The sequence below is a fragment of the Oncorhynchus clarkii genome, chromosome 28, assembly GCF_045791955.1.
Source record: "Oncorhynchus clarkii lewisi isolate Uvic-CL-2024 chromosome 28, UVic_Ocla_1.0, whole genome shotgun sequence".
Taxonomy (NCBI): domain Eukaryota; kingdom Metazoa; phylum Chordata; class Actinopteri; order Salmoniformes; family Salmonidae; genus Oncorhynchus; species Oncorhynchus clarkii.
This window is the reverse complement of record NC_092174.1, coordinates 33,896,177-34,040,355: the sequence shown is the minus strand read 5'-3', so window position 1 is coordinate 34,040,355 and position 144,179 is coordinate 33,896,177. Positions and strand designations below refer to the sequence as shown.

At 42.9% G+C, this 144,179-nt stretch overlaps 2 protein-coding genes across 3 annotated transcripts; one reads left to right on the top strand and one right to left on the bottom strand.

The window, feature by feature from the left end:
* Positions 1 to 27,546: 27,546 nt before the first annotated feature.
* Positions 27,547 to 28,651, bottom strand: LOC139387431 (C-C motif chemokine 20-like). Its single transcript, XM_071133587.1, has 4 exons — positions 28,543 to 28,651; positions 28,208 to 28,325; positions 28,020 to 28,097; positions 27,547 to 27,761 (listed from the first exon to the last, which is right to left on the bottom strand). The coding sequence occupies exons 1-4, from the start codon at positions 28,616 to 28,618 to the stop codon at positions 27,725 to 27,727; spliced, it is 309 nt and encodes a 102-aa protein (XP_070989688.1). The 5' UTR covers positions 28,619 to 28,651; the 3' UTR covers positions 27,547 to 27,724.
* A 15,587-nt stretch (positions 28,652 to 44,238) lies between these two features.
* LOC139386674 (ephrin type-A receptor 4-like) lies at positions 44,239 to 95,298 on the top strand. Of its 2 annotated transcripts, none has more exons than XM_071132464.1 (19): positions 44,239 to 44,313; positions 46,731 to 46,798; positions 49,828 to 50,136; positions 50,294 to 50,648; positions 76,870 to 77,025; positions 80,358 to 80,489; positions 80,565 to 80,804; positions 85,312 to 85,436; positions 86,225 to 86,384; positions 86,527 to 86,638; positions 91,906 to 91,964; positions 92,085 to 92,198; positions 92,327 to 92,512; positions 92,651 to 92,712; positions 92,799 to 93,008; positions 93,196 to 93,369; positions 93,488 to 93,678; positions 93,796 to 93,954; positions 94,752 to 95,298. In XM_071132464.1, exons 1-19 carry the CDS (start codon positions 44,268 to 44,270, stop codon positions 94,879 to 94,881), a joined length of 2,988 nt encoding a protein of 995 aa, XP_070988565.1. In that variant the 5' UTR covers positions 44,239 to 44,267; the 3' UTR covers positions 94,882 to 95,298. The 2 variants fall into 2 exon arrangements, with proteins under 2 accessions (XP_070988565.1, XP_070988564.1); XM_071132463.1 differs by having other exon boundaries at positions 93,193 to 93,369.
* Positions 95,299 to 144,179: the final 48,881 nt, after the last annotated feature.

Here is a 144,179-nt window from a genome sequence, read left to right as displayed (position 1 = left end):
TCCAAAGTTGTGGCAAAATGGATTAAGGACAACAAAGTCAAGGTATTGGAGTGGCCATCACAAAGCCCTGACCACAATCCCATAGAAAAGTTGTGGGCAGATGTGAAAAAGCACGTGAGAGCAAGGAGGCCTACAAACCTGACTCAGTTACTCCAGCTCTGTCAGGAGGAATGGGCCAAAATTCACCCAACTTATCGTGGGAAGCTTGTGGAAGGCGACACGAAACGTTTAACCCAAGTTATTAAACAATTTAAAAACAATGTTACCAAATACTAATTGAGTGTATGTAAACTTCTGACCCACTGGGAATGTGATGAAAGAAATAAAAGCTGAAATAAAGAATTCTCTCTGCTATTATTCTGACATTTCACATTCTTCAAATAAAGTGGTGATCCTAACTGACCTAAAAGAGGGAATCTTTACTAGGATTAAATGTCAGGAATTGTGAAATACTGAGATTAAATATATTTGGCTAAAGTGTATGTAAACTTCCGGCTTCAGCTGTATTTTCACCTGTCCTGAAAAGTCCCAGATTCTGCAACACCACTAAGCAAGGGGCACCACTATGATGACCAAGGAGCTCTCCAAACAGGTCATGGACAAAGTTGTGGAGAAGTACAGATAAGGGTTGGGTTATAAAAAAATATCCGAAACTTTGAACATACCTACAGAGCACCATTAAATCCATTATTAAAAAATGGAAAGAATATAGCAGGACCGCTACCTCCGCCTTTGTGCAAGGAGGAGCAGAAGGAGCACTGCCAGAGCCCTGCAAAATGACCTCCAGCAGGCCACAAATGTGCATGTGTCTGTTCAAACGGTCAGACACAGACTCCATGAGGGTGGTATGAGGGCCCGACGTCCACAGGTGGGGGTTGTGCTTACAGCCCAACACCATGCAGGACGTTTGGCATTTGCCAGAGAACACCAAGATTGGCAAATTCGCCATTGGCTCCCTGTGCTCTTCACAGATGAAAGCAGGTTCACACTGAGCACGTGTTACTGTAATTTAATTATGCCAATGTGTTTTCATTCATTGAAAACCCTTAATCTATTTTATGAGAATTTGTAAGATTCTTGTTTGCATAAAATAGACGGAGACCAGCCATTTCAATAATAGGTAACAGAATTTATTCTCGGAGCGCGCTACCACGTTACCACGAGCAACAGTTTATATACAATAACATGACGTCATTTCATTGCTTAACAGAATCCCCTCCTCTCGACCGGAACAAAGTGAGGTTAATAGTTAATTCTAACTTACTAACACACACAGGTCACACAACATAACTGAATTAACTTTTGACCCATCAACATTATCGATCACCACTTATCTGACAGTTCTAATTAACAGAGAACCTAGGAATGCACTCACAGCCTTATCTAAAACACCCCAGAGCTCAGTTCCGTCGGTTCAACCATAGGCTAACTACCTTATCTTCTTACTTAATCCACAACACATTCGTTTCTGCCTAGTTGGAATGGTGTTCATTAACCTTAATTACTCCTTGTCCGTGTCACACAATCCCTTCTTATGAACTCATATTGTTAATCAGATATAATAAAACAGAGTATATGTTAACTTAGTTACAGTTCCATTTAAAATTATTTGTTCAGTCATTTAATCATAATTTTCCCAACAGCACGTGACAGACGTGACAGAGTCGGGAGACGCCGTGGAGAACGTTCTGCTGCCTGCAACATCCTCCAGCATGACCGGTTTGGCGGTGGGTCAGTCATGGTGTGGGGTGGCATTTCTTTGGGGGGCCGCACAGCTCTCCATGTGCTCGCCAGAGAGGAACCGAGATGAGATCCTCAGACCCCTTGTGAGACCATATGCTGGTGCGGTTGGCCCTGGGTTCCTCCTAATGCAAGACAATGCTAGACCTCATGTGGCTGGAGTGTGTCAGCAGTTCCTGCAAGAGGAAGGCATTGATGCTATGGACTGGCCCGCCCGTTCCCCAGACCTGAATCCAATTGAGCACATCTGGGACATCATGTCTCGCTCCATCCACCAACGCCACGTTGCACCACAGACTGTCCAGGAGTTGGCGAATGCTTTAGTCCAGGTCTGGGAGGAGATCCCTCAGGAGACTATCCGCCACCTCATCAGGAGCATGCCCAGGCGTTGTAGGGAGGTCATACAGGCACGTGGAGGCCACACACACTACTGAGCCTCATTTTGACTTGTTTTAAGGACATTACATCAAAGTTGGATCATCCTGTAGTGTGGTTTTCCACTTTAATTTTGAGTGTGACTCCAAATCCAGACCTCCATGGGTTGATAAATTTGATTTCCATTGATAATTTTTGTGTGATTTTGTTGTCAGCACAACAACGTTTTGTTGTCAACAATGTAAAGAAAAAAGTATTTAATAAGAATATTTCATTCATTCAGATCTAGGATGTGTTATTTTAGTGTTCCATTTATATATTTAGGCAGTGTAGTTTATTCTTTACTCATTCATTTTATACAACCATTAGATGGGAGCCTCATAACATGGTTATGGTAATGTGGCTGTATTGTCTCATGAGTTTCACAAAATTGTACCAAACGGACCAGTTCGTAGCTGGATTCTTCACCAATCTTTTATACATTCTCCAGAACATAAATATTGTTTGGACCTCCAGTTCTGTGAGGTGGAAGGAATTCCTTTGTTCTCTCTATGAAAACTCACTCTCTCTCTCTCTATACTCTGGCCATGAGGAGAGGATCTCTTCTAGGAATTTACGACCTCTCTGACCACAGCAGCCTGGGTGTATGCGACAGAGAGAGGGAGATTGTTCAGAGGTAGGGGAATGGTGCTCGCTGTGTCCAAAGAGGGCAACGTCATGACAATGTGGAAGAAGGTACTCCGGTTCAGATGAGACTAAAATTGAGATTTTTGGCTATCAAGGAAAACGCTATGTCTGGCTCAAACCCAAGACCTCCCACCACCCCGAGAACACCATCCCCACAGTGAAGCATGGTGGTGACAGCATCATGCTGTGGGGATGTCTTTCATCGGCAAGGACTGGGAAACTGGTCAGAATTGAAGGAATGATGGATGGTGCTAAATACAGGGAAATTCTTGCAGGAAACCTGTTTCAGTCTTCCAGAGATTTGAGACTGGGACGGAGATTCACCTTCCAGCAGGACAATGACCCTAAGCATACTACTAAAGCAACACATGAATGGTTTATTACAGTGCCTTTGCGAAAGTATTCGGCCCCCTTGAACTTTGCGACCTTTTGCCACATTTCAGGCTTCAAACATAAAGATATAAAACTATATTTTTTTGTGAAGAATCAACAACAAGTGGGACGAAATCATGAAGTGGAACGACATTTATTGGATATTTCAAACTTTTTTAACAAATCAAAAACTGAAAAATTGGGCGTGCAAAATTATTCAGCCCCTTTACTTTCAGTGCAGCAAACTCTCTCCAGAAGTTCAGTGAGGATCTCTGAATGATCCAATGTTGACCTAAATGAATAATGATGATAAATACAATCCACCTGTGTGTAATCAAGTCTCTGTATAAATGCACCTGCACTGTGATAGTCTCAGAGGTCCGTTAAAAGCGCAGAGAGCATCATGAAGAACAAGGAACACACCAGGCAGGTCCGAGATACTGTTGTGAAGAAGTTTAAAGCCGGATTTGGATACAAAAAGATTTCCTAAGCTTTAAACATCCCAAGGAGCACTGTGCAAGCGATAATATTGAAATGGAAGGAGTATCAGACCACTGCAAATCTACCAAGACCTGGCCGTCCCTCTAAACTTTCAGCTCATACAAGGAGAAGACTGATCAGAGATGCAGCCAAGAGGCCCATGATCACTCTGGATGAACTGCAGAGATCTACAGCTGAGGTGGGAGACTCTGTCCATAGGACAACAATCAGTCGTATATTGCACAAATCTGGCCTTTATGGAAGAGTGGCAAGAAGAAAGCCATTTCTTAAAGATATCCATAAAAAGTGTTGTTTAAAGTTTGCCACAAGCCACCTGGGAGACACACCAAACATGTGGAAGAAGGTGCTCTGGTCAGACGAAACCAAAATTGAACTTTTTGGCAACAATGCAAAACGTTATGTTTGGCGTAAAAGCAACACAGCTCATCACCCTGAACACACCATCCCCATTGTCAAACATGGTGGTGGCAGCATCATGGTTTGGGCCTGCTTTTCTTCAGCAGGGACAGGGAAGATGGTTAAAATTGATGGGAAGATGGATGGAGCCAAATACAGGACCATTCTGGAAGAAAACCTGATGGAGTCTGCAAAAGACCTGATACTGGGACGGAGATTTGTCTTCCAACAAGACAATGATCCAAAACATAAAGCAAAATCTACAATGGAATGGTTCAAAACTACACATATCCAGGTGTTAGAATGGCCAAGTCAAAGTCCAGACCTGAATCCAATTGAGAATCTGTGGAAAGAACTGAAAACTGCTGTTCACAAATGCTCTCCATCCAACCTCACTGAGCTCGAGATGTTTTGCAAGGAGGAATGGGAAAAAATTTCAGTCTCTCGATGTGCAAAACTGATAGAGACATACCCCAAGTGACTTACAGCTGTAATCGCAGCAAAAGGTGGCGCTACAAAGTATTAACTTAAGGGGGCTGAATAATTTTGCACGCCCAATTTTTCAGTTTTTGATTTGTTAAAAAAGTTTGAAATATCCAATAAATGTCGTTCCACTTCATGATTGTGTCCCACTTGTTGTTGATTCTTCACAAAAAAATACAGTTTTATATCTTTATGTTTGAAGCCTGAAATGTGGCAAAAGGTCGCAAAGTTCAAGGGGGCCGAATACTTTCGCAAGGCACTGTATGGGGAAACATTTAAATGTCTTGGAATGGCCTAGTCAAAGCCCAGACCTCAATCCAATTGAGAATCTGTGGTATGACTTAAAGATTGCTGTACACCAGCGGAACCCATCCAACTTGTAGAGCTGGAGCAGTTTTGCCTTGAAGAATGGGCAAAAATCCCTCTGGTTTGATGTGCCAGGCTTATAGAGACATATGCGACTTGCAGCTGTATTTGCTGCAAAAGGTGGCTCTACAAAGTATTGACTTTGGGGGGGTGAATAGTTATGCACGCTCAAGTTCTTTTTTTTTGTCTTATTTCTTGTTTGTTTCACAAGAAACATATGTTGCATCTTGAAAGTGGTAGGCATGTTGTGTAAATCAAATGATACAAACCCGCCCAAAATCCATTTAATTCCAGGTTGTAGGGCAACAAAATAGGAAAAATGCCAAGGGAGGTGAATACTTTCGCAAGCAACTGTATAATCAGTTTTTTTTTTAAACTGTTGCACAAATGCTAAATCAAAACCCCAAGTCATATTAATAATACTAATTTCTTCATGCTATAAAGCATAGCAGCTCGCTGCTGATTTTAATTGGCTCCTGAAACATGGTCCAGACAACGGCCTAGTTACTGGTGGGGGTGTACAGGAACCCATATAGCGGTAGAAATGTGTGATGTCCACCCCTCACAGCAGGTCATTGATGGCAATAGTATTGTTCATTCGGATGGTACTGTCTGATAGAGAAAGACAATTGACCAAAAAGACAATAAGAAATTAGTGATAAACGATTGATGTTGTCTAAAGCAAGAATATGACTTAAAATATGTCTCTAGGGTATGTGGGACGCTAGCGTCCCATCTGGCCAACATCCAGTGAGGTTGCAGAGCGCCAAATTCAATTACAGAAATGCTCATTATAAAAATGAACTTCTTGCCCAGAACATACCTAGCCCAGAACATAGCCCAGTTGACAAATTATTACAAACAGTAACCAGCCAAGCAGACGCATTACAAAAAGAGAAAATTAATCCCTTAGCTTTGATGATATTCATATGGTGGCAATCAGAAGACATTTCTTTACTCAATAAATGTTCCTTTTGTTCGATGAAGTCTCCTTATATCCAAAAACCTCCGCTTTGTTAGCGCGTTTTCTTCAGTAATCCACAGGCTCAAACTCAGCCAAAACAATCAGACAAAAAATCCAAATTGTATCCGTAAAGTTCATAGAAACATGTCAAACAATGTTTATATTCAATCCTCAAGTTGTTTTTTAGCCTAAATGATCTATAATATTTCAACCGGACAATAACAACGTCAATATAAAAAGTAAACAAGCAATGCACATGCGCCTGAACAAACTCTGCGTCACGTTAGGGTCCACTCGTTCAGACTGGTCGTACTCCCTCATTTATAAGAATACAAGCCTGAAATGATTTCTAAAGACTGTTGACATCTAGTGGAAGGCATAGGAACTGCAAATGGAGTCCTAAGTCAATGGATACTGTAATGGCATTGAATAGAAAACTACTTCCTGAATGGACTTTTCTCTGATTTTCACCAAGCAAAAATGCATTGAATCATTAGGCTAACAATATTTCCATCCAACCATTTTTATGCGAGTAAAGTACATGTTGGATTAAAAAACTCACGACAGGTCTGATGGAAAAAGCAATTGTCGGTAAACGTTCCTAAATGTTGACAAAACAAAAATGACCTATGTTCGAAACAAATGAAGTGACAAATGGCAGTGGAAACTCTTTTTTTGCATAACTGTTGATAGAATAACCATCATGTTGCGTTAAAATTACCGTCACATGATGACATGTTGTGTCAGCACATTACATTTGAAGTTATGCAGGAGAAGACCTAGGGATCATGTACACTGTAGGTAGTTGTGTAAGATGCCACCACCCTGTTGTGTTTTTCAGAGTACCTGACGCACACATACGTAACAGCCCACATGCACAGACACCTGCTTTGCATATTCCACTGAAGAGTATGCAGGTAGTGTAGAATAATACCCAATTGTTAAGAACAAAGGTCAATTGCTGACACACACACAAAAAAAATGTTTTTGGAAGGGCTGGCCCCTTAGTTTCAGTGAAGGGACATCTTAACGCAACATTACACAATGCCATTCTAGACAATTCTGTGATTGCAACTTTGTGGCAACAGTTTGGGGAAGGCATTTCCTATTTCAGCATGACATTGTACCTGTGCAAATAGCGAGGTCCATTACAGAAATGGTTTGTCGAGATTGGTGTGGCAGAACTAGACTGGCCTGCACAGTCCTAGAACAGTCCCACTTCCCAGAAGTGAAGGCTGTTAAAGAAGCGAAGTGGGGACCAACTCCATATTAATGCCGATGATTTTGGAATGAGATGTTCGACAAGCAGGTGTCCACATACTTTTGGTCATGTAGTGTATCTCATAAGGCCTTATTTTGATGCCTTACTTTGAGGCCTAGTTTTACCCTAACACAATGGCCTGAAACGTATTGTTTACAGGCCACATCAAATCACATTATGCTGGCTTGCAAAGTGTTGTGTAAATTCCTATTGGAATCCAGCCAGAGTTAGGATATTTCAGTTGGAATTTTCATTCACCTGCAACCTGCATGCAGAATGACCGTCAGGGTTATTAACATTGATAATGTAGATCATTTAAACCTTTGCTGCAGTGAGCTAAATCAGGGCCACACCGAGTGATCTTGGTAGTCTTTTAAACAAATCTATATTGAAACAAAAGTATACACCTCACACAAATGGTTATGGGCTTTAAAGAAATAAGACACATGTAACATGTCAGATATAGAGTTGAAATGTTTTCCATGTTGAGTTTGCATCCCAAAATTACACTTTATATCAGTGTTTCCCAAGCCTGGTCATCGAGCACCCTCAACATGACACATTCTCATTGTAGCCCTGAAGAAACACACCTGATTCAACTAGTCAACTAATCATCAAGCCCTCAATAAGTTGAATCAGGCGTGTTTGTCCAGGGCTACATTGAGAATGTGTACTGGAGGACCAGGGTTGGGAAACACTGCTTTATACGGTATACTTCACAGAAGACTGAAATATAACAAAACTGTTTAATTAACATTGTTTAAAAAAAAAAATCTTTATTTATTATTAAATTATGAAAAATATGAATAATGTTCCACCCATGAGGCTAAAGAGGGGGGTTTTGGATATTGACTGCAGGAAAGGTCTACGCTGGAACAACCATTTCAGTAACGGGTGCAACAAATCTAACTAACTGATTGGATAAGCTTAGAAAATGTTACTTATCTTTGTGTAGCATAAGATTAATCAATCAATGTACAATTAAAAACGCATAATAAAAACAATCCTAATAATTACACATGCAGTGGAGCATGCTGGGAAATATAATTATGGGCTTGGTTTTGATGGGACTGTTTTACTCTCCACAGAGTAAAACTGACAATCACACTGGTTATTGACACCAACACTGAGGTTATTTTACACCAATGAGTGTTATTTTAACACTTACAGATTTCATTTCAAATCTGAATCAACACTAGAAATGTTACACTGAAAAATCAACACTAGGTAACATTGGCAAATGTGCTGTGGATATCACATTTGATGTATGTTTTAGCATGCACTGTACGTACAAGATGTTCAAATAAACCTAAACTTATATTAAACCTAGCATGACGTTCCCAAGAGATAGCTCGAGCTCTAACAAGTTAACAAGTTGGCAATAACCAAACTCACTTCTGTCGTTAATCTCTTTTTTCTTTCTAATTCATGAAACGTAAGACTTTTGCAATAGCTTAAATTACATCTTCATTCAGCGAAACGTATCTAAATGACCAAACTGCTCCTAAAATCACTAGCCATTACTTCTGCTTTTCATTTTTCGAGGAATCACAATGACTAATGCAGAACTAAGTATAGAGCTGCCCAAATTCCAGAGAATTAGTGCGTTTTCAAACATGAATTCAAGACATTGGTAATTAGTTTTTCACCATTTCACCTGAATGATTCTGTTATTCAATGACCACAACAAAAACAAAAATGCTGTCTGAAGACAGGCCGTGCCTTGAAAGCCATGACTATCTAGGGGGTGTGACTCAGTACCTACACCCTCAACCTGTTTCCTGTCATGCCAAGTGCATGTGTAACACAAACAGAGACACAAAAGACACAATGCCGTATCTAAGGAAATCACTGCGACGGGTGCATCTCAGTAGTGTGAGGCAAGAAGTTTCAGAATTTACTATGACTTGCAAAGTTTCGCCTTTTTATCTACAAGGACATCTTTTCGCTCAATTCCTATCTTTACCAAATCTTCCTGGATGTAGCCTACAAGTGCAATCAAATCGAAGTTTAGTGGGCACATACACAGCTTAGCAGATGCAGCAAAATGCTAACGTTACTGGCTCCTAACAATGCAGTAAAATGTAAATCGAGTACACAAAGAAATTCTATAATAATCATTATAATCTGAAGTACAGAAGAATGCAGTCTGCACACTGTAAAAATACATCCTCCATATTCACTGTTCAGGTTAGCCTTTTTGCCCTATAAGATGTTAGTGTCAGCTTCCCCTAGGCCAACCATACCCATATTTGGGTAGGAACTTCCCTGAAGGTTTGGAGGGGGGAAAGGAAGGAGGGCTGAGCAAATGTGTGTAGTCACCAGCACATGATCTCATGACCTCACAGCATGCACAGACATATCTGCTGACATCATTACCAGTAGACCACATCACCCCACCATGACACACATACACACACTCACACACATGTACAAACAGACCCCAAGTACTAACCGCTCCATATTGGACATCACAATCTGGTCATGGTAGGAAAAACAGAAGTATGGCACTTTCTAACCACAAATGTGAGTTTTACCACTGAACTTGACCTGAAACCCTAGCCCTGGGTTCAGTTTCATTCAATGGACTGGGCCCGTCCACATTTAGGTGCCTCTATGACTTATGGAAGAACCATCCCCCTAACCTAAATCGAACATTACTACTAAATATTCCAACACTAGAGAAATTCATAGGCCTAAATTCAACTAGCTGGTGTTCTAGTCTTTAATTTCTATGTTGGTGTGTGTATGGTTCCCAATTGGAGGCAGCTGATGATCGTTGCCTCTAATTGGGGATCATACTTAGTGGTCCTTTTCCCACCTGCGTTGTGGGATATTGTCTGTTTTGTGCCTATGTGTGCTACGTACTGCATGTTCGTTAATTCTTTGTTGTTTTGAAGTTTCACTGTACTCTACTCTACTCACCCTGCGCCTTGGTCCACTCATTCTTACGACGAACGTGACAAAATATCCCACCACTACAGGACCAAGCAGCGTGCCCAGGAGCTAAAGGAGAGTTGGACATGGGAGGAAATACTGAGTGGATGCGAGACCCTTCCTTGGCGGGAGTCGCCAAGGAGTATAGGAGGACAGCGACGACGCCGGGGTCCACGGCCACAAACAGTCAAAGTACAACCCCAAGATTTTGGGGGGGAGGCACAAGGGGCGGTCGGCCGAGTCGAGAGCCAGAGACCATCTGGGAGTCGATGGAGCAGTTGGAGGAGGGAGATCGGAGAGAGATGTTGGTTAGGTGTATTCTGCACCGCACGCGCCCTGAAGAGCGTGTCACCAGTCCGGTGCCACCTGTACCAGTTCCACGCACCAGGCCTCCGGTGCGCCTCCCCAGCCTGGTACGTCCTGTGCCGGCTCCCCGCACTCGCCCTGAAGAGCGTGTCATCAGTCCGGTGAAACCTGTGCCGGCTCCACGCACCAGGCCTCCAGTGCGCCTTCCCAGCCCGGTATGTCCTGTGCCGGATCCCCGTACTCGCCCTGAAGAGCGTGTCATCAGTCCGGTGAAACCTGTGCCAGCTCCACGCACCAGGCCTCCAGTGCGCTTCCCCAGCCCGGTACGTCCTGTGCCAACTCCCTGCACTCGCCCTGAAGAGTGTGTCACCAGCCCTGAGTCCTCTGCGCCGGTGCCCAGTCCAGGCACGGCGTCCAGCCCAGGCACGGCGTTCAGCCCAGCTTCATGGCCGGATCCGCGGTCTGAGCGGGTGCTACGTTCCGCACCAGAGCCGCCACTGACGCTAGTTGCCCACCCTAACCCTCCCCATCCAGGTTCAGGTTTTGCGGTCGGAGTTCGCACCTTTGGTGGGGGGGTTACTGTCACGCCCTGACCATAGAAAGCCCTCGTGGTTCTCTATGATGTTTATGTCAGGGCATGACTAGGGGGTGTTCTGGTCTTTAATTTCTATGTTGGTGTGAGTATGGTTGCCAATTGGAGGCAGCTGATGATTGTTGCCTCTAATTGGGGATCATACTTAGTGGTCCTTTTCCCACCTGCGTTGTGGGATATTGTTTTGTTTTGTGCCTATGTGCGCTACGTACTGCATGTTCGTTAATTATTTGCTGTTTTGAAGTTTCACTGTGATAAATATGTGGAACTCTACTCATGCTGCGCCTTGGTCCACTCATTCTTACGACAAACGTGACACTGGTGGCATGACCATTCTATGATAGACAGCTTCATTCAATAAGCACACCATTGAAACGACACATCCTGAAGTTTGCGGACGATTCAGTAAGTCAGTCTCCTTCATGCTGATGAAATTAGCCATGGTCCTGCTATTGATGATTTTGTACATTGGTGCAACAGTGCTTTCTTACAAATTAATTTGACAAAAAACAAAGATAGTTGTATTGACTTCAGGCGTCAACCCCTTACCACTCAGAACACTATCATTAAGGGCCAGGTGGTAAACACTGTAGCCAATTACAAGTATCTTGGCACCATTATTGATAAATTGAGCTTGAACGTAACAGCGACATGTTGCTTAAGGGCCAGCAAAGCCCTTTGTCTCAGGAAACTAGCGTTCCAGGTTGAAAGGACCTTGATTATTTTATAAATTAGTCTGTCCTAACATTTTCTTTGATCTGTTGGGATGGTAACCTTGGTACCAAAGCTAGAAATACACTTGCTAGAGTAGTGAAAGTGGGCAGTAAGATCATGGGAGTCCAGCAGAGTAGTCCGTCTGACCTGTACAACAGACAAATGGTGAGGAAGACAGAATACTGTGCACTGTGCACACCCCCTACAACATGACTGTGCACACCCCCTACAACATGAGTTCCAGGTCTTACCCTCTGGCTCCCAGTTTAGATTCCACTGTTAAAAAGGTGCAATATGAAGAAGTCCCCATTTCCTGGTTGCAAAAATTCGAATAGTTCACCTAATTTCAGTTTGTGACAAAACAAGCAAGAGAAACATTGTTCCATCTAAACCACTGAAATATATTTTTATTAACTAGAAATATTAACTTGCTTTCAATGGAACTAGCAGATCTATAACGCACCATTCTATGTGAATTTAGGCGGGTCGCCCAAAAAATTACATAATGCAGCCTTAAAAGACTAACAGGTACAAGCACCCCTAATCAGGTATCAAGGTAAGACCCAAGTGCAGACTGAAGTAACCATGTTTATTGTAACAGGAGCAGGCAAACGACAGGCAGGGGTCGCTAATCCAGAGTAGGAGCAAAGGTACAGGTCGGCAGGCAGGCTCAGTGACAGGGACAGGCAGAATTCAGTTATCCAGAGTAGGGGCAAAGGTACAGGACGACAGGCTCAGAGTCAGGACAGTCAGGGGTCAAACCAGGAAGGCGAGAAAAGAGAGACTGGAAAAAGCTGTGGTTCCCCCACACAGACAACTCTGGGTCTCAAGTCTGCGTACGTGTTCGGCTGGAGACAGCCTAGCCCTGCATCGGCAGTCTCCAAAGGCTCTTGGAGGGACTCGGGTAAGACGGATCCTCTCGGGGATGTAGACGCCGGGGACTTCATCGGCTGCAAGGTGGGATCCCTGAGTGTACTATTGGGACCGCAATAGGACCTCTTCTCCCTCCTATGTTCCTGTAAATGACCATCGATCTGGATGGTTAAAGCGATGAGTGAGCCGAGATCCGGCGACAGTTCTCGGGCTGCCAGCTCATCCTTTACCGCCTCCAATAATCCGTGCTGGAACGTGTCGAATAGCGCTTCCGGTAACACTGTTTATTGTAACAGGGGCAGGCAAACGACAGGGCAGGGCAGGCAGGGGTCGATAATCCAGAGTAGGAGCAAAGGTACAGGACGGCAGGCAGGCTCAGGGACAGGGACAGGCAGAATTCAGTAATCCAGAGTAGGGGCAAAGGTACAGGACGGCAGGCTCAGAGTCAGGACAGGCAGGGGTCAAACCAGGCAGGGGTCAAACCACCCAATTAGAGCAAACTAATGAACAACAACGCTTAGGCCTGTATTTCCAGTTTATACATACTATGTACATTTGATGAACACAGTCTATTTTCTTAATGTATTATTATATTATTGATCAATTGACTATGACTTTTCAGATCGCCTAGTGGTGCTGTCTATAGGGTTAGCTCCAGGTAAATATTGCAATTCTTCAGCCATTCCTGGACCTGTCACTAAAAACAAGCTACAGTACATATGGACAGTACCAAAACAAATTATCTAATGATTCTGCCTCTTCGCAGCAAAATCTACAGAGCTGGGACGGTTGTATCCCCCATATAAATAATATTATGTTGGTTGCAAGAATTCTATATAATCATTTAAATTGAAAAAGTTTGGAATCCTGCATCGTTTTGCGTATCAGTTCCTAAACCATGTGCCATGGAATCGGTACGTCAAAAATCTCTTCCCAACTATTTTGCAGTCTATATGGCTCGGATGTCAATTTTTTGGTTCTGAAATTAAACTAGTATACTTTTTATTTATCCCAATTTTCTTTAACCAATTAAGGTCTTTAATGCAGAGCCGACAGACAAGATCCTTACTTTTTCCCCCTTCCACTGTCCTTTTCCATTTTTGCGGTAATGCAGTTAGTTGGTTGTAATTTTGGGTAGAGCAGACATTTCCATATGTTTTAGTTAGCTGCATGTATGACATAACTCCACCAGTCATAGTTATGATATCATTTATGAAGATTATACATTTAATAGATTTTTATTTTAATAATGCTTTTTTTAATCAATTTGTATATTTTAGTTTAACCAAAATATTTGTTGTATTATTTGTTCTGTCTTTTCTGGTGGATTAAATTGAAATTGCAACCAACTTGCTGTGGCTTGTTTTAAAAATAGCGAAATTTGGGAGATTATTTCCTTTTCAAATATCTGAAAGTGAGAGGTTGTAATCTGAATAAAGGGAAAAAGGCCTTTCTTGAACATAGGATGAGACATTCTTACTAATTTGCTAGAGAACCCGTTTGGATTCATTCTATGTTTGGATTTTGTATGACTGAAGCCTTTAGTTATCAGGTTTGAAGGTAAGACTCTGGCGGCTCCGGACAGACGGGAGACTCTGGCGGCTCCGGACAGACGGGAGACTCTGGCGGCTCCGGACAGACGGGAGACTCTGGTTGGCTCCGGGACAGACGGGAGACTCTGGTTGGCTCCGGGACAGACGGGAGACTCTGGTTGGCTCCGGGACAGACGGGAGACTCTGGTTGGCTCCGGGACAGACGGGAGACTCTGGTTGGCTCCGGGACAGACGGGAGACTCTGGTTGGCTCCGGGACAGACGGGAGACTCTGGTTGGCTCCGGGACAGACGGGAGACTCTGGTTGGCTCCGGGACAGACGGGAGACTCTGGTTGGCTCCGGGACAGACGGGAGACTCTGGTTGGCTCCGGGACAGACGGGAGACTCTGGTTGGCTCCGGGACAGACGGGAGACTCTGGTTGGCTCCGGGACAGACGGGAGACTCTGGTTGGCTCCGGGACAGACGGGAGACTCTGGTTGGCTCCGGGACAGACGGGAGACTCTGGTTGGCTCCGGGACAGACGGGAGACTCTGGTTGGCTCCGGGACAGACGGGAGACTCTGGTTGGCTCCGGACAGACGGGAGACTCTGGTTGGCTCCGGACAGACGGGAGACTCTGGTTGGCTCCGGACAGACGGGAGACTCTGGTTGGCTCCGGGACAGACGGGAGACTCTGGTTGGCTCCGGGACAGACGGGAGACTCTGGTTGGCTCCGGGACAGACGGGAGACTCTGGTTGGCTCCGGACAGACGGGAGACTCTGGTTGGCTCCGGACAGACGGGAGACTCTGGTTGGCTCCGGACAGACGGGAGACTCTGGTTGGCTCCGGACAGACGGGAGACTCTGGTTGGCTCCGGACAGACGGGGTGCACTGTAGGCCTGGTGCGTGGTACCGGCACTGGTGGTACTGGGCCGAGGACACGCACCTCAGGGCGAGTGCGGGGAGCAGCCACCGGAGGGCTGATGCGTGGAGGTGGTACTGGATAGACCGGACCGTGCAGGCGCACTGGAGCTCTTGAGCACCGAGCCTGCCCAACCTTACCTGGTTGAATGCTCCCGGTCGCCCTGCCAGTGCCCGCACTGGGCTGTGCAGGCGAACCGGGGACAACATGCGCAAGGCTGGTGCCATGTACGCCGGCCCAAGGAGACACACTGGAGACTAGATGCGTAGAGCCGGCTTCATGGCACCTGACTCGATGCCCACTCTAGCCCGGCCGATCCAAGGAGCTGGTATTACCGCACCGGGCTATGCACCCGCACTGGGGACACCGTGCGCTCCACAGCATAACACTGTGCCTGCCCGGTCTCTCTCGCCCTCCGGTAAGCACAGGAAGTTGGCGCAGGTCTCCTACCTGGCTTTGCCATACTCCCTGTGTCCCCCCCAATACATTTTTGGGGCTGACTCTCGGGCTTCCTTGCCAGCCGTGTTCCCTCGTATCGCCAGCTCCTCTCTCTGGCAGCCTCTGCTCTCCTAGCTGCCTCCACCTGTTCCAATGGGAGGCGATCCTTTCCCGCCAGGATCTCCTCCCAAGTGTAGCAACCCTTGCCGTCCAACACATCATCCCATGTCCATTCCTCCTTGCGCTGCTCCTGATGTCGCTGCCTGTCACCACGCTGTTTGGTCCTGTTGTGGTGGCTGGTTCTGTAACGGATTTCTTCCTGGGAAGGAGAGGCGGACCAAAACGCAGCGTGGTTATAGTTCATAGTTCTTTAATAAGAGACACTTAACATGAACTAACTACAAAACAATAAATGTGGCAAAACCGAAACAGTCCTAACTGGTGCAGAAAACACAAAGACAGGAAACAACCACCCACAAAACCCAACACAAAACAGGCTACCTAAATATGGTTCCCAATCAGAGACAATGACTAACACCTGCCTCTGATTGAGAACCATATCAGGCCAAACATAGAAATAGACAAACTAGACACACAACATAGAATGCCCACCCAGCTCACGTCCTGACCAACACTAAAACAAGGAAAGCACACAAGAACTATGGTCAGAACATGACAGATGCTCCAAAAAATATGTCTCTGCTAAAACAAATCAATAGCTAACTAGCTAGCAAAAATGTTCTTCATTGGACCTGCATTTAAAATGTATTAAATAAATGTTTTTTGTGCTTATTGATTTAGCTTTCTGTAACTTTGTAGCAATTACAGTGCATGTGTAGCTGCATATTTCAAGGTGTACTGATATCTTTTCCAACTGTCCCGTTTTCTGGTTTAATGTCCATTCTAGAATGCCCTTCTAGCTTATCAGAAACCAGTATTCAACAATGCTGTGGTATAAAAATGTTAATTACAAACAAGAAACACTTTTCTATAATAACACAGAAATCTGCATAGGGTTCAAAAAAAGGACTTCACCAAAACAGTACAAAATTAATACATCAATAGCTACAAATAAAATACATACAAAAAACATAATACTGAATCTAAATCATGGCCTCTAAAATGGCCATAAGGTGTGCTTCTCTGGCAGTCCCCTCCTTCTCCTGCCTCCTCATCTGGAACCTTCTGCAAGGGAGAGGAGCCTACAGCTGCAGTGTATTTTTGCTTAAGCCTACGGTTCTCCAACAGTTCATATAAGGAAATCAGTCAGTTGAACTAAAACCATTAGACCCTAATCTATGGATTTCACATGAATGGGCAGGAGTGCAGCCTTGGGTGGGCCTGGGAGGGCATAGGCCCACCCACTGGGGATCTAGGCCCAGCCATTAAGGATGAGTTTTTCCCCACAAAAGGGCTTTACTACAGACAGAAATACTCCTCAGTTTCATCAGCTGTCAGGGTGGCTGGTCTCAGACGATCCCGCAGGTGAAGAAGCCGGAAGTGGAGGTTCTGGGCTGGTGTGGTTACATGTGGCTGCGGTTGTGAGGCCGGTTGGACGTACTGCCAAAGTTTCTAAAATGAGGTTGGAGGCGGCTTATGGTGAATTCTTTGGCAACAGCTCTGGTGGACATTCCTGCAGTCAGCATGCCAATTGCACGTTCCCTCAAAACTTGAGAGATCTGTGGCTTTGTGTTGTGTGACAAAACTGCACATTTTAGAGTGGCCTTTTATAGTCCCCATAACAAGGTGCACTTGTGTAATGGTCATGCTGCTTAATCAGCTTCTTGATATGCCACACCTGTCAGGTGGATGGATTATTTTGGCAAAGGAGGAATGCTCACTAACAGGGATGTAAACAAAATGTTTTAGAGAAATACACTTTGTGTACTTATTGAACATTTCTCTGATCTTTTATTTCACAAAACCGACTGATAATGCCAACTACTTTAAGGATTTTTTCATTGGAAATATTAGCAAACTTATGCATGACATGCCAGCAACAAACACTGACACTTCACATCCAAGTATATCTGACCACATTATGAAAGGCAAGCATTGTAATTTTGAATTCTGTAAAGTGAGTGTGGAAGAGGTGAAAAAAGTATTGTTGTCTATCAACAATGACAAGCCACCGGGGTCTGACAACTTGGATGAAAAATTGAGGATAATAACGGACGATGTTGCCACCCTTTCAATTTAAGCCTACTTGAAAGTGTTTGACCCCAGGCCTGGAGGGAAGCAAATGTCATTCCGCTACTTAATTAAGAATAGTAAAGCCCCCTTTACCGGCTCAAATAGCCAACCGAACAATAATTTACCAACCCTTAGTAAACTTTTGAAAAAATGGTGTTTGACCAGATACAATGCTATTTTACAGTAAATAAATTGACAACAGACTTTCAACATGCTTATAGGGAAGGACATTCAACAAGCACAGCATTTACACAAATGACTGATGATTGGTAGAGAAATCGATGATAAAAAATATTGTGGTGGCTGTTTTGTTAGACTTCAGACGGGCTTTTGACATTATCGATCATAGACTGCTGCTTGAAAAACGTATGTGTTATGGCTTTACACCCCCTGCTATATTGTGGATAAATAGTTACCTGTCTAACAGTACACAGAGGCTGTTCTTTGTTGTTAGCCTCTCCAACATAATCCAGGTAGAATCCCCAGAGCAGCTGTCTAGGCCCCTTCCTTTTTTCAATCTTTACTAAGGACATGCCACTAAGTTAGTCCTAAATATGTATAAAACTAAACGCAGTGTTATTGGGACAAATCATTCACCAAACCCTAAACCTTAACTAAATCTTGTAACAAATAATGTGGAAATTGAGCAAGTTGAGGAGACTAAACAGCTTGGAGTTACCCTGGATTGTAAACTGTCATGGTCAAAACGTATTGATACAACAGTGTCTAAGATGGGGAGAAGTCTGTCCATAATAAAGTACTACTCTGCCTCCTTAACAACACTATCAACAAGGCAGGTCCTACAGGCCCTAGTTGTGTCGCACCTGGGCTACTGTCCAGTGGTGTGGTCAATTGCCACAAAAATGGACTTAGGAAAATTACAATTGACTAAGAACAGGGCAGCATGGCTGGCCCTTGGATGAACACAGAGAGCTAACATTAATAATATGCGTGTCAATCTCTCCTGGCTCAAGAGGAGAGGAGATTGACTTGATCACTACTTATATTTATGAGAGGTATTGACATGTTGAATGCACCAAGCTGTCTGTTTGGACTACTAGCGCACAGCTCGGACACCCATGCATACCCTACAAGACTTGCCACAAGAGGTCTCTTCACAGTCCCCAAGTCCAGAACAGACAATGGGAGGCTCACAGTACTACATGTAGCTATGACTACATGGAACTCTATTCCACATTAAGTAACTGATGTAAGCAGTAAAATAACAAAATACACCTTATGGAACAGAGGGGACTGTGAAGCAACACAAACATAGGCGCAGACCCATGCATACATACACATGATAACATACGCACTATACACACACACAAATGGATTTTGTATTGTAGATATGTGCTAGTGGTGGAGTAGGGTCCTGAGGGCACACAGTGTGTTGTGAAACCTGAGAATGTATTATAATGTTTTTGTATAACTGCCTTAATTTTGCTGGACCCCAGTAAGAGTAGTTGCTGCCTTGGAAGCAGCTAATGGGGATCCATAATAAATACAAATACATATGCTTTGTTTATTATTTCAAGTAGATTCAAATGCAAATCTTGACTTGACTGTTCCCCCAGAGTTGCTCCAATGGAAGGGGTGCCCCTCTCCTGTCTTGGGCACCACTGACTACTGATCCTCCTCCAGCCCAGAGAGGACTTCAAGAACATCCTGCTGTTGTCCAAACCGCTGTCAGAAAATCACTTTTTTTGTTATTCATTTTAAACTTGACCAATGCCTCCTTGTCTTCTGTACTCTATTATCACAGTTTTCATATAATGTGGTTTTCTAGCAGGAGAGCATATACAAGTGTAGTAGTCTGAGTGTAGTTCTCTCTGATGAAATGTGTGATATAACTGCCCCACAATCCTAAGTAATAAGGTTGATATAGTAGTTGTCACATTCTGACCTTAGTTCCTTTTTTATGTCTTTATTTTAGTTGGTCAGGGTGTGAGTTGGGGTGGGCATTCTATGTTGTTTTTTTATGTTTTGTTCTGTTGTTATATTTCTATGTGTTTGTCCTAGTATGGTTCTCAATCAGAGGCAGGTGTCAGTCTTTGTTTCTGATTGGGAGCCATATTTAGGTAGCCTGTTTTCTATTGTGTTTTGTGGGTGGTTGTATCCTGTGTTAGTGTTTTCACCATACGGGACTGTTTCGGTTGTTTGTACTTTTGTTATTTTGTTCAGTGTTCTGTTGATTTATTAAATATATCATTATGGACACTTACCACACGGCACATTGGTCTGATCCTTCTTCCACCACGACGACCGTTACAGTAGTCTATCAAAGTAATCAGAATTATTTGACAAAATGTAAGTTTGACTATATTTAACTGCTTCACTTAAGTAAAATGTTTTAAACTACCACAGAAATACTTTTAGAAAGAGTTAAAGCAAGTCCCGCAGTTATTCTACTTGGAAAATTACCATCATGTTAATTTTTATATTGATGTCTGCCAATCCATGACTGATGCACTAGTGTTGTATGCACTACCTTTGCATTCAGTATCATTGTGGTTCATGTGTGTATTTTTATATGATTTTACATCTCGTGCTCCTTACTGCTAAACCAATTGCCCTCTGGGACAAATAAAGATCAAACTTGAACTTGAAACTTGGTCTGAATTATGCAATCCTTACAGGAAACGTCTGACTAAGCAGAAGTACCCCCCTCCCTGACACCCCAGCCAGCCTCTTCCCCACTCCAAAAGAGTTAACAAAAAATACAACACGGATCCGGACGGACTAGATCCGGTTCCTCATTTTAGTGTTTAAAAGCTGAGGCTCTGGTCAGGAGAAATTAGCGATCTCCTCCCCTCTAGCCGGTTCTAGCCTTCTGAATCAGTCAAGAACACTACAGAACATCTCATTAGCAACCATGCAGCTCTGCTACGGACCAATGGCATGCCTCACTCTCTTCCTCTTGTTAACGGCCACTGGCACCGGTAAGTACAGTCTAGTCCTGTAGTGAAAGTTTGGGGTATAGCCCTTGCAGGACTTCAACATATAACATTGCATCTGTTCATCCAACAAATAATATATTATGCCAGGAGATCTGAAACCCTTGGCAAAATGATGGGTGTAGCCCTAATAAGTATGTGTGTTATTAACTCTGTAAATACAGTATTTTCTGGAACAAAATGAGATATTACAAATATGCTGTATAGGGGAAGTTAAGAGTGGGATGGTGGTTGTGGGTTAAAAAAGTTGTTCTGAACCCCATATGCTTCCTAAAATCTTCAGGAGCAGATAAGGTGCACAACTGTTGCACAGAGGTCTCCAGGCAGAAGATCACGGTTCCTATCATCGGAGCCAGAATGCAGAAAAAGAATCCTCCCTGTGTCAAGGCTGTCATGTAAGAACCTCCCATCCCTACTAACACAGAACATGGAACGTCACAAATGAAATGTATAGGCCTACTTTGACCATCTCCAGCCAAATGAATGATTAAGGACGAGATTATGACAGTTGTCTAAATGTTGTCATCTTGGGTTCAACACAGCTTTGAGACTGAAGATGGAGAGATCTGCAGCCACTGGAAAGAGGCTTGGGTTCGACACACATTCATTCAGCTGGAGTAAGTCATCAATAGAATAACGAATGAGTGATCAATTAGTCAGTTAAATTCATTCATATACATAGTGTAATACTTACTGTAGGCTAGCTCAGTTATACTCTCCAGTTACATGGCTGGCTAGAGTAAGTGACCTGCAAGAGGACCAGTACAAGGGCCAGAGGAGAAGACAGAATGTACAAGACAGACATGGTTGAAGTTGAAATGCTAACGATGTTGCTATTTCTTCTAGAATGGCCAGAAGGTCACTGAATACACAGAACACCACCACCACCTCCACGTAGAGGACACTTCTTCTTGTTTATCAATCATTACCAACATCGTCACTGGCTGAACTTGAGGGATAGCATTGTTTAAACCTGTCATTTAAATTACCAACCTTTAAATGATGTTATTTATGATAATTAAGGTATAATTTAATCCATTTAAATATTGAGATAAATTGGTGTATACATTGTTTATTTATTTCCAGTTGAAGGATTTATTGGGTGTTTAATGTGTGTGTAGGGGGCTATGTATGATGTGCTTTTAACATTCAATTCATTCCTGTGATGTATATGTGTATCAAACTGGTTTAAAAACAAAACAAAAGCCTATTTAAACTCAAATGGAGAATTGAAGACGCAAGATTTTATGCCACCTTTTTTTTTATAACAAAATAAACAATATTTTACAATAATAGTGCACTTGAATCCCTTGTTATCCTTTCTTATAATCTCTCAGTCATTGCGGTTTGCTGTTCTCTCAGTCATTGCGGTTTCCTGTATGTTGTCAATTCACAATCTTTCGTAGATGAATAGGTTTTATTCCATTCATTATTTTCTGCTGTTCCACAATTTGGCTGCACCTATTCTCATGGACTGTTGCCGCCATCTGGCGGATTCAATGTAGCATTGCAGCTTCGGCCTTCACTTTGATTGACATGTTTGACATACAGATTTCTAGATTTCCATCCAATTGGCGACAGATTTTCATGCGAATATTAAAAAATATAATAATCATCACGTGGTTATTTACACACTGATTTGAAGATGTTGTGAGACAGATTATCTAACTGAATTATTGGGGAATTCAATATGGTGGACGCCCAAAAATATGCTTTGACCGAGACATAGCTACTGGAAGTAGTTTGGGAGTGGGGATGCTGCGATTTTTCACGGGGGTGTATCCTTTTTTTGTTGATGAAATTGCCTTTGCTTCACAAAGTAAGCAGAAGTATAGTGCTGCGGGCCCGAGGGTCCTCACTTTTTTCAATTTGAGAATACAGGGAAAATGTGTTCTGATCAATTCTAAATAAATTATATTTAATCACCACAAGAATTTCAGGAAAAACGATAGAATTACAAAGTAAATAAATATGTAAGCTACAGCAGCCAGAGTTAGGTAAATGGTGGTTTCTTCCCCGTCTTCTCTCTGGCGAATGATAAGAACTGGAGGCTACAGCAGCCAGAGTTAGGTAAATGGTGGTTTCTTCCCCGTCTTCTCTCTGGCGAATGATAAGAACTGGAGGCTACAGCAGCCAGAGTTAGGTAAATGGTGGTTTCTTCCCCGTCTTCTCTCTGGCGAATGATAAGAACTGGAGGCTACACGTGCACTGCAGAAGCCCGTTGGATGCTTGACAACTTCAGGACTTTGAAACATATTTACAAAATTGCACCATGTCTGCCTTGATGTTCATAAATCTCCGCCGAGCTGCTGTTGCGCAGTGGAACCCAGACCGATACGTAACCACTTGGTTACAGCGACACTGTTCTGCCGAGGACATGCAAACCAGTGTGGCCACTGCAAAGCCCAAGAGCCTGACGCTTTCTGGAAGTTGCTGTAGCCCTGCTTGGGATATTTAGCTAAATTGTCTATTGGTTGAGAAGCAGGGAGTGTTCTAGATTGGTAAACTATGTCAGGGTGGAATTTGTAAATGTGAATTGGGCGAAGTTGAAGGTAATGATGCATTGAGTTTATAGTTTATTGAGATACATGAATACACCACACAAAAAACTTGATTTTATGGCTGTTTTTAAAAAAAAGTCATGCAATTAAACTAATGATTTATATTCACTACTTGGTCAATTGATTTGATTATTAAATACATTCTATGAGTTGATAGTTCACCCTTATTTTCCTTTATTCTGTAATAAGGTATATTGTCACCATGTGTTCAAGCTAATCAAATCATAGCTGTCCTCTAAGAGTCACGATTGGCGCTCCAATCGTTAAAAATAACACTCATCAACATGTTGCCTAATAGTCCTACTCATCACTTAGTATTATTATTATTACAAATAGAAGATTATCACTTCTCACAATGCTGCTCGTTTAGTAAAGTTAGATCAAAGGTGAATAAATGTCTTGCAAGATCACATACCGATAAATTAGTGTTTTACATAACAGAACCGAATATAATAGCATAGGATAGCAGGTCTATGAAGGTACTTATACACCAAAAACATCACCTAATTTCTAATAATATTTTATGATGGTTAGCTGAAGCTGTACAGTCAAAAAAAAGTATAATGCGCCAAAACTCTAGGCAGGATATATGCTTTGACTGAAACATAATACAAAAAAAGGCAAATAGTTTGTTAAAATCATCTGCTCTATTTCGCCCACGAAACCGGAATTCAAGAAGATCGAAATGCATCGGCTATTCCCATCAAACTGATTGAGCTCAATCAAATGCAAGTAAGATATGTGGTATGTATGTAGCCGATGGTGTCTGTATGCTGCATCTGTTCCCCTCTGGCTTCATCCATCTGAGCAGAAGCTAAAATGAAACCTTCCTGTGCTCATTACGAACAGGGTAAATAAAGGACCATGGACAGCTCCTCCGTTCACCAGCGACTTGGTGCTGCTATTTTGATGTGCCGCTGACCACGTCTTAGCCTTCTTCTCCATTTACATTGCGTCATAGCCTACACCAGGATTAGTCAACTCTTACCCTATGAGGTCTGGAGCCTGCTGGTTTTCTGTTCTACCTGATAATTAATTGCACCCACCTAAATCAGTCCCGATTAGAGAGGAACAATCAAAACAAGCACTGGCGCTGACTTGTAGGTCCAGAGTTGAGTTTGAGGTGTCACTACAGACCCTGGTTCGATTCCAGGCTGTATGACAACCGGCCGTGATTGGGAGTCCCATAAGGCAGCACACAATTGGCCCAGTGTCGTTAGGGTGTGGCCGGGGAAGGCTGTCATTGTAAACAATAATTTGTTCTTAACTCACTTGATAAGATTCAAACTCGCAACGTTTGAGTTGCTAGACATTTGCGTTATAAAAAGTAGAAATTAGTTGAAAAGTTACTAATTAGGTAAAATGCTAAAGTTGTCCGAGATGAGATTTGAATGTGCAACCTTTGGGTTGCTAGACGTTCATGTTTTACACCCACCCATCCACCCTGACCAACTTAAGTAACCATCTGTCTTTATACTACAATCTGTCGACATGTCACAGTGACATATTATTGTCCGACATCAAACTTGTCGTTGTTTTTATGAATAATAAGCCCATCCATTTAAACATGAATTTAGTATATGTCATTCTAGCAAACCAGGCAACTAAAGGCAACTTTCTTAACTTTCTTGGGGGGGGACTGTGGGAGGGGTCTCGAATGGTTGAGGGACAGCTATTGGGGAACTGTTGGGATCTATTGGGATTTTTGGAGGGTTCGGGTTCAAGTTTTTTGGCCTGGTGGTAGATCGGTCAACGTGCCCATGAGCAGGGCATTGACCCTGAATGCTTATGTGTGTCGCTCTGAATGGGAATCTGTTGGATGACTGGTATGATGTAGTTGTTGAGCGGCTTCACTGCAAGTATATTATACATTTTGAATATTCAATAAAGGAAAAAAAAATAAAAACTTTCTAAACAATGTTTTGGTTCATTTCTAACGTTAAGTTAGCAGGCTAACCAGTTCAAATAATAACAATATTATAACAGACAATGTCTTAACTTTAGCTAAACAATGTTTTGGTTCATTTCTAACGTTAAGTTAGCAGGCTAACCAGTTCAAATAATAACAATATTATAACAGACAATGTCTTAACTTTAGCTAAACAATGTTTTGGTTCATTTCTAACGTTAAGTTAGCAGGCTAACCAGTTCAAATAATAACAATATTATAACAGACAATGTCTTAACTTTAGCTAAACAATGTTTTGGTTCAATAACGTTAAGTTAGCAGGCTAACCAGTTCAAATAATAACAATATTATAACAGACAATGTCTTAACTTTAGCTAAACAATGTTTTGGTTCATTTCTAACGTTAAGTTAGCAGGCTAACCAGTTCAAATAATAACAATATTATAACAGACAATGTCTTAACTTTAGCTAAATCATGATGGCAGTCAGCAAACAAACGTTTAAAGTGCATGCCGCCGCCTACGATTGTGAACCCTGCCAAGATAGACTACATGGAAGGCCTATTGTGTGTTGTGTTGCCTGTGTTTTATAAATATAACCTGTGTGTGCCTGTGCCTGGTCGCAGAGTACAGCTAAAACTGGAACACCAGTGTGATAGATCTGAAGATTAAGTTTCATCACTGGACACCTGAGATATCTGTTTGAGATTTCTGACACCAACAAAGAGCGCCTCCTGGACTTTGATGACTTGTGAGTGAATTCAGATGTGACTTTTCCTGATGTCAGTGATTTTTAGCTGAAGAGATTGTAGGTGCCAGCACATGCACACACATTTCATCCACAACAAGGAGGTAATCTTATCATAGGTCTCTCTGGGCTGGTTTCAAAACATCTCACATGAATAAAAGTGGGTGCTACTGTAACAGTATTGCTTCCGTCCCTCTCCTCGCCCCAACCTGGGCTTGAACCATGGACCCTCTGCACACATCAACAACAGCCACCAACGAAGTATCGTTCGTTACCCATCGCGCCACAAAAGTCACGGCCCTTGCAGAGCAAGGGGAACACCTACTTCAAGGCTTCAGAGCGAGTGACGTCACCAATTGAAACGCTATTAGCGCGCATTTACTAGCTAGCCATTTCACATCGGTTACACTACTAACACAGACTTACTTCCATTCCTCTCCTCTACCACCTAACAGTTCCTCATCTCTGAACATGGTCATCAGTACGTCAAGTATGAAGGCCAGAAAGGCAACAATTAACAATGCAGGCAAAGACAACTACAATTCCCTCCATTTTGAGGATCATCTTCTTCTTCTTTGGTATTATGGCGGTTCGCAAACAAATATTATAGGTGCGTGCCGTCAGCTACTGTGTTGGCTGTGTATCAGCCTACTATTCTGTAGTATGAATTCATTACACTTTGTGAAAAATTTGCCCTACCAACTAACCTTAACCCCATAAAAACCTCATCACTATTCCACTACTTTGGCCCTACCTGATCCTCCACCAGGCCAGCAGCCTGGGAGGACGGGACACATTCAACACACCTTGGAACTCTTCTGCAGTAAAATCTCCTACACCCAAGTACTTCTCTGCAGCTGCCACCACAACATCTATCCTTTGTGATTTATGTTCCCTTCCTGTTGTACAGTTGACAACCATGGACATAAAGGACAAAGCGCCCACCTTACTGAAGCACATTATTCCTATCACTCTCTATTGACCTCGGCCTTGAAGAGTACCTCCAGGTAGTGCACACACATGTTTAACCTGTTTTAGAGAAGCAGTTATGTGAAGCTTCTGCATCTACTTAAAGCCAACACCTTGTTTGCTTTTAGTGCAGAACATAGGATGTGTCCCTGTATATTTTGTGTCTTGGTCAAAATTGTGATGATATTGGTCTGTGTTGTGACTGTGTTTTCTCCCCTCCTCCAGCTGATGACCTATGATCTTAAGCAGGGTGCAACGGTTCCCAAGTCTCTCTAGAGCGAGGACAACAAGGACAAGGCCACCGGTGGCATCATTTGTGAGGTGGCACTCATGGGCACCGTCCAGGAGACGTCTTCTAAACACAAACACACACACCTCATGATATGATAGATTTGTTTACTTTAATTAACTGGAATTGAGAAAATGATGTTGAATAAATTGGCTTTATATGATTCAAAATGATGAAATATACAGTCATCTTCCCAACAGGTCATTTGAAGTCATGATGGTTTCTGTGGTTTTGCACTGTTGAACTGTTTCAATTCACAATCACATTCACAACTAATGTCCATGCAGTTGTCAGCTCTAGTTTTACGGTAATGTGACTAAAATAAATAATCAAGGCAATAGATTATATTTATTTCTGCAGGCCTTAAAAGAAACAAATATAAAAAAAAATGTAAATCAGAAAAATATAACTAATTGAAGCAATCAATTTCATTAGATTATATTGTGGGTTCAGAAGAAAGCTTGAGCATGAATAAAGTACAATCATCAACAACGGCAAACCTCAGATATGCAATGCATTAAATCTGCATCATTTGGCTACATTACTCAATGGGGTTGTTACTGTTGATGTTGCGATTGGAAAAAGTTGTGTCGCTGTGGGTAAATCTTCCTTTCAGAGTTGGTTGGGGGGTTTTGGCCATCACAGTGTTGCTGTGGATATCTTCTTCAGTTTGGAGCTGCACATAACACAGAATATGAAACTCATTTTGAGTTTGAAGCAGATTTACATGATTTTACTTTTCAGAACAAGTGTGCTGGAAGGCAGTAGTTTGTACACGAAGACATTAAGTAAAACCCGTATGGCAAGTTTGATTGACATTCAGCCTTGAAACTCTCCTGTAAGTACGATTTGGTGTATTTGTAGCTCTGAGACATTTTGGTGTGTGTAGTTGAGTGAGAATGCTTTGTGTCTTAAGAGGAGAGCATGTGTGTACCTGAGATGAACCAGAGCCGTCCTCACCCACTCGTCCTTAATGCTGGCGCATACCTTCTTGTTCTTCGTGGTATAGAAGCTACAACAGAAAACACACTTAACCCTCAACCTCATAGAGATTACAAATATGAGCATACATTTTGAGAGTATTATAACTTTGTGTGTGTATATACATCATGCAGGGCTTACATGATAGCGTCATTGTTGCACACCTCCTTATAACTCTGTTGTTTGTAGCCTATTATCTGCGTGTAGGGTACAGGCTTCTCCTGGAACTCCACACAACAGTAAAGTTTCCGAGGACCATCTGAACACATATAAGCACACAAATCAGTCAGCCACAGGCAACATCAATTCAGATCACAAGATTATGAATGTCATGTGATAATATGACCCCAAAACAAAGTTGGCAGGTCTCACTGCTAGATCTTACCGGACCTTGGTAAAAAAATAAAAATAATACAGTTTACATGGATAAACTGTTAAGCAGGTAAAGTGGTAAATTGGTTACCAGGTAAACTCACATGCTGCTGAGGTTGAACTAAACATGGTCACAATGCAGCAGAGAAGCAGGATTGTCTCTAGGTATCTGGAAGCCATGGTGATGGTACGTAGGACGAGAGAAGATACACTGAACAAACCTACTGACTGGTCCTATATACCCCTACAAACGTGTGTGTGTGCACGTGAATGTGTGTTTGTGGATTATATGTGTCAATCACATCCTACACTCCTAACCTTTGGTTTTCTAAATTGGGGACAGGAAGCCCACCTCTGCATCATAGCAGACAGAAATGCTAACACTGCAGTTTAGTGACATACAGAACTGTGCTTTCCTAATGGTGCTTGAATGGTGCTTGTTTTGATTGATACAGTGCCTTGCGAAAGTATTCGGCCCCCTTGAACTTTGCGACCTTTTGCCACATTTCAGGCTTCAAACATAAAGATATAAAACTGTATTTTTTTGTGAAGAATCAACAACAAGTGGGACACAATCATGAAGTGGAACGACATTTATTGGATATTTCAAACTTTTTTAACAAATCAAAAACTGAAAAATTGGGCGTGCAAAATTATTCAGCCCCCTTAAGTTAATACTTTGTAGCGCCACCTTTTGCTGCGATTACAGCTGTAATTCGCTTGGGGTATGTCTCTATCAGTTTTGCACATCGAGAGACTGACATTTTTTCCCATTCCTCCTTGCAAAACAGCTCAAGCTCAGTGAGGTTGGATGGAGAGCATTTGTGAACAGCAGTTTTCAGTTCTTTCCACAGATTCTCGATTGGATTCAGGTCTGGACTTTGACTTGGCCATTCTAACACCTGGATATGTTTATTTTTGAACCATTCCATTGTAGATTTTGCTTTATGTTCATTGTCTTGTTGGAAGACAAATCTCCGTCCCAGTCTCAGGTCTTTTGCAGACTCCATCAGGTTTTCTTCCAGAATGGTCCTGTATTTGGCTCCATCCATCTTCCCATCAATTTTAACCATCTTCCCTGTCCCTGCTGAAGAAAAGCAGGCCCAAACCATGATGCTGCCACCACCATGTTTGACAGTGGGGATGGTGTGTTCAGCTGGGTTGCTTTTACGCCAAACATAACGTTTTGCATTGTTGCCAAAAAGTTCAGTTTTGGTTTCATCTGACCAGAGCACCTTCTTCCACATGTTTGGTGTGTCTCCCAGGTGGCTTGTGGCAAACTTTAAACAACACTTTTTATGGATATCTTTAAGAAATGGCTTTCTACTTGCCACTCTTCCATATTGTTGTCCTATGGACAGAGTCTCACACCTCAGCTGTAGATCTCTGCAGTTCATCCAGAGTGATCATGGGCCTCTTGGCTGCATCTCTGATCAGTCTTCTCCTTGTATGAGCTGAAGGTTTAGAGGGACGGCCAGGTCTTGGTAGATTTGCAGTGGTCTGATACTCCTTCCATTTCAATATTATCGCTTGCACAGTGCTCCTTGGGATGTTTAAAGCTTGGGAAATATTTTTGTATCCAAATCCGGCTTTAAACTTCTTCACAACAGTATCTCGGACCTGCCTGGTGTGTTCCTTGTTCTTCATGATGCTCTCTGCGCTTTTAACGGACCTCTGAGACTATCACAGTGCAGGTGCATTTATACGGAGACTTGATTACACATAGGTGGATTGTATTTATCATCAATAGTCATTTAGGTCAACATTGGATCATTCAGAGATCCTCACTGAACTTCTGGAGAGAGTTTGCTGCACTGAAAGTAAAGGGGCTGAATAATTTTGCACGCCCAATTTTTCAGTTTTTGATTTGTTCAAAAAGTTTGAAATATCCAATAAATGTCGTTCCACTTCATGATTGTGTCCCACTTGTTGTTGATTCTTCACAAAAAAATACAATTTTATATCTTTATGTTTGAAGCCTGAAATGTGGCAAAAGGTCGCAAAGTTCAAGGGGGCCGAATACTTTCGCAAGGCACTGTATACATTCATAGTGTCCTTACAACTAGGGACCTCATCAAGGCACTTCTTGGCCTAACATCATACGTTTTGGGCTGACAGACAGAGGGTTGATGCTCAAGACCCACAGAAGCTACCGTTCCAATTCGCTCCTGTATTGTCCCTTCTGACATTTTCTGAATCTACAAGAAGTAGGAGAAACAACCACATAAAAATAAAAGCGGTATATTTTGAGAATTATGTGAATGGAAGATCTCTAGCATGGACATAGTCTGCTGATCCTTGATCAAAAAGCTTTCAGCTGGCCAACAGTCAAACTCTAATGTTCAATATCACAAGTCAAACATGTAGATACCTTTTTGAAAGCTAAACAATATGAGAGTGTTTGTGGTAAATTTATGAACCAAGAGCAAGTTGTCAACAACAACAAAAACTAATCTGTTCCATGACCCATTTAGTGGTGTTTCTGCAAAATGCTGAGAAGAGCAAACATCTCATCTGACCTAGATAAAAGATATGTTGTTATTGTGTTCTCATGCAGCACTCAATATTCAACTTGTCTCAATAACAAATGCCATGAGAAACAAAGCTATGGGGTAAATACCACTATGTGGGTTCGAGTGAGCCCAGAATCTGGTGCAGTGCTGTAGAGAAAACAAATGTGGCTTAATTGCATAAGATCACTAGAATGTGCATGTTAAGTGCATGCAATGTTTCAAGCATTATTTCAGAGTTGAATGTGGCTTAACATCAGTTGATAAAAACTCAAGTCAACAGTTGTTCAATACAGTGGAGGCTCCTCAGAGGAGGAAAGGGAGGACCATCCTACTCAGTGAATTTCATTTAAAAAATATATGAAACATTTAAAAAAGTTATTATTTTTAGATAAAACTATACTAAATATATTCACGTCACCAAATAATTGATTAAAACACACTGTTTTGCAATGAAGGTCTACAGTAGCCTCAACTGCACTCTGTAGGGTAGCACAATGGTGTAGTCGGAGGACAGCTATTTTCCATCCTCCTCTGGGTACATTGACTTCAATAAAAAACCTAGGAAGCTCAAGGTTCTCACCCACTTCCATAGATTTAAACAGTAATTATGACATCTTCCGGAGGACGTCCTCCAATCTATCAGAGCTCTTGCAGCATGAACTGATATGTTGTCCATCCAATCAAAGGATCAGAGAATTAATCTAGTACTGAAAGCATAAGCTACAGCTAGCTAGCACTGCAGTGCATAAAATGTGGTGAGTAGTTGACTCAAAGAGAAAGACAATAGTTCAACAGTTTTGAAAAATTCACTTCCTCAAAAATGAAGGACAACCAAGAGAGAGAGAGCTAGCTGTATTTTGTTTTAAAAAATCACTTTCACTTACTTAGCTAGCGAATGCAGCTAGCTAGTTTAGCCTACTCAAACACCTGGCTCAAACAGAGAGGGATGCTATGTTAGCTAGCTGGCTATGGCTATCTAATACTGGAACTATTCCAAGTCAAGGTAAGCTTTTGGTTGTATGAAAAAAAGTAACACTAACGAGGCTATATACAGGGGGTAGGGTGGGGGTAAATGTAAAAAGTCTGGGTGGCCATTTGATTATTTGTGGCTTGGGGGAAGAAGCTGTTAAGGAGCCTTTTGGACCTAGACTTGGCGCTCTGGTACCGCTTGCCGTGCTGTAGCAGAGAGAACAGTCTATGACTTGGGTGACTGGAGTCTTTGACAATTTTTTGGGCCTTCCTCTGGCACCGTCTAGTATATAGGTCCTAGATGGCAGGAAGCTTGGCCTCAGTGATGTACTGGGCCGTAAGCACTGCCCTCTGTAGCACCTTACGGTCAGCTGCCGAGCAGTTGCCATTCAAGGCGGTGATGCTTTCGATGGTGCAGCTGTAGAACCTTTTGAGGATCTGGGGACTCATGCCAAACCTTTTCAGTCTCCTGAGGGGGAAAAGGTGTTGTCGTGCCCTCTTGTCTTGGTGTGTTTGGACCATGATAGTTTGTTGGTGATGTACTTGAAACTCTCAACCCGCTCTACTACAACCCCGTCGATGTGAATGGGGGCGGGTTCGGCCCTCCTTTTCCTGTAGTCCACGATCAGCTCCTTTGTCTTGTCTCTCACGTTGAGGGAGAGGTTGTTGACCTGGCACCACACTGCCAGGTCTCTGACCTCCTCCCTATTGGCTGTCTCATTGTTGTCGATGATCAGGCCTACCACTGTTGTTCGTCAGCAAACTTAATGATATTGTTGAAGTCGTGCTTTGCCACGCGGTATTGGATGAACAGGGAGTACAGGAGGGGACTAAGCACGTACCCCTGAGGGACCCCCGTGTTGAGGATGAGCATGGCAGATGTGTTATTGCCTACCCTTACCACCTGGGGGCGGCCCGTAAGGAAGTCCAGGATCCAGTTGCAGAGGGAGTTGTTTAGTCCCAGGGTCCTTAGCTTAGTGATTAGCTTTGTGGCCCTATGGTGTTGAACGTAATAGTCAATGAACAGAATTCTCACATAGGTGTTCCTTTTGTCCAGGTGGACAAAATTGCGTAATCTGTGGATCTGTTGGGGCAGTATGCGAATTGGAGTGGGTCTAGGGTTTACGAGATGATGGTGTTGATGTGAGCCATGACCTGTATTTCAAAGCACTTCATGGCTACTGACGTGAGAGGCAGGCAAGAGTGTGCAAGGCAGTATTGATTCCTAAATATTGTCTCTCGACCTGTGCACCTACGTTGTAAACTTTAATTCATAGGCTAGGTTGTAGCAACCTCATGATGGGTGTAGGGAACATATTGATGTTACATTGAGCTGGGTGAATGGAATAGGAATGACAGGCATCGAATATGCTGTAATAGAAATAAGGCCATGCCCATAAAATTTGTTTTGTTCTCCCTCATCTTAAACGGCATGATCGCCGCTGGTTCAATAGCACTCGGCGCTGTGACTTGTTTGGCGATTTTTCAAATGTTTTTTAGTCATTAAGCCACTTTAAACTCTCCAATATGTGAAAGCGCCATTGAAAAGCCAACCCCATAAAGAGTTTGGAGTTGAATTGAATGTAGGTCAGCTACATGAGGTGTTTTTCAAACAAAGCATTTAGTATGACTCCAATTGGACAACATAATGGGGGAGTGGTGTGGGTGTGAGCTTGCGTTGGTGTGGTGGTATCCTTCTGGGGGAGTGGTGTGTGTGTGAGTTTGGGATATTGGTGGGTGTGAGTTTGTGCTAGTGTTGTGGTTACCTTCTACAAATGGCTCTTCTGACATTGAACACTTCAATAGAAAAGTTGGAGTTAAATGATCTCTCTGAAATGATACATTGCCACCCATACACTGTCACCACAGAGTTGTGACGCAGTTTCAAATTCCACATTTTATTATGGTATACATCGTCCAACTAAATGCTTATTTGCAGGTTTCCTCTCGATAATGCAAAAACAACAATAAGAAATAATAAAAAATAATAAGAACAAAAAGGTCTTCACACACACACACACACACACACACACACACACACACACACACACCACTCCAGAGGAGGCTGATGAGCTATAGGAGGATAGGCTCATATTAAGATGCCGTCAGATCGGCAGAAAATTACCCCAATTCCAGCTTCTACTTCGACTTTGACTCATCTGCCCTTGGCTCTCTGTAATTCTGAACAAATTGTCGGGCTACCTAAGAGGAAACTAGTGTTACAGAGGCAAGAGAGGGGAGGCCTGGCGACATTAAGGCGAAGTGAAAACCGACCACCTCTTCCCTCCATTCTACTGGCTAATGTACAATCACATGATAATAAGATGGATGACCTTGATTGTGGATTTGCAACGATTTTCTTTGCTTTTCAGAAACATTTTCAGAAACATGGCTCAGTAAGGGGGGGAGGGGGTTGCCTCTTCATCACATCCAACTGGTGTGCTAATTCCAGCATGAAAAGAAGGTCCGGAAAGTCGTCAAAGATTCCAACCCTCCAAGCTATAGACTATTTTCTCTACTGACGCTCGGCAAGAGGTGCATCAAGTCTGACACCAACAGGCTCTTGAACAGCTCCCAAAGCAATATGACTGACAAATAGCTAACAAAATAGCTACACAGACTAACTTTGAATCTTTATTGACCTTTATTTTCAATCTTGGCACTGTCTCTATGTACACTCACAGGGCCCTACACACTCTCGCACACACACACTAATTTTCTCACTCACACGTAATATGCACATACATTTATACTGACTCTAAACACCCGCACACCCACTCACACACAAGCTGCTGCTACTCTGTTTATTTTGCCCGCTAGTCCCCATACCCCTATACATATAGTGCCTTTGGAAAGTATTTAGACCCCTTGACTTTTTCCACATTTTGTTACGTTAAAACCTTATTCTAAAATTGATCAAATAGTTTTTTCCCCTCATCAATCTACACACAATACCCCATAATAACTAAGCAAAAACAGGTTTTTTGACATTTTTGCACATTTATAAAAATATATATATTTTTAAAATCACATTTACATAAGTATTCAAACCCTTTACTCACTACTTTGTTGAAGCACCTTTGGCAGCAATTACAGCCTTGAGTCTTCTTAGGTATGATGCTACAAGCTTGGCACAGCTGTATTTGGGGAGTTTCTCCCATTCTTCTCTGCAGATCCTCTCAAGCTCTGTCAGGTTGGATGGGGAGTGTCGTTGCACAGCTATTGTCAGGTCTCTCCAGAGATGTTAGATCGGGTTCAAGTCTGGGCTCTGGCTGAGACACTCTCAGACTTTCAGAGACTTGTCCCAAAGCCACTCCTGTGTTGTCTTGGTTGTGTGCTTAAGGTCGTTGTCTTGTTGGAAGGTGAACCTTCGCCGCAGTCTGAGGTCCTGAGCACTCTGGAGCAGGTTTACATCAAGGATCTCTCTGTACTTTGCTCCGTTCATCTTTCCCTCGAACCTGACTAGTCTCCCAGTCCCTGCTGCTGAAAAACATCCCCACAGCATGATGCTGCCACCTCCATCCTTCACCGTAGGGATGGTGCCAGGTTTTCTCCAGATATGACGCCTGGCATTCAGGCTAAAGAGTTCAATCTTGGTTTCATCAGACCAGATCATCTTGTTTCTCATGGTCTGAGAGTCCTTTAGGTGCCTTTTGGAAAGGTCCAAGTGGGCTGTCATGTGCCTTTTACTGAGGAATGGCTTGTGTCTGGCCAATCTACCATAAAGGCCTGATTGGTGGAGTGCTGCAGAGATGGTTGTCCTTCTGCAAGTTTCTTCAATTTCCACAGAGAAACTCTGGAGCTTTGTCAGAGTGACCATCGGGTTCTTGGTCACCTCCTTGACCAAGGCCCTTTTCCCCTGCTTGTTCAGTTTGGCCGGGCGGCCAGCTCCGGAAAAGCCTTAGTGGTTCCAAACTCCTTCCACTTAAGAATGGAGGCTACCTTTGTTCTTGAGGACCTGTAATGCTGCAGACATTTTTTGGTACCCTTCCCCAGATCTGTGCCTCAACACAATCTTGTCTCGGAGCTCTACGGCTTGGTTTTTGCTCTGTCAACTGTTGGACCTTATATAGACAGGTGTATGCCTTTCCAAATCATGTCCAATCCGTTGAATTTACCACAGGTGGACTCTAGGATGATCAATGGAAACAGGATGCACTTGAGTTCAACTTCGAGTCTCATAGCAAAGGGTCTGAATACTAAAGGTATATCTGGTTTTATTTTGAATACATTTGCTAAAAATTGTAAAAACCTGTTTTCACTTTGTCATTTTGGGGTATTGTGTGTAGATTTATGGAATAAGGCTGTAATGTAACAAAATGTGGAAAAAGTCAAGGGGTCTGAATACTTTCCGAATGCACTGTATCTACCTCCACAACGGCAGTATCTTTCACACATGTAAATATGGTATTGGAACTGACTTTTTAAAAATGATTCCTGAATATAGGATGCTTACTTACTTTATTGTGTATTTCATATTTCTTGTGTGTTTTTTTCTAGTAATACATTGTTATTGATTATTGCGTTGTTGGGTTTTGAGTTTGCAAGAAATGCATTTCACTGTACTTGCATGTGACAATTAACTGAAACATTGTAATGACTGGAATGGAATTAATGGAACATTATCAAGCACATCAAACATATAGAAGCCAAATGTTTGACTCGGTTCCATTAATTGCATTCCAGGCATTACAATGAGCCCATCTGTCCTCCTATAGCTCCTCCCTCCAGCCTCCTCTGCCACACACACACACAAGTACGCACACACACAAACACTCCACAGCTTTTTGCATACTTATGATATTATACATGTTGTATTGTAGATATGTAGTGGTGTAATAGTGTTATGTGATGTACTGTTTTATCGTTTGTTTTATGTGTAATGTAAGTGTCTTAATGTGTATGTACCCCAGGATCCCTAATAAATACAAAGACAACTAAGGTTTCATGCCAATGTTGTAGTTCTTATCATAACCAATAGAGGGTGATATGGCACAGTAATTCAACCCCTTTTAATTCAATTAAAATACATCATTTGTAATCTGCATGGATAGATTTAGTATAATCTCATTCAGTATAGTTAGATTTGTCCGTAGACACACAGATGCAAACCCTTGGTCTCTGTCTGACCATCTCATGTCTGTCTGTCTCCTATCTGCACTGACTGGCTCTGGTGTTCACTGTCCAGCAGTCTTTGATCTTGTGCATCCACCTCCCCCTGGAGCTCTTTGGTATAATCTGGTCAGCTATCTCTGACCCTGATGACCCCCTGAGGTCCCAACAGAAGTAGGCTCCCAGATGATCTGTAGACCATCAGTGACTGTGATGAGCCCAGTCCTGGAGATCTGTAAATCTGTCCCATGCTTTAATCCCCCTCAGTTCAGACAAAGATGAGAGAATGAAGGGAAAACATGGAGGGAAGGTACACATGTAGCACAAGCCAATAGACCAAAGCCTTGAACCCAGAGCTCCCAGATTTGGGTTAAAATCATTGAATAGAAAAATACCACCTATAGAAAGCAAAATGGATCATACGGAGGTTCAGAAGGACTCTCTGTGAGTTGGTCTCTCTCTGTCATGCAAAGCACAGGGCCCTGTTGTCCTCTCATCCTTGAAGGACGGATAGATAAAGAAGGCAAAGAAAGAGTGATGATTGGTTATCTGACACTTCACCCCTCCTGTATGTGTGTGATTGTCATTAGTTTGGTGTGGCAGAACAAACATGGCTGAGCAGGCTGTCAACAGCCAGAGACAGGATGTCACAGGTGACGAGTGACGGAACTCAAAACCAACTTTCTGTTGGAAGAGTCTACTGTTCTCTTCCTTCTCTTCAGTCTCTTCTTCTCTCCTCTCTGCTCTCAAAGTGTTGCTATGTAGTACCCAAGTTAATGCTTTGCTATCGGAGGGCTGGTGTAGTGCTACTTTGTAGTGTGGGTGTGTGTCTGTCTGTGTGTCTGTGTGTGTGTCCTGCCTCCTCAGCACAACAAGGACCTGATAAAGGGAAAGGTGATGATAAGCAGTGTAATCATCTGAGTTTATGAGTCTAGTAATCCCCCTTAATACACAGTTCTTATCACACACACATGCATGTAAACACACTTCACTTTGTTTCCTTCCCTGGGCTCACAAGACAGATCTAGAGAGAACCTTTAACCAGCTCTCTCTCTTTCTTTCTCTCGCTCACTCTCTCTCTCCCTCTCTCTCTCTCTCTCTCTCTCTCTCTCATTCCTCTGTCTCCACCTCTTCTGGCACTTTGATTTATCGTAGCTCTCGTGCTCTGTAATCATGTTTGTTTTCAGTAACAGTGGCAAGTGAGTCTGTGTTTATTTAGTGGTGCTCCCATACAGTGTCATGTATGTGTGGTAATGTGTGTGTGTGTGTGGTGATGTGTGTGTGTTTGAGTTGAGAGGACCGCGAATGATGTCCAACACAAAAGAGCTGACTGTTTGCATAAGCAAACGTGCGTGTGCGTGCCTGTCCACATATGTTTCACCTTGGGCCTCTCTCCCACTCGCTCTCCCAAAATGGTGGAAGGGGCTGAAGGAGGAAGGGACAGAGTGCGTCTCTTTGAGTTGTCCACTCACTCACTGTCCCCTATGGTCCCCTCTGTCCTGCGTGGGCTGTCGGCCAACAGAAGCTGTAAAGGCAATGCCTTAGACTTTCAGTGGAAGGGTATGTTTCTTAGAGTCCTCTCCAATTGAATAAGTCATTAAGCGTGAATTAACAGCAAAGATTTAGATATTAGATTATAATGATTCTCATTTCCAAAAGTCACACCCACAAACAAAACACACACACACACACACTCACACACACACATACAGAGAGTGAAGCATCCTCTTGACTGACATAATTAATGGCTGGTGAATAGTGGTCAGCCCTAAGCCCTATTCCTGGATAAATATCATCCATCAACAGACTGACACAAACTACCAAGACAGATGGGAATCACAGTACACTCCCTCCTGGAGGAAGTAAGGACACACACACAAACACACACTCATGCACACACATGCACGCAACGGCACACATGTGCGTTCACCCACACCCAATAGAGGAACTATCAGTGATTAGTTATATACAGAAATATGAGTCGGGGTGGAGACCCCAGGATGTGTGAGAGAGGGAGATTTTGAGGGGTCTTTTTTCAGGGAAGTCTCAGCTCTGTGGAGCTGAGGCCATACAGAAGCACCCCAATAGGTCACAACGATAAAGGAGGGGAGATGAGCGAAGAGAAAAGTTTTCATGTGGTTTGGTCACACACGCACACACACACAAGTGGGGTGAGAGGCAGGATGGAGCCTGCGGGGTCACCAGGTGACCTCACGGTGTGCCATCACAGACCGTGCTGACAGACAGACCATGGAATCTACCACCACCCTCCACGCTCTCCTTTTCTCTCACTGCCCATCTTTCTCTCTCAGTCCCTCACTGCCTCTCTCTGTCTTTCTCTCACTCACTCTACCTGTCTCTCTATTTTCCTTGGGACAGTGATCTGTTCATTCTGTTTAAGTGTACCAGGTGGAGAGACGGAGGCAGTGTTCCCCTGTTCTTGAGGAGCAGGAAGACAACAAGACACCAGCACAACTGATGCTTGGTGGAGAGAACCCATGCTGCATCCATCTCTCCACCTTACAGATGTAGGATCTTGTTATGTATTTGAGTTTTAAAAAGGCTTCTGAAGTTTTTTATCTTCCACTTTGAAATGTCACTTTTGCCTTAATGAAAAATATATCAACCCCTACAAAAATCTCTTTGAACTATAATCCACATAATAATGAACATTTCACGTTGCTGAAGGATTATTTTCCTACTGTAGCAAACTGGCTCCAATGAAGATCATATACTGTACATCCATCTGTACATTACTACACACACTGACTCACAGATACCCACACATAGACCAACACGAAAAAAGTTATAATTCTATCACACACAGAAAAAAGAAAGACAGTGAGAGAGAAAGAGAGGAAAGGAAGGAGAGGGAGGGGGAATAAAACAGGGTATAGGTTCCTGCATTTGTTCTTTTAGAGTTAGTGAGCAAACAAATAGAAGTGACACACACTCCTCCTACCTTTTCCCCCCGCCTTCTCCTCCTGCCTCCTCATCAAGCCTCATCCTCCCGCCTTCTCCTCCTGCCTCCTCATCCTGCCTCATCCTCCCACCTTCTCCTCCTGCCTCCTTTACCTGCCTCATCCTCCCACCTTCTCCTCCTGCCTCCTTATCCTGCCTCATCCTCCCGCCTTCTCCTCCTGCCTCTTCATCAAGCCTCATCCTCCCGCCTCCTCATCCTGCCTCATCCTCCCGCCTTCTCCTCCTGCCTCATCCTCCCGCCTTTTCCTCCTGGGTTTATAAATGACACCAGCTGCTCTTTCCTTCCTCTGTTGGCATGGTAAACATTTTCACACACACACACATCCCTAACAGACAAATATCAGCAGATACATTATGACATAAGATTGCAAGGTGATGTGCTTTTACCTCTTTAGTGCATAGGAAGGGAAAGAGAGGAGGAGAGGAATCCATGCTAGACTTGATGAACCTGGAGTCTTATTCAGCCAACTCTCACCCAGCCCTTCATCAGAGCAGCCGGTAGCTCAGTGGAATCATGTCTACTTGTGTGTGTGTGTGTGTGTGTGTGTGTGTGTGTGTGTGTGTGTGTGTGTGTGTGTGTGTGTGTGTGTGTGTGTGTGTGTGTGTGTGTGTGTGTGTGTGTGTGTGTGTGTGTGTGTGTCCTCAGAGTGGTGTGACAGATGCTAGCAAGCGCAAGGTCTCGACGCTACGCCTCCGGCATATTAATGATGCTCTGTTTTTAACTGTGGGGTCTGGACACACACACATGAACATACAAATACTAACACAAATATATTCTACCCTCTTTCTAAGTTTGAGTCCTAATATAACATGATAAAGTGTGTTGTCAGTTAACCCATAGTCTTGTTCATGGAGTGTATGTGATAGAGGAAGCCCCATACAAAAGCTCAACTAGCAACTCTTCTGTCCTCTTTTTCTTCTTCTACTTTGTTCTTAAACACCCACACATCTACATCCCTGGAGAGTTTTCTTAAGCAGGAGGAAGCGAGATGGTGAGAGAGAGAGGGGCGGGGGGTGAGAAAGAGGGGTGTGAGAGAGAGAGAGAGAGAAAGAGGGGAGGGAGAGAGATGGTGAGATAGAGATGGAGGGGGTGAGAGAGGGGGGTGGTGAGAGTAGAGATGGGGGGAATAGTGAAAGAGAAAGAGGAGGGGGAGATGGTGAGAGACAGAGAATATGCTCGTTGCATACGCACACAACAACACATGTCCAATATCTCTCCATACACTAGCATCCCTATAACGTCCTCAGCGATGTGTCTACACAGCAGCTAGACCTAGATTATATATTTGTCACAACACTAAAGGGCCCTTCTGTGAACTTCTCTATACTACTGCTTCTACCACTAGCTCTATTAAGAGTACTCCATTTTGTGAGTGTCTGTGGGATGCATGATGAGTTTGTTTGTGGTTTGAGGAGGGGGTTTGGATAGAGAGATGACTTCACTTTGGCTTCAGGGCCTCTTATGGGGGTTAGTGGGTTGGGTCTTGGTGGGTTTAGGCTTTCTAGTAATTAAAGGAAGAGTATTCCTTGGGGTGCATGGTGCTCACAAGCACACACTCACTCACACACTCACACACTCACTGATTGCCTGTGTATAGTTTCACAATGGAGAGGTGTGGGCAGTATAGGACCATATGGGGCCCTATAGGAACAAAACGTGTGTGGGGGCCGAAGGCTCGGGCCACAGTGGGAGTTCACTGTTCAGACCTGGGAATCCCTCAGGAGAATGGAAACACCATCACGACGGTCATCAATCAAAACTACACTGACATAAACGAGCCTAAACAACGGCCTGCAACTTTACCATGTCACCATGTCACCTCTGCCCTGTGGCGAGGGTCCGCCCACTGGCGCCGGTGTTCGATAGGCCCCTGCCCTCCATAGCTCAATGTGATTGGACACTGGCTCCAGAGCGAAGCCGCTGCCCACTCTCGGCTAATTGGGTCTTTGTGATTGCGCAGTCTGTCGTGGGATTGGAGGAAGATAAAGCTGTGAAAACAGCATTATGGTCAGCGGCGGTGAGTGACGGGGCGATGCGAGGCGATCTCAAAGAGCCAGATGATCTTCCTTGGTCCATTATAGTGCATTATGGGAGATGGGATGGTTTCGCCTCAACAACCGAAATGACACAAAGACCCTCAGAGTGGGACCCTGGAGACAAACCCACACACAGCACCCTGTACCAAGGGCCCCGCCCGGACCTGAGAACAGCCCCATACACTGACATGGAGAGCTTACGGAAAAACACGAATACAATTCACATACAGGTCTCACACACGTTAAAGTGCTCCTTCTCAGCCTCTAAAATCGAGGTCAACACGGACACATCAAACACAAACAAAAGTCACACACTCTCTATCCAGCTGGACAACAAGTTTCAATATGATAAAAGACCTCTTATCCACATCTCAGACTCTCCAGGTAGAGCTCTAAACAAAACACACACAAAACTTGTGTGACTCTATTGAAAGCAATATTAGACATAGATAGTATGGAATTAAAGATAGTAGAATTCAAAGTAGAGCTGGGAGATATGGACAGAAACCTTTATCGTGATGAATTGCCTAAATTGTGTAAATAGAACAATAAATGTAGAAAATGTATGTGCACAACTGTTTTTTCGTATTATACTTTAATCTACAACCACTAATTTGATGGTTGTAGCCATCAATTGTCCCATTAACAATCAGACATATTAGCAAACTTATTGTAATGAACAATATCAGCAAGATGCCTGCGATAAGTGATCGGTATGGTCGGTTTATCGTCCCAGCTCTACTTCAAAGGAAGGTGAGATAAATGCCCTACAGTTAAAACAGGCTATAGTAAAGGACCAGTATCTATTCTCTTCAGTTATAACAGGCTATAGTAAAGGACCAGTATCTATTATCTTCAGTTATAACAGGCTATAGTAAAGGACCAGTATCTATTCTCTTCAGTTATAACAGGCTATAGTAAAGGACCAGTATCTATTCTCTTCAGTTATAACAGGCTATAGTAAAGGACCAGTATCTATTCTCTTCAGTTATAACAGGCTATAGTAAAGGACCAGTATCTATTCTCTTCAGTTAAAACAGGCCAGTATCTATTCTCTTCAGTTATAACAGGCCTCTACTGAGTGTCTTTGTGCAGCAGCTCCATTGAGAGAGAGAATGTGTGGGAGGACAGGTCACACACCCCTCTCTTTGTACCTCCTCTGTGCTTTTAGAGCCTGCACAGGATGGAGTCTGCCTTTTTTTAAACAGGGTGTATAATGGCTGTGGTGTGTGCTTGACTCAGTGGCCTCCCTGTATGGTCGATGTGAGGCCTTGATCTTTATGGCACAGTAGTGCACTTGTCCCATAACAGCAAAGTTGCTGGGTCAAGAGCCCACTCTGACATGTTATGGTAATAGTATCACAGTTCTTGTTATTTAGATATCACAGCCTTAGGCTATTGAGATCCACAACCATCACGCCAGATCTCACTGCAGATTGATGTGCGTCAGGTAGAGACATGAGCAAACGACAGGGGGCACTATCTCCCTCTAGTTTCTCCTCCATCCTTTTCAGTGAGGCATCTTATTCAGCAAGAAACAAGAGGTATAAGTCTTACTATTTGATGTGTTCAATAACGAATATCAATAGCCAACAGTACACAAATCCATCTATATTAAACTATTTTGTAGTTGGTTATGAATGGTTGGCGACTTTTGTTTTAAGCTCTAAGCACTTTTCTATGCAACATTTGTCCAATTCAGTCCCAAACAAATAACATTATTCGTCACATAATTAATAATTTTGCTGATAAGCTCGACTGTTATCGAAATGATCACGGCATATTGGTTCATCATGAATAATTGACGCAGGTGAAGTCATGACCGCTTTCTCAGGTAGGCAGTCGTCATGATGTTGTCATACTATTGTGACTTGTTAGAAACATCAGTAAAACAGTAAACATATTAAAACATTACAACATAGTCTACACAAACATAACATACAATTCACAAGTTACAAAAACATACATAAAAGGGCCTGCTGTGCCAGCAAGAGAGCACAGAAGATAAGAGACCTACAACATGCGTCAGAGGCGCGTGAGACCGCCCTGTGCCACCAGCGTTCGCCTCGCGCGGAGTAGGCTGTAATTCCCACACACGCATTCATTCTCCCACTGGGACGAAGCAACTATAGTCCGTGCGCGGAGCTAAACTGAGACTCTTCCTTACAGCGCAAATGGCTGCGAGTTTCTGCAGAACGACCTGTGCGTTGATATGGATGTTTGCAGTTGTTTCAACCGCTCGAGTATACCCACCGAACGAAGGTAAGGAGTGGAGTGTTTTTTGAGTATTTTGGGGGATTTAGGGAGGGTAACGTTACGGTTATCCGCAGTATTTGGTTAGACTACTCGCCGTGTCTTCATTGAGGGTCCGTTTCGGTCCCTTTTCGACTACTGGAAATTGATAGATCTTATTATTTGTTATTAATAACATTTGAACCGGTTTACACATTTGGAGTAGTTTGCACATCGATTGGTTCAGCAAGTCCCAACCTGCGTTCTGTTGGATCCGCTCGGATAGATATTCAATGAGGAATGTCCCTTATCTGTCCAACCTGCTGCTGACTGGAAAGCACAGTTTTTCCTCTTTTCATTTGACTTTTATCCAACAATTGTATAACAAACCTAAAATGATCATAATCTCAAAAAGGATTTAGCCTTACCACTATTTTTCTTTATCAGGTTCAGTCTTTTACAGTTTTGTTTTTGCTCAATTTCAATTTCATGCAGGCCGTAGCTTTTTCAGACTGTAGTAATTTGAACAGAGGCACAAATGGAACGTCAGACAGACAGTACGGTTTTCATCACCGTTTTGTGACCGGGGCCTACCCTACTGCCTATGTTTTACGTTTTTTTCTATCCTAACCCAGGGTCGTGAGTTACCAGCTACAAGATACAGTGCCTTGCGAAAGTATTCGGCTCCCTTGAACTTTGCGACCTTTTGCCACATTTCAGGCTTCAAACATAAAGATATAAAACTGTATTTTTTGTGAAGAATCAACAACAAGTGGGACACAATCATGAAGTGGAACGACATTTATTGGATATTTCAAACTTTTTTAACAAATCAAAAACTGAAAAATTGGGCGTGCAAAATTATTCAGCCCCTTTACTTTCAGTGCAGCAAACTCTCTCCAGAAGTTCAGTGAGGATCTCTGAATGATCCTGCACTGTGATAGTCTCAGAGGTCCGTTAAAAGCGCAGAGAGCATCATGAAGAACAAGGAACACACCAGGCAGGTCCGAGATACTGTTGTGAAGAAGTTTAAAGCCGGATTTGGATACAAAAAGATTTCCCAAGCTTTAAACATCCCAAGGAGCACTGTGCAGGCGATAATATTGAAATGGAAGGAGTATCAGACCACTACAAATCTACCAAGACCTGGCCGTCCCTCTAAACTTTCAGCTCATACAAGGAGAAGACTGATCAGAGATGCAGCCAAGAGGCCCATGATCACTCTGGATGAACTGCAGGGATCTACAGCTGAGGTGGGAGACTCTGTCCATAGGACAACAATCAGTCGTATATTGCACAAATCTGGCCTTTATGGAAGAGTGGCAAGAAGAAAGCCATTTCTTAAAGATATCCATAAAAAGTGTTGTTTAAAGTTTGCCACAAGCCACCTGGGAGACACACCAAACATGTGGAAGAAGGTGCTCTGGTCAGATGAAACCAAAATTGAACTTTTTGGCAACAATGCAAAATGTTATGTTTGGCGTAAAAGCAACACAGCTCATCACCCAGAACACACCATCCCCACTGTCAAACATGGTGGTGGCAGCATCATGGTTTGGGCCTGCTTTTCTTCAGCAGGGACAGGGAAGATGGTTAATATTGATGGGAAGATGGATGCAGCCAAATACAGGACCATTCTGGAAGAAAACCTGATGGAGTCTGCAAAAGACCTGAGACTGGGACGGAGATTTGTCTTCCAACAAGACAATGATCCAAAACATAAAGCAAAATCTACAATGGAATGGTTCAAAAATAAACATATCCAGGTGTTAGAATGGCCAAGTCAAAGTCCAGACCTGAATCCAATCGAGAATCTGTGGAAAGAACTGAAAACTGCTGTTCACAAATGCTCTCCATCCAACCTCACTGAGCTCGAGCTGTTTTACAAAGAGGAATGGGAAAAAATTTCAGTCTCTCGATGTGCAAAACTGATAGAGACATACCCCAAGCGACTTACAGCTGTAATCGCAGCAAAAGGTGGCGCTACAAAGTATTAACTTAAGGGGGCTGAATAATTTTGCACGCCCAATTTTTCAGTTTTTGATTTGTTAAAAAAGTTTGAAATATCCAATAAATGTCGTTCCACTTCATGATTGTGTCCCACTTGTTGTTGATTCTTCACAAAAAAAATACAGTTTTATATCTTTATGTTTGAAGCCTGAAATGTGGCAAAAGGTTGCAAAGTTCAAGGGGGCCGAATACTTTCGCAAGGCACTGTATGTTCAACGTGTATCCCAAAATCTACATTCGTTCCAGTAAATTTATGATAGTCTTTTTATGCATTTTGAGTTATGCTCTTATGATTATCTTATTGCAATTTCTGCTTCTGTATGAAAATGTATAGGCTCTTATTGAGCCCAAGAGTAGCAGAAAATTGACTAATTTCCATGTATTGAGATTTGGGAATAGGAAATCACTTTCCTTATCTCTGTAACTGTGTTTTTCAGTGACATTACTGGACACAAGGACAGTTCCTGGGGAGCTGAAATGGGCAGCCAATCCCACAGAAGGAGGGGTGAGTGAGGACTTACCTACATCAAATCAAACTTTATTTTCCACATGCACCGAATACAACAAGTGTAGACTTTACCGTGAAATGCTTACTTACAGGCACTTAACCAACAGTGCAGTTCAAGAAGAAGAAAGTATTTACCAAGTAGGCTAAAATAAAAAGTAATAATATAGAGTAACACAATAAGAATAACAATAACGAGGCTAACGGTAGTTGAGGTAATCTGTAAATGTAGGTGGGGGCAAAGTGACTATGCAAAGGTAACAAACAAACAGCGAGTAGCAGCAGTGTACGGGGGGGGGGGTCAATGTAAATTGTCCGGTGGCGATTTTTATGAATTATAAGCTGTCTAATGGCTTGGGGGTAGAAACTGTTGAGAAGCATTTTGGTCCGAGACTTGGCGCTCCGGTACCACTTGCCGTGCGAAAGCAGAGAAAACAGTCTATAACTTGGGTGACTGGAGTCTGACAATTTTAAGGGCATTCCTCGTTCACACTACCCTCTGTAACGCCTTACGGTCAGATGCAGAGCAGTTGCCATACCAGGCGGTGATGCAACCGGTCAGGATACTCTCGATGGTGCAGCTGTAGAACCTTTTGAGGATCTGGGGATCCATGCCAAATCTTTTCAGTCTCCTGAGGGGGAAAAGGTTTTGTCGTGCCCTCTTCACGACTGTCTTGGTGTGTTTGGACCATGATAGTTCGTTGGTGATGTGGACACCAAGGATATTGAAACTCTCGACCCGCTCCACAACAGTCCCGTCGATGTTAATGGGGGCCTGTTCTGCCCACCTTTTCCTGTAGTCCGCGATCAGCTCCTTTGTCTTGAGGAGAGGTTGTTGTCCTAGCACTACACTGCCAGTTCTCTGATCTCCTCCCTATAGGCCGTCTCATCGGTGATCAGGCCTACCACTGTTGTGTCATCAGCAAACTTAATGATGGTGTTTGAGTCGTGTTTGGCCATGCAGTCGTAGGTGAACAGGGAATATAGGAGGGGACTAAGTACACACCCATGTGGGGCCCCAGTGTTAAGGATCAGCATGGCAGACATGTTGTTGCCTACTGTTACCACCTGGGGGCGGCCCATCAGGAAGTCCAGGATCCAGTTGCAGAGGGAGGTTTTTAGTCCCAGAGTCCTTAGCTTAGTGATGAGCTTTGTGGGCACTATGGTGTTGAACGCTGAGCTGAAGTCAATTAACCACATTCTCACATAGGTGTTCCTTTTGTCCAGGTGAGAAAGGGCAATGAGGATTGCGATTGATATTGCATCATCTGTGGATCCGTTGTGGCTGTATGCAAATTGGAGTGGGTCTAGGGTGTCAGGGAGGATGCTGTTGATGTGAGCCATAACCAGCCTTTCAAAGCACTTTTTGGCTACCGACGTGAGGGCCACGGGATGGTAATCATTTAGGCAGATTACCTTCGCTTCCTTGGGCACAGGGTCTATGGTGGTCTGCTTGAAACATGTAGGTATTACAGACTAGGTCAGGGAGAGGTTGAAAATGTCTGTCAGTGAAGACACTTGACAGTTGGTCCTCGCATGCTTTGAGTACACATCCTGGTAATCCGTATGGCCCAGCGGCTTTGTGAATGTTGACCTGTTTAAAGGTTTTGTTCACATCGGCTACCGAGAGCAATATTACACAGTCATCCAGAACAGCTGGTGCTCTCGTGCATGCTTCAATGTTACTTGCCTCGCAGCGAGCATCAAAGGCATTTAGCTCGTCTGGTAGGCTCGCGTCACTGGACAGCTCGTGTCTGGGTTTCCCTTTGTAGTCCGTAATAGTTTTCAAGCCCTGCCACATCCGTGTCAGAGCCGGTGTAGTAAGATTCAATCTTAATCCTGTATTGACGCTTTGCTTGTTTGATGGTTCGTCTGGGGATATAGCGGGATTTCTGGTAAGCATCCGGAATAGTCTCCCGCTCCTTGAAAGCAGCAGCTCTAGCCTGTAGCTCGATGTGGCTGTTGCCTGTAATCTAACAATGACTACTTTAGTCACAATGTGAAGATGGACTGCATTCTACTGCATCCTCCAACTCTCTCTCTTACTCTCTCTAACACTCTCTTTCTCTATTTTTCTCTCACTCTCCCTTTACAACCTCTTTGTTGGTTTAAGTTATTGGTGAACTGAATTTCTCTCCAGACTCCTTTCCAGTCTCCCTTGGTTCATTTTATTTTACTGAACTGCTTGATTGACAAGGTCCTGGTCCCCATGCACTGAGCCCTTTGATTGCCAGAACCCCCCCCCCTACCCCTCCACAGACACACACTCACACTCCCGTCTTCACATCACAGTCGGGGCCAGTTTACAGCTTTATGACCAGATCCCATTGAACACCACTGTCTGGCTTGCTACATCTAAAGCTCTCACCAGTAGGGTGAAGACACATTATTATTACATGGTAATAAGATGCCAATTACACATAGTTAGAAGAGTTCACCATACAGCTCCATACAACGTCCTTGATAAACTATCCAAGATAAAAGCGTGGAAGGTTTTGTAGTCACTGAAGCGAATTAATGATTCTAAATTATGTTGGGGCCTCCCGAGTGGCGCAGTGGTCTAAGGCACTGCATCACAATTGCTAGCTTTGCCACTGGAGATCCTGGTTTGAGTCCAGGCTCCGTCGCAGCCAGCCGCAACCAGGAGACCCATGGGACGGTGCACAATTGGCCCAGCGTCGTCTGGGTTAAGGGAGGATTTGGTCGGCAGGGATGTCCTTGTCCCATCGCTCTCTAGTGACTACTTTGGTGGGCCGGGCGCAATGCACGCTGACACGGTCACCAGTTGTAAGGTGTTTCCTCCGTCACATTGGTGTGGCTGGCGTCCGGGTTAAGCAAGCAGTGTGTCAAGAAGCAGTGCGGCTTGGCTGGGTTGTGTTTCAGAGGATGCATGGCTCTCGACCTTCGACTCTCCCGAGTCCGTACAGGAGTTGCAGCGATGAGACAAAACTGTAACTACCAATTGGGTACGATGAAATTGGGGAGAAAAAGGGGTCTAATAATCGGAATGTTTGTATGTGTGTTGCCAGTGGGAGGAGGTGAGCATCATGGATGAGAAGAACATCCCCATCAGAACGTACCAGGTGTGTAACGTGATGGAACCCAGCCAGAGCAACTGGCTTAGAACTGACTGGATCCCTCGGTCTGGTGCGCAGCGCATCTATGTCGAGATCAAGTTCACCCTCCGGGACTGTAACAGCCTGCCTGGAGTCACTGGCACCTGCAAGGAGACCTTCAACCTCTACTACTATGAGTCTAACAATGACAGAGAGCACTACATCAGAGAGAGCAACTTCCTCAAGATCGACACAGTGGCAGCCGACGAGAGCTTCACTCAGGTTAGGACTCTTGCTTCATTATTACTCTCTCTGTCAAAGTTTCAGATCTGACGGTATGTTGATTTGATGTTGTTTTTTCAGTGTAAAAATTACTATGAGGTAACATTGTGTTGCAATGGCTATTGATAATTATTAATGATATTATTATTATGATCAGGTGGACATCGGGGATCGCATCATGAAGCTAAACACGGAGGTGCGTAATGTAAAGGTCACAACCCGGAAGGGTTTCTACCTGGCGTTCCAGGATGTTGGCGCCTGCATCGCTCTGATCTCAGTTCGCGTTTTCTACAAGACCTGCCCCCTCAGCATCCGTAACCTGGCAACCTTCCCAGATACTAACACTGGAGCTGACACTTCCTCGTTAGTGGAGGTCAAGGGGTCGTGTGTGAACCAATCAGAGGAAAGGGAGGAGCCTAAGATGTATTGTGGCGCAGATGGAGAATGGCTGGTTCCCATTGGTGGGTGTGTCTGTATCCCGGGATACGAGGAGAAAGGTGGAGCCTGTCAGGGTAAGGCATTTGATTTACATATATTTCAATTTAATTACCACATTTTATTTGAAATTATATCGAACCCTGGGTGTATGCACTTAGTCGACTGAGCTAAAGTTAAGTCATCGGCTCTGAGCTCTGGAAGAGACATGGAAATAGGAGAGACTGTCGGGAACAGATGTTCTGAAGACAGTTTTATAGCACGCCCTTTCTCTCTCTATTAAACACACGGAAACACACACACACACACAGCAGTTGAGGCTCAATGCTTCAGTAGGGAGTGATATACAGCTGTGTGACTATTCTGACAACTTTATTTATGATGACCATAGCCGCAGCCTGCGGACCCAGCGGAGGATGTGTGTGTGATAGTAGAGAAAGGGGTACCTATATCAAATTGTTCTGTATGTGACAGACACCAGCTTCTCTCTCCCACTCCCTTCCTCTCTGTGCCTCTCTCTCTTTCTCCATAGTAGAGTTAATGACATCTGAAAGCTGTTTTCTTTAACAAGATTGAACTAAACCCTTGACTTTGGTCAGCTTTGATCTGAAGTTAAGGACCGGATATTTTTAACAGTATATCCTTTCCCCCCGCTCTATTAAATCAAGACAGCCCACTCAGGACTGGAGTACTTTAGTGGTGCCAAAGTACTCTCAGACTTAATGACCTACTGGACTGAATATTACATCTTAGCATTTCCATCATGTCACTTAAGGCAGTGGTTCCCAACCAGAGCTACTAGGACCCATGGGGGTACTTGGCCTATACACAGGGGGTCGTTTAAACAAAATATATAAAGTATGTATATATATATATATTTTACCTTTATTTAACTGGGCAGGTCAGTTATGAACAAATTCTTATTTTCAACGACGGCCTAGGAACAGTGGGTTAACTGCCTTGTTCAGGGGCAGAACAACATATTTTTACCTTGTCAGCTCAGGGATTCTACCTTGCAACCTTTCGGTTACTAGCCCAACGTTCTAACCACTAGGCTACCTGCCGCCCCACTTGAGAAAACTCATGAGACTATAGGCCTACAGGTAAAATGCACATGAGGGGGTACTCCAGGGGTACTCCAGGCAGAGCTAAATTTAGTTGGTGGTACAGTAACCAAAAAAGGTTAGGAACCACTGAATTAGTGGACTAGTGACCAACAGGGACACAGAGAAACAGGGAAAGAATGAGGCAGTGAATGAGAATAATACTTTATAGCTCTTTAGAGAGCTATGAAGAAAGAGTCCCCCCCTCCCCCATGGGAGAAATCAAAAGGTGGCCCTCTCTCACAGCCTCGCCTGCCATTGGATGGATACAAGGTGGATAGTGGGAAGGGGGAGGCATTAATCTTCAATGTGGGCTCGCTAAAGGCTTGTGGAGGGTTGGAAGGAGGTGGAGGGGTGGAGATAGAGGGAGGAGAGGAGGAAGGGATTCGTTTGTGAATGAGGGAGTTCTATGAGGAGGCCATTGGTGGATTAAGTCATTAATGACAGCCCAGCCTCCCAATTGTTGCTGTGTCGCAGTGTTAGAGGATGTGCACGAGGGGTGAACATGGAAGAGGTTCAGGGTTACCCCCCCTCCCCTAATCTTTATCCCCCACCTGTGTACCTCACCTGCAACCCCTCTAACGCTCCGACACAGCAACAATTGGGAGGCTGGGCTGTCAGTGACGCCTTATGCCACCGATGGCCTCCTGATATAACTGCTTCCCCATACTAATCCCCCCCCCCCCCCACCACCACCATTCCCCATTAAGAGCAGGGTCATGTCTGTTCTACATTACCGCAAAAATGGAAGTAGGGAACTAGTCTGTCGGAATTAAAGACTATAATTGGTTAAAGAACATTTAAATCAAAAAGGATATCAGTTTCATTTAAGGACCCAAAAATAGTTGGGATGAGATTTTCAACGTACTGATTCCATGGTTTATGTATGAACTGATACTCAAAACTATGCCGGATTCAAAACGTAGAACTTTTCAATGTAAATTATTATATAAAATTCTTGCAACCAATAGAATGTTATATATATGGGGGATACAGTCTATTCATCTCTGCAGATTAGATAACTAATGTAAAACATACTGTGTCCGTAAAACGTATATACTGTATATACTACCGTTCAAAAGTTTGGGGTCACTTAGAAATCTCCTTGTTTTTTAAATGAAAGCACTTTTTTGTCCACTAAAATAACATCAAATTGATCAGAAATACACTGTGGATATTGTTAATGTTGTAAATTACTATTGTAGCTGGAAATGGCTGATTTTTAACGGAATATCTACATAGGCGTAAAGAGGCCCATTATCAGCAACTATCACTCCTGTGTTCCAATGGCACGTTGTGTTAGCTAATCCAAGTTGATCATTTTAAAAGGCTAATTGAACATTAGAAAACCATTTTGCAATTATTTAGCACAGCTGAAAATTGTTATTCTGATTAAAGAAGCAGTAAAACTGGCCGCCTTTAGACTGGTTGAGTGTCTGGAGCATCAGCATTTGTGGGTTCGATTACAGGCTCATAATGACCAGAAACAAATAACTTGTGAAACTAGTCAGTCTATTTTTGTTCTGAGAAATTAAGGCTATTCCATGCGAGAAACTGCCAAGAAACTGAAGATCTCGTACAACGCTGTGTACTACACCCTTCACAGAACAGCGCAAACAGGCTCTAACCAGAATAGAAAGAGGAGTGGGAGGCCCCGGTGCACAACTGAGCAAGAGGGAAAGTACATTAGAGTGTCTAGTTTGAGAAACAGATACCTCACAAGTCCTCAACTGGCAGCTTCATTGAATAGTACCCCCAAAACCAGTCTCAACGTCAACAGTGAAGAGGCGTCTCCGGGATGCTGGCCTTCTAGGCAGAGTTCCACTGTCCAGTGTCTGTGTTCTTTTGCCCATCCTAATCTTTTATTTTTATTGGCCAGTCCGAGATATGGCTTGTTCTTTGCAACTCTGCCTAGAAGGCCAGCGTCCCGGAGTCGCCTCTTCACTGTTGACATATATTTGTATTTATTTTTTATTTGTATTTAACCTTTATTTAACTAGGCAAGTCAGTTAAGAACAAATTCTTATTTACAATTACAGTCTACCAAAAGCCAAGAGGCCTCCTGCGGGGACGGGAGCCTGGGATTTTAAAAAACAAACAATATAAATATAGGACAAAACACACATCACAACAAGAGACACAACACTTCATAAAGAGATACCTAAGACAACATAACAAGGCAGCAACACATGACAAAACAGCATGGTAGCAACACAACATGCCAACAACATGTCCACAGCACAAAGGTCAAGAAGGTTTTATAAATGAGCATCAACCAGTGGGCCTTGTGACGGGTATACAGAGTTGACCAGTTTATAGAGGGGTATAGAATGCAGTGATGTGTCCAATAAGGAGCATTGGTGGCAAATCTGATGGCCGAATGGTTAAGAACATCTAGCCGCTCAAGATCACCCTTACCTGCCGATCTATAAATGATGTCTCCGTAATCTAACATGGGTATGATGGTCATCTGAATCAGTTAGCTTGGCAGCTGGGATAAAAGAGGAGTGATTACGATAGAGGAAACCAAGTCTAGATTTAATTCTAGCCTGCAGTTTTGATATGTGCTGAGAGAAGGACAGTGTACCTCTAGCCATACTTGTAAATACTTGTATGAGGTGACAACCCTCAGAGGTAGTAATCACACTGGTGGGGAGAGGGGCATTCTTCTTAATTCTTACTACCACATGACCTTTGTTTTGGAGGTGTTCAGAACAAGGTTAAGGGTAGAGAAAGCTTGTTGTACACTGTGTGTGTGTGTGTGTGTGTGTGTGTGTGTGTGTGTGTGTGTGTGTGTGTGTGTGTGTGTGTGTGTGTGTGTGTGTGTGTGTGTGTGTGTGTGTGTGTGTGTGTGTGTGTGTGTGTGTGTGTGTAATTTGCCACAAAAATATATGGGGAATTGGAGTAATGCAGACAACTACATTGACGCTACAGTCTATCTGCTATATTAAAGCTGATCTACCCCCTAATGAAATACAGTTGTTTTTAAAATACATTTAAAAAAGAGCAGGGTCATGCTCGAGGTTGATGAAGACGTCAAAAGAGAGGAAACGAGGGAGAGACTGAGGAGGAGCATAGAGACAACAGAGGCAGTTTAAATGGGAATGGGACAGCCACACTCAGGAATAAAAGAGGATCTCTGTATTTTGTTAGTTTTATTTGAGTTTTGTCGCCTACTTTTTAGAGGGACTTTGTTCCGCTGTGGCTGCTCATCTGCTGCTGATAATCTGTGTTGTTATGTGGGTTACATCTGTGTGTGTATGTGGGTGGTATTTGTGCGTGTTCAGTATGTGGATGGTATCTGTGTGTGTGTATGTATGTGGGTGGTAAGAATCCAAGATGGCTCAGCAGTAAGACGTGTTTGTTTTCATCCCATGTAAATATAGTCCTTTTCAGAGTTTTTTGTATACATTTCAATCTCTTTTTTTCAATTTTCGAAATAAATATACATTCCTGCAACCTGCCTCACCCAATGTGGTACGGATCAGCTATTTTTTTAGACCTTATAACTGGAACCTCCATCAGAGGCTAGCCAGCTAATTAGTTACGAGCTATTTAGTCATTGTTAGCCTCTGCTAGCTGTCTTACCTTTAGCTCGGACTCCTGCCGCTTTAGCCTGGATAGCCCGGATAATACCTGCCAGTCTGCACAGCGCGATACCAGCCCTGAGCATATGGGACTGCTTTTTCCACTACATCACCGGATTCCTGCCGCAAGCTCTGGACCATTACACCAGATCTTTGCAGCTAGCTAATTACTACCGAGGAGCTATTGTGGCTAACGCCCTTGTCCAGAATCATGCACCAATTAGCCCCGAGCTAGGCTCATCTCCCGGCTAGCGAACGAAGTACACCAACTACAACACTTCTCTTGCCAATTAGCCTGGACCCTTTGTCGGCACGGAGCCCCGCCAATCCATCACGACTGGTCTGCTGACGTAACTAGGCCGATGTGCTCTCAACTGGCCTCTGCGTCGTGGATGTTTGGTGATGATCCATCTGCTAGCCCTGGCCTGCTAGCTCCCTGAATGCCGTGTCTCCCGCTCGCTCAACGTAGTAATCGACTACCGAACTGTTCCCTGTTTCATCTAGTGCTGCTCATTGGACCCTATGATCACTCGGCTACACAGCCGATGCCTGCGGGTCTGTCTATTAACACAAACTGGAACCCCCAACAGAAGCTAGCCAGCTAACTAGCTACTAGCTAGTAGTCAGTTAGCCACTGCTAGCGGTTATCAGCTAACCTTAGCCCGGTCAACTCCTGCCAGTCTGCACAGCGCGATTCAACCCAGAGCATACCGGACTGCTTTTTCTCCACCAAATCTCCATATCTCCGGTGCGTCCTACCGCAAGCTCTGAACCTTTCACCTGGATCAGCACAGCTAGCTAGCTGCTATCCAAGTGCCTACTCCTGGCTAACGTCTCTGTCCCGAAGCAAGCACCAGTTAGCCGGGAACTAGCCTCGTGCTAGGCCTATCTCTCGGCTAGCTGAAGAGGTCCATCAGCCACTTCTTGAGCTACAATACCTATTTTGCTAAGTGACCTGGACCCCTTTTACTGCCGACACAGAGCCCCGCTGATCCATCACGACTGGTTAACCGACGTAATCCGCCCGAGGAGGTTTCAAAAGGCTCCTCCGTCGCTACGTCCCCTGAAGGCCCATCCGCTAGCCTGCTATCCGCGGCCCGCTAGCTGTCTTGAGCATATCGGACTGTTAGCTGAATAGGTCCATCAGCCAACTTCTTGGACTACAATACCTATTTTGCTAAGTGGCCTGGACTCATTTTACTGCCTACATGGAGCCCTGCCAATCCATCACGACTGGTCTGCCAACGTAATCGTCCGAGGGGGCTACAACAGACTCTTCCGTCGCAACGTCCCTCTAAGGCCCTTCTGCTAGCCTGCTATCCCCGGCCCACTAGCTGTCTGAATCTCTGTGTCTTTTCGCCTAGCTACTCACTGGTCCCTATGATCACTCGCTACGCATGTCTCTCCCTAATGTCAGTATGCCTTGTCCATTGCTGATTTGGTTAGTGATTATTGTCTTATTTCACTGTAGAGCCTCCAGCCCTGCTCAATATGCCCTTCTGTTCCACCTCCCACATATGTGGTGATCTCACCTGGTTTAAATGGTATCTCTAGAGACAAAATCTCTCATCGTCACTCAATGCCTAGGTTTACCTCCACTGTATTCACATCCAACCATACCCTTGTCTGTACATTATGCCTTGAATCTATTCTTCCACTCCCAGAAACCTGCTCCTTTCACTCTCTGTTCTGAACGCACTAAACAACCAGTTCTTATAGCCTTTAGCTGTACCCTTATCCTAATCCTCCTCTGTTCCTCTGGTGATGTAGAGGTTAATCCAGGCCCTGCAGCGCTTAGCTCCACTCCCATTCCCCAGGCACTCTCATTTGTTGAATCTAACCGTAAAAACCTTAGTTTCATGCATGTTAACATCAGAAGCCTCCTCTCTACGTTTTTTTTATTCACTGCTGTAACACACTACCAGCCCAGATGTCCTAGCCGTGTCTGAATCCTGGCTTAGAAAGGCCACCAAAAAATCCTGAGATTTCCATCCCTAACTATAACATTTCCCGACAAGATAGAACTGCCAAAGGGGGCGGAGTTAGCCTGCAGAGTTCTGTCATACTATCCAGGTCTGTGCCCAAGCACTTTGAGCTTTGACTTCTAAAAATCCACCTGTCCAGAAACAAGTCTCTCACCGCTCCCGCTTATTATAGACCACCTTCAGCCACCTGCTGTGCCCTGGACACCATATGTGAATTGATTGCCCCCCATCTATCTTCAGAGCTCGTACTGTTAGGTGACCTAAACTGGGACATGCTTAACACCCCGGCCATCCTACAATCTAAGCTAGATGCCCTCAATCTCACACAAAAGATCAATGAACCTACCAGGTACAACCCCAAATCCGTAAACACGGACACCCTCATAGATATCATCCTGACCAACCTGCCCTCTAAATACACCTCTGCTGTCTTCAAACAGGATCTCAGCGATCACTGCCTCATTGCCTGTGTCCGTAATGGGTCTGCGGTCAAACGATCACCGGTCATCACTGTCAAACGCTCCCTAAAACACTTCAGCGAGCAGGCCTTTCTAATTGACCTCTACACAGACGACACCATTCTGTATACTTCTGGACCTTCTTTGGACACTGTGCTAACTAACCTCCAGACGAGCTTCAATGCCATACAACTCTCCTTCCGTGGCCTCAAACTACTCTTAAATGCATGTAAAACCAAATGCATGCTCTTCAACCGATCGCTGCCCGCACCGGCCCGCCTGCCCAGCATCACTACTCTGGACGGTTCTGACTTAGAATATGTGGACAACTACAAATACCTAGGTGTCTGGTTAGGCTGAAATCTCTCCCGCCAGACTCACATTAAACATCTCCAATCCAAAATTAAATCTAGAATTGGCTTCCTATGTATTTCACAACAAAGCATCCTTCACTCATGCTGCCAAAAATACCCTCGTAAAACTGACTATCGTATCGATCCTTGACTTCGGCGACTCATTTACAAAATAGCCTCCAACACTCTACTCAGCAAATTGGATGCAGTCTATCACAGTGCCATCTGTTTTGTCACCAAAGCCCCATATACTACCCACCACTGCGACCTGTTTGCTCTCGTTGGCTGGCCCTCGCTTCATATTCATTGCCAAACGCACTGGCTCCAGGTCATCTATAAGTCTAGGTAAAGCCCCGCCTTATCTCAGCTCACTGGTCACCATAGCAACACCCACCCGTAGCACGTGCTCCAGCAGGTATATTTCACTGGTCACCCCTAAACCCAATTCCACCTTTGGTCGCCTTTTCTTCCAGTTCTCTGCTGCCAATAACTGGAATGAATTGCAAAAATCACTGAAGCTGGAGACCCATATCTCCCTCACTAACTTTAAGCATCAGGTGTCAGAGCAGCTCACAGATCATTGCACCTGTACATAGCCCATCTGTAAATAGCCCATCCAACTACCTCATCCCCATATTGTCTTTTTTTCTCCTTTGCATCCCATTATCTCAACTTGCATATTCATTTTCTGCACATCTATCACTCTAGTGTTAATTGCTAAATTGTAATTGCTTTGCCACTACAGCCTATTTATTGCCTTAATCTTACCTCATTTGCACACACTGTATATAGATTTTTTTCTATTGTGTTATTGACTGTACGTTTGTTTATTCCATGTGGAACTCTGTGTTTGTGTCGCACTGCTTTGCTTTATCTTGGCCAGGTCGCAGTTGTAAATGAGAACTTGTTCTCAACTGGCCGACCTGGTTAAATAAAGGTGAAATAAAAATATAAAAAAAATCTGTGAATATGTGTGGGTGGTATACATTTGTAGTCAGAAGTTTACATACACCTTAGCCAAATACATTTAAACTCAGTTATTCACAATTCCTGACATTTAATCGCAATAAAGTTTCCCTGTTTTAGGTCAGTTAGGATCACCACTTTATTTTAAGACTGTGAAATGTTTCAGGTAGCCTTCCACAAGCTTCCCACAATTAATTGGGTGAATTTTGGCTCATTCCTCCTGACAGAGCTGGTGTAACTGAGTCAGGTATGTAGTCCTCCTTACTCGCACATGCTTTTTCAGTTCTGCCCAAGAATGTTCTTTGGGATTGAGGTCAGGGCTTTGTGATGGCCACTCAATACCTTGACTTTGTTGTCCTTAAGCCATTTTGCCACAACTTTGTAAGTATGCTTGGGGGTCATTGTACATTTGGAAGACCCATTTGCGACCAAGCTTTAACTTCCTGACTGTCTTGAGATGTTGCTTCAATATATCCACATAATTCTCCGTCCTCATGATGCCATCTATTTTGTGAAGTGCACCAGTCTCTCATGCAGCAAAACACCCCCACAACATGATGCTGCCACCCCTGTGCTTCACGGTTGGGATGGTGTTCTTCAGCTTGCAAGCCTCCCCCTTTTTCCTCTAAACGTATTAATGGTCATTATGGCCAAACAGTTCTATTTTTGTTTCATCAGACCAGAGGACATTTCTCCAAAAAGTACAATCTTTGTCCCTATGTGCAGTTGCAAACCGTTGTCTGGCTTTTTATGGTGGTTTTGGAACAGTGGATTCTTCCTTGCTGAGCAGCCTTTCAGGTTATGTCGATATAGGACTCATTTTACTGTGGATATAGATACTTTTGTACCTGTTTCCTCCAGCATCTTCACAAGGTCCTTTGCTGCTGTTCTGGGATTGATTAGCACTTTTCGCACCAAGTATTTTCATCTCTAGGAGACAGAACGCATCTCCTTCCTGAGCGGTAGATGGCTGCGTGGTCCCATGGTGTTTATACTTGCGCAATATTTTTCGTACAGATGAATGTGGTACCTTCAGGCATTTGGAAATTGCTCCCAAGGATGAACCAGACTTGTGGAGGTCTACAAAAACAATTCTGATGTCTTGGCTTTTCCCATGATGTCAAGCAAAGAGGCACTGAGTTTGAAAGTAGGCCTTGAAATACATCCACAGGTACACCTCCAATTGACTCAAATTATGTCAATTAGCCTATCAGAAGCTTCTAAAGCCATGACGTAATTTTCTGGACTTTTCCAAGCTGTTTAAAGGCACAGTCAACTGAGTGTATGTAAACTTCTGCTCCACTGGAATTGTGACACAGTGAATTATAAGTTAAATAATCTGTCTGTAAACAACTGTTGGAAAAATTACTTGTATCATGCACAAAACTATAGTTTAACAAGAAATTTGTGGAGTGGTTGAAAAACGAGTTTTAAAGACTCCAACCTAAGTGTATGTAAACTTCCGACTTCAACTGTATGTGAGTATGTGGGTGGTGTCTGTGTGGGTTGTGCATGTGTGAGTGGTAATTTTGTGTGTATTTGTGGGTGGTATCTGTGAGTGTGTGGGTGGTGTTTGTGTGTGTGTACAGTGCCTTCAGAAAGTATTTCCAACCCTTGACTTTTTCCACTTTTTCTTGTGTTAAAAAGTGGGATTAAATTAGATGTGATTGTATTTTTGTTGTTGTCAACTATCTACCCAAAATTCACAAATCTTCCAGCTATGTCAAGTTGGTTGTTGATCATTGCTAGATTACCATTTTCAGGTCTTGCCATAGATGTTCAAGTAGATTTAAGTCAAAATTGTAACTCGGACACTCAGGAACATTCTCTGTCTTTTTGGTAAGCAACTCCAGTGTAGATTTGCTTTGTGTATTAGGTTATTGTCATGCTGAAAGGCAAATTCATATCCCAGTGTCTGTTGGAAAGCAGACTGAACCTGGTTTTCCTCTAGGATTTTGCCTGTGCTTAGCTCTATTCAGTTACTTTTTATATAAAAAAAACCTCCTTAGTAATTGCTGATAACAAACATACCCATAACATGACGCAGCCACCATCATGTGAAAATATGAAGAGTGGTACTCAGTGACGTGTTGGATTTTCCACAAACATAACACTTTGTAATCAGGACATGAAGTTAATTTCATTGCAGTTTTACTTTAGTGCCTTATTGCAAACAGTATGCATGTTTTGGAATATTTTTATTCTGTACAGGCTTCCTTCTTTTCACTCTGTCGTTTAGGTTATTATTGTGGAGCAACTACAATGTTGTTTCGTCTTCAGTTTTATCCTATCATAGCCATTAAACTCTATAACAGTTTTAAAGTCACCATTGGCCTCATGGTGAAGTGGTTTCCTTCCTTTCCAGCAACTTAGTTAGGAAGGAAGCCTATACCTTTGTGACTGGGTGTATTTATACACCATCCAAAGTGTGTTCAGTGTGTTTTTTAGTAGTCATTCAAAAATCATGTTAAGCACTATTATTGCACACAGAGTGAGTCCATGCAACTTATTATCTAACTTGTTAAGCACATTTTTACTCCTGTGGAGTCACTGGCCTATACACCAAAATAATGAAAAGGTCAAGGGGTGTGAATACTTTCTGAATGCACTGTATGAGAGAGAGAGATGTGAATTTGTAAGATGTGTCCAAGTGTCAGAGAGATGTCAGAGAGATATTATGGCTGTAATTCACTCCTATGTACCTTCAGAGCACCCAACAGAGCATTCGGCATTTGGTTGTGTGTATGCTTGTCTAAGTGTGTGTATGCGTGCATTTGTGCATGTGTGGAAGAGAAATGGAGAGTGAGTTGGAGTGGGACAGAGAGAGAGATTGTGGGTGCAGATAGCCGTACTGAGTGTGTAATTGCAGTAGACATCTCATCACGTCTGTCATAATTATAAGCAGATGTGGGACTTGTCCAGGTACTCAGCTCTGTTTGTGTGTGTGTGTGTGCATGCTTCTCTCTATGTGGGAGAATCCTGAATACATGATCATCACCTGTCTAGTGAGAGAGGAGAAAGAGAGAGATATGGGGATGAGATAGATGTATAGAGTTAGGGGGTGGGAGAACAAGAGGAGAGTGAAAAAGCAACATTCACAGTAAAGGTGCCCTTAAATTTCTGTCATCTTTGTAATTTACATATTCTTTTTTTTTTACACAAATGCAAATCCAGAAAATGCTAATCCAACGCTTTACATAGTTGTGTGTCTACTTCTGTGTTGGTTTCCATAACCCTGTACTCTCTCTCTTCCAAAGGAATAGAGATATTTCAAATGTTATATTATGTCGATATACAGTGTTACAAACTGCAGAAATAGTTCAAATACGATAGGGAAAATAAATAAACATAAATATGGGTTTTATTTACAATGGTGTTTGTTCTTCACTAGTTCCCTTTTTTAGTAGCAACAGGTCACAAATCTCACTTTTGTGATGGTGGTATTTCACCCAATACATATGGGAGTTTATCTAAATTGTATTTGTTTTGGAATTCTTTGTGGGTCTGTGTAATCTTTGGGAAATAGGTGTCTCTAATGTGGTCATATATTTGGCAGGAAGTGCAGCTCAGTTTTCATCAAATTTTTGTGGGCAGTGTGCACAACAGCGTGTCTTCTCTTAAGAGCCAGGTCTGCCTATGGTGGCCTTTCTCAATAGCAAGACTATGCTCACTGAGACTGTACATAGTCAAAGCTTTCCTTAATTTTTGGTCAGTCACAGTGGTCAGGTATTCTGCCACTGTGTACTCTCTATGGCCAAATAACATTATAGTTTTCTCTGTTTTTTCGTTATTTCTTTCCAATGTGTCAAGTAATTATCTTTTTGTTTTCATGATTTGGTTGGGTCTAATTGTGTTGCTCTGTGGGGTCTGTTTGTGAACAGAGGGGACTCACATATGTGATCGACCGGCTCGATTCGGTCTTATGAAGCAACATTTGTTTTTTACATTGGATAAAAGTAGAGACTCCGAGCTAGAAAATGTTATCATACACTTGTCGTGTCTTTACTATCATTAAACTGAAGACTTATAAGTTTTATCAAAGATTCTCTGTAATTAGTATTACGCGATTAGACTGATTAATCATGTAAATGTAATTAACTAGGAAGTCGGGGCACCAAGGAAAAATATTCAGATTACAAAGTTATAATTTCCTAAAATAATTTTTCAAATATTTTATCTGATCAATTAGCCTTCAAATTAATTAATTATTTACTTTACCTCACGTTAGTCTCATTCCAAACGTCGTAAATTGTTGGTTATCTGCACGAACCCAGTGTTCACTATGAGTCATCCATACATCAATTGTCTTAAATCATTTATTTATTACTAAGTAATTCACAGAAATGCGTAAATATGGTTACAAGAAATGATAGGAGAATGTGCCCCAGTGGGCTGAACCGGCATGGCGGCTTGTTAGACAAAAGGGAAGTGGGGGTCGACTAAGAAGTCACTACAGAGTGATAATTATAACAATTGAAATGCTAATCCCTTGCACATGAACGCTCACTCATTCGGGAACAATTGCAATCAATATATATATTTACGCTCAGTGTGTCATCTTGATCGCTGGTGAAAAGTTTGTTTCTTTTTGTAGAATTCTCTCTCTCGCTATCTCTCTATCTATCTCTCTCTCTCTCTCTCTCTCTCTCTCTGTCGTGGTTATAGTGGATAGTTCAGAGTGACATTCATTCGTTTCGTAATAGAGTGAATGTTTCGGCGGTTGTCGTTCTTCACGTTCAATGATACCGAATTCCTAGCTGCAGACTAGTAATTAATATCAAAGACTCGTTCTTATTTTGTCGGTATCGATAGTCTAAGAGTTTAACCACGTGGTATGGTTAAAAGATTCAGCAATGGTCCACAACCTTTGTCCTCCCCTAATGGAGAAAAACTTGGTCTGCAACCTTTAGTCATCTCGTAATTGAGGTAGGCTTGGTCTGCTGATCAAAAACCCGAGTGGGGGTTTTATTTTTTCTAACTGGCTAGCTTGCTAGCTACTTCCAGTCACAAATGAGAGAACACCTCACTGTGGCCATTTTACTCGTCCTATCAGAGCTAGTTAGGCTGTTTTTATGTTATCCAGAGCGTTGGTAACTGTAACTGTGCAGCTAGCAAAAAAATTATTACGCTTTTTTGCCAACGTTTACTGACACCGGCCATATTCAACGGGTGTTCAGTGTTCGTAAATTGGTCAGTTAATCTGCGCTCTAGCACACTCAGACAAGAGTGGTCTGAAATCGGAGTTGATAGCCAGAGCGAATTTACCAGCTATGTCTATTGACAGTTGTCGCAGTGACATCATGAACATTCTATTGAAATGGTTACTTGCATAGTGGAGTCTTTTTGTTTAGACATGTAGCTAGCTAAACAATGAAACATAATCCCAACTCATAATGTTACTATCCTGCATGAATCTGCAGGTAGCTAACCAATAAGGTTCAGTGTTAGCTAGCTAACATTAAGCTATAACTAGCAATGCAAATGGCTCTGAGATACGAATAGTATTACTACACAGAACATACATATAACATTAACTAACGAGACAGCCAGCTAAGGTTAGCCAGATAGCCAACAGCACGTTTTAACTTGAAATTAAAATGACTTTCTGACAAAATTAGAAACGTGTAATATCTGAAAATGTTGCTAGCTAGACTATTTTTACCTGTATACATCCTCCCTCTCATTCACAGATACCATGGTTGCCCTTAGTTTGAAGATGTAATCTGAAGACAGGTGTTTTATACAATAGTCTTCTGTGTGTTCTCTTTTCGACTCCCTCTTAATATTTGCAATCAAACGCCTGAATTTTCTCCATCTCCTTAGCTATCATATTGTAATTCCACTGAGCATTCCACTGTTTTCAAAACTCGGTCCTCCAGAAAGTGGAGAGCAACACTTTTGCAATTCTACTACAGTACTTGATATCTTTCAAAAAAAGTTGCGTTACAAATGATTACCTACACATACTGACCAGCTCATGTTATAGACAGAAGCGTGCTACATGGCAGACCAATCCAAACTCATCTCTCAGCATATCCAGCCCATCCATTTTTCTCAGCCAATCATGGCTTGCTTGAAGGTTCCCGTCCTTTTCTGTGGCTAAACCAACTAGGCTCGTAATTTAACAATTTGCTTCGTATTTACAGATGGCATGCAAGTTTGTTATTAAGACACATGAAAGTTCACATGTTCCAGAAGGCATTTCTTCCCAAAAAAAACATTTTGATTTCTAAAAAAAGTTTACATTCAAATGGAGTGCAACATACACTTAGTTTCCTGAAACGAGTCACATATGTGCTTACGGGACTCTTATCCAGGTTCATATCTCTGTAGGTGATGGCTTTGTTATGGAAGGTTTTTTGAAATCAACAAAGCATGAGAACTTAGCTTTTGTATTGTTGTAGTCTGCTGTTAATGCATAGAATTTTCCCAAAGTTGCTGTTGACACATATCCCATGGTAGTTATTGAGATCACATGTGTCCTTGGTTCCAAATATTGTGGAAGATGCCAGAGCTGAGGATGATGTTAAAGAGTTTAAGCATAGCAAATTGGAATTTGTGGTCTATATATTTTATCATTTCATTGAGGATACCATCAACACCACCGGCCTTTTTGGGTTGGAGGTTTATCCTTTACATTCAATGTAATTGGACAATCCAGTGGGTTCTGGAAGTCTTTAGTAGTTTATTCTAAGACACCTCACTATTACAGTGAAACGTTTTGTCCAGGAAGTTGTCTTGAAGGGATTGAATTTGTTGTTGCCTAATTGTTTTTGGTGGGTTTCTACACTATTTTTGTTCCATCTATGACATTTCTTAATATTATGCAGTTTCTTTGGCTTTGATGCCTCATGATTTGAGTATTTCTCTGTTCAAGTAGACTGATTTTGCTGTGATCTGATAAGGGTGTCAGTGGGCTGACTGTGAACGCTCTGAGAGACTCTGTATTGATGTCAGTGATGAATTTAGTTTTAATGAATTTATTTGCAAATTATGGTGGAAAATAAGTATTTGGTCAATAACAAAAGTTTATCTCAATACTTTGTTATATACCCTTTGTTGGCAATGACAGATATCAAACATTTTCTGTAAGTCTTCACAAGGTTTTCACACACTGTTGCTGGTATTTTGGCCCATTCCTCCATGCAGATCTCCTCTAGAGCAGTGATGTTTTGGGGCTGTTGCTGGGCAACACGGACTTTCAACCCCCTCCAAAGATGTTCTATGGGGTTGAGATCTGGAGACTGGCTAGGCCACTCCAGGACCTTGAAATGCTTCTTACGAAGTCACTCCTTCGTTGCCCGGGCGGTGTGTTTGGGATCATTGTCATGCTGAAAGACCCAGCCACGTTTCATCTTCAATGCCATTGCTGATGGAAGGAGGTTTTCACTCAAAATCTCACGATACATGGCCCCATTCATTCTTTCCTTTACGCGGATCAGTCGTCCTGGTCCCTTTGCAGAAAAACAGCCCCAAAGCATGATGTTTCCACCCCCATGCTTCACAGTAGGTATGGTTTTCTTTGGATGCAACTTAGCATTCTTTGTCCTCCAAATACGACGAGTTGAGTTTTTACCAAAAAGTTATATTTTGGTTTCATCTGACATTATGACATTCTCCCAATCTTCTTCTGGATCATCCAAATGCTCTCTAGCAAACTTCAGACGGGCCTGGACATGTACTGGCTTAAGCAGGGGGACACGTCTGGCACTGCAGGATTTGAGTCCCTGGCGGCGTAGTGTGTTACTGATGGTAGGCTTTGTTACTTTGGTCCCAGCTCTCTGCAGGTCATTCACTAGGTCCCCCTGTGTGGTTCTGGGATTTTTGCTCACCGTTCTTGTGATAATTTTGACCCCACGGGGTGAGATCTTGCGTGGAGCCCCAGATCGAGGGAGATTAGCAGTGGTCTTGTACATCTTCCATTTCCTAATAATTGCTCCCACAGTTGATTTCTTCGAACCAAGCTGCTTAGCTATTGCAGATTCAGTCTTCCCAGCCTGGTGCAGGTCTACAATTTTGTTTCTGGTGTCCTTTGACAGCTCTTTGGTCTTGGCCATAGTGGAGTTTGGAGTGTGACTGTTTGAGGTTGTGGACAGGTGTCTTTTATACTGATAACAAGTTCAAACAGGTGCCATTAATACAGGTAACGAGTGGAGGACAGAGGAGCCTCTTAATGAAGAAGTTACAGGTCTGTGAGAGTCAGAAGTCTTGCTTGTTTGTAGGTGACCAAAATCTTATTTTCCACCATAATTTGCAAATTAATTAATTAAATATCCTACAATGTGATTTTCTGGATTTTTTTTCTCATTTTGTCATAGTTTAAGTGTTTTTTAAGTGGGAGAACTTGCACAATTGGTGGCTGACTAAATACTTTTTTGCCCCACTGTATTTGGTTTTGAGGCACAGTCCTGGTAAATGCTTGCATTCACCCACTGTGGCTGGGTGAAAGGATTGTTGTGGTAGCAGGGTTGAGATTTTCTCTTTCTTGAGTCGGAAGTGCCCCTGACTGTTCCAGTGTGTCAGCTGTCTTGGTGCTGGATGGAGGGAGGGAACCAGAGTTATGGATAGATGGAGCGATACATGAGGGCAGGATGGACATCATAGGGAGTTATGGGTTTGACCTGGGGAAAATGAGATGTTTTTCATTGTTAAACCCAAGGCTGTCCCAATCACTGCTCTGTGGTCTAGGTATTCTTGTAAACTGTAACACAATACAGCTCCTAAATCTTCCTCTGATTCAGTAATCCCTGTTCTATTCTGCTACTACCTGCCTGCAGCTCTTGTGAACTAAACCAGAGTTCCTAACCAGATGAACTATGATTATCCTCAAAGGAGACGTTTGTCAACACCTCTGCAGTGACACACAGTGAGTGGTGTAGTTAAACACAACAGGACATCTGGGTTGGATATTATACTGTATATGACTACTCTGAGAGAGTGAGATGTCTGTGTGTCAGGCCTACCTAAACCAGGATTAGATCCTTCCTCACCAACACACACACACACACACACAGCCACACACAATGTACTCACACATGTACGTACACACATGCACACACACACACACAATGTACTCACACACAATGTACTCACACATGTACGTACACACATGCACGCACACACACCTTGTGGAGACACACAATTCAGTCCCATTCAAAATCCTATTTTCCCTAAACCTAACCCGTACTCTTACCTTAACCCAAAAACATAAGCCTAATGCTAGCTCCTATCCCTAACCCTAGCTCCTAACCCTGACCCTTAACGTAATTCTAACACTAATATTAACCTTAACCCTAAACCACCTAGAAATAGCATTTGACCTTGTAGGGACTAACAAAATGTCCTCAGTTGGTCAAATGTTTGTTTGTTTACTATTCTTGTAGGGACTCCTGGCCCCCACAAGAATAGTTAAACACGTCCACAAACACACACACACGTACACACTGTTACACTGATGCATCTGTCACTGAATAGGTGTTGACACTCCAGAATTCATCTCTCCTTCCTCCATCAGTCGACCAAACATGCTAGTAATATACTAGTTTAGGTGGATTTAGTTTCACATTCTCACAGCTTTTAGTGTGTGTGGGGGGGGGGGGGGGGCTCAGGCTGGGAGAGGGGCGGTTGGAACCGACAGTGAGAATATTAGCATGTCAAAATCCCCCTGCAACAATGATTCCCTTCTTTCTCTCGCTCTCTCACAGCTTACTGAGTTCATAGCAGAAATAAAGATTTCTACACTCATTTACTCACTCTACCTCACTCCGCCTTCACACACACATACACACACGTGACTTGTCTCCATAGACATTAAAACTAGTAGATAGTGATAGCGCTGACGTCAGTTTGAAGCATGTCATATTGCTGAATGGGGCTGATTGGCACCATAAAATCGCTAAGGATCATGGTGAAAGTGGCTGTATGGTACATCATGGTTGATGTAGTCCTTTTCATCCTGCCTGAGTGCGCGAGCCTTCTCATAGCCTGCCGGCCCATGATTGGTCTGTGTCAGCACGTGGTCCTGTGTGAAGACAAATGTAGAAATTCGAACGGATCACTATTTAATTAAATATCTAGTAGTTAGAACGCATCACTATTTAATAAAATATCTAGTAGTTAGAACGCATCACTATTTAATAAAATATCTAGTAGTTAGAACGCATCACTATTTAATAAAATATCTAGTAGTTAGAACGCATCACTATTTAATAAAATATCTAGTAGTTAGAACGCATCACTATTTAATTAAATATCACATTTTGTAGGGAACTTTAACATAATTCACCTTCCTCCATCAGTTGGGGATCGAACTTGATTATAAACTAATTTTAAAGCCCAAAACAACATCTAAAAAAATCTGCCGATGGCAATTTATTTAGGCTTTCTAGTGCAGACCAGGGCTTTTGGCCTAGCTAGGTTGCAACACAGTAGCTGACCAGCAGAGCTCATGACTTCACACTCCAGACCGGATACTGGAGGCCTGGTTGTCTCCCCCCTACCTGCTTGGCTGGCAGCTTCAACTGCTCTCATCAGGACATTGGATACAAAAGCCAAGAAACTGACTGTTTACAGTGTGTATCTACTGTCCTTCCTCCTCTGTCACTGTGTGCATTCCTGCCCTGCAGGATCTTATCAGGGGGCGGGTCTCCTGTCTCTCTGAGTCTGATGGATGACCCCGGAGCTGTCAATCAAGGAGACACACGATACCTGACCTGCCATTGACATGAAAAAAAATAAACACACACTTACTCTCTCACACACACACAGTCTCTGTCGCTCACATACTCACACACATGCACAACCATACTGGCATACATTTTGGCACACTGTGAGCTATTGAGGTGTAGCAGGAAGACAGGACACAATGCTGTGAGCTGGCTTTGTCTCCATCCCACCCTGCCCTCCTCCCTCTTCTCCACATTAAACAGAGGGCAGGTGACTGAAAGAGAGGGAGAGAGAATGAAGAGGGAGAGAATAAGAAAGGGATGTGCAGCCATAAACTCTCTCCCCCTCTCTCTCTACCATACCTGCTTTCTCAACCTCTGAATTCTCCGCTTTGAAAAGCTAACTGACATTTACTCCTGAGGTGCTGACCTGTTGCACCCTCTATAGCCACTGTGATTATTATTGAACCCTGCTGGTCATCTATGAACGTTTGAATATCTTGAGGAACGAGCCGGCTTTAATGGACCTTTTTGTTAGATATTACTGCACTTTTGGAGCCAGGAACACAAGTATTTCACTAAACCTGCAATAGCATCAGATAAATATGTGTATGCCACCAATATCATTTAATTTGATGCACTCTTATAATCTCCACCCGGCACAGCCAGAAGAGGACTCGCCACCCCTCACACATGTGTGTGCGTGTTTTTATGCTATCAGTGCTTAATTGAGCTATAAAAAACAATAATCTTTAAAGCATTCCCTTGTGTTTGAGAGAGAGTGGACTGATCACCCCAATCCACAAAAGTGGAGACAAATTTGACCACAATAACTACCTTGGGATATGCGTCAAAAGCAACCTTGGGAAAATCCTCTGCATTATCAATAACATCAAACTTGTACATTTCCTCAGTGAAAACAATGTACATTGGTTCCTCCTTTAAAAGTTGCGTAATACTGCACATCCCATAGGCATACAGTTATTTTTATCCTCCACTACACAATAAGCAAGTAAATAGTTAGCTAGCTATGCTACTTATACTACATTGCACGTAAAGGCAAGCTTACACAATTGTACATTCAATTTGCATTAAATGCTTTAGCTAGCTAGATTCTTTACATCCACTGTTTCCCACTGTTGCTGGTTTTCTCAGGAGTCACTAAAACATTTAACAACATGAATTGCAATGTCATACTCATGTAATAACACCAGCTAGCTAGCTTGCTAATATTAGCTAGTCAGCTAACTTGATAAATAGCGATTTTCATAAATTAACTTTATGACAAAAATATGCACAATCATCTGTCTCTACGTCAACTAACGTATTCCTCTCAAGTGTACATTTTTTGCTTGACTCGTTATGACGTTATAATTACTTACATTTGCTTCCACCGTAATGTTTTGTCAGCCATCTTTGCTGAAGAAAGTCACCAGGGACGGGTGGCTCGTATCAAATTCGTCATTGGAACCACTCGATATGATTGGTCATATAAAAACCTTGGGACCCAAATGCATAATGAGTGCTCTAACTCCCCCTTGTGGTGGTCTGGAGCAATGAAGCCGTGACGCTGGGTACCTCTAAGTCCCGCGGTGCAATCTCGCAACTTTTAAAGGAGGAACCACTGTACTGAGCAAATGTCAAATTAATTTTACCGTACGATAGACCACGTATTCATCCTGCACACCCTAACTGACAAACAAACAAACCAAAACAAATGCAACGTCTTCTCATGCTTTTGTTGACTCAATTTGGCATGGTCTGCTATACAAATTAATGGAAAGTGGTGTTGGGGGAAAAACATACGACAATATAAAATCCATGTACACAAACAACAAGTGTGCGGTTAGAATTGGCAAAAAACAAATTTCTTTCCCCAGGGTTGTGGGGTGAGACAGGGATGCAGCCACCTTATTCAACATATAAATCAACGAAATGGCGAGGGTACTAGAACAGTCTGCAGCACCCGACCTCACCCTACTAGAATCTGAAGTCAAATGAATACTGTTTGCTAATGATCAGGTGTTTCTGTCCCCAACCAATGAGGGTCTACAGCAGCACCTAGATCTTCTGCACAGATTCTGTCAGACCTGGGCCCTGACAGTAAATCTCAGTAAGACAAAAATAATGGTGTTCCAAAAAAAGGTCCAGTTGCCAGGATCTCAAATACAAATTCCGTCTAGAGTTGCCCTAGAGCACACAAAAAACAATACATACCTCGGCCTAAACATCACAGCCACAGGTACCTTCCACAAAGCTGTCAACGATCTGAGAGACAAGGCAAGAAGGGCCTTCAATTAGGATCTGGCAAAAAACACTTGAATCAGTTATATAATCCATTGTCCTTTATGGTTGTGAGATCTGGGGTCCACTCACCAGAATTCTGCAAAAACATCCTTTGTGTACAATGTAAAACATCAAATAATGCATGCAGAGCAGAATTAGGCCGATACCCGCTAATGATCAAAATCCAGAAAAGAGTCGTTCAATTCTACAGCCACCTAAAAGGAAGCGTTTCCCAAACCTTCCATAACAAAGCCATCACCTACAGAGATATGAACCTGGATAAGAGTCCCGTAAGCACATATGTGACTCGTTTCAGGAAACTAAGCGTATGTTGCACTCCATTTGAATGTTTAAAAAAAATTAGGAATCAAAATGTGTTTTTTGGAAGAAATGCCTTCTGGAACATGTGAACTTTCATGTGTCTTAATAACAAACTTGCATGCCATCTGTAAATATGAATCTCAGTAAGACAAAAAGAATGGTGTTCCAAAAAAGGTCCAGTTGCCAGGACTGGTTTTCTGTAGCAAATCGGCAGTGTATCAAATACTTGTTCTCCCCACTGTACACCTTACACAATAACTAATAAAGTCTTTGCTTGCTTTATTGACTTTAAAAAAGTTTTCAATCCTATTTGGCATGAAGGGCATTTTTACAAAATTCTCCAAAGTGGGCTTGGTGGTGAGGTGTATGACTTAATAAAATGTATGTACACAGAAAACAAGTGTGCAATAAAAATCTAAAACCAAAGAACATCATTATTATCACCACGTCGACGTGTGATACAAGGCTGCAGTTTGAGTCCAAATCTTTTCAACATTTATCTTAATGAATTAGCAGACATGTTGGACCATTCTCCAGCCCCAGGACTCACACTATTTGACACAAGAGGTAAAATACCTGCTATATGCTGATGATTTGCTACTTCCATCACCAACCAAAGAAGGTCTTCAACAGAACCTGAGCAAGAGCAATATTGCCATAATTGGGCCCTGGCAGTACATTTAAAAAAACGAAATAAACAGATGTCAGAATCACAAATAGAAATATAATTATAGAAATAGAAATTATAAATATAAATATTTCGCAACAAAGCCTCCTTCACTCACGCCGCCAAACCCTAGTAAAACTGACCATCCTACCGATCCTCGACTTTGGCGACGTCATCGACAAAATAGCTTCCAACACTCTACTCAGCAAACTGGATGCAGTCTATCACAGTGCCATTCATTTTGTTACTAAAGCACCTTATACCACCCACCACTGTGACCTGTATGCCCTAGTCGGCTGGCCCTCGCTACATATTTGTGACCAGACCCATTGGCTCCAGGTCATCTATACGTCTATGCTAGGTAAAGCTCCGCCTTATCTCAGTTCACTGGTCACGATAACGCCCATCTGTAGCACACGTTCCAGCAGGTATATCTCACTGATCATCCCCAAAGCCAACACCTCATTTGGCCACCTTTCCTTCCAGTTTTCTCCTGCCAGTGACTGGAACGAATTGCAAAAATCGCTGAAGTTGGAGACTTTTATTTCCCTCACCAACTTTAAACATCAGCTATCTGAGCAGCTAACTGATCGCTGCAGCTGTACATAGTCCATAATTTTCTGCTCTTTTGCACACCAGTATCTCTACTTGCACATCATCATCTGGTCATTTATCACTCCAGTGTTAATCTGCTAAATTGAAACTATTCGCTCCTATGGCCTATTTATTGCCTACCTCCTCACGCCTTTTGCACACACTGCATATAGACTTTATTTGTTCTACTGTGTCATTGGCTTGTTTATTGTTTACTCCATGTGTAACTCTTGTGTTGTCTGTGTCACACTGCTTTGCTTTATCTTGGCCAGGTCGCAGTTGTAAATGAGAACTTGTTCTCAACCAGCCGACCTGGTGAAATAAAGGTGAAATAAAGGTGAAATAAATAGTATGGCAGTGAATACACTCAAAGAAAAAGCCTGCAGAGAATTTTATGCAATAAAAATGAAATGATTCAATATCAACATCCCAATTAGAATTTGGACCAAAATAATTGACAGTGTAATCCTACCAATAGCTCTTTACAGAAGTGAGGTTTGGGGGCCAATCAATAAACTGGACTTTAATATGTGGGACAAACATCCAATTGAAGCCCTACATGCAGAATTCTGTCGGGAAAATTCTACAAGTCCAGAGAAATACACCAACTAATGCATGTATGGCAGAACTGGGCCGCTTTCCAGTGGTAATGAAAATTCTCAAAAGATCCTTCAAAATTTGGTTACATCCAAATTCAAGTCTGCAATTTAAAGCACTTCAAATCCAGGAGCTGAGCCCAGAAATGAGCCCTTTAGTCAGCTGGTCTTGAACCTAAACAACCAAGCTGACAACAGCACTGCTTCAAAAGAAAGAATTCAAATAAACAAAATCATGAACCAATCAAGGGACTCATTTACAACATTGGAAAAACCAAACAAAATCCCAAAGCCGACTAAATTGCTATCTGACCCTAAACAAAGAATATGCATTGGCTGATTTTCTCTACTCTTTCAGAGATATGAAGCAGAGACAGATCCTTACCAAGTACAGGCTGTTTCCACCAATTGGCAATAGAAACCGGCAGACATAAAAAGACATAACTACCCAAAGAGGAGTGTGTATGTGGTCACTGCACGACAGGGGAGGTAGAAACAGAGATTAACTTTCTCCTTTACGGTGAGAAATATTCCTCACCAAGAGATTCATTTTTCACAGAAATGACTACATTTAAAAACTAAAAATACTCATGGGCGTAGGAGCAATTGCTCCTCTTGCAGCCAAATATGTATTTTCCTGCCATAGCCTGAGGGACACTGAATAATAACATCTGCATAGTAAACAGTAACTTACTTATTATTAGTATTATTGGTATTATTGTTATTACTATTATTACTGTTGTTTATCATTCCAAATAGCAGTGGTATGGGTAGTAGGGTGATGGTAATGATAGCAGTTCAGTGATGGTGGTGGTGGTAGTAGTAGTAATGATGATGGTAGTTGTAGTACTGATGTAATGGTGAAGAGACAGTTACTTAATTATAAGTTAGTTTCATTTTCCATGTTTAGCTTTTTATATTTATTACATTTCTAATATGTCTGTTCTTTTTGTATATCATTGTGTATTATTTACTACCATTGTATATTATTTTATTACAAGGTATATTGTATACAATGTTGCTTTGGCAATATTGACACAATGTTTTTCGTGCCAATAAAGCAGCTTGAATTTGAAAGAGCATTAGTGAGAGCATTAGAGAGAGAGCATTAGTGAGAGAGCATTAGAGAGAGAGCATTAGAAAAAGAGAGAAAGCATTAGAGAGAAATAAAGCCAGAGGGCATTAGAGAGAGAGCATAAGAGAGCGATTATTAGAGAGAAAGGAAGAGCGAGCAATGGAGAGAAATAGAGGGCATTAGAAAGAGATTATTAGAGAGAAAGAAAGAGGGAGAGCATTGGAGAGAAATAGAGAGAGCATTAGAAAGAGAGATTATTAGAGAGAAGGAGAGAGCATTAGAGAGAGGGCATTAGACCGAGAGCATTAGTGAAAGAGAGAGATGGCATTAGAGAGAGAGGGAGAGGGCATTAGAGAGAGAGAGAGAGAGAGGGCATTAGAGAGAGAGAGGGGGCGTTAGAAAGAGAGAGGGCATTATATAGAGAGAGAGGGCATTAGAGAGTGAGAGGGGCATTAGAAAGAGAGAGAGGGAGGGAGGGGGTATGAGAGAGCGATAGAGGGCATTAGAGAGAGGGAGAGCATTAGAGAGGAGAAAGAGAGATGATTAAAGAGCAAGAGAGAGCATTAGAAAGAGAGGGAGAGAGTATTAGAAAGAGAGGGAGAGAGCATTAGAAAGAAAGAGCAAAAGAAAGAAAGAGAGAGCATTAGAAAGAAAGGGAGGATTAGAGAAAGAGAGCACAGAGGGCATTAGAGAGAGAGGGGGCATTAGAGAGGGGGCGTTATTAGAGCATTAGAACGAGCGAGAGCATTAGAGCGAGCGAGAGCATTAGAGCGAGCGAGAGCATTAGAGAGAGTGGGAGCATTAGAGAGAGAGAGCGCATTAGAGGGGGAGCGCATTAGAGAGGGAGAGAGATTATTAGACAGAGCATTAGAGAGAGCGAGCATTAGATAGAGCGAGAGCATTAGAGAGAGAGATCATAAGAGAGAGCATTAGAGAGAAGGAGAGAGAGCATTAGAGAGAGAGAGCATTAGAGAAAGAGAGAGAGCATTAGAGAGAGCGAGAGCATTAGAGAGAGCGAGAGCATTAGAGAGAGCGAGAGCATTAGAGCGAGCGAGAGCATTGGAGCGAGCGAGAGCATTAGAGAGATAGAGCGAGAGCATTAGAGAGATAGAGAAAGAGCATTAGAGAGATAGAGAGAGAGAGCATTGGAGAGAGAGAGCATTGGAGAGAGAGAGCATTGGAGAGAGAGAGCATTGGAGAGAGAGAGCATCGGAGAGAGAGAGCATTGGAGAGAGAGGGCATTGGAGAGAGAGGGCATTGGAGAGAGAGGGCATTGGAGAGAGAGGGCATTGGAGAGAGAGGGCATTTGAGAGATAGAGAGCATTAGCGAGAAAGAGAGTGCATTAGAAAGAGAGAGCATTAGAGAGAAAGAGAGAGTATTAGAGGTAATTACAGAGATAATTACAGAGTAATTACAGGGACCATAGGAATACTTCCTATGCTGATGAGTGTGTCATTCTGTCATCACCCCCCAACACACACAGACACACACACACACACACACACACACACACACACACACACACACACAACACACTGTTACCCCCACTTTTCTCACACACCATGAGGGTTGTGTCAAACTAAGTAGTATGTCAATGCATGTGTTGATGGAATGACAAGTCATTGAATCTGTCTCTCTGCAGCATGTAAGGTGGGTTTCTACAGAGCTGTGTCTACAGACGGAGCATGTTCTGAGTGTCCTCCACACAGTCACTCAAAGAAAGCAGGGGCTACTGTCTGTGACTGCAACCCAGGATACTACCGCTCTGAGACGGACCCTGCATCTATGCCCTGCACACGTAAGAACACATGAACGCACACACACTGTATTTCCCCATAGGGGTATCTCACACACTGTATTTCCCCATAGGGGTATCTCACGCACTGTATTTCCCCATAGGGGTATCTCACGCACTGTATTTCCCCATAGGGGTATCTCACACACTGTATTTCCCCATAGGGGTATCTCACACACTGTATTTCCCCATAGGGGTATCTCACACACTGTATTTCCCCATAGGGGTATCTCAAACTATTTCTCCTCTCTTTTCTACTTACTCCTTTATTTCTCCTCATTCTCTCTCTCACGCCTCCCTCTGTCTCTCTCCTCTCACGCATCCCTCTGTCTCTCTCCTCTCACGCCTGTCTCTCTCCTCTCACGCCTCCCTCTGTCTCTCTCCTCTCACGCCTGTCTCTCTCCTCTCACGCCTGTCTCTCTCCTCTCACACCTCCCTCTGTCTCTCTCCTCTCATGCCTGTCTCTCTCCTCTCACGCCTGTCTCTCTCCTCTCACGCCTCCCTCTGTCTCTCTCCTCTCACGCCTGTCTCTCTCCTCTCACGCCTCCCTCTGTCTCTCTCCTCTCATGCCTCCCTCTGTCTCTCTCCTCTCACGCCTCCCTCTGTCTCTCTCCTCTCACGCCTCCCTCTGTCTCTCTCCTCTCACGCCTCCCTCTGTCTCTCTCCTCTCACGCCTCCCTCTCTCTCTCTCCTCTCACGCCTCCCTCTGTCTCTCTCCTCTCACGCCTCCCTCTGTCTCTCTCCTCTCACGCCTCCCTCTGTCTCTCTCCTCTCACGCCTCCCTCTGTCTCTCTCCTCTCATGCCTCCCTCTGTCTCTCCTCTCACGCCTGTCTCTCTCTCTCCTCTCACGCCTGTCTCTCTGTCTCTCCTCTCACGCCTGTCTGTCTCTCTCCTCTCACGCCTCCCTCTGTCTCTCCTCTCACGCCTCCCTCTGTCTCTCCTCTCACGCCTCCCTCTGTCTCTCCTCTCACGCATCCCTCTGTCTCTCTCCTCTCACGCCTCCCTCTGTCTCTCCTCTCACGCCTCCCTCTGTCTCTCTCCTCTCTCGCCTCCCTCTGTCTCTCTCCTCTCACGCCTGTCTCTCTCCTCTCATGCCTGTCTCTCTACTCTCACGCCTGTCTCTCTCCTCTCACGCCTCCCTCTGTCTCTCTCCTCTCACGCCTTCCTCTGTCTCTCCTCTCACGCCTCCCTCTGTCTCTCCTCTCACGCATCCCTCTGTCTCTCTCCTCTCACGTATCCCTCTGTCTCTCTCCTCTCACGCCTGTCTCTCTCGTCTCACGCCTTCCTCTGTCTCTCTCCTCTCATGCCTCCCTCTCTCTCTCCTCTCACGCCTCCCTCTGTCTCTCTCCTCTCACGCCTGTCTCTCTCCTCTCACGCCTGTCTCTCTCCTCTCACGCCTGTCTCTCTCCTCTCACGACTGTCTCTCTCCTCTCACGACTGTCTCTCTCCTCTCACGACTGTCTCTCTCCTCTCACGCCTCCCTCTGTCTCTCTCCTCTCACGCCTGTCTCTCTCCTCTCACGCCTGTCTCTCTCCTCTCACGCCTGTCTCTCTCCTCTCACGCCTGTCTCTCTCCTCTCACGCCACCCATTATACTGATCCAATGACTTAAGAGTAATACACCATGTCCTGAGTGGGATGAATAGTCCTCAGTAACATATCTCTCTCTCTGTCTCTCTCTCTCTCAGTAAATATGTTCTGACTGAGACCTTGGTCTGTTTGTCATAAACTTAATTATGCCTATATACAGCACATGGTTCACCAAGTCAGCCTGAGAAAACACATAGAACACACAACAGAACAACAATAAGTACCAAAATGGAACGTACAGTGGCTTGCGAAGTATTCACACCCCTTTGCATTTTTCCTATTTTGTTGCCTTACAACCTGCAATTAAAATATCTTTTGGGGGAGTTTGTATCATTTGATTTACACAACATGCCAACCACTTTGAAGATGCAGAATATTTTTTACAAACAAACAAGAAATAAGACAAAAAAACAGAACTTGCGCATGCATAACTATTCACCCCCCAAAGTCAATACTTTGTAGAGCCACCTTTAGCAGCAATTACAGCTGCAAGTCTCTTGGGGTATGTCTCCGTAAGCTTGGCAAATCTAGCCACTGGGATTTTTGCCCTTTCTTCAAGGCAAAACTGCTCCAGGTCCTTCAAGTTGGATGGGTTCTGCTAGTGTACAGCAATCTTTAAGTCATACCACAGATTCTCAATTGGATTGAGGTCTGGGCTTTGACTAGGCCATTCCAAGACATTTAAATGTTTCCCCTTTAAACCACTCGAGTGTTGCTTTAGCAGTATGCTTAGGGTCATTGTCCTGCTGGATGGTTAACCTCCATCCCAGTCTCAAATCTCTGGAAGACTGAAATAGGTTTCCCTCAAGAATATCCCTGTATTTAGCGCCATCCATCATTCCTTTAATTCTGACCAGTTTCCCAGTCCCTGCTGATGAAAAACATCCCCACAGCATGATGCTGCCACCACCATGCTTCACTGTGAGGATGGTGTTCTCAGGGTGATGAGAGGTGTTGGGTTTGCGCCAGACATAGCGTTTTCCTTGATGGCCAAAAAGCAACATTTTAGTCTCATCTAACCAGAGTACCTTCTCCCATATGTTTGGGGAGTCTCCCACATGCCTTTTGGCGAAATGTGTTTGCTTATTTCTTTCTTGAAGCAATGGCTTTTTTCTGGCCACTCTTCTGTAAAGCCCAGCTCTTTGGAGTGTATGGCTTAAAGTGGTCCTATGGACAGACACTCCAATCTCTGCTGTGGAGCTTTGCAGCTCCTTCAGGGTTATCATCATTTGTTGCCTCTCTGATTAATGCCCTCCTTGCCTGGTCCGTGAGTTTTGGTGGGCGGCCCTCTCTTGGCAGGTTTGTTGTGGTGCCATTCTTTCCATTTTTTAAAAATGGATTTAATGGTGCTTCCGGGGATGTTCAAAGTTTCGGATATTTTTTTATAACCCAACCCTGATCTGTACTTCTCCACAACTTTGTTCCTGACCTGTTTGGAGAGCTCCTTGGTCTTCATGGTGTCGCTTGCTTGGTGGTGCCCCTTGCTTAGTGGTGTATAAGACTCCATGGGCCTTTCAGAACAGGTGTGTGTGTGTGTGTATATATTTATATACAATTTTATGAAACACGTATTTTTTTCACTTCACCAATTTGGACTATTTCAATAAAAATCCATTTAAGTTACAGGTTGTAATGCAACGAAAGAGTAAAACCGCCAAAGGGGGTGAATACTTTTGCAAGGCACTGTATGTAACCATTGCCACAATATAATTTCTAACTCAACCTACCTGTCCTATTTATCCCAGAACCCCCCTCTGCTCCACAGCAGCTGATCTCAGAGGTCAACGAGACATCAGTGGTTCTAGAGTGGAGCGCCCCCCTCAGGCTTGGAGGGAGAACTGACATCAGATACAGTGTGGACTGCCTGCTCTGCCACGGTCCTGAGAGTTACCCTGGGAGTCAAACCGGGAATCAAACTCAGATTGGCAGTTCGTCTGGGAGTGAACTTGGAGAGGCTGGTAGCCTTGGGGGTCCTGACGGGCCTCTTGGGACCCAGCTCTGCCTACCCTGCGGCCCAGACGTCCTCTTCTCCCCCCAGCAGAGCGGCCTGGGGGCCACCAGAGTGTGTGTGAGTGAGCTGCAGGCACACACACGCTACACCTTCACAATCGGCGCCCGCAACGGAGTTTCCCAAGGCCACACTGCAGGGGCAAGAGAGAGTGTGTCTGTCACTCTCACCACCAACCAGGCCGGTGAGTTTGTGTGTGTGTGAGAGAGTTTAGAAGTAAGTGGAGGGAGAGTGTATGTGTGTTTTAAGGGGCCAAGCAGGACTGTGTTTATTCCATGTCTGTTTGAGAGTTTCTGAAGCGGGTTGGTTTAATTGGATTTAGTGTTTGTCCCCTCTCTCAAGGAGTGACTTGTCTCAGTGACATAAACATAATACCACAGTGGAGTCGTCATGTAATTGGTTTAGGTTGATGTTTAGATGCCTCGGTAACGCAATACTTGTCTATTGCGCCTCTGTCTGTCTGTCTGTGTGTGCGTGCGTGCGTGCGTGCGTGCGTGCGTGTGTGCGTGCGTGCGTGTGTGCGTGCGTGCGTGCGAAAATGCTGAGTGAAGAATACTTTATTTCTGCTACAAACTCAGTAAACAGTGTGAGAGATAGAAAGAGGATGCATCCTTTGTTAGTGTGACTTATTATCAGTCGACTAAAACACTGGACAACCTGTCTTGTCCCCAGCACCACAATGCCTACTTCACCCTAGTTCTACCAAGGTTTTCCAGCACCACAATGCCTACTTCACCCATGCTCTACCAAGGTTTTCCAGCACCACAATGCCTACTTCACCCATGCTCTACCAAGGTTTTCCAGCACCACAATGCCTACTCCACCCATCACCCATGCTCTACCAAGGTTTTCCAGCACCACAATGCCTACTCCACCCATGCTCTACCAAGGTTTTCCAGCACCACAATGCCTATTCACCCATGCTCTACCAAGGTTTTCCAGCACCACAATGCCTACTCCACCCATGCTCTACCAAGGTTTTCCAGCACCACAATGCCTACTTCACCCATGCTCTACCAAGGTTTTCCAGCACCACAATGCCTACTTCACCCATGCTCTACCAAGGTTTTCCAGCACCACAATGCCTACTTCACCCATGCTCTACCAAGGTTTTCCAGCACCACAATGCCTACTTCACCCATGCTCTACCAAGGTTTTCCAGCACCACAATGCCTACTCCACCCATGCTCTACCAAGGTTTTCCAGCATCACAATGCCTACTTCACCCATGTTCTACCAAGGTTTTCCAGCACCACAATGCCTACTTCACCCATGTTCTACCAAGGTTTTCCAGCACCACAATGCCTACTTCACCCATGCTCTACCAAGGTTTCCCAGCACCACAATGCCTACTTCACCCATGCTCTACCAAGGTTTTCCAGCACCACAATGCCTACTTCACCCATGCTCTACCAAGGTTTTCCAGCACCACAATGCCTACTTCACCCATGCTCTACCAAGGTTTTCCAGCACCACAATGCCTACTTCACCCATGCTCTACCAAGGTTTTCCAGCACACAGATTTGACCTACTAAAGAAGCTAAGTTGGTATTGTACTTCAAACTGTGTGGAGGCAGGTTGCTTAGAATTCAAACCTTCTCAAACAGCCTAATTCATACTCTTAGATGAGGTGCTCCCACAATAATGTGATTTGTACCACACACAAGGTAAAGTATTGGATTCTTCCCACATCACACTAATCCCATTCCACTACCTTTTCAAGCTTTTTTAATCATATGATAACAAGCTTTGCTATTATACTTACAAGACCATCATGCTTGATTCAGCGAGCTGTTTTGTCATGTACTAATGTAGTGCGGTCAGGGTGTGACTCGGGTGGGAAAGCCTGTTTTCTGTTTCTTTGTTTTGGCCGAGTGTGGTTCACATATAAGTTGGATCACATATAAGTTGTCATTTTCCTTTTGGGTTTTGTGGGATCTTGTTTTCTGTTTAGTGTCTGTACCTAACAAAACTGTGCACTTTCGTTTTCGCGTTTGTTATTTTTGTTTGAGTGTTTTTGAATAAAGTATCATGAACACTTTCCACGCTGCGCTTTGGTCCACTCTTCCTTCTACCAACGAGAGCCGTTACACATACAGCCAAATGATATATACAGTTGAAGTCAGAAGTTTACATACACTTAGGTTGGAGTCATTAAAACTTGTTTTTCAGCCACTCCACAAATTTCTTGTTAATAACAAACTATAGTTTTGGCAAGTCGGTTAGGACATCTACTTTGGCATGACACAAGTCATTTTTCCAACAATTGTTTACAGACAGATTATTTCACTTATAATTCACTGTATCACAATTCCAGTGGGTCAGCAGTTTACATACACTAAGTTGACTGTGCCTTTAAACAGCTTGGAAAATTACAGAAAATTATTTAATGGCTTTAGATGCTTCTGATAGGCTAATTGGCATCATTTGAGTCAATTAGAGGTGTACCTGTGAATGTGTTTCAAGGCCTACTTTCAAACTCAGTGCCTCTTTGCTTGACATCATGGGAAAATTAAAATAAATCAGCCAAGAACTCAGAAAAAAAATTGGAGACCTCCTCAAGTCTGGTTCATCCTTGGGAGCAATTTCCAAATGCCTGAAGATACCACGTTCATCTGTACAAACAATAGTGTGCAAGTATAAACACCATGAAACCACGCAGCTGTTATACAATTCAGGAAGGTGACGTGTTCTCTCTCTCCTAGAGATGAACGTACTTTGGTGCGAGAAGTGCAAATCAATCCCAGAACAACAGCAAAGGATCTTGTGAAGATGCTGGAGGAAACTGGTACAAAAGTATCTATATCCACAGTAAAACGAGTCCTATATCGACATAACCTGAAAGGCCGCTCAGCAAGGACGAAGCCACTGCTCCAAAATATACATAAAAAAAGCCAGACTATGGTTTGTAAATGCAGATGGGAACGAAGATCGTACTTTTTAGAGAAATGTCCTCTGGTCTGATGAAACAAAAATAGAACTGTTTGGCCATAATGATCATCGTTATGTTTGGAGGAAAAAGCGGGATGCTTGCAAGACGAAGAACACCATCCCAAATGTGAAGCACAGAGGTGGCAGCATCATGTTGTGGGGCTGCTTTGCTGCAGGAGGGACTGGTGCACTTCACAAAATAGATGGCTTCATGAGGAAGGGAAATTATGTGGATTTATTGAAGCAACATCTCAAGACATTAGTCAGGAAGTTAAATCTTGGTCGCAAATGGGTCTTCCAAATGGACAATGACCCCAAGCGTACTTCCAAAGTTGTGACAAAATGACTTAAGGACAACAAAGTCAAGGTATTGGAGTGTCCATCATAAAGCCCTGACCTCAGTCCCATAGAAAATGTGTGGACCGAACTGAGAAAGAGTGTGCGATCAAGGAGGCCTACAAACCTGACTCAGTTACACCAGCTCTGTCAGGAGGAATGGGCCAAATTTCACCCAACTTATTGTGGAAAGCTTGTGGAAGGCTACCTGAAATGTTTGACCCAAGTTAAATAATTTAAAGGCAATACTACCAAATACTAATTGAGTGTATGTAAACTTCTGACCCACTGGGAATGTAATGAAATAAATAAAAGCTGAAATAAATCATTCTCTCTACCATTATTCTGACATTTCATCTAGTATTTTTTGTGTAATGTTAAATGTAAATTGTCTTTGAGTCACAGATAGTGGTAGACACACCTACTTTAACTGCCTGATGGAAGTGTGTTGTCTTTTTGTGTAGTATATTGTCACCTACTGGGTGCTATAAGAAAATAAGAATTTGTTCTTAACTGACTTGCCTAGTTAAATAAAGGTTAAATGAATAAAATAAAATAAATGAGTAGTATGAGAACTAACCAGAGTCGGTCAATAATCATACACTCTGAAATAACAATTTTCTCTTTATGAGTCAGTATCATAAATCCAGAGAGTCACATAGACCAGTGACATAACTCTCTTCTCCTGAAGGTCAGTTTGCCAGAGTGATTACCACAATAATACTGGGACATGGGGGGGGGTGGGGAGACTATATTAGAGGGATAGAAAGTCCACAATCATCTCCTTAGTTTTGTTGACGTTGAGTGTGAGGTTGTTTTCCTGACACCACACTCCGAGGAGGGGACAGACAATGATAGTGATAGAAAGACAGGATGAAAAGAGGTGAGACAGGCCGCAACCTGTTTCCTAGACAAAGGTGCCATGTCATCCAGGACTCCGCTGTGGTGAATTGGGTCGTTGTGATTTCCATCCAATATTAAGTGATGCGGTTCTTTCCTGTCAAGCCTGTAGCTTGAAGCATTTTTCTATGCATTTGTTATGCATTAATTCAAGACTGTTCAATAGAATGTAGAAGCCATGGGCCTCCTGAGTGATGCAGCGGTCTAAGGCACTACATCGCAGAGCTAGAGGCTTCGCTACAGACCTAGGTTTGATCCCAGGCTGTATCACAACCGGCCGTGATCAGGAGTCCCATAGGGCGGCACATAATTGGCCCAGCATTGTCCGGGTTTGGCCGGGGGGGGCTTTACTTGGCTCATCGCGCTCTAGTGACTCCTTGTGGAGGGCCGGGTGCCTGCAGGCGGTTGAACAGTGTTTCCTCCGATACATTGGTGCGGCTGGATTCCGGGTTAAGCAGGCGGTTGTTAAGAAGTGTTCATCCTTCAACTTGTGTACCCCTCTTTCTCTCCTCTCTCACTCACAGCTCCCTCCCCAGTCACTTCCATCCAGGCCAGTGATGTCACCAGGCACGATGTGTCGTTGGCATGGCAACAGCCCGACCGGCCCAACGGGGTCATCCTTGAGTACGAGGTCAAGTACTACGAGAAGGTAAGGTGTCTCGTGGGAACCGCGGTTCAGAAATCAGATATCCTATGGAAACCTATTGTAACTGTGTGTTATGTGTATCTGTGAGTGTATAAGTTTTCAACTGCTTCAACTGTTATCAATAGATCTATAAAATAACCAATAAACTATCTTCAAAGCTTTCCTTGTGTTTGACACAGAAAAGGATAGAGGGAGAAATGTAGCAGGTTGAAATGTATTGTCGCGAGTCTTGTCCTGGAGGCAGAACTGGGTGTAAAAATTCATGAAAACAAAAATATATTTTTCGTTTCAGTTTAGGGTTAGGCTTTAGGGTTAGCAATGTGGTTAGGGTTCAAATGTTGTGACTTTGGCTGTGCCAGCTAGTGACCACTGCAGAGCTGCCTCTAAAACAAGATAAATTACACAAAACGCTAACCTGCAGAAATGGAGGGAGAGAATACGAGATAAAATATGTTGGGAGAGAAAAATAGAGAGTTTGAGGCAATGTAGATAAGAGATGGGCAAGCTGTGGGAGGGATTTGTGACTGTGTGGCAATGTTTTTGCGTGTTTCATTGCTTGAATGGTTTTGTGATTGTAGGCCATAGGGAGAGGGATTTCCCTCCAGACCCACAGAAAACATTGTTCTGCAACTTCAAGTTACATTTTAAAATCATGTTCACATCTTTTACCCATTTTCTTTTTGCTTGCCAATTACAATGGGTTGTATTTTAGTATTATGTACTGTATATTGGAACGCTTCATATAGTGGACATTGACACGTCCCTCACCTCTTTTCCTCCTATCCAATCAGAATCAGAAGGAGAGGTCCTACCGCATTATGAAGACGGCATCCCGTAGTGCTGATATCACTGGGCTAAACCCACTCACTGTGTACGTATTTCAAGTGCGAGCTCGCACGGCCGCCGGATACGGAGAGTTCAGCGCCCCCTTTGAGTTTTCCACCAACTCAGGTACAACACTATGTTCTGTTATTTCATATTATATGATATTCTATTTGTCTATTTTTATAGAGCTAGGGATATTGATAAAATATGTACCTGTTTTGAATGAAAATGTCCTGGTTTGTGACCTGTTGTCTCCTCCCTCTGTCAGATCCCTTGCCTCTGATTGGTAATGCCGCTAACTCCACCCTTCTCCTACTGTCAATCAGTGGGGGTGTGGTTCTACTGCTCATCTCTACCACAGTCTTCATCATCAGCCACAGGTACACACACACACAGCCGCAGGTAAACATACATAGTGTGTCCTAAAGGAGGCAGTATGTCCATAAGGAGACCGTGTGTATGATGGCACCAGGAGGAGATGGCTGCCATGTTACGGGCTCCTAACCAATTGTGCTATTGTGTGTGGGTTTTTTTGTAACTTATTTTGTACAGAATGTTTCTGCCACCGTCTCTTATGACCGAAAATAGCTTCTGGATATCAGGACAGCGATTACTCACCTCATACTGGACGAAGATTTTTTCGTTTAACGAGTCGGACGCGAAGGATTTACTTCACACCCGACAAGGCCCAAATCCCCGTAATTCATACGAAGAAGAGACAGAGTTATCGGTGACGAAGGTCGGGGTGTAAGTACGGCTAGTGAGTAATCCCCCTCTACCATCAGTCCTATTAGCCAACGTGCAATCATTGGGTAACAAAATGGATGAGCCCCGATCAAGATTATCCTACCAACGGGACATTAAACACTGTAATATCTTGTGTTTCACCGAGTCGTGGCAGAACGATGACATGGATAACATACAGCTAGCTTGGTTTTCGGTCCATCGGGAAGATAGAACAGCTGCATCCGGTAAGACACGGGGTGGCAGTCTATGTCTATTTGTAAATAACAGCTGGTGCACGAAATCTAATATCAAGGAAGCCTCAAGGTTTGGCTCACCTGAGGTAGAGTTTCTCATGATAAGCTGTAGACCACACTATTTACCAAGAGTTCTCATCTATATTTTTCATAGCTGTCTATTTATCACCACAAACCGATGCTGGCACTAAGACGGCAATAAGCAAACAAGAAAATGCTCATTGAGGCGGCGCTCCTAGTGGCCGGGAACTTTAATGCATGACTTTTTTTTTTTTTACCTCATTTCTACCAGCATGTTAAATGTGCAACCAGAGGGAAAAAAACTCTAGACCACATTTACTCCACACACAGACGCTTACAAAGCTCTCCCTCACCCTCAATTTGGCAAATCTGACCATAACTCTATCCTCCTGATTCCTGCTTAAATCAAAAACTAAAGCAGGAAGTACCAGTGAGTCGCTCAATAAGGAAGTGGTCAGATAACGAGGATGCTAAGCTACAGGACTGTTTTACTAGGACAGACTGGAATATGTTCCAGGATTCTTCAAATGGCATTGAGGAGTATATCACATCAGTCACTGGCTTCATCAATAAGTGCATCGATGACATCGTCCCCACAGTGACCGTACGTACATACCGCAAACAGAAGCCATGTATTACAGGCAACATCCGCACTGAGCTAAAGGGTAAAGCTGCCGCTTTCAAGGAGCGGGACTCTAACCCGCTATGCCCTCTGACGAACCATCAAACAAGCAAAACATCAATACAGGACTAAGATTGAATCGTACTGCACCGGCTCTGATGCTTTTTGGATGTGGCAGGGCTTGCAAACTCTAACAGACTACAAAGGGAAGCACAGCCGTGAGTTGCCTAGTGACACGAGCCTACCAGATGAGCTAAATAACTTCTATGCTCTCTTCGAGTCAAGCAACACTGAAGCATGCATGAGAGTATCAGCTGTTCCGGGCGACTCTCTGTAGCCAATGTGAGTAAACCAGGTTAACATTCACAAGGCCGCAGGGCCAGACAGATTACCAGGACGTGTACTCCGAGCATGCGCTGACCAACTGGCAAGTGTCTTCACTGACATTTTCAACCTGTTTCTGACCGAGTCTATAATACCAACATGTTTCAAGCAGACCACCATAGTACCTGTGCCCAAGAACACGAACCTGCCTAAATGACTACCAACCCGTAGCACTCATGTCTGTAGCCATGAAGTGCTTTGAAAGGCTGGTCATGTCTCACATCAACACCATTATCCCTGAAACCCTAGACCCACTACAATTTGCATACCACCCCAAAAGATCCACAGATGATGCAATCTATATGGCACTCCACACTGCCCTTTCCCACCTGGACAAAAGGAACACCCACGTGAGAATTGACTATAGCTCAGCGTTCAACACCATAGTGCCCTCAAAGCTCATCACTAAGCTAAGGACCCTGGGACTTAACACCTCCCTCTGCAACTGGATCCTAGACTTCCTGACGGGCCGCCCCCAGGTAGTCGGGGTAGGCAACAACACCTCTGCCACACTGATCCTCAGCACGGGAGCCCCTCGGGTGCTTGCTCAGTACCCTCCTATACTCCCTGTTAACCCATGACTGCATGGCCAAGCACAACATCAACACCATTGTTAAGTTGACCGACAACACAACAGTGGTAGGTCTGATCACCAACAGCGATGAGACAGCCTATAAGGAGGAGGTCAGAGACCTGGCAGTGTTGTGCCAGGATAACAACCTCTCCCTCAATGTGATCAAGACAAAGGAGATGATTGTGGACTACAGGAAAAGGAGGACCGAACACACCTCCATTCTCATCGACGGAGCTGTAGTGGAGCAGGTTGAGAGCTTCAAGTTCCTTGGTGTCCACATCACCAACAAACTTTCATGGTCCAAACACCAAGACAGTCATAAAGAGGGCACGACAAAACCTATTCCCCCTCAGGAGACTGGAAAGATTTGTTATGGGTCCACAGATTCTTAAAAGGTTCTACAGCTGCACCATCAAGAGCATCTGGCATGGCAACTGCTTGCCCTCCGACTGTAAGGCACTACAGAGGGTAGTGTGTTCGGCCCAGTACATCACTGGGGCCAAGGTTCCTGCCATCCAGGACCTCTATACCAGGCAGTGTCAGAGGAAGGCCTCTGGAGGGCCGAGCACAAGAAATTTCCAGCGACTCCAGCCACCCTTGTCATAGATTGTACTAAGTCTAGGTTTAAAAGGCTTCTTAACAGCTTCTACCCCCAAGCCATAAGACTCCTGAACAGCTAATCAAATGGCTACCCGGACTATTTGCATTGACCTCCACCCCCATTTTTACTCTGCTGCTACTCTCTGTTTATTACCCATGCATAGTCACTTTACCTCTACCTACATGTACACTACCGTTCAAAAGTTTGGGGTCACTTCGAAATGTCGTTTTCCATGAAAACATACATGAAATGAGTTACAAAATTAATAGGAAATATAAGACATTGAACAATGTTATAAATAATTATTTTTAATTGAAATAATAACCGTGTCCTTCAAACTTTGCTTTTGTCAAATAATCCTTAATTTGCAGCAATTACAGCCTTGGGCATTCTAGTTGTCAATTTGTTGAGGTAATCTGAAGAGATTTCACCCTGTGCTTCCTGAAGCACCTCCCACAAGCTGGTTTGGCTAAATGGGCACGTCTTACGTACCATACGGTGAAGCTGCTCCCACAACAGCTCAATAGGGTTGAGATCCGGTGACTGTGCTGGCCACGCCATTATAGACAGAATACCAGCTGACTGCTTCTTCCCTAATAGTTCTTGCAGAGTTTGAAGCTGTGCTTTGGGTCATTGTCCTGTTGTAGGAGGAAATTGCCTCCAATTAAGCGCAATCCACATGGTATGGCTTGGCGTTGCAAAATTGAGTTATAGCCTTCCTTCTTCAAGATCCCTTTTACCCTGTACAAATCTCCCAATTTTACCACCACCAAAGCACCCCCAGACCATCACATTGCCTCCAGCATGCTTTGTGATCCGAACACCTCAAACTTAGATTTGTCTGTCCATAACACTTTTTTCCAATCTTCCTCTGTCCAGTGTCTGTTCTTTTGCCCATCTTAATCTTTTATTTTTATTGGCCGGTCTGAGATATGGCTTTTTCTTTGCAACTCTGATTGGAAGGCCAGCATCCCGGAGTCACCTCTTCACTCTTGACATAGTACCTGCAAAGCACCCGTCTCTATTTAATGAAGCTGCCAGTTGAGTACTTGTGAGGTGTCTGTTTCTCAAACTAGATACTCTGATGTACTTGTCCTCTTGCTCAGTTGTGCACCGGCACCTCCCACTCCTCTTTCTATTCTGGTTAGAGCCAGTGTGTGCTGTTCTGTGAAGGGAGTAGTACACAGCGTTGTACGAGATCTTCAGTTTCTTGGCAGTTTCTCGCATGGAATAGCCTTAATTTCTCAGAACAAGAATAGACTGATGAGTTTCAGAAGAAAGTAATTTAAAGTAATTTTCTGGCCATTATGAGCCTGTAATCGAACCCACAAATGCTGACGCTCCAGGTACTCAACTAGTCTATAAAAAAAAGGCCAGTTTTATTGCTTCTTTAATCAGAACAACAGTTTTCAGCTGTGCTAACATAATTGCAGAAGTGTTTTCTAATGATCAATTAGCCTTTAAAATGATAAACTTGGATTAGCTAACACAAAGGTGCCATTGGAACACAGGAGTGATGGTTGCTGTAGATATTCCATAAAATATCAGCCGTTTCCAGTTACAACATTAACAATGTCTACACTGTATTTGTGATCAATTTGATGTTATTTTAATGGACAAAACATTTGCTGTTCTTTCAAAAACAAGGAGATTTCTAAGTGATCCGAAACTTTTGAATGGTAGTGTACCTATTACCTCAATTACCTCGACTAACCGGTGCCCCCGCACATTGACTCTACTGGTATCCCCTGTATATAGCCTCGCTACAGTTATTTTATTGTTGCTCCTTAATTATTTGTTATTTTTTCTTTTTTACTTCAGTTCATTTTAGTAAATAGTTTCTTAACACTTCTTAAAACTGCATTGTTGATTAAGGGCTTGTAAGTAAGAATTTCACTGTAAGGTCTACAGATGTTGTATTCGGCGCATCTGACAAATAATATTTGATTTGATTGATTTGATTTGTCCTAAAAGAGACGGTGTTTCCTAAAGGCCTGATTGCTCACCTGGCAATCCCCTTGTCCCTGATTTTATCATTAGTGTCCACAAAAACACAGCCCCTGTATCAACTCCCCCTTGCCTCCCCACACACACACACACACACACACACAACGTCTCCCTTGAGGCTGCTTTATACTGAGAGTGGCTCTCAGGACTAAGGTGTCACGCGCGCGCACACACACACCTGCACACACAACTCATTTTCTCCTTCCATCCCCCTCTCCTTCTTCCTAAATTACTATTCTCCCTCCATCCCGTTAAGTCAGTATTCTCCTTCCATCCCCCTCTGCTTCTTCCTAAATTACTATTCTCCCTCCATCCCGTTAAGTCACTATTCTCCCTCCATCCCCCTCTGCTTCTTCCTAAGTCACTATTCTCCCTCCATCCCCCTGTCCTTCTTCTACCTGTTAGCGAGCTGTGTTCTGTTCCCTTCACTACTTCATTCTCTACCTCTGTTATTTCAGGAGGGGACAATACAGCAAAGCTAAGCAGGACTTAGAGGAGGAGAAACATTTAAACCCAGGTAAGACCCCACACACAAACAAACATGGCCGAGCACATACTCGTGTGAGCATCCCTCCCTCCATCCCTTCCAATTTATTTTCTCAAACCATCTCCCTTCCCTCTCCCTCTCCATCTGAAGGTGTGAGGATATACGTGGACCCCTTCACCTATGAGGACCCGGACCAGGCTGTCCATGAGTTTGCCAAAGAGATTGACGCCTCCAACATACACATAGAGAAAGTAATTGGCATCGGTAAGGGAGCCTGACACACACACGGACAATAAATAATGTGTGTGTGTGTGTGTGTGTGGAGGGGGGGGGGGGGTGAGTTTGGGGAGATGTGTAGTTATTGATATTGTGTTTATCTATGTGCGTTGTAGGTGAGTTTGGGGAGGTGTGTAGTGGCCGTCTGCGGCTCCAGGGGAAGAGGGAGATCTACGTGGCCATAAAGAGTCTGAAGGCAGGATACGCTGACAAACAGAGGCGGGACTTCCTCTCTGAGGCCAGCATCATGGGACAGTTCGACCACCCAAACATCATCAGACTGGAGGGTGTGGTCACACGATGTGAGTGATTGACAGCTACTTTGACCAAACTAAGCAGAGATTTCTTTCTTCATTTATAAAGTAAAAGCAGGGAACCCAAAACTGATCTTTGTGGAACTCCACCCTGGCTTAATCGCTGTTTGTTTGTCTCCTGTTCAGGTAAACCAGTGATGATCATCACAGAGTACATGGAGAATGGATCCCTCAACACCTTCCTCAGGGTAAGAAGGAGAATGAGAGAGAGTATGTATCTCTGTGTTCACACTGTAAACTCTATTCTAATGTCTATATTGTCTTTCTCCGTTAGAAACACGACGGTCAGTTCACAGTGATCCAGCTGGTGGGCATGCTGCGTGGCATCGTGTCGGGCATGAAGTACCTGTCTGACATGAGCTACGTTCACCGAGACCTGGCCGCACGCAACATCTTGGTCAACAGCAACCTGGTGTGTAAGGTGTCTGACTTCGGCCTGTCACGAGTACTGGAGGATGAGTCAGAGGCAGCATACACCACACAGGTAAGAACACAGAAACACAGGAAAGAACATAGAACCTAAACATGCATATTACTTGTCTGGAGTAATGATTTATTATGCAAGATAAGGTTTCAATGACTGTTAGATCACTCATCTTTTAAATGTGGGTCCTTAGCACCTGTGGATCCTAATTTCTAATTTTCTCATTCTCTTCCATGTGTTACAGGAGGTGACTGGGACGTACCACTCTCCAGGGGGGAAGATCCCCATCAGGTGGACTGCTCCAGAGGCCATCGCCTACAGGAAGTTCACTCCAGCCTCTGACACATGGAGCTACGGCGTGGTCATGTGGGAGGTGATGTCATATGGAGAACGGCCATATTGGGACATGAGTAACCAGGATGTAAGTGTGTGTTAAAACATTCGCCTGAATGTGAGACAGAAACTAAGTTGAACAGTTAGACAAAGTTAGTTAAACATGCTTTCTTACCCACTTGATCCCTTTCTCCCCCTCTCTCTAGGTGATAAAAGCGATAGATGAGGGTTACCGTCTGCCCCCACCTATGGACTGTCCAGTTTGTCTGCACCAACTGATGTTAGACTGCTGGCAGAGAGACAGAATACACAGACCCAGTTTCACGCAGATCCTCAACATTCTGGATAAACTCATCCGCAACCCAACCACCACACTGAGGAGGACAGGAGGGGAGAGGTACATACACACACACACACACACACAGAGGAAACCATATATTTCATTGCAGGCCCTTTCAATGTTTTTTCATAACATGGACTCACTATAACTCATTCTTTATTTGTCTCTGTGCAGGCCTGTTCCCACTCTGTTGGAGCCTGTAGGAGGTCTAGAGTTTGTGTCAGTGTGGTCAGTAGAATACTGGCTCCAGGCTATAGGGATGGACATGTACAGAGACACCCTCACTGCTGCTGGATACACCAGTCCTGACAGCCTGCTAACACTCACACAGCAGTAAGTCTCTCTCGTTACCTGTCTCTCTCCCTGTCTCTCTCCCTCTCTCCCTCTCTCTCAATTCAAGGGGATTTATTGGCATGTTAACATTGCCAAAGCAAGTGAAGTAGATAATATACAAAAGTTAAATTAACAATAAAAATAAACAGTAAACATTACACTCACAGAAGTTCCAAAAGAATAAAGACATTACAAATGTCATATTGTGTATATATACAGTGTTGTGACAATGTACAAATGTCATATTGTGTATACATACAGTGTTGTGACAATGTACAAATGTCATATTGTGTATACATACAGTGTTGTGACAATGTGCGACTGGATAAAGTAAACAAGATAAAATAAATAAACATAAATATGGGTTGTATTTACAATGGTGTTTGTTCTTCACTGGTTGACCTTTTCTTGTGGCAACAGGGTCACAAATCTTGCTGCTGTGATGGCACACTGTGGTATTTCACCCAGTAGATATGGGAGTTTATCAAAATTGGGTTTGTTTTTTCGAATTCTTTGTGGATCTGTGTAATCTGAGGGAAATATGTGTCTCTAATATGGTCATACATTGGGCAGGAGGTTAGGAAGTGCAGCTCAGTTTCCACCTAATTTTGTGGGCAGTGAGCACATAGCCTGTCTTCTCTTGAGAGCCAGGTCTGCCTACGGCGTCCTTTCTCAATAGTCTCTCTGTCTCTCCTATTCTCTTTCTCTTTTTCTCTCTCTCTCTCATTTTGTGTGTCCGTGAGCATGCTCTTTTCAACTCCCAACATGCCTAATTGTGTGTTGTACTATGTTTACAGGGACATGGACAGTATAGGAATCGTCACACCATCACACCAGGACCAGATCCTTGCCAGTGTGCAGCAGGTATTGCTGTCCCACATGCAACAAATACAGGAACAGATGCAGGACAGTATGGTTCCCGTCTGAGCCAGTGAATGGATATAAAACAGAAACAGACATTTGTTTTAATGAATTCCATTTACGTCATCCATGCACTTTATATTGAGATTTTCATAAGGAATAACGTCAACAAACAAACCCTACAACAGAAAATATGAACGGAGGAGAGAAAAGAGGCACTTTTATAAACCATATAACCTTTGAACTATGCCCTGAGGATTGACCTGAGGCTGAAGAAGCAGTTTGTTTCAGTGGAACCAACGGAACTTTCCGTCTCTTGTTCTGTTTACTTTTTGTACATACGTGTCTGTGTAAAAAAATAAAAATGAACTGCTCTTCATTATTTTATTTTTTTGGTGACTTTATGACACGGCAAAGTTTGTCACAGTCATCCTGACATTTAAGTCACGTGCGAAACGTTTCTGTAGTTTGTTTAGAGTTCGGCTGGGCGATATGGCCTTAAAATCAATGCTTGATCATTTTTTTCACGTATATCAATTTTTAACAGGTTTTCTCTAAATAAGCGTTGTATAAAGGTAAAATACACTACATTTCACTAATTATTGTATTATTTTATAAAAATAGTTTAACCTTTTTTTGCAATAATCACTGATATGGCTTTCAAGTCTGTCTATGAAAATGCTAATTTTGTTACAAATGTAACAAACCAGAAGCATGCATAATGCACATTCACTAATAATGACTAACTTCTTGTAGAAGGCATCACAGAAGATTATAAACAATCTCTCAAGCACCGTCCTAGTGAGTAATCTTTAAATTTCAAATTTTGCCAAATTGGATTTGTTTGCTAGCTTACAAGGCAGAACAGCTGAATTGTTATCGCCTCTCATTGTTAGGGCGGAGACATGAGCATCTCGTCATTATATACAGATCTCTGGTGTAAATGGGAAGGTGCACAGCACAGAAGGAGCGAAGGAGACGAGACCAAAAAGACAACATGAGAACAAGAGGATATAAGAAGGTTATCAAAAAAGATAACTTGATTTTGCGATACAGGCATTTGATATATTGCCCAGCCCTAGTTCAGAGTGGTGCCAATGTTTTCTGTTCAGATAAAAATTTTGTTTTTGATCTCCACTACACAAACAGAATATATGTCTCCAATTTGCCACATATGCATTTCAGGACCACACTACTCATTAATCTCTAATACAATACAAGGACTCCAACTCCCATACCCACTAAGGAGTAGTCCATCCATTGAACTTTGTTGACAAGTACTAATAAGTGCTACATCCATTCATCAACAAGGACTTGTAAGTCTATAGTGAAGCAGAGTTCAATGAATAAACCAGGAGTTGAATGTCCACCAAGTATGGCCTAAGGCATTTCATATGACTACGATAGTCTATATATTGTCATTGTGCAAATGTGCTGTTTATCATATCTGAACCGTGACAGAATGTTGTCACATTTTCAGCTGGTAGAGGAGAGATGTTGTAGCTGTTGTGGAGCTTTGGGCTCTATCTGAAACATTTGAAGGATGTCTGAAAGTCAACAGAAACTTAAAGGACAAGCTGAGGAAGTGTAGTTCTGAAGCATCACACTGTGTGTGTGTGTGTGTGTGTGCGCGCGCGCGTGTGTGAGCGTGTGCTTGTCTTTGAGGACCAGTTTTGGATATGCAAAGACAGGAAGATGGAGAAGAGTGTTATGTGATAGAATTTATTGTGCCAAGCTCCCAATGCTTTTTTTTATTGAGGATGAACACACTAACAATGGTTTTATCTAGTCAACAATTAGCATATACTGTAGGTATTCTATGTCTTTGTAAATGTAATTGTTTGAAAATGAATTCAGGTACATGAAGCATTTCATTCTATTTATAGTCTTCTAATTATCTGGGTTGTAAATTGTAAAGTAGGAATATGGAAAATGACTGACTGACATATAGCATTGTAATAAATGTCCAAACTGAGATGGGCTGCTTCTGTCATAACTTATTTTTGACACAAATGCGGCAGAGTGTGTGTGACTGGGAAGTGTGTGTTTGTGTGTATGTAACGAAGTGAAGAGTGTTCACTAGTGTGTTCTGGCCAGCGGCGGCAAAGCCAGGTGGATTCAAGTGAAGGGTGCTGGGAGGCGTTCTGTTAAAACGTTCAGTGGTGTGGAGCGTGCCATCTGCTAAACACACACTGTGACACACACACACACACACACACAACAGGAGAGAACTATACATGGACAGAATAGATAAAGGACAGGGGACTAACATACATAGCAGTACAGAACATGGTGTACTCAGGGATATGTGTCACTTGAGCAACTGCTTGCACAAAACCAAACCTCAATTTCACATTCAAATCTGGGATATTTGTTCATTTGATTTTGGATGAAATAAAAATCTTGCCAGCTGGAGACAACAGGCAAATCACCTTGGATACTCAGACATTCTACACCAGGGTTTGAAAGGGGATCTGACTGACACAGACACACACGGACACACAGCTGCCCTGTGGGTTAGGGGTGCGGGGCAGAGATATGCTGTGACAGTCTTTTTGAAGAGTTGATCCTGTTAACGGCCTTAGACACACTGCTTTCTCACACAAAACACACCTTGTCATATGAATACAGGCGCACCCACTCTACCATTCTAATAGAGTTTGAGGGATACCCAAGCACCAAGCTAGACACCAGTTCCTAATCTGCCTGTCTGTCTCTGCAAGAAACTATATTAAGATAAATGATTCTCTCTCTCTCTCTCTCTCTCTCTCTCTCTCTCTCTCTCTCTCTCTCTCTCTCTCTCTCTCTCTCTCTCTCTCTCTCTCTCTCTCTCTCTCTCTCTCTCTCTCTCTCTCTCTCTCTCTCTCTCTCTCTCTCTCTCTCTCTCTCTCTCTCTCTCTCTCTCTCTCTCTCTCTCTCTCTCTCTCTCTCTCTCTCTCTCTCTCTCTCTCTCTCTCTCTCTCTGTGTAGGGTGTCATTGTGGTCTTTTGGTCACTAGATTAGTGTGGTAATAGAACAGGCTAATCCCGCCTGGTTTTACATGGGGGAGTGGCAGTGGGGTGTCTTTAATAGCCAGTCAACCGTACCCTAATGTATGTGTGACTGGGAGGAGAGAGACAGGGTTTAGAGATACACGCACAGAGAGGCATGCACACACACACACACAGCCAGGGTTTAAATATATTTCCATTTAAATGCATCACCTCATTGACCAATGCAATGCCAGAGGCATTCCCACGGTAAACCTGGTGTGTGTGTGCTTTGTGTGTGTACGTGCATCCAAGTGTGTGTGTCCGCTGGTACTGGTAGAGAGAAGTGCCAGGCAGTCCTCCAAGTGTAAATTAGCTTATATCCACACCATGAAATTATTTCTTATCCTGGTTCAATCTCCAATACTTCTTAATATATGTATTGAAGATGCGAGGAGATAAGAGAAAATGGGAGGAGGAGAGAAATGAAGGGAAGAGGAGAGGACAGGAGGGGAGAGCAGAGGAGATGAGGGAAGAGGACAGGAGGGAAGAGGAGGGGAGAAGAGAGGAGAGGAAAGAAAATGAGACTTTCTGTTATACACTGTAGAAGGAATTGAGTCCCCTCCCCCTTCTCTCTCTTTCTCCTTCTCTCTCACCATCCTGGTGTAGCCACCTGTCCAACTTGGCAACCTGTGCTACCCTCATTACTAAAGCCACTGACTCGAGTCATGTGATCCATGTCCCCTGCTGCCAGTGGACAGGTAACATCTGACAGACATTAAAAGCTGACTAATGAGTCTGAGACAGACATTAGGAGACAATTAATGAGTCTGAAGTAGCATCTTACTACAGCACTTTTTACCCTAAAAATCTGCTTAGTCCAGTCAGTTTTGTAATAGCTCTACGACTTCTTACTTTTCTGCTGCATAGTTATCTGGAATACTTCAAATAACAGTGAGTACCAGAAATGCTAAAACCTTATAATGGAGTCTCGTCAATGGGATTACGTGGTTATAATGAAAACCTCAGAGTAGAAATGCTGATATAGGAACAGTTTTGTCTTTTAGACGATAATTCATAAATTGACAGGGGTGGCCTGATTCTAGAGCAGCAATCCAGAGATGCAGTGTGAATACGGACCCAGAAATAAGGAATCCTGGTCTTGAGGTCATAGAGGGTCACTGAGGGGAGGGGGTAGTTCTCGGGGTCAGGGGATAGAGGGTGTGGTCAGCAGACCTCCCACGTCTCTGTTATGGTCGACCCAGAATCCCCTTGGGAATACCAGTGTGATTAACACTAATCCTGATGCTATTTACACAACAGCCTCCACCATTACAATGTTACCACCAATTCCCAATCACCTTCACACACTACAAGCCCCAGTTCTCCTTCAACCCAGAAAAGCTCTCTTTAAGACGCACACAGCCATGCAAGCGCATATTCACATACACACAGAGAGAGAGAGAGAGATACTGTTGACTCTATTGTACAGTGTGTGTTTGTGTCCACTGATTCCAGTAGTGGAATTCCCTTTTTATGCACTTTTCTCTCTAGGTGTATTCTGACATTGAATTTAAGCATGAGAATTGCATGCCATTCACCTGCTGTTCGTTTGGGGAAGAGATAAATCAAATTAAGGTGTGTCGCAGGTGTGTCTATAGATACTCCGTATTCTGACCTTGACTTAATTCCATCATATTTCCCCCAACTTTACGCTTGAAGAAATGATGAGTAGTGGAAATAACACCATTCTTCATGCACTGTCATTTACAAATGGATAAGAGCCATTGATAAGAGCTAGGTAAATGAGTTAGACGTTTGGATAAGGGGATTGTAAATATAAATGACAATAGATTTAAATCTATTTCACCGTCCTTACGATCAATGGAGGCAAATATGAAACCAGTCATATCACAGCAAACTGAAGCATATCAACATATCACTATTTCCACAGTGAAGTTGATGAACTTCTGGCCTCATCACCTATGAGAGCCAAGAGGTCAGTAGGAGCTGGGTATAGGTCAGTAGGAGCTGGGTAGAGATCAGTAGGAGCTGGGTGGAGATCAGTAGGAGCTGGGTATAGGTCAGTAGGAGCTGGGTGGAGATCAGTAGGAGCTGGGTATAGGTCAGTAGGAGCTGGGTAGAGATCAGTAGGAGCTGGGTGGAGGGGAGGGGGCTGGGTAGAGGTCAGTAGGAGCTGGGTATAGGTCAGTAGGAGGGGAGGGGGCTGGGTAGAGATCAGTAGGAGCTGGGTGGAGGGGAGGGGACTGGGTAGAGGTCAGTTGGAGCTGGGTATAGGTCAGTAGGAGCTGGGTATAGATCAGTAGGAGGGGAGGGGGCTGGGTAGAGGTCAGTAGGAGCTGGGTATAGGTCAGTAGGAGGGGAGGGGGCTGGGTAGAGGTCAGTAGGAGCTGGGTATAGGTCAGTAGGAGGGGAGGGGGCTAGGTAGAGGTCAGTAGGAGGGGAGGGGACTGGGTAGAGGTCAGTTGGAGCTGGGTATAGATCAGTAGGAGGGGAGGGGGCTGGGTAGAGGTCAGTAGGAGCTGGGTATAAGTCAGTAGGAGCTAGGTGGAGGGGAGGGGGCTGGGTATAGGTCAGTAGGAGCTGGGTATAGGTCAGTAGGAGGGGAAGGGGCTGGGTAGAGGTCAGTAGGAGCTGGGTGGAGGGGAGGGGGCTGGGTAGAGGTCAGTAGGAGCTGGGTATAGGTCAGTAGGAGCTGGGTATAGATCAGTAGGAGGGGAGGGGGCTGGGTAGAGGTCAGTAGGAGCTGGGTAGAGATCAGTAAGTGCTGGGTGGAGGGGAGGGGGCTGGGTAGAGGCCAGTAGGAGCTGGGTGGAGGGGGTGGGGGACAGCCTGATCACTAGAAGTACACTTTGATTTCGGACATTTAAAAAGGTCCCCAAAATGTCGATAATATGCCTTCCTCTTAAACGATTGTCCATCATTGGGTGCAAACTCATGACGCTCAGAGCCAGAGCGTGCTGCTTAAACCACGGCGCCACTGCAATGCTCTAGCAAGCCGTGATAATGTTTCATTATAGTTGATGGAAACACATGGTTTTTAATTATTTTAATTTCAGCCTTCCCCAAAACATAGACCAAACCTTAATCACTCAAAATGAATGCCTAAACTGTTAAACTTCCATCTGTTTCTGTTTTAACCCTGTTAGGGATGTTAATATGGCGCCGTAGAGAATGGCTGATGTTTTACTTGTTCGTAATCAATCGTGCTATTTTGTTCGTTTTTTGCGTTGTTTGTATCTTATTTTGTAAATAATGTTGCTGCTACCGTCTCTTATGACCAAAAATAACTTCTGGACATCAGAACTGGGATTACTCACCACGAACTGGAAGAAAATATTTCCTTTAACAAATCTGACGAGAAAGATATACTGCTCTCCCGGGAACAGGCCCAGATCCCCATCATTTGCGTGAAGAAAAGACGGACAAAAAGAGGAAGTAGATCGGGCTGCCTTTTGAGAATTCGTAGGCGAGCGAGTAAACTCCCACAGCCATCAATTCTACTTGCTAACATGCAATCATTGGAAAATAAAATTGATGACCTACTATTATCCTACCAATGGGACATTAAGAACTGTAATATCGTATGTTTCACCGAGTCTGAATAACGACCCGGATAAAGTAGAGCTGTAGTGTGTGTCTTTTTGTCAATAACAGCTGGTGAGTGATGTCTAATATTAAAAGTAGAGTACCTTATGATAAGGTGTAGACCACACTATCTACCAAGAGAGTTATCATCTATATTATTCGTAGCCGTCTATTTACCACCACAGACTGATGCTGGCACTACGACCGCAATCAACCAACTCTATAAGGCCATAAGCAAACAAGAAAATGCTCACCCAGTAGGGGCGCTCCTAGTGGCCAGGGACTTTAATGCAGGCAAAATGATATACGTTTTACAAAGTTTTTACCAGCATGTCACACGTGCAACCAGAGGAAAAACTCTAGACCACCTTTACTCCATACACAGAGATGCATACAAATCTGACCATAATTATATCCTCCTGATTCCTGCTTACAAGCAAAAACTAAAGCAACCAGTGACTCGCTCGAAAACGGAAGTGGTCAGGCTACAGGATTGTTTTTCTAGCACAAACTGGAATATGTTCCAGGATTCATCCAATGGCATTGAGGAGAATACCACCTCAGTCACTGGCTTCATCGACGTCATCCCCACAGTGACCGTACGTACATATCTCAACCAGAAGCCATGGATTACAGGCAACATCCGCATCAAGCTAAAGGCTAGAGCTGCCGCTTTCAAGGAGCGGGACACTAATACGGACCCCTATAAGAAATCCGGCTATTTTTATATTTAACTAGGAAAGTCAGTTAAGAACAAATTACTATTATCAATGACGGCCTAGGAACAGTGGGTTAACTGCCTGTTCAGAGGAAGAACGACAGTACCTTGTCAGCTCGGGGGTTTGAACTTGCAACCTTCCGGTTACTAGTCCACCGCTCTAACCACTAGGCTACCCTGCCCTCTGAAGAACCATCAAACAAGCAAAGCGTCAGTACAGCATTAAGATTGAATCCAACTACACTGGCTCTGTTGCTCGCCGGATGTGGCAGGGCTTGAAAACTATTATGGGAAACCCAGAAGCGAGCTGCCCAGTGACACGAGCCTACCAGATTAGCCTTTTATGCTCGCTTCGAGGCAAGCAACACTGAAGCATGGACAAGAGCACCAGCTGTTCTGGATGACTGTGTGATAACGCTCTCGCTAGCCGATGTGAGCAAGACCTTCAAACAGGTCAACATTCACAAGGCCGCAGGGCCAGATAGATTACCAGGACGTGTACTCCGAGCATTCGTTGACCAACTGGCAAGTGTCTTCACTGACATTTTCAACCTCTCCCTGACTGAGTCTGTAATGCCTACATGTTTCAAGCAGACCACCATAGTCCCTGTGCCCAAGGAAGTGAAGGTAGCCTGCCTAAACCTTTTCCAACCTCAGGAGACCCCAGATCCTCAAAAAGTTCTACAGCTGCACCATCGAGAGCATCCTGGCCGGTTGCATCACCACCTGGTATGGCAACTGCTCGGCATCTGACCTTAAGGCGCTACAGGGGGTAGTGCGCATGGGTCAGTACATCACTTGGGCCAAGCTTCCTGCCATCCTTGTCAGAGACTCCAGTCACCCAAGTCATAGACTGTTTTCTCTGCTACCACATGGCAAGCGGTACCAGAGCGCCAAGTCTAGGACCAAAATGCTCCATGACAGCATCTATCCCCAAGCCATAAGACTGCTGAATAATTAATCAAATGGCCATCACTCTATTACATCAAATTAGTATTTGGTAGTATTGCCTTTAAATTCTTTAACTTGGGTCAAACATTTCAGGTAGCCTTCCACAAGCTTTCCACAATAAGTTGGGTGAATTTTGGCCCATTCCTCCTGACAGAGCTGGTGTAACTGAGTCAGGCTTGTAGGCCTCCTTGCTCACACACGCTTTTTCAGTTCTGCCCGCACATATTCTATAGGATTGAGGTCAGGGCTTTGTGATGGCCACTCCAATACCTTGACTTTTTTGTCCTTTTTTGCCACAACTTTGGAAGTATGCTTGGGGTCATTGTCCATTTGAAAGACCCATTTGCGACCAAGCTTTAACTTGACTGATGTCTTGAAATGTTGCTTCAATATATCCACATAATTTTCGTTGATCATGATCAATTTTGTGAAGTGCACCAGTCCCTCCTGCAGCAATGCACCCCCACAACATGATGCTGCCACTCCCGTGCTTCACGGTTGGGATGGTGTTCTTCAGCTTGCACGCATCCCCCTTTTTCCTCCAAACATAACAATGGTCATTATGGCCAAACAGTTCTATTTTTGATTCATCAGACCAGAGGACACTTCTCCAAAAAGTATGATATTTTGTCCTCATGTGCAGTTGCAAACCATATACTTTTTTTATGGCGGCATTGGAGCAGCGGCTTCTTCCTTGCTGAGCGGCCTTTCAGGTCTAATCCCTGAGCGGGATGAATGCTGCGTGGTCCCATGGTGTTTATACTTACGTACTATTGTTTGTACAGATGAACGTGGTACCTTCAGGCATTTGGAAATTGCTCCCAATGATGAACCAGTCTTGTGTAGGTCTACAATTTTTTTTCTGAGGTCTTGGCTGATTTCTTTTGATTTTCCCATGATGTCAAGCAAAGAGGCACTGAGTTTGAAGGTAGTCCTTGAAATACAACATTAGAACAGGCAAGATGAGTAATCTAAGCAATTTTGATCGTGGTATGATTGTTGATGCCACACATGGTGATTCGAGCATCTCAGAAACAGCTGCCCTCCTCGGATTTTTACGCACTACAGTCTCTAGAGTTTACAGAGAATGGTGCGATAAACAAAACATATAGTGAGCGGCATTTCTGTGGGCAAAAACACCTTGTTAATGAGAGAGGTCAGAGGAGAATGTCCAGACTCATTCAAGCTAACAGAAAGGCCACAAATGCTCAAATAACATCTGTTTAAAACAGTGGTGTGCAGAAGGGCATCTCTTAACGTACAACACCGTGAATAATTCAGGCTGTTGTGGAGGCAAAAGGGGGTCCTACCCAGTACTAGATAGGTGTACCTAATAAATCAAATCAAATCAAATCAAATTTATTTATATAGCCCTTCGTACATCAGCTGATATCTCAAAGTGCTGTACAGAAACCCAGCCTAAAACCCCAAACAGCAAGCAATGCAGGTGTAGAAGCACGGTGGCTAGGAAAAACTCCCTAGAAATAAAGTGGCCGGTGAGTGTACAGTAGTGTCAAATCTGATGACATGGTCTGGAAAAGTGGTACATGGGACCATAGAAACAGTGTCCGATAAAGAATGATGAAATATTACAGCCATAGATAATGCAGTCCAATTGGTTCATGTTCCACGGTAATTGGTGTCAATGGATCTCGTTACCCTGAAACTTTCATGATCTGGAATATTCTTTGTCAGTTTCCATAAAACTATGCATTAAGAGTAACGCAACAGTTACTTATCATTTTGAGCAGTTGTATCAATTGATGGTTAGATCATTGTAATGAAATGAATAGACAGTCATCTCAGATGTAATGTGTGAATTGCATTTTGAAATGGTAATACTTTGATGTTAAGTTGTGTCATTTTGAGCAGGTGATTTTAGTTCAATGAACAAATGATCTTAGCTTTATGTGTATTGTCTCCAAGCAATTGGAAAAAGTGTTAAGATTTTTGAAAAATGTGCATTTTAATCATTGGTTGTGAGTTGTGTGTCTAGAGTTTTGAAAAAATACATGGTTCCGAAATTAGTGCCAAAGTGATTGTAAAAAACTAATAGATGTTCATCCATAATACGTTGAATATCAAAGGGGAACTATGAGATCTTGTGAGCGGAGCCGAGGAGATGGAGAAGAGAGACATGTCAATCACTCTGGCGTCTCGCTGAGTGAACAAATGAAGTGTTGTGTTTCTTGGGGTGCAGGGTTAATGCATTTACTGTCCTCCACAGCAGGTTTACAGCAGTGAGTCTGTCTGTGTGCGTGCGTGCGTGCGTGTGCGTGTGTGTGTGTGTGCGTGTGTGCATGTGTGTGCGTGTGTGTGTGCGTGTGTGTGTGCGTGCATGTGTGTGCTCTGTCTGTCCTCTGATGTCCTGGATAACTGTGTTTAATCCTGAGGCTCAGAGATAATAGAAAGGCTAAGAGGCATACAGAGAGAGAGATGGAGAGAGGGATGGGGAGAGAGATGGAAAGACGGATGGAGAGGGAGATGGAGAGAGGAATGGAGAGGAAGATGATGAGAGAGATGAGAAAGATGGAGAGAGAGCTGGTGAGAGAGATGGAGAAAGGGATGGAGAGAGAGATGGTGAGAGGAATGGAGAGAGATGGAGAGAGGGATGGAGAGAGATGGAGAGAGATGGAGAGAGGGATGGAGAGAGGGGTGGAGAGAGGAATGCAGAGCGGAATGGAGAGGGATGGAGAGAGGGGTGGAGAGAGGAATGGAGAGAGGAATGGAGAGAGGGGTGGAGAGAGGGGTGGAGAGAGGAATGCAGAGCGGAATGGAGAGGGATGGCGAGAGGGGTGGAGAGAGAGATGGAAAGACGGATGGAGAGAGGAATGGAGAGGAAGATGATGAGAGAGATGAGAAAGATGGAGAGAGAGCTGGTGAGAGAGATGGAGAAAGGGATGGAGAGAGAGATGGTGAGAGGAATGGAGAGAGATGGAGAGAGGGATGGAGAGAGAGAGAGAGAGAGAGGGATGGAGAGAGATGGAGAGAGATGGAGAGAGGGATGGAGAGAGGAATGGAGAGAGATGGAGAGAGGGATGGAGAGAGGGGTGGAGAGAAGAATGCAGAGCGGAATGGAGAGGGATGGCGAGAGGGGTGGAGAGAGAGATGGAAAGACGGATGGAGAGAGGAATGGAGAGGAAGATGATGAGAGAGATGAGAAAAGATGGAGAGAGAGCTGGTGAGAGAGATGGAGAAAGGGATGGAGAGAGAGATGGTGAGAGGAATGGAGAGAGATGGAGAGAGGGATGGAGAGAGAGAGAGAGGGATGGAGAGAGGGGTGGAGAGAGGAATGCAGAGGGGAATGGAGAGGGATGAAGAGAGGGGTGGAGAGAGGAATGGAGAGAGGGGTGGAGAGAGGAATGGAGAGAGGGGTGGAGAGAGGAATGGAGAGGAATGGAGAGAGGGGTGGAGAGAGGAATGGAGAGAGGGATGGAGAGAGGGATGGAAAGAGGAATGAGAGAGGGATGGAGAGAGAGAGAGAGGGATGGAGAGAGGGGTGGAGAGAGGGGTGGAGAGAGGAATGGAGAGAGGGGTGGAGAGAGGAATGGAGAGAGGAATGGAGAGAGGGGTGGAGAGAGGAATGGAGAGAGGGATGGAGAGAGGGATGGAGAGAGGAATGAGAGAGGGGTGGAGAGAGGAATGGAGAGAGGGGTGGAGAGAGGAATGGAGAAAGGGGTGGGGAGAGGGATGGAGAGAGGAATGGAGAGAGGGATGGAGAGAGGGATTGAGAGAGGAATGGTGAGAGGGATGGAGAGAGGGATGGAGAGGAATTGAGAGAGGAATGGTGAGAGGGATGTAGAGAGGGATGGAGCGAGGGATGGAGAGAGGAATGGAGAGAGGGGTGGAGAGAGGAATGGAGAGAGGGGTGGAGAGAGGAATGGAGAGAGGGGTGGAGAGAGGAATGGAGAGAGGAATGGAGAGAGGGGTGGAGAGAGGAATGGAGAGAGGGGTGGAGAGAGGAATGGAGAGAGGGATGGAGAGAGGGATGAAAGAGGAATGAGAGAGGGGTGGAGAGAGGAATGGAGAGAGGGGTGGAGAGAGGAATGGAGAGAGGAATGGAGAGAGGGGTGGAGAGAGGAATGGAGAGAGATGGAGAGAGGGATGGAGAGAGGGGTGGAGAGAGGAATGGAGAGAGGGGTGGAGAGAGGAATGGAGAGAGATGGAGAGAGGGATGGAGAGAGGAATGGAGAGAGATGGAGAGAGAGATGGAGAGAGGGGTGGAGAGAGAGATGGAAAGACGGATGGAGAGAGGAATGGAGAGGAAGATGATGAGAGAGATGAGAAAGATGGAGAGAGAGCTGGTGAGAGAGATGGAGAAAGGGATGGAGAGAGAGATGGTGAGAGGAATGGAGAGAGATGGAGAGAGGGATGGAGAGAGAGAGAGAGGGATGGAGAGAGGGGTGGAGAGAGGAATGCAGAGCGGAATGGAGAGGGATGAAGAGAGGGGTGGAGAGAGGAATGGAGAGAGGGGTGGAGAGAGGAATGGAGAGAGGGGTGGAGAGAGGGGTGGAGAGAGGAATGGAGAGGAATGGAGAGAGGGGTGGAGAGAGGAATGGAGAGAGGGATGGAGAGAGGGATGGAGAGAGGAATGAGAGAGGGATGGAGAGAGAGAGAGAGGGATGGAGAGAGGGGTGGAGAGAGGGGTGGAGAGAGGAATGGAGAGAGGGGTGGAGAGAGGAATGGAGAGAGGAATGGAGAGAGGGATGGGGAGAGGGATGGAGAGAGGAATGAGAGAGAGGTGGAGAGAGGAATGGAGAGAGGGGTGGAGAGAGGAATGAGAGAGGGGTGGAGAGAGGAATGGAGAGAGGGGTGGAGAGAGGAATGGAGAGAGGGGTGGGGAGAGGGATGGAGAGAGGAATGGAGAGAGGGATGGAGAGAGGGATTGAGAGAGGAATGGTGAGAGGGATGGAGAGGAATTGAGAGAGGAATGGTGAGAGGGATGTAGAGAGGGATGGAGCGAGGGATGGAGAGAGGAATGTAGAGAGGGATGGAGAGAGGAATGGAGAGAGGGGTGGAGAGAGGAATGGAGAGAGGGGTGGAGAGAGGAATGGAGAGGAATGGAGAGAGGGGTGGAGAGAGGAATGGAGAGAGGGATGGAGAGAGGGATGGAGAGAGGAATGAGAGAGGGATGGAGAGAGAGAGAGAGGGATGGAGAGAGGGGTGGAGAGAGGGGTGGAGAGAGGAATGGAGAGAGGGGTGGAGAGAGGAATGGAGAGAGGGGTGGAGAGAGGAATGGAGAGAGGAATGGAGAGAGGGGTGGAGAGAGGAATGGAGAGAGGGATGGAGAGAGGGATGGAGAGAGGAATGAGAGAGGGGTGGAGAGAGGAATGGAGAGAGGGGTGGAGAGAGGAATGGAGAGAGGGGTGGGGAGAGGGATGGAGAGAGGAATGGAGAGAGGGATGGAGAGAGGGATTGAGAGAGGAATGGTGAGAGGGATGGAGAGAGGGATGGAGAGGAATTGAGAGAGGAATGGTGAGAGGGATGTAGAGAGGGATGGAGCGAGGGATGGAGAGAGGAATGGAGAGAGGGGTGGAGAGAGGAATGGAGAGAGGGGTGGAGAGAGGAATGGAGAGAGGGGTGGAGAGAGGAATGGAGAGAGGAATGGAGAGAGGGGTGGAGAGAGGAATGGAGAGAGGGGTGGAGAGAGGAATGGAGAGAGGGATGGAGAGAGGGATGAAAGAGGAATGAGAGAGGGGTGGAGAGAGGAATGGAGAGAGGGGTGGAGAGAGGAATGGAGAGAGGAATGGAGAGAGGGGTGGAGAGAGGAATGGAGAGAGATGGAGAGAGGGATGGAGAGAGGAATGGAGAGAGATGGAGAGAGGGATGGAGAGAGGGGTGGAGAGAGAGATGGAGAGAGGGGTGGAGAGAGGAATGGAGAGAGATGGAGAGAGGGATGGAGAGAGGAATGGAGAGAGATGGAGAGAGCGATGGAGAGAGGGGTGGAGAGAGAGATGGAAAGACGGATGGAGAGAGGAATGGAGAGGAAGATGATGAGAGAGATGAGAAAGATGGAGAGAGAGCTGGTGAGAGAGATGGAGAAAGGGATGGAGAGAGAGATGGTGAGAGGAATGGAGAGAGATGGAGAGAGGGATGGAGAGAGAGAGAGAGGGATGGAGAGAGGGGTGGAGAGAGGAATGCAGAGCGGAATGGAGAGGGATGAAGAGAGGGGTGGAGAGAGGAATGGAGAGAGGGGTGGAGAGAGGAATGGAGAGGGGTGGAGAGAGGAATGGAGAGAGGGGTGGAGAGAGGAATGGAGAGGAATGGAGAGAGGGGTGGAGAGAGGAATGGAGAGAGGGATGGAGAGAGGGATGGAGAGAGGAATGAGAGAGGGATGGAGAGAGAGAGAGAGGGATGGAGAGAGGGGTGGAGAGAGGGGTGGAGAGAGGAATGGAGAGAGGGGTGGAGAGAGGAATGGAGAGAGGAATGGAGAGAGGGATGGGGAGAGGGATGGAGAGAGGAATGAGAGAGAGGTGGAGAGAGGAATGGAGAGAGGGGTGGAGAGAGGAATGGAGAGAGGGGTGGGGAGAGGGATGGAGAGAGGAATGGAGAGAGGGATGGAGAGAGGGATTGAGAGAGGAATGGTGAGAGGGATGGAGAGGAATTGAGAGAGGAATGGTGAGAGGGATGTAGAGAGGGATGGAGCGAGGGATGGAGAGAGGAATGTAGAGAGGGATGGAGAGAGGGATGGAGAGAAAAATGGAGAGAGGAATGGAGAGAGGAATGAGAGAGAGATGAAGAGAGGGATTGAGAGAGGAATGGAGAGAGGGGTGGAGAGAGGAATGTAGAGAGGGATGGAGCGAGGGATGGAGAGAGGAATGGAGAGAGGGGTGGAGAGAGGAATGCAGAGAGGGATGAAGCGAGGGATGGAGAGAGGAATGGAGAGAGGGGTGGAGAGAGGAATGGAGAGAGGGATGGAGAGAGGAATGGAGAGAGGAATGGATAGAGGGGTGGAGAGAGGAATGTAGAGAGGGATGGAGCGAGGGATGGAGAGAGGGATGGAGAGAGGAATGTAGAGAGGGATGGAGCGAGAGATGGAGAGAGAAATGGAGAGAGGGATGGAGTGAGGGATGGAGAGAGAAATGGAGAGAGGGGGGGAGAGAGGGATGGAGCGAGGGATGGAGAGAGAAATGGAGAGGGGTGGAGAGAGGAATGTAGAGAGGGATGAGCGAGGGATGGAGAGAGGAATGGAGAGAGGGGTGGAGAGAGGAATGGAGAGAGGGATGGAGAGAGGAATATAGAAAGGGATGGAGAAAGGGATGTCAGAGAGGAATGGAGAGAGGGATGAGCGAGGGATGGAGAGAGGAATGGAGAGAGGGGTGGAGAGAGGAATGGAGAGAGGGATGGAGAGAGGAATATAGAAAGGGATGGAGAAAGGGATGTCAGAGAGGAATGGAGAGAGGGTTAGATAGAGGGATGGAGAGAGGAATGGAGAGAGGGTTAGATAGAGGGATGGAGAGAGGAATGGAGAGGGAGATGGAGAGGTTGGAGAGAGGAATGGAGAGAGATGGAGAGATATGGAGAGAGGAATGGAGAGAGATGGAGAGATATGGAGAGAGTAAAGGACAATACAGACGAACAGAAATGTCGGCCACACCTGCTGGGTGTTGACGAACGCTGTCGATTGAACATGCAGAATCGTCAATAAATGAATTGCCGAGAGAGAGAGAGAGAGAGAGAGAGAGAGATACACACACACACGTATATATATGAACTATGACCCCAACTTGAGAGCCAGATCACTTAGCTCACTAACTGACCCAATTAACCATCACAACTTACACATTGTGCCTTTTAGGCTGAAAGAAACTGAAGTTGTGGGCAGCGCCACCATACGTTCCTGTGTTCACTTTTTTCTGAATCACATTCCAAAAGGCCTATTAGATACAAATGTAATTTCTCTGAGACTATTTTGAATTGCTTTTCAACACTGTTTGATATGAAAGAATGTGTATTTGTGATACAGAATGCAATCAAAAGACTTGGAAGACACTGAGTTGCTTTCTCATAAAAATCAGGCAGGTAGAGTCACAAACATTGATGTGTGTGTGAAATCAAATTATTACAGGTGTAGCAAAATGCTTGTGTCTCTAGCTCCAACAGTGCAGTAACTTCTAACAAGTCACAACAATAAACACAAATCTAAAAGTGATAGAATGGAATTAAGAAATATATAAATATTGGGTTGGGCAATGTCAGAGTCCAAAGTATATTTTTCTGAGGTCTTGGCTGATTTCTTTTGAATTGTGAAAAATGAGTTTAAATGTATTTGGCTAAGGTGTATGTAAACTTCTGACTTCAACTGTATATATGTAACAGTTTTCTTCCTGGGAAGGAGAGGAGGACCAAAATGCAGCGTGGTTATTGTTAAACATCTTTAATTAAATACAAAAACGTAAACACTATACAAATACAAAATAAGAAAACGTGGCAAACCCGAAACAGCCCTATCTGGTGCAGTAAACACAAAGACAGGAAACAATCACCCACAAAATACCTAAAGAATATGGCTGCCTAAATATGGTTCCCAATCAGAGACAACGATAAACACCTTCCTCTGATTGAGAACCACTCCAGGCAAACATAGACTTACCTAGAACACTCAACTGAACACAACCCCATAGACTACAAAACCCCTAGACCAAACAAGACACATAAATCACCCACGTCACACCCTGGCCTAACCAACATAATAAAGAAAACACAGAATACTAAGGCCAGGGCGTGACAATATATACACAGTACCAGTCAAAAGTTTGGACACACCTACTCATTCAAGGGTTTTGCTTTATTTTTACTATTTTCTACCTTGTAGAATAATTGTGAAGACATCAAATCTATGAAATAACACATATAGAATCATGTAGTAACCAAAAAAAGTGTTACAACAAATCAAAATATATTTGCCTTAATGACAGCTTTGCATTCTCTCAACCAGCTTCACCTAGAAGGCTTTTTCAACATTCTTGAAGGAGTTCCCACATATGCTGAGCACTTGTTGGCTGCTTTTCCTTCACTCTGTGATCATCCCAAACCATCTCAATTGGGTTGAGGTCGGATGATTGTGGAGGCCAGGTCATCTGATGCAGCACTCATCACTCTCCCTCTTGGTCAAATAGCCCTTACACAGACTGGAGGTGTGTTTTGGGTCATTGTCCTGTTGAAAAAACAGTGATAGTCCCACTAAGCACAAAACAGATGGGATGACGTATCGCTGCAGAATGCTGTGGTAGCCATTCTGGAAGTGTGCCTCTAAATAAATCACTGACAGTGTCACCAGCAAAGCACCCCCACACCACCACACCTCCTCCTCCATACTTCACGGTGGGAACCAAACATGCGCAGATCATCCATTCACCTACTCTCCATCTCACAAAGACACAGCAGTTGGAACCAAAAATCTCAAATTTGGACTGATTAGACCTAAGGACAGATTTCCACCGGTCTAATGTCCATAGCTCGTGGTTTCTTTGCAGCAATTCAACCATGGAGGCCTGATTCACGCAGTTTCTTCTGAACAGTTGATGTTGAGATGTGTCTGTTACTTCAACTCTGTGAAGCATTTATTTTGGCTGCAATCTGAGGTGCAGTTAATTGCCCATTTCTGAGGCTGGTAACTCTAATGAACTTATTCTCTGCAGCAGAGGTAACTCTGGGTCTTCCTTTCCTGTGGCGGTCCTCATGAGAGCCAGCCATCATTGCACTTGATGGTTTTTGCGACTGCACTTGAAGAAACTTTAAAAGTTCTTGAACTGTTCTGTATTGACTGACCTTCATGTCTTAAAGTAATGATGGGCTGTTGTTTCTTTTTGCTTATTTGAGCTGTTCTTGCCATAATATGGACTTGGTCTTTTACCAAATAAGGCTATCTTCTGGATACCAACCCTACGTTGTCACAACAAAATTGATTGGCTCAAACCCATTAAGAAGGAAAGAAATTCTACAAATGAACTTTTAACAAGGCACACCTTGAAATGCTTTCCAGGTGACTACTTCATGAAGCTGGTTGAGAGAAGGCCAAGATTGTGCAAAGCTGTCATCAAGGCAAAGGGTGGATATTAACCTATATGGGGTATGTGGGACGCTAGCGTCTCACCTGGCCAAAAGCCAGTGAAAATGCAGAGCGCCAAATTCAAATAAATTACTTTAAAAATCAAACTTTCATTAAATCACACATGCAAGATAGCAAATTAAAGCTACACTTGTTGTGAATCCAGCCAACATGTCAGATTTCAAAAAGGCTTTTCGGCGAAAGCAAACGATGCTATTATCTGAGGATAGCACCCCAGTAAACAAAGAGAGAGAAGCATATTTCAACCCTGCAGGCGCGACACAAAACGCAGAAGTAAAAATATAATTAATGCCTTACCTTTGACGAGCTTCTTTTGTTGGCACTCCAATATGTCCCATAAACATCACAAAGGGTCCTTTTGTTCGATTAATTCCGTCGATATATATCCAAAATGTCCATTTATTTGGCGCGTTTGATCCTGAAAAACACCAGTTCCAACTTGCACAACGTGACTACAAAATATCTCAAATGTTACCTGTAAACTTTGCCAAAACATTTCAAACTACTTTTCTAATACAACTTTAGGTCTTTTTTTTACGGAAATAATCGATCAAATTGAAGACGGGATGATCTGTGTTCAATACAGGAGGAAAACAAACTGTAGCTATCTTTCTGGTCACATGCCTCTATCTAACAGTACACTTCAAGTTACCCTCGTTCTGAACAGTGCTACTTCTTCATTACACAAAGGAATAACCTCAACCAATGTCTAAAGACTGTTGACATCCAGTGGAAGTGGTAGGAACTGCAAGAAGGTCCCTTAGAAATCTTGATTCCCAATGAAAACCCATTGAAAAGAGAGTGACCTCAAAAATAAAAAATCTGAATGGTTTGTCCTCGGGGTTTCGCCTGCTAAATAAGTTCTGTTATACTCACAGACATGATTAAAACAGTTTTATAAACTTCCGAGTGTTTTCTATCCAAATCTACTAATAATATGCATATCGGGCATATTTGGGCATGCATTTCATCCGGACTTGAAAATTCTGCCCCCTGTCCCAAAGAAGTTAAAGAATCTCAAATATTACATGTTTTTTAATTTGTTTAATTTGTTTTAATTTGTTTTTTTTGGCCTTTTGCTGTTTGTGTCCTGCAGGGCAGGCAGTGTGCCCCCTGTGATGTGTTGGGCGGACTGCACCTCTTTGGAGAACCCTGTGGTTGCGGGTGGTACAGTTGCCATACCAAGTGGTGATACAGGATGCTCTCAATGGTACATCTGTTAAAGTTTGTGAGGGTCTTAGGGGCCAAAACACATTTTTCAGCCTCCTGAGCTCCAAGAGGTGCTGTTGCACCTTCTTCACCACACTGTCTGTCTGGGTGGACCATTTCAGATTTTCAGGGATGTGTACACCGAGGAACTTGATGTTTTTGTGTGCGTGTGTGTAAAGTATATATATGTCTGTAACACAAATTCTCTAGGCTCTGGAGGCTGTTCAACAGCATGTTTCAGTTCCAGATGTCCGGTCTTAACTTATTTATTATGGTTATATTGGGTCTGCTTTCACTTGGCAGGGGGCTACTCCACTGTTACAGGAGGAAGGGAGAATGGAGAGAGGATGGATGGGAGAGTGCATGTGTGTGTGTGAGAGAGAGAGAGAGAGAGGCAGAGGAAGAGAAAATGGAGGGGGAGGGGAGGGAGGGGGAGATGATGGAGAGGAGATTTTTGTGAGAAAGAGAGAGATAACACACTAGCTAGCTAATGGAAGCATCTGTCCTGGATCCTCTCTCCTCTAAACGCCTCACCACTCATCTATCCATCTGTTCATCCCCTCATTGTGAGGAGTGGTCAAAAATGTGTAGCAGGACATATTATAACACAATACGTAATACCCTATAATACCCAATACCAATGTGTGTATCCTTATGTGTGTTTGACGGGACTGAAACCAATAGTGCACCATCAGTGTGTTTAGAGTTTAGAAAAATGGATTTAAGTGTCACTCCACAATGATACAATAATATGAAATACAAAAAAACACATTGTGGACCACTCAAATTGAGTTTTGAGACACAAACATGGTACAGGAGTCATATATAATGCATGACATAATCTGCAGACAGTTAAGTGATAATGCCCGATAAGCCAGTGTTTGGAGAATATATTGGCACAGGTGTTGTTAGGCCCGAGACGAAGTCCCTTTTATACAACTGGTTACCAACATTTTTAAATAATAATTTACATATTTTAGTTAAAAACATTATTTTAATATATTCATACTATTTCATCCTTCGACAAAAGATATAGTCCTGACACAGATCTAGGGTTGCTACCCAAGCCGGCTGGTCGTTCGTTGTATCGGTTCGGTTGCCAGAGACGCGACTCAGTCGTTCATTCTAAATGCTCTATAGCCATACTGGCTGGCAACGTTCTTATCCCTTGCTTGCTAGCTAGACATCTACAGCTAACATACAGTCACGTCAAACAGTGCAGACAGAACAACAACAAATTACCTGCAATTGCATTTGTTTAAGTGGTTTTTAATTATATTTATTTGAATACATCCATAACAATGTGCTAATGATGCTCGATTTCACCTGGCATAGAAAATGTGCTCTCTCGTCAGGACACTGTTGTTCAGATGAGCTAGCCAACAACACAACTAACACAATCACTTCAAACTCAAGCAGGAAAGACTGCAAACTAGCTGCACTTATTTTTGTTTCACCTGTTTTCTATTGATAGTTCTTTGTATATATCCAGATAAATGATGCTGATTCATGATTTCGACTGGCTGAGAAAAGCTGCCTGGCTGTCGGTTCATCCCGACTCCCAACATGTTCATGGAACAGCTGGAGATCAAATATGAATATTGAAACAATGTTTATACAAAATCTCCGCTGTTGAAAACTAAATGTTAGTCTAAAAGAAATGTGAGATAATGTTTAGATGCTTTTTATAATGGAGATGAAGTTGATAAATTGCCTGTCTGGGCTGATGAGACAGTGGATTGTGCAGTCAGATGGAACAGAGTAAATAGGCATTTTAAAGTCATAGATTCAGCCAGTGGTAACTTGTGGAATAGACACCGGCTGGGATGCGGTTTAAACCAATCAGCATTCAGGATTAGACCCACCCATTGTATAAGTATGCATAAACAACAAACCAAGCTCAGTAGATGAGAGGACAATTACTCACTTATAAAGAAACGTCTCCATTGGAGGATAAGGTGGCAGGCTTTGGCATTTACATTATTGTTACGTGATCAAATTTCACATTAAATATTATTTTTATCTAGACTGTTAACATTTTTATTTGGGCTGGACAGCTGATGAAAAAGATCATCCCTAATGTTGTTGTATAACCCACAGTAAAGATCATCCCTAATGTTGTTGTGTAAGCCACAGTAAAGATCATCCCTAATGTTGTTGTATAACCCACAGTAAAGATCATCCCTAATGTTGTTGTATAACCCACAGTAAAAATCATCCCTGGTGTTGTTGTATAACCCACAGTAAAGATCATCCCTAAGGTTGTTCTATAACCCACAGTAAAGATCATCCCTAATGTTGTTGTATAATCCACAGTAAAGATCATCCCGAATGTTGTTGTGTAAGCCACAGTAAAGATCATCCCTAATGTTGTTGTATAACCCACAGTAAAGATCATCCCTGATGTTGTGGTATAACCCACAGTAAAGATCATCCCTGATGTTGTTGTATAACCCACAGTAAAGATCATCCCTAATGTTGTTGTGTAAGCCACAGTAAAGATCATCCCTAATGTTGTTGTATAACCCACAGTAAAGATCATCCTTGATGTTGTGGTATAACCCACAGTAAAGATCATCCCTGATGTTGTTGTATAACCCACAGTAAAGATCATCCCTAATGTTGTTGTATAACCCACAGTAAAGATCACCCCTAATGTTGTTGTATAACCCACAGTAAAGATGATCCCTAATGTTGTTGTATAACCCACAGTAAAAATCATCCCTAATGATGATGTATAATCCACAGTAAAGATCAACCCTGATGTTGTTGTATAACCCACAGTAAAGATCATCCCTAATGTTGTTGTATAACCCACAGTAAAGATCATCCCTAATGTTGTTCTATAACCCACAGTAAAGATCATCCCTAATGTTGTTGTATAACCCACAGTAAAGATCATCCCTAATGTTGTTGTAAAACCCACAGTAAAGATCATCCCTAATGTTGTTGTATAACCCACAGTAAAGATCATCCCTAATGTTGTTGTAAAACCCACAGTAAAGATGATCCCTAATGTTGTTGTATAACCCACAGTAAAAATAATCCCTAATGTTGTTGTATAACCCACAGTAAAGATCATCCCTTATGTTGTTGTATAACCCACAGTAAAGATCATCCCTAATGTCATTGTATAATCCACAGTAAAGATCATCCCTAATGTTGTTGTATAATCCACAGTAAAGACCATCCCTAATGTTGTTGTATAACCCACAGTAAAGATCATCCCTAATGTTGTTGTATAACCCACAGTAAAGATCATCCCTAATGTTGTTGTATAACCCACAGTAAAGATCACCCCTAATGTTGTTGTATAACCCACAGTAAAGATGATCCCTAATGTTGTTGTATAACCCACAGTAAAAATCATCCCTAATGATGATGTATAATCCACAGTAAAGATCAACCCTGATGTTGTTGTATAACCCACAGTAAAGATCATCCCTAATGTTGTTGTATAACCCACAGTAAAGATCATCCCTAATGTTGTTCTATAACCCACAGTAAAGATCATCCCTAATGTTGTTGTATAACCCACAGTAAAGATCATCCCTAATGTTGTTGTAAAACCCACAGTAAAGATCATCCCTAATGTTGTTGTATAACCCACAGTAAAGATCATCCCTAATGTTGTTGTAAAACCCACAGTAAAGATGATCCCTAATGTTGTTGTATAACCCACAGTAAAAATAATCCCTAATGTTGTTGTATAACCCACAGTAAAGATCATCCCTTATGTTGTTGTATAACCCACAGTAAAGATCATCCCTAATGTCATTGTATAATCCACAGTAAAGATCATCCCTAATGTTGTTGTATAATCCACAGTAAAGACCATCCCTAATGTTGTTGTATAACCCACAGTAAAGATCATCCCTAATGTTGTTGTATAACCCACAGTAAAGATCACCCCTAATGTTGTTGTATAACCCACAGTAAAGATGATCCCTAATGTTGTTGTATAACCCAGAGTAAAAATCATCCCTAATGATGATGTATAATCCACAGTAAAGATCATCCCTGATGTTGTTGTATAACCCACAGTAAAGATCATCCCTAATGTTGTTGTATAACCCACAGTAAAGATCATCCCTAATGTTGTTCTATAACCCACAGTAAAGATCATCCCTAATGTTGTTGTATAACCCACAGTAAAGATCATCCCTAATGTTGTTGTAAAACCCACAGTAAAGATCATCCCTAATGTTGTTGTATAACCCACAGTAAAGATCATCCCTAAATTTGTTGTAAAACCCACAGTAAAGATGATCCCTAATGTTGTTGTATAACCCACAGTAAAAATAATCCCTAATGTTGTTGTATAACCCACAGTAAAGATCATCCCTTATGTTGTTGTATAACCCACAGTAAAGATCATCCCTAATGTCATTGTATAATCCACAGTAAAGATCATCCCTAATGTTGTTGTATAATCCACAGTAAAGACCATCCCTAATGTTGTTGTATAACCCACAGTAAAGATCATCCCTAATGTTGTTGTATAACCCACAGTAAAGATCATCCCTAATGTTGTTGTATAACCCACAGTAAAGATCATCCCTAATGTTGTTGTATAACCCACAGTAAAGATCATCCCTAATGTCATTGTATAATCCACAGTAAAGATCATCCCTTATGTTGTTGTATAACCGACAGTAAAGATCATCCATAATGTTGTTGTATAACCCACAGTAAAGATCATCCCTAATGTTGTTGTGTAAGCAACAGTAAAGATCATCCCTAATGTTGTTGTATAACCCACAGTAAAGATCATCCCTAATGTTGTTGTATAACCCACAGTAAAGATCATCCCTAATGTTGTTGTAAAACCCACAGTAAAGATCATCCCTAATGTTGTTGTATAACCCACAGTAAATATCATCCCCACAGTAATGTTGTTGTATAACCCACAGTAAAGATCATCCCTAATGTTGTTGTATAACCCACAGTAAATATCATCCCTAATGTTGTTGTATAATCCACAGTAAAGATCATCCCTGATGTTGTTGTATAACCCACAGTAAAGATGATCCCTAATGTTGTTGTATAACCCACAGTAAAGATCATCCCTAATGTTGTTCTATAACCCACAGTAAAGATCATCCCTAATGTTGTTGTATAACCCACAGTAAAGATCATCCCTAATGTTGTTGTAAAACCCACAGTAAAGATCATCCCTAATGTTGTTGTATAACCCACAGTAAAGATCATCCCTAATGTTGTTGTAAAACCCACAGTAAAGATCATCCCTGGTGTTGTTGTAAAACCCACAGTAAAGATCATCCCTAATGTTGTTGTATAACCCACAGTAAAGATCATCCCTAATGTTGTTGTAAAACCCACAGTAAAGATCATCCCTGGTGTTGTTGTAAAACCCACAGTAAAGATCATCCCTAATGTTGTTGTATAACCCACAGTAAAGATCATCCCTAATGTCATTGTATAATCCACAGTAAAGATCATCCCTTTTGTTGTTGTATAACCCACAGTAAAGATCATCCCTAATGTTGTTGTATAACCCACAGTTGTAAAACCCACAGTAAAGATGATCCCTAATGTTGTTGTATAACCCACAGTAAAAATCATCCCTAATGTTGTTGTATAACCCACAGTAAAGATCATCCCTTATGTTGTTGTATAACCCACAGTAAAGATCATCCCTAATGTCATTGTATAATCCACAGTAAAGATCATCCCTAATGTTGTTGTATAATCCACAGTAAAGATCATTCCTAATGTTGTTGTATAACCCACAGTAAAGATCATCCCTAATGTTGTTGTGTAAAGATCATCCCTAATGTTGTTGTATAACCCCACATCCCTAATATAACCCACAGTAAAGATCATCCCTAATGTTGTTGTATAACCCACAGTAAAGATCATCCCTAATGTTGTTGTATAACCCACAGTAAAGATCATCCCTAATGTTGTTGTATAAACCACAGTAAAGATCATCCCTAATGTTGTTGTATAACCCACAGTAAAGATCATCCCTAATGTTGTATAACCCACAGTAAAGATCATCCCTTTTGTTGTTGTATAACCCACAGTAAAGATCATCCCTAATGTTGTTGTATAACCCACAGTAAAGATCATCCCTAATGTTGTTGTATAACAGTAAAGATCATCCCTAATGTTGTTGTATAACCCACAGTAAAGATCATCCCTAATGTTGTTGTAAAACCCACAGTAAAGATGATCCCTAATGTTGTTGTATAACCCACAGTAAAAATAATCCCTAATGTTGTTGTGTAAGCCACAGTAAAGATCATCCCTAATGTTGTTGTATAACCCACAGTAAAGATCATCCTTGATGTTGTGGTATAACCCACAGTAAAGATCATCCCTGATGTTGTTGTATAACCCACAGTAAAGATCATCCCTTATGTTGTTGTATAACCCACAGTAAAGATCATCCCTAATGTCATTGTATAATCCACAGTAAAGATCATCCCTAATGTTGTTGTATAACCCACAGTAAATATCATCCCTAATGTTGTTGTATAACCCACAGTAAAGATCATCCCTAATGTTGTTGTATAACCCACAGTAAATATCATCCCTAATGTTGTTGTATAATCCACAGTAAAGATCATCCCTGATGTTGTTGTATAACCCACAGTAAAGATGATCCCCACAGTAAAGATCATCCCTGTGTGTTGTATAACCCACAGTAAAGATATCCCTACCCACAGTAAAGATCATAAAGATCCCCTAATGTAAACCCACAGTGTTGTTGTATAACCCACAGTAAAGATCATCCCTAATGTTGTTGTATAACCCACAGTAAATATCATCCCTAATGTTGTTGTATAATCCACAGTAAAGATCATCCCTGATGTTGTTGTATAACCCACAGTAAAGATGATCCCTAATGTTGTTGTATAACCCAGAGTAAAAATCATCCCTAATGATGATGTATAATCCACAGTAAAGATCATCCCTGATGTTGTTGTATAACCCACAGTAAAGATCATCCCTAATGTTGTTGTATAACCCACAGTAAAGATCATCCCTAATGTTGTTCTATAACCCACAGTAAAGATCATCCCTAATGTTGTTGTATAACCCACAGTAAAGATCATCCCTAATGTTGTTGTAAAACCCACAGTAAAGATCATCCCTAATGTTGTTGTATAACCCACAGTAAAGATCATCCCTAATGTTGTTGTAAAACCCACAGTAAAGATGATCCCTAATGTTGTTGTATAACCCACAGTAAAAATAATCCCTAATGTTGTTGTATAACCCACAGTAAAGATCATCCCTTATGTTGTTGTATAACCCACAGTAAAGATCATCCCTAATGTCATTGTATAATCCACAGTAAAGATCATCCCTAATGTTGTTGTATAATCCACAGTAAAGACCATCCCTAATGTTGTTGTATAACCCACAGTAAAGATCATCCCTAATGTTGTTGTATAACCCACAGTAAAGATCATCCCTAATGTTGTTGTATAACCCACAGTAAAGATCATCCCTAATGTTGTTGTATAACCCACAGTAAAGATCATCCCTAATGTCATTGTATAATCCACAGTAAAGATCATCCCTTATGTTGTTGTATAACCCACAGTAAAGATCATCCATAATGTTGTTGTATAACCCACAGTAAAGATCATCCCTAATGTTGTTGTGTAAAGCAACAGTAAAGATCATCCCTAATGCAACAGTAAAGATCATCCCTAATGTTGTTGTATAACCCACAGTAAAGATCATCCCTAATGTTGTTGTATAACCCACAGTAAAGATCATCCCTAATGTTGTTGTAAAACCCACAGTAAAGATCATCCCTAATGTTGTTGTATAACCCACAGTAAATATCATCCCTAATGTTGTTGTATAACCCACAGTAAAGATCATCCCTAATGTTGTTGTATAACCCACAGTAAATATCATCCCTAATGTTGTTGTATAATCCACAGTAAAGATCATCCCTGATGTTGTTGTATAACCCACAGTAAAGATGATCCCTAATGTTGTTGTATAACCCATAAAAATAATCCCTAATGTTGTTGTATAACCCACAGTAAAGATCATCCCTTATGTTGTTGTATAACCCACAGTAAAGATCACCCTAGTAAAATCCACAGTAAAGATCATCCCTAATGTTGTTGTATAACCCACAGTAAAGATCCATCCCTAATGTTGTTTGTATAATCCACAGTAAAGATCATCCCTAATGTTGTTGTATAATCCACAGTAAAGACCATCCCTAATGTTGTTGTATAACCCACAGTAAAGATCATCCCTAATGTTGTTGTATAACCCACAGTAAAGATCATCCCTAATGTTGTTGTATAACCCACAGTAAAGATCATCCCTAATGTTGTTGTATAACCCACAGTAAAGATCATCCCTAATGTCATTGTATAATCCACAGTAAAGATCATCCCTTATGTTGTTGTATAACCCACAGTAAAGATCATCCATAATGTTGTTGTATAACCCACAGTAAAGATCATCCCTAATGTTGTTGTGTAAGCAACAGTAAAGATCATCCCTAATGTTGTTGTATAACCCACAGTAAAGATCATCCCTAATGTTGTTGTATAACCCACAGTAAAGATCATCCCTAATGTTGTTGTAAAACCCACAGTAAAGATCATCCCTAATGTTGTTGTATAACCCACAGTAAATATCATCCCTAATGTTGTTGTATAACCCACAGTAAAGATCATCCCTAATGTTGTTGTATAACCCACAGTAAATATCATCCCTAATGTTGTTGTATAATCCACAGTAAAGATCATCCCTGATGTTGTTGTATAACCCACAGTAAAGATGATCCCTAATGTTGTTGTATAACCCACAGTAAAGATCATCCCTAATGTTGTTCTATAACCCACAGTAAAGATCATCCCTAATGTTGTTGTATAACCCACAGTAAAGATCATCCCTAATGTTGTTGTAAAACCCACAGTAAAGATCATCCCTAATGTTGTTGTATAACCCACAGTAAAGATCATCCCTAATGTTGTTGTAAAACCCACAGTAAAGATCATCCCTGGTGTTGTTGTAAAACCCACAGTAAAGATCATCCCTAATGTTGTTGTATAACCCACAGTAAAGATCATCCCTAATGTTGTTGTAAAACCCACAGTAAAGATCATCCCTGGTGTTGTTGTAAAACCCACAGTAAAGATCATCCCTAATGTTGTTGTATAACCCACAGTAAAGATCATCCCTAATGTTGTTGTAAAACCCACAGTAAAGATGATCCCTAATGTTGTTGTATAACCCACAGTAAAAATCATCCCTAATGTTGTTGTATAACCCACAGTAAAGATCATCCCTTATGTTGTTGTATAACCCACAGTAAAGATCATCCCTAATGTCATTGTATAATCCACAGTAAAGATCATCCCTAATGTTGTTGTATAATCCACAGTAAAGATCATTCCTAATGTTGTTGTATAACCCACAGTAAAGATCATCCCTAATGTTGTTGTATAACCCACAGTAAAGATCATCCCTAATGTTGTTGTATAACCCACAGTAAAGATCATCCCTAATGTTGTTGTATAACCCACAGTAAAGATCATCCCTAATGTCATTGTATAATCCACAGTAAAGATCATCCCTTTTGTTGTTGTATAACCCACAGTAAAGATCATCCCTAATGTTGTTGTATAACCCACAGTAAAGATCATCCCTAATGTTGTTGTATAACCCACAGTAAAGATCATCCCTAATGTTGTTGTAAAACCCACAGTAAAGATCATCCCTAATGTTGTTGTATAACCCACAGTAAAGATCATCCCTAATGTTGTTGTAAAACCCACAGTAAAGATGATCCCTAATGTTGTTGTATAACCCACAGTAAAAATAATCCCTAATGTTGTTGTGTAAGCCACAGTAAAGATCATCCCTAATGTTGTTGTATAACCCACAGTAAAGATCATCCTTGATGTTGTGGTATAACCCACAGTAAAGATCATCCCTGATGTTGTTGTATAACCCACAGTAAAGATCATCCCTTATGTTGTTGTATAACCCACAGTAAAGATCATCCCTAATGTCATTGTATAATCCACAGTAAAGATCATCCCTAATGTTGTTGTATAATCCACAGTAAAGACCATCCCTAATGTTGTTGTATAACCCACAGTAAAGATCATCCCTAATGTTGTTGTATAACCCACAGTAAAGATCATCCCTAATGTTGTTGTATAACCCACAGTAAAGATCATCCCTAATGTTGTTGTAAAACCCACAGTAAAGATCATCCCTGATGTTGTTGTATAACCCACAGTAAAGATCATCCCTAATGTTGTTGTATAACCCACAGTAAAGATCATCCCTAATGTTGTTGTATAATCCACAGTAAAGATCATCCCTGATGTTGTTGTATAACCCACAGTAAAGATGATCCCTAATGTTGTTGTATAACCCACAGTAAAGATCATCCCTAATGTTGTTCTATAACCCACAGTAAAGATCATCCCTTATGTCGTTGTATAACCCACAGTAAAGATCATCCCTAATGTTGTTGTAAAACCCACAGTAAAGATCATCCCTAATGTTGTTGTATAACCCACAGTAAAGATCATCCCTAATGTTGTTGTAAAACCCACAGTAAAGATGATCCCTAATGTTGTTGTATAACCCACAGTAAAGATCATCCCTAATGTTGTTGTAAAACCCACAGTAAAGATCATCCCTAATGTTGTTGTATAACCCACAGTAAATATCATCCCTAATGTTGTTGTATAACCCACAGTAAAGATCATCCCTAATGTTGTTGTATAACCCACAGTAAATATCATCCCTAATGTTGTTGTATAATCCACAGTAAAGATCATCCCTGATGTTGTTGTATAACCCACAGTAAAGATGATCCCTAATGTTGTTGTATAACCCACAGTAAAGATCATCCCTAATGTTGTTCTATAACCCACAGTAAAGATCATCCCTAATGTTGTTGTATAACCCACAGTAAAGATCATCCCTAATGTTGTTGTAAAACCCACAGTAAAGATCATCCCTAATGTTGTTGTATAACCCACAGTAAAGATCATCCCTAATGTTGTTGTAAAACCCACAGTAAAGATCATCCCTGGTGTTGTTGTAAAACCCACAGTAAAGATCATCCCTAATGTTGTTGTATAACCCACAGTAAAGATCATCCCTAATGTTGTTGTAAAACCCACAGTAAAGATCATCCCTGGTGTTGTTGTAAAACCCACAGTAAAGATCATCCCTAATGTTGTTGTATAACCCACAGTAAAGATCATCCCTAATGTTGTTGTAAAACCCACAGTAAAGATGATCCCTAATGTTGTTGTATAACCCACAGTAAAAATCAATAACCCACAGTAAAGATCATCCCTTATGTTGTTGTATAACCCACAGTAAAGATCATCCCTAATGTCATTGTATAATCCACAGTAAAGATCATCCCTAATGTTGTTGTATAATCCACAGTAAAGATCATTCCTAATGTTGTTGTATAACCCACAGTAAAGATCATCCCTAATGTTGTTGTATAACCCACAGTAAATATCATCCCTAATGTTGTTGTATAACCCACAGTAAAGATCATCCCTAATGTTGTTGTATAACCCACAGTAAATATCATCCCTAATGTTGTTGTATAATCCACAGTAAAGATCATCCCTGATGTTGTTGTATAACCCACAGTAAAGATGATCCCTAATGTTGTTGTATAACCCACAGTAAAGATCATCCCTAATGTTGTTCTATAACCCACAGTATCCCTAATGTTGTAAAAATGTTGTTGTAAAACCCACAGTAAAGATCATCCCTAATGTTGTTGTATAACCCACAGTAAAGAATCATCCCTGATGTTGTTGTATAACCCACAGTAAAGATCATCCCTTATGTTGTTGTATAACCCACAGTAAAGATCATCCCTAATGTCATTGTATAATCCACAGTAAAGATCATCCCTAATGTTGTTGTATAATCCACAGTAAAGATCATTCCTAATGTTGTTGTATAACCCACAGTAAAGATCATCCCTAATGTTGTTGTATAACCCACAGTAAATATCATCCCTAATGTTGTTGTATAATCCACAGTAAAGATCATCCCTGATGTTGTTGTATAACCCACAGTAAAGATGATCCCTAATGTTGTTGTATAACCCACAGTAAAGATCATCCCTAATGTTGTTCTATAACCCACAGTAAAGATCATCCCTAATGATCATCCCTAATGTTGTTGTATAACCCACAGTAAAGATCATCCCTAATGTTGTTGTAAAACCCACAGTAAATATCATCCCTAATGTTGTTGTATAACCCACAGTAAAGATCATCAATAATGTTGTTGTAAAACCCACAGTAAAGATCATCCCTGGTGTTGTTGTAAAACCCACAGTAAAGATCATCCCTAATGGTGTTGTATAACCCACAGTAAAGATCATCCCTAATGTTGTTGTAAAACCCACAGTAAAAATCATCCCTAATGTTGTTGTATAACCCACAGTAAAGATCATCCCTAATGTTGTTGAAAAACCCACAGTAAAGATGATCCCTAATGTTGTTGTATAACCCACAGTAAAAATCATCCCTAATGTTGTTGTATAACCCACAGTAAAGATCATCCCTTATGTTGTTGTATAACCCACAGTAAAGATCATCCCTAATGTCATTGTATAATCCACAGTAAAGATCATCCCTAATGTTGTTGTATAATCCACAGTAAAGATCATTCCTAATGTTGTTGTATAATCCACAGTAAAGATCATCCCTAATGTTGTTGTATAACCCACAGTAAAGATCATCCCTAATGTTGTTGTATAACCCACAGTAAAGATCATCCCTAATGTTGTTGTATAACCCACAGTAAAGATCATCCCTAATGTCATTGTATAATCCACAGTAAAGATCATCCCTTATGTTGTTGTATAACCCACAGTAAAGATCATCCCTAATGTTGTTGTATAACCCACAGTAAAGATCATCCCTAATGTTGTTGTATAACCCACAGTAAAGATCATCCCTGATGTTGTTGTATAACCCACAGTAAAGATCATCCCTAATGTTGTTGTATAACCCACAGTAAAGATCATCCCTAATGTTGTTGTATAATCCACAGTAAAGATCATCCCTGATGTTGTTGTATAACCCACAGTAAAGATGATCCCTAATGTTGTTGTATAACCCACAGTAAAGATCATCCCTAATGTTGTTCTATAACCCACAGTAAAGATCATCCCTAATGTCGTTGTATAACCCACAGTAAAGATCATCCCTAATGTTGTTGTAAAACCCACAGTAAAGATCATCCCTAATGTTGTTGTATAGCCCACAGTAAAGATCATCCCTAATGTTGTTGTAAAACCCACAGTAAAGATGATCCCTAATGTTGTTGTATAACCCACATTAAAAATCATCCCTAATGTTGTTGTATAACCCACAGTAAAGATCATCCCTTATGTTGTTGTATAACCCACAGTAAAGATCATCCCTAATGTCATTGTATAATCCACAGTAAAGATCATCCCTAATGTTGTTGTATAATCCACAGTAAAGATCATTCCTAATGTTGTTGTATAACCCACAGTAAAGATCATCCCTAATGTTGTTGTATAACCCACAGTAAAGATCATCCCTAATGTTGTTGTATAACCCACAGTAAAGATCATCCCTAATGTTGTTGTATAACCCACAGTAAAGATCATCCCTAATGTTGTTGTATAACCCACAGTAAAGATCATCCCTAACGTCATTGTATAATCCACAGTAAAGATCATCCCTTATGTTGTTGTATAACCCACAGTAAAGATCATCCCTAATGTTGTTGTATAACCCACAGTAAAGATCATCCCTAATGTTGTTGTATAACCCACAGTAAAGATCATCCCTAATGTTGTTGTATAACCCACAGTAAAGATCATCCCTAATGTTGTTGTGTAAGCCACAGTAAAGATCATCCCTAATGTTGTTGTATAACCCACAGTAAAGATCATCCCTAATGTTGTTGTATAACCCACAGTAAAGATCATCCCTAATGTTGTTGTAAAACCCACAGTAAAGATCATTCCTAATGTTGTTGTATAACCCACAGTAAAGATCATCCCTAATGTTGTTGTATAACCCACAGTAAAGATCATCCCTAATGTTGTTGTATAACCCACAGTAAAGATCATCCCTAATGTTGTTGTATAATCCACAGTAAAGATCATCCCTGATGTTGTTGTATAACCCACAGTAAAGATGATCCCTAATGTTGTTGTATAATCCACAGTAAAGATCATCCCTAATGTTGTTCTATAACCCACAGTAAAGATCATCCCTAATGTTGTTGTATAACCCACAGTAAAGATCATCCCTAATGTTGTTGTAAAACCCACAGTAAAGATCATCCCTAATGTTGTTGTATAACCCACAGTAAAGATCATCCCTAATGTTGTTGTAAAACCCACAGTAAAGATCATCCCTGGTGTTGTTGTAAAACCCACAGTAAAGATCATCCCTAATGTTGTTGTATAACCCACAGTAAAGATCATCCCTAATGTTGTTGTATAACCCACAGTAAAGATCATCCCTAATGTTGTTGTAAAACCCACAGTAAAGATCATCCCTGGTGTTGTTGTAAAACCCACAGTAAAGATCATCCCTGGTGTTGTTGTAAAACCCACAGTAAAGCAAGACATGAGCTTCTGTTTCAATGGAACCATTGTTGCAAAAAGTACCGACACGTTTCTCTAAGGGAGTGTTTGTGTATTGTGGGATTCTGTATTTTACATTATAGCCATTACCATATATATATGATTAAATATTATCTGATGTTTGGCTGTGTGAAGTATCTGCATTTGTGCGTCATCATGAGATTAAACAACTGCTTGCTACATCTACTTGCTACATCTAACAGTATCGACCAGTCTCAATAGCGAGAGGGGCCACACCACGTCTACATTTTGCAAAAGAGCTTTGATTTTGTTTGGATAAAACTGTACGTACTGTATATACAGTAGGGTTCCGTCCCAAAAATGTGTTTAAAACGGCAGTGCTGTGCACGTGTGTGTGTGTGTGTGTGTGTGTGTGTGTGTGTCTAATAAAGTAAACTACAAATCAATATCACATCATCTTTTACACTAGCAATCTATATCACAAATCTCCTATTATAGATCACTATCTGTCTCCCCCTCGATTACAAGCCCAGGCTGCTGCCCTCGTTGGGGTCAGGGAATCTTACCCAAAGACCCTATTTGCACTCTAGAGAATGAATGAATGCCTACATGAAATATAAATGCAAATACACACGCAAAGGGCGCAACAGACCTCTCCTGGTTTGGCCAGCATTCTTCTGGTGTGGTACCATATTGTCCTGGTTTGGCCGGGACTCTCCTGGTGTGGTACCATATTGTCCTGGTTTGGCCAGCATTCTTCTGGTGTGGTACCATATTGTCCTGGTTTGGCCAGCATTCTTCTGGTGTGGTACCATATTGTCCTGGTTTGGCCGGGACTCTCCTGGTGTGGTACCATATTGTCCTGGTTTGGCCGGGGCTCTCCTGGTGTGGTAGCATATTGTCCTGGTTTGGCCAGCATTCTTCTGGTGTGGTACCCTATTGTCCTGGTTTGGCCGGGACTCTCCTGGTGTGGTACCATATTGTCCTGGTTTGGCCAGGTCTCTCCTGGTGTGGTAGCATATTGTCCTGGTTTGGCCGGGAATCGCCTGGTGTGGTAGCATATTGTCCTGGTTTGGCCGGGAATCTCCTGGTGTGGTAGCATATTGTCCTGGTTTGGTCAGGACTCTCCTGGTGTAGTAGCATATTGTCCTGGTTTGGCCGGGGCTCTCCTGGTGTGGTACCATATTGTCCTGGTTTGGCCGGGGCTCTCCTGGTGTGGTAGCATATTGTCCTGGTTTGGCCGGGAATCTCCTGGTGTGGTAGCATATTGTCCTGGTTTGGCCCGGACTCTCCTGGTGCGATACCCTATTCTCCTACTGTGTCAAACTTCCATATTGCACCAACATATGACACAAGCTAGGTTTCCATCCAATTGGCGACAGATTTTCATGCACATTTTCTAAAATCAACATAAAACAATATGTGCATTTTCCCACCTGAGATGTTTTTCCATCAAATTGACACGTTGCGGATTAAAGGCTTTGCGTGACGACATAGTGCACATAAAAATAACTTTTTGGTAAAATTCCCATGTAGCCTACCAAATAAAAAATACAAGTTACATGGGTTTCTGTTGCATTTTCAACTCTACTGATGGTTTAGTGACAAAAAATGTTGCGTTATATAGTGAATGTGCTCATTCTGGTATTGGCATGTGCGCTCTGGCCAACAGATCGCAGATACAGTGTGTGTATAGTGTACATTATGAGATTAATATGGACAGAGTGAGATCATTTTTATTTGTCAAACGGCAGCCAAGCATCGATCATCATGTCACCAGAATAAGAACCATTGTTTTTTTGGAAAGGAGCATCAAGCTCATCACCTTGAACTTTCACCTGTGAAGTTAATCATAACTTATTTCACCTGTAGCCTAATCAACTGTATGCTTTCCCAAGTTGCAGTGGGAGAATAACACAACATGTCATCGCGTGACAGTTTCCGCCGCATTTCTCACACAATACATTTTACAGACACAAAAAGATCCCACATTGTCTCACGTGCTTTGTTTTGTCGACGTTTGGAAAGTTTACCGACAAATGTGCGGTTTCCATCAGTCCTGTCATGACATGTTTTTTATCCAACTTGTACTTTACTCTCATAAAAAGGTTGGATTGAAACCTGGTTACAGACATGGATTTGGTAAGTGCCCCACATTGTGATTCTCTAGTTACAGGAGAGAATGAAAGAAAGAGTGTGAAAGAGAGAGCAGTAAAGAGGGACATTATTGTGGTTTAAAAATAGAACCAACGTGTTCAGGTAATAGTGAGAGAATAGGTGAATCGATTCCCACAGATTGTCTATACCTACAAATGCAACATTTATAACCACAGAGACCCTTGTTGATATCCATAACTACTATGTCTAGATGGGACAAAACTGACCAAATACAAGCTACAGTACAACAAAGTCTGTTCTAATATCTGTACTGACAATGACACACAGGGAAAGATCCAGAAACAAGTTTGAACAATATGTACCCAAGATCAAGTGTATCAAAGACAGGGTTTCGGACATTCCACTAAGGCTGGAGAAAAAGAGCCATTATCATTGAATAGCAGGCACTCAGAGCTAAAGACATGCCTTCCACTAGCCAAACACAGGCCAAACAATTACTGATGTGTGGAGTGAAACATGATACGTCCTGGAGAGAGGCAGAAAGAGAGAGAAGGAGAAGAAAAATAAGAAAGAGCTGAGAGCAATGATGAATGGAGAGATGAGAGAGATGGGAATGAGTACATTTTCACAGCCACGAGACCAATCAATGGAGAAAGAGAAGAATTGAGTCATTTGCAGACATGTCGTTTCAGTGAACTTGCTCAGGCAGTCGTGAGGTAATGTGAACAGACAATAACCCAAAAGCAGAGAAACAGAAACTTCATGGAAATTTCACAGACCGAGTATAAATCCGAGGTCATCTATGGGCGTCAAGATCTATAGGCAATTTCACAAGACCTATAAGCCTATAGGCAATAACTCTGGTAGCTAAAGCGAGTATTCAGGATCAAAACAAGGCTACTCATCACACGTTCACCAAACTCCACTACATCTAACCTGACCCAGTACTTTATTTATTGACGAGAAGGGAAGAATAGAAAGTTCTCAAGAAAAATAAATGAAAAGTGAGAGAAGTAGAAATGGAGAGAGTTTTGTCCTCCTTCATAGGCCCTCTACCCCTCTATGTTAGTTAGGGTGGATTGAAGATCAATAGGACAGGCTGTAGAGGAGGGGATTAGGATTTGAAATCAATTGCTTTGTTGTCTCCACCCAAGGCAAAGATAAACACGTACCTGGGAGTGGAATAAAGTTCAATGGTGTAAAATATTTTCTTTACTATTAAAGCTGCTGGTTCATCAGTCTGCCTGGCAATGAAGCCCTCATTCCTTCCTTACCAGCTGTAGCCAGAGAAGAACACCACAACACCCCCTTACTTATAACATCCCACATGACAAAATACTAAAGCATACTATGGTCTAAATACAGTAGTATTACGATATTTATATACTACAGTATTCACTGTAGTGTTTTTGCAGAATGTACTGTAGTATTCACTATACTAATCAATAGTGTTTTTGTGGACATGATTGTAGTATAATATAGTATTCACTGTGGTGTTTTTGTGGACTTCACTGTAGTATTCACTGTCGTGTTTTTACTGACATGACTATGTTAAGGGTGTGGAATGGAGGCGAAGCAATACCCACATAACATTGAAACAATTTCACACAAAGACATGGAGGGGGAACAGAGGACTAAATACATTGTGTGATTAGGGAATGAAAACCAGGTGTGTATGGAACAAGACAAAACAAATGGATATATGAAAAATGGAGCGGTGATGGCTAGAAAGCCGGTGACATCGATCGCCGAACGAACAGGGAGAGGAGCCGACTTCGGCGGAAGTCGTGACACTCTAGTATACTATAGTATTCACTGTAATGTTTTTGCTGACTTTACAGCAATATTCACGGTAGTGTTTTTGCGGGAATGCCTGTAGTATACTGTAGTATTGACTGTAGTGTTTTTGCAGACTTTACTGTAGTATACTGTAGTATTTACTGTAGTGATTTTGCAGACATGACTGTAGTATACTGTATTATTTACTATAATGTACAACATTTTATAGTAAGCGTGATCGAGGGATTCTACATTGTGGAGTAAAGTATTCCACAGTATACTACAGTTTCCTTCAGATTTCTATAGTAAGTACTATACATACACACACCCCCCCCCCCCCATCCTCATAGGGTGCTAATCTAGAGGTCAGAGGTCAGGCCAGATCAGACAGTCTTCATGCAGAGCTAACACATTCTGCCTGTCACAACATCTCCTCTGCATCATTACTGAGAGCTTCACCTCTAACTCACCTCTCATACGACCAACCTCCCCCTCTCCCTCACCCCCTCCCTTCCTCACCCTCAACCCCCTAATCCAACCTGCGGTCATTTATTGATCATAATGGGAAGAAAATTCAAGTAATCTCTGCCTCTCTCCCTCTTGCTCTATGATAGCACAAAACATACAAATTCATACAGTACAATATAGCACAGCAAAATACCAAAACCACTACAGTATGTTAATACCATGACAGAATGTCAAAACCGTGGTTGAGTTCCAAAACCAACCACAGCATAGCAGTCGTGTCCAAACCACACTCCAGTCTGAATCCCTGTGGTCCTCAATCACCTAATCACATTAGGAATGTAATACATACAGTATAAAGACAGAAGAAAGTCTCTCTATCAAATCAAAATAAATTTGTATTGGTCACATACACATATTTAGCAGATGTTATTGGTCACATACACATATTTAGCAGATGTTATTGTGGGTGTAGTGAAGTGCTTGTGTTCTTAGCTCCAACAGTGCAGTAGTATCTAACAATTCACGACAATACACACTAACGTTAATCTAAAATGCAAAATAATGGAATTAAGAAATATATAAACATTAGATTGAGCAATGTCGGAGTGGCATTGACTAAAATATACAGTAAGACAGAATGCAGTATATACATGTGAGATGAGTAAAGCAGTATGTAAACATGATTTAAACATGATTAAAATGACTAGTGTTCCATTATTAAAGTGGCCAGTGATTCCATGTCTATGTACATAGGGCAGCAGCCTCTAAGGTGACGGGTTACGTAACCAGGTGGAAGCCAGCTAGTGATGGCTATTTAACACTCTGATGGCCTTGAGATAGAAGCTGTTTTTCAGTCTCTCTTTCCCAGCTTTAACGGACCTGTACTGACCTCGTCTTCTGGATGATAGCGGGGTGAACAGGCAATGACTCGGGTGGTTGATTGTCCTTGATGATCTTTCTGGCCTTCCTGTGACAACGGGTGCTGTAGGTGTCCTGGAGGGCAGGTCGTTTGCCCCCAGTGATACATTGGACAGATCACACCAACCTCTGGAGAGACCTGCGGTTGCGGGTGGTGCAGTTGCCATACCAGGCAGTGATACAGCCCAACAGGATGCTCTCAATTGTGCATCTGTAAAAGTTTGTAAGGGTTTTAGGGGCCAAGCCAAATTTATTCAGCTTCCTGAAGTTGAAGAGGTGCTGTTGCACCTTTTCACCACACTGTCTGTGTGTGTGGACCATTTTAGATCATCAGTGATGTGTACGCCGAGGAATTTGAAGCTTTCCACCTTATCCACTGCGGTCCCGTTGATGTGGTTATGGGCGTGCTCCCTCTGCTGTTTCCTGAAGTCCACGATCAGCTCCTTTGTTTTGTTGATGTTGAGGGAGAGGTTATTTTCCTGGCACCACTCCGCCAGGGCCCACACCTCCTCACTGAAGGCTGTCTCGTTATTGTTGGTAATCATGCCTACTACCGTTGTGTCATTTGCAAACTTGATGATTGAGTTGGAGACGTGCGTGGCCAAGCAGTCATGGGTGAACAGAGAGTACAGGAGAGGGCTGAGCACACACCCTTGGGGGGCTCCTGTGTTGATGATCAGCGAAGTGGAGATGTTGTTTCCTACCTCCACCACCTGGGGGTGGCCCATCAGGAAGTACAGGACACAGTTGCACAGTGCGGGGTTCAGACCCAGGGCTGCAAGCTTAATGAGCTTCGAGGGTACTATGGTGATGAATGCTGAGCTATAGTCAATTAACAGAATTCTTACATAGGTATTCCTCTTGTCCAGATGGGATAGGGAAGTGTGCAGTGCAATTGCATCGTCTGTGGATCTATTGGGGCCGTAAGCAAATTGAAGTGGGTCTAGGGTGTCCGGTAAGGTGGAGGTGATATGATCCTTAACTAGTCTCTCAAAGCTTTTCATGATGACAAAAGTGAGTGCTACAGGGCAATAGTCATTTAGTTCAGTTACCTTTGCTTTCTTGGGTACAGGAACAATGGTGGACATCTTGAAGCAAGTGGGGACAGCAGATTGGGATAGGGAGAGATTGAATATGTCCGTAAACACTCCAGCCAGCAGGTCTGTGCATGCTCTGAGGATGTGGCTGGGGATGCTGTCTGGGTCGGCAGCCTTGCGACGGTTAACACGCTTAAATGTCTTACTCACGTCGACCACAGAGAAGAAGAGCCCACAGTCCTTGGAAGCGGGCCGCATCCAAGGCAATTGAACTTATTCCAGAGGCTGCTCCAAAACACCACTGATGGAGAAGAGGTATTCGGAGTGGACTTCTAGTCCGACTCAGGAGGCGTGCAACCCATCCACCGCTTCCGAGCACATTACTCGCTAATGTTATGGATAATAAAGTAGACGAACTCAGGGCGAGAATCTCCTTCCAGAAAGACATCAGGGATTGTAACATACTCTGTTTAACGGAAACATGGCTCTCTCGGGATATACTGTCCCCGTCCATACAGCCAGCTGGGTTCTCAGTACATCGCACAGACAGGAATAAAGAACTCTCTGGGAAGAAGAAAGGCAGGGGTGTATGTTTTATGATTAACTACTCATGGTGTGATTGTGGACTACATTACAACTTAATTTCAATGTGTTTCCTAAAATGACTTGTATTCTGGTATATTGTCATATGGACAAAGTGTACATCAGAGAGTTGTTTCTGATGTCTCCTTCTCTAGAAATCGACAAAAAAAACAGTAAACCATGGCTTTAGGTTGTTTTGCTGTACTATGTCAATCTAATCTAACTCAATATCCCATGTAAGCTTTAAGCAAATCATTTAGGCCGTCATTTCAAGATGAGATTTATATGTACCATCACTGGTTTCCACTTTCATAAAAACTCTGTAACCTTTTGTTGGTTTCTTATGGGGAATTATAGTAACCATGGTAACACAATAAGAACAGCGATGGCCCTAAAACCCTGAGTGGGCTGACAGGGGTGACGCAATGCATGATGGGTAGGTAAGTACGGTGTCACCTCCCACACAGGACCAATTCTTCATCTCCATCTCGCTCCCCCTCCGGAGTTCAAACACTTCCCATCTGCTTTGATATCTGCTCTCTCCATCCATCTCCCTCTCTGTCTCTGTCTCTTTCTTATTCTCTCTCTTTGTGCATCTCTCTCTATCTCCCTTCTGTTTCTGTCTCTATCTTCCTCTGTCTCTCTCGCGCTCTGTCTCTGTCTCTCTCTCATTCTCTGTGTCCCTCTCTCTGTGTGTACCTCTCTCTCAATTCAATTCAAGCGGCTTTATTAGCATGGGAAACATATGTTAACATTGCCAAAGCAAGTGAAGTAGATAATAAACTAAATTGAAATAAACAATAAAAATAAACAGTAAACATTACACTCACAGAAGTTCCAAAAGATTAAAGGCATTTCAAATGTCATATTGTGTATACATACAGTGTTGTAACGATGTGCAAATGGTTAAAGTACAAAAGGGAAAATAAATAAACATAAATATGGGTTGTATTTACAATGGTGTTTGTTCTTCACTGGTTGCCCTTTTCTTGTGGCAACAGGTCACAAATCATGCTGCTGTGATGGCACACTGTGGTATTTCACCCAGTAGATGTGGGAGTTCATCAAAATTGGGTTTGTTTTCGAATTCTTTGTGGATCTGTGTAATCTGAGGGAAATATGTGTCTCTAATATGGAGATACATTTGGCAGGAGGTTAGGAAGTGCAGCTCAGTTTCCACCTTTCCACCACATTTTGTGGGCACTGCGCACATGGCCTGTCTTCTCTTGAGAGCCAGGTCTGCCTACGGCGTCCTTTCTCAATAGCAAGGTTATGCTCACTGAATCTGTACATAGTCAAAGCTTTCCTTAATTTTGGGTCAGTCACATAGAGCAGAATGCCTGACCAATCTCCTGTCTCTCTCACACTCTCTCTCTCTCATTATCTCTCTCTGTGTGTCTGTCTCTCTCAATTCAATTCAATTCAATTCAATTCAATTCAAGGGGCTTTATTGGCATGGGAAACATATGTTAACATTGCCAAAGCTAGTGAAGTAGATAATATACAAAGTGAAATAAACAATACAAATGAACAGTAAACAGTCTCTCTCTGTCTCTCTCTCTGTCTCGCTCTCTGTGTCTCTATCTCTCTCTCACACTCTCTGTGTCTCTCAATTCAATTCAAATGGCTTTATTAATGTACAGTGTTGTAACAATGTGCAAATATTTAAAATAAATAAACACTCACTCTCTGTCTCTCTCTCTCTCTCCCTCTGTCATTCTCCATCTCTCTTTTTCTTTCTCTTTCTCTCTTTCTCCCTCTTCACTCTGTCTCTCTCTTTTGACCACTTTCTCACTGTCTTTCTATCTCTGTCATTCTCTCTCCCTCCTTCCTCACTTCTTACCTCCACCCCTCTTTCTCCTTGTCATTCTCCTCTCCCTCCATCCCTTACTCTCTTTCTAACTCATTCTCACCCAGTCTTTCTCCTCAATCCCCCTCCATTCCTTGCTCTCTTTCTAACTCATTCTAACCCAGTCTTTCTCCTCAACCCCCCTCCATCGCTCTCCTTTTGTTGTTTCTATGCTGCTTGGTTTTCCGGCTCAGAGAATGAAATAGTGTGTTGTCCCTGCAGATGAAACGTTAGCTTTGTTACACCCCATTTCCCCCCTGATACAGAACATGCAGACTACGCAGAAATCAAGAGGGGAAAGCGATAGAGAGAGACGGGGGAGATGGTGAAAGAGAGAGAAAGCAAGGGAGAGGGAGGGAGGGGTAGGAGCTCTGTTAACATATCCATGTAGTCATGTGCAAAACACCTGCAGATAACATGGGAGGCATATAAAGCCATATGTACAGTACGGAATCATGTACTTACGGAATCATCTAGTAACCAAAAAAGTGTGACACAAATCCAAATATATTTTATATTTGAGATTCTTCAAAGTAGCCACCATTTGCCTTGATGACAGTTTTGCAAACTCAGGGAACTGGGCCACCACAGGCCATTGTTTCAGAGAGGGAACTGGGCCACCACAGGCCACTGTTTGCTTTCTCAGAGTATACAAAATAGACACACATACCATACAGAAACTTGCCAGCACACATACTCACACATGCATGTCCACATACATACGACCATGCACGATGTATAGTGCGTGCGTGCGTGCGTGCGTGCGTGCGTGAGTGTGTTTGTAGTGTAGTGGGTGAACGCTGAGAGGAAAATTAAAGGCCTCAATCAGAGCTAATGACAGAGTGGGAGGAGACCCTAACCACACACACTCACATACTCACACACATACAGTGAGGGGGAAAGTATTTGATCCCCTGCTGATTTTGTACGTTTGCCCACTGACAAAGAAATGATCATCATTTTAAAGGTAGGTTTATTTGAACAGTGAGAGGAGGGAAGGAGGTTCTCACCCATGATTTGACGGTACAGGCCCCGTCCATCGTCCCTTTGATGGGGTGAAGTTCTCCTGTCCCCTTAGCAGAAAAAGACCCCCAAAACATAATGTTTCCACCTCCATGTTTGACGGTGGGGATGATGTTCTAGGGGTCATAGGCAGCATTCCTCCTCCTCCAAACACAGCGAGTTGAGTTGATGCCAAAGAGCTCCATTTTGGTCTCATCTGACCACAACACTTTCACCCAGTTGTCCTCTGAATCATTCAGATGTTCATTGGCAAACTTCAGACAGGCATGTATATGTGCTTTCTTGAGCAGGGGGACCTTGCAGGATTTCCGTTCTTCACAGCGTAGTGTGTTACCAATTGTTTTCTTGATGACTACGGTCCCAGCTGACTTGAGATCATTGACAAGATCCTCCCGTGTAGTTCTGGACTGATTCCTCACCGTTCCCATGATCATTGCAACTCCACGAGGTGAGATCTTGCATGGAGCCCCAGGCCGAGGGAGATTGACAGTTCTTTTGTGTTTCTTCCATTTGTGAATAATCGCACCAACTGTTGTCACCTTCTCACCAAGCTGCTTGGCAATGGTCTTGTAGCCCATTCCAGCCTTGTGTAGGTCTACAATCTTGCCCCTGACATCCTTGGGGAGCTCTTTGGTCTTGGCCATGGTGGAGAGTTTGGAATCTGATTGATTGATTGCTTCTGTGTACAGGTGTCTTTTATACAGGTAACAAACTGAGATTAGGAGCACTCCCTTAAAGAGTGTGCTCCTAATCTCAGCTCGTTACCTGTATAAAAGACACTTGGGAGCCAGAACATTTTCTGATTGAGCGGGGGTCAAATACTTATTTCCCTCATTAAAATGCAAATCAATTTATAACATTTTTGACATGCGTTTTTGTGGATTTTTTTGTTTTGTTATTCTGTCTCTCACTGTTCAAATAAACCTACCATTAAAATTATAGACTGATCATTTCTTTGTCAGTGGGCAAACGTACAAAATCAGCAGGGGATCAAATACTTTTTTCCCTCACTGTACATACACACACACTCACACACACATCACACACACATTTCTGCATTGCCAGTGAGCCCTCATTTTATTGCCACTGGGGCGTGTCATCTGCCTAGCCATCTGCTCCTGCTTCACTGGGGCATCACGCATCATCATCCTGCGCCAGAATCTCCTAATAACATCATTGGGCTTTCATTCGCCCTTACTAACAGGTCCCTGGAGCCCACTAGGTCACGGTTTCCTGTCGGCCAGTGCAACTGCTATGTCCCCCATGAAAACTGTAAAGAGCCAGGGCTCATAAGGCTTTTTAAAACTCCTACAACAAGAGTAAAACAGAATGAGAAAAGAGTCCGATTCCTTCAGCAGTGTTGTGTTCAGAGACATTTTGACAAGGTGATGACAGAGTGCTTATGTTTGGCAGGAGAGAGTAGTTTAGGGTAGTTTAGGCTACAGGAAGAGAAGCACACACATATTAAACACACACACACACACACACACACACACAAAGGGAGACCAAGGGGATAGAGACAGATGAAAACAGGAAGTACTTCCGTCCAGAGAGAACGATGCATACTACATGGCAAAGATAAAGAAAAGGTCAAAAAGGTCACTGATACCTGGACCAGAGAGACTGTATGGAAGCCGACTGGCACTGCACAGACATACATACACATGTACTGTACAAGCACACAAACACCATGCCTTGAGAATGTAAATGAACACCAATCGCTGTGACGACAGCCAGGTGTATAGATCGTCATAGATGTCAAGAGAGCACCGCCAGAAGGAAGTTACAATGGCATGGAACTGGAAGAGACCTCGGCGGTGGCAAACGGTGTGTGTCTATGTACAGTGCTTTCTTTTTAAACGTTAGAGCCTCATTTTAAAATGGATTCAATTGTTTTTTCCCCTTGTCAATCTACACACAATACGCCATAATGACAAGGCAAAAACAGGCTTTTAGAACTGTTTGCTAATTTATCACTAATGAAAAATAGAAATACAGAAAAAATGCAGATTAATTTTAGAATAAGGCTGTAGCGTAACAAAATGTGGGGAAAAGGGAAGGGGTCTGAATACTTTCCGAATGCACTGTATGTCTTGGTCCAATGTGATGCCATCCAGACATCATCCCAAATTCCCAAACCAACAGCATGGAATTCAGATCACATTTTGATTATTGCTGCAAAGACACAGCAATCATTCCTCACCTTCACTCTCACTCTTAAACTCTTTTGTTTCCCTCTCTCCCCTCTTTCTCTCTCCCTCGTTCTCAAGGCTCTTGAACCTGTCTCTGTTTCTCTGTGGAATGCTAATACAGCTATAGAGTCAAACACATTTCTCAGCACACACACACACTCAGTGGTGTAAAGTACTTCAATAAAAATACTTTAAAGTACTACTTAAGTCGTTTTTTGAGGTATCTGTAGTTTAATTTACTATTTATATTTTTGACAACTTTTACTCAACTACATTCCTAAAGAAAATAATGTACTTTTTACTCCATACATTTTCCCTGACACCCAAAAGTACTCGTTATATCTTGAATGCTTAGCAGGACAGGAAAATGGTCTAATTCCCACACTTAAAGAGAACATCCCTGGCCACCCCTACTGCCTCTGATCTGGCGGACTCACTAAACACAAATGCTTTATTTGTAAATGATGTCTGAGTGTTGGAGTGTACCCCTGGCTATCCGTACATTTAAAAAACAATACAATTGTGCCGTTTGGTTTGCTTAATATCAGGAATTTGAAATGATCTATACTTTTACTTTTACTTTTCATACTTAAGTATATTTGAGCAATTACATTTACTTTTTATACTTAAGTATATCTAAAACCAAATCCCTTTTTACTTTTACTCTTGTAGAATTTTACTGGGTGACTGTCACGGTCGTCCTCCTCTTCATCTGAAGAGGAGAGGCGAGAAGGATCGGAGGACCAAAATGCATCTGAAGAGACCTCTGTTTCCTTTGTTTTGCATTTATTTAGTATGGTCAGGGCGTGAGTTGGGTGGGCAGAGTTCTAGGCATACTTAGGTAGCCTGGGTTTCACTGTTTGTTTGTGGGTGATTGTCTATGTTGATGGCTTGTTTCAGCACAGATTTTGTAGCTTCACGGTCGTATTTGGTTTATTGTTTTTGTTACTCGTTTGTATAGTGTTCAGTTTTTTCTTGATTAAAGATTTGCCATGACACTCACCACGCCGCGTATTGGTCCTCAGATCCATCTCGTCGGACATGGGAGGACGTTATGGACAGCAATGGCATGGGTTATACTACTTGGGAGGAGATCGAAGGTGGGCGGCCGACCCAGGCCGGACCAAAATGCGGCGTGGTATGTGTTCATGATGAATATTTAATTAAAGAAAGTACTGAACACTGAATACAAAAACAAATAACGACCGTGACGCTATAAATGAGACCTGTGTGGCACAAGCAACTAACATAGACAATCACCCACAAACAAACAGTGCAACCCAGGCTACCTAAGTATGATTCTCAATCAGAGACAACTAATGACACCTGCCTCTGATTGAGAACCATACTAGGCCGAAACATCCAAATCCCCAAATCATAGAAAAACAAACATAAACTGCCCACCCAACTCACGCCCTGACCATACTAACTAAATACAAAACAAAGGAAATAAAGGTCAGAACGTGACAGTGACTTTCACTTTTACTTCATTTATATTAGTAATTTACTGTATATCAAGGTATCTTTACTTCTACTCAAGTATAAAAATTGGGTACTTTTTCCACCACTGCACACACTTGACCTTACAGCAGGTATGTGAATATGAGTAATGCATTCATCATAGTGAGGGATTCCTCTATACATAATATATGTAATTTTTAACCCAGTAGGGTCCTTTAGGCTACCTAGCACTTCTTCTGTCTCTCTCATACTTTTCAAAGTTCAAGCCTGTTGTACATTTGGTGTATTTACTTCTCTCCTCGTTGATTTACTGCACCATATCATTTGCAATTTCTGTATGCAGGAGACATTGATAAAATGCCTTGCTTTTCAACAATGTTTTACCTATTTTTCCCAGGTAAACACTAGTTAGAATCTACACTGAGTGTACAAATCATTAAGAACACCTTCCTAAAAGTGTTCCACAGGGATGCTGACCCATGTTGCTTCCAATGCTTTCCACAGTTGTGTCAAGTTGGCTGGATGTCCTTGGTGGACCATTCTTGATACACACGGGAAACTGTTGTGTGAAAAACCCAGCAGCTGGTGGAGCCAGAGGCAGCATTTGGGTCAAACTGTAGAACCCAGTTCCCAACTCAGAGCCAGATTACTGAATGCAAGTACATTATTTACCTTCAGAGGTGAATGTATCAAACAAGTTGTCGTGATAAAAGCATGTTGTTGTTGTGCACTCTCCTCAAACAATAGCATGGTATTTTTAAGTTCATAACTGTGCACTCTCCTCAAACAATAGCATGGTCTTTTTAAGTTCATAACTGTGCACTCTCCTCAAACAATAGCATGGTATTTTTAAGTTCATAACTGTACACTCTCCTCAAACAATAGCATGGCATTTTTAAGTTCATAACTGTGCACTCTCCTCAAACAATAGCATGGTCTTTTTAAGTTCATAACTGTGCACTCTCCTCAAACAATAGCATGGCATTTTTAAGTTCATAACTGTGCACTCTCCTCAAACAATAGCATGGTCTTTTTAAGTTCATAACTGTGCACTCTCCTCAAACAATAGCATGGTATTTTTAAGTTCATAACTGTACACTCTCCTCAAACAATAGCATGGCATTTTTAAGTTCATAACTGTGCACTCTCCTCAAACAATAGCATGGTATTTTTAAGTTCATAACTGTGCACTCTCCTCAAACAATAGCATGGTATTTTTAAGTTCATAACTGTGCACTCTCCTCAAACAATAGCATGGTATTTTTAAGTTCATAACTGTGCACTCTCCTCAAACAATAGCATGGTATTTTTAAGTTCATAACTGTGGACTCTCCTCAAACAATAGCATGGTATTTTTAAGTTCACAACTGTGGACTCTCCTCAAACAATAGCATGGTATTTTTAAGTTCATAACTGTGCACTCTCCTCAAACAATAGAATGGTATTTTTAAGTTCATAACTGTGCACTCTCCTCAAACAATAGCATGGTATTTTTAAGTTCATAACTGTGCACTCTCCTCAAACAATAGCATGGTCTTTTTTTCCGCTGTAATAGCTACTGTAAATTGGACATTGCAGTTAGATTAACAATAATTTAAGCTTTCTGCCCATATAAAACATGTTTGTGTCACAGAATTGGCTGTTGTTTACAACATCATTCTAGTCACGTTATCGCATATTTAGCAACAACCTTCCCGGTTTAGGGACACCGAACCCGTAGAGGTTCAATCTTTTGTCTTGGCTATTAACCCTCTGAATAGCACACATACACAATCCATGTCTCATTTGTCTTAAGGCTTAAAAA

Coding starts and splice junctions, on each gene's coding strand:
- LOC139386674 (XM_071132463.1), top strand. CDS start 44,268: ATGTTTGCAGTTGTTTCAACCGCTCGAGTATACCCACCGAACGAAG. Junction 92,513..92,650: donor GGAGGGTGTGGTCACACGAT/GTGAGTGATTGA, acceptor TCTCCTGTTCAG/GTAAACCAGTGATGATCATC. Junction 93,955..94,751: donor CTGCTAACACTCACACAGCA/GTAAGTCTCTCT, acceptor CTATGTTTACAG/GGACATGGACAGTATAGGAA.
- LOC139387431 (XM_071133587.1), bottom strand. CDS start 28,618: ATGGCTTCCAGATACCTAGAGACAATCCTGCTTCTCTGCTGCATTGTG. Junction 28,326..28,542: donor TAGTTCAACCTCAGCAGCAT/GTGAGTTTACCT, acceptor ATATGTGTTCAG/ATGGTCCTCGGAAACTTTAC. Junction 27,762..28,019: donor ACGGCTCTGGTTCATCTCAG/GTACACACATGC, acceptor TGTTATGTGCAG/CTCCAAACTGAAGAAGATAT.